Here is a 131,082-nt window from a genome sequence, read left to right on the forward strand (position 1 = left end):
CTTCGAGCCAATGGGGGTAGGGCAGACTCTGGGGGGAATAGGGCAGGGAATTCCAGGCTGCCCTTGGCCATGTGAGCTTGGAGGGATTCAGCTGCTCGTTGAGAGGGCGGGGGCTCGTGAGGCTGCTACACGCTGTGAGCCCTGTAGTTTCCTCCCGCAGAAGATGGGTGTGAACCTGACCCGGAGCAACAAGGAGACGGTCAGGCACAGTGACGTCCTGTTCCTGGCCGTGAAGCCACACATCATCCCCTTCATCCTGGATGAGATTGGGGCTGACGTCCAGGCCAGGCACATCGTGGTGTCCTGTGCGGCTGGCGTCACCATCAGCTCTGTGGAGAAGGTGCCCATCTCAGTCCTTGTGCCCATGTGTAAGGGGAGGAGGGGTGGGTGCAGCTGGTGGGACTGGCAGCTCACTCGGCCCTCTGCGTTCACCCCAGAAGCTGATGGCATTCCAGCCGGCACCTAAGGTGATCCGCTGCATGACCAACACACCTGTGTTGGTGCGGGAGGGCGCGACAGTGTATGCCACGGGCACCCACGCCCTGGTGGAGGACGGGCAGCTCCTGGAGCAGCTCATGAGCAGCGTGGGCTTCTGCACGGAGGTGGAGGAGGACCTGATCGACGCTGTCACAGGGCTCAGCGGCAGCGGGCCTGCCTATGTGAGGCCCTCGTATACTCACTCAGCCCTCTGGGGACCCTGGGATGCAAGATGGGCTGGCAGGCAAGCCTGGGCAGGGGTGTCGCCCACCTCTTGGGTGAGGCTGTCTGGTGGAGGAGGTTGAGCCTTGGAGCTAGTCATCAGGAAAAGATCCTTGCGCGTGCTCCTGATTACCTACCTGGGGCTCAGTGACTGTCCCCACAGGCGTTCATGGCCCTGGACGCGTTGGCTGACGGTGGGGTGAAGATGGGCCTGCCGCGGCGCCTGGCCGTCCGACTGGGGGCCCAGGCCTTGCTGGTTAGTATCTTTTCCCTGCATGTTCTGGACCCCGGTGTGGGGATGGGATGGGATTCTTAGGGCTCACTGAGCCAGGGCAGGGCTTGGTGGGGAAGCTGGGATAGGGATCGGGGAGGAGTGGGTGTGGAGAAGCTCATCCCAAGGGGCACCAGCAGTTTTCTCCTCTAATGGCCCTTCCTGCCCTAGGGAGCTGCCAAGATGCTGCTGGACTCAGAACAGCATCCAGGCCAGCTCAAGGACAATGTATGCTCCCCTGGGGGAGCCACCATCCACGCCCTGCACTTCCTAGAGAGCGGGGGCTTCCGCTCCCTGCTCATCAACGCGGTTGAGGCCTCCTGTATCCGAACACGGTGGGTCGCTCTCCTTTTCCGCCCAGGCCCTCCACTTGGAGCCAGTCTCGTGTGGACTGTCAGTGTCTTACAGAATCTGCCTTCTGTGGTCCCATTAGCAGTGGAGTCTGTGCTCTGTTGATAACCTATTGACTAGTCTCTGTTAGCTTAAGGGTTTGTAGGCTTTACTTCATGTAATTCTTACACAGTTCTGATAACTGGGGTTAGCTTTGATTTCCACATGAGGAAGTTGAGGTTTAGAGATAACAGCTTTCCCAAGGTCAAATGGCTAGTAAGTGATGGAGGCAGGATTTGACTTCAAGTCTTTGATCCTCAATTCTGTGATTTTTTTTCCCCCACTCTCTCCCTAGCTGATCACAGATACCACTTGAAGCTGTGTATCCGTGTAGTAAGCCATACTTAGTTAAATAGCACTTCTGAGAAGCTTAGGGGAGTGTTTGGTTTGGGGTTCTAAGTTTGGGGTATCAAGTCAAAAAGGATTGGGGTTAAGTGGATGGGGAGACCTTGTGTATCTGGCTCTAGCTCCTCCTTCAACCTCTTGGGGCTTTGCCTGCAGAGAGCTGCAGTCCATGGCTGACCAAGAGAAGATCTCCCCAGCTGCCCTCAAAAAGACCCTCCTGGACAGAGTGAAGCTGGAATCCCCCACAGTGACCACACTGACCCCAACCAGCTCAGGGAAGCTCCTCACGAGAAGCCCAGTCCCAGGAGGCAAGAAGGACTAAGGCAGCCTGGGTCTGCCGTCCCCTGTGTCAAGAGCCCTCGGCTGCGGGGGCCATGCAGGGCGAGCTGACAGGCTCAATCAGCTTCAGGTCCTCATGATAAACCTCCTTCCGTCTGCAGCACTGGTTTCCCCTCCTGTCTCGTGTTAGAAGAGGCTCTGAAGGGGTGGTTGACACTGGAAACCAGATGCAGCCCTGCAGACGTCACACAGTTGGAGAGAGAGAGGCTGGGACTCCATTCAGAGCCCCAGCTCCGTAGGCAGGCCTGGAGACCTTCAGGGGATGACCCTTTCAACTGGGGTCCTCCCACTGGAGCCCACAGCAGGATCAGTTTGTTGCTGAGTCAAGAGGTACGAAACATGACAAGGACTTTTCTCTTCGAACTGATAAAAGGAAAAGAAGTGAGTGACTTAGAATTATCACAATCAGAAATGCACATTTTAGACTGTTATATTTAACTCTTGCTTCATAGGTGTACCACTGAAAATGTGTTATTCAATGTTGCTAAGTTTGGCTGTTTTAATAAAGTTTTATGTTTTATTACCTTGCTTTTCTTATGCTTAATCTCAAATCATCATCTTAGAGAACTCGAGGCCCTTGCCAGGTGTTCCTGGCTTCAGCAGGAGGTCACTATCTATAGGCAGGAAGTAGGGATGAGAAGAAATAAGGGGCCAGGCCCTGACAGCTGTAATGACACTGCTCCAGCCCAGCCCCTAGGGTCAGGTGGGCCAGTGCTTATTTCCACTTTGTGGGGGCGGGGAGCGGGCAGCATCCCAGACAGAGGAGGAAGCTGCCTGCCTTGCAGTGGGCCAAGCACTGCATCAGATCCAGACAAGTGCTCTCCGAGGGAGGAACTACTCTTTTTCCTCACTTTATAGAAGATACTGAGGCCTAGAGGGGATAAGCAACTTACCCCAGTTGAGTTGCTGGTCAGTCCTGCGGTTTCCCTGTGCAGGCTGTGTGCCTGGTGCTCTTCCCCAGCAGCTCCTGCCTGTGGTTTTGGTTTCAGCAGCAGCTCTGAGTTCACGTCTTGATTTCCACCAGTTTTAACTAGGTTACTTTGGAGAAGTTACTGAGTATTTCTGACCACAGGATTTCATCCCTGTAAATACAGGTTCTGGTGAGTATGAAATGAGACCGTGTGGAATGGCTCAGTAGAAACATCTAGAACATTTGGACCCTGATACTGGTGGAGCTCTTCCTTTGCCCTCCAGTGAGGAGGGAGGGCAGCTGGGCTCCAACTCCAAACCTGTGAGCCCATGGGGCCAAAGTGAGCAAGTACAACAATACTGAAAACTCATCTTTAAGCACCTCATTATACAGCAGCCCCTTTGCAAGCCCTCTACATAAAGTTTCATGGCTTTAGGTGCTAGACATTTTTAAGAGGAAGAGGTTAAATAAGTGGCCCCTAAAGATGTTAATAAATATTTCACCAAAGAAGATTTACAGATGGCAAATAAGTGCATGAAGAGATGCTCAACACTATTATTTATGAAAGTCAAGTGTTAATTGCTCAGTCATGCTCAACTCTGTGACCCCACGGACTGTAGCCCACCATACTCCTCTGTCCATAGAACCTCCAGACAAGCATACTGGAGTGGGTTGCCATTTTCAATCCAAGTCCAGTGAGATAGCACTTCACACCCACTAGTGTCACGCTTCGTTAAAAAGGATAATGACAAATGTTGTCAAGGATATGGAGAAGTTAGAACTCTTGTGTATCTCTGGTAGGGATGTAAAATGGTGCAGCAACTTTGGAAGACAGTTTGGTAGTTCCTCAAAAAAGTTAAACTGAGTGGCCAGGCAATTCCACTTGTAGGTACCAATCTGAGAGAAGAACACGCATCCACACAAAAAACTTGCGCATGGATATTATGGCAGCATTACTCAAAACAGCCAAGAATTGAAAATAACCCAAATGTTGAAAAACTGATGAAAGGATATGTGTAATACACACAATGGATATTATTCAATAATAAATGGGAAATATACATGCTACAGGCCTTCCCAGGTGACTCAGTGGTAAAGAATCCACCTGCCAATGCAGGAGACACAGGTTCGATCCCTGGCTGGGAAAGATCCCCTGGAGGAGAGCATGGCAACCCACTCCAGTATTCTTGCCTGGAAAATCCCATGGACAGAGGAGCCTGGAGGGCTACAGTCCGTGGGATCGTAAAGGGTCAGACACAACTGAACCACTACGAACACACGCAAAATCAGATTATGGCAGTGGTTGCACAAACCTGTACATTTCTGTCAAATTGTACACTTAAGGTGATGAATTTTATGGTATGTAAGTTACACTTCATAAAGCTTTAAAAAAAGGAAATACGTTGCCCTAGTTTAATTAGCTAGGAAGTGGTACCAGGACTCAAAATGTCTGATACCAAATTCTATCCTTTCTGCACCAAGCCTGCTGAGAAGCTGTCTTAGGTGACAGGATACTGTCCCCTCATCTCCACCCCCTGCAGGGCCACCCCCTTCCCAGGCCTAAATCCACCAACATACATTTACTGAGGACCTCCTAACCGCCATGCCCTGGTCATGCCTCGGTATGAGTCTACCTGGCTCAGGTGAGTCCTCACCTGCTCAGGAACCCCTGCCCTTTGCTTCTGAGCTTTGACCAGGTACGTATGGTCAGGACTAGGTTTCACCCAAGATGGCTGCAGCCCCAGTCCTCCAGGGCATGAGTAAAGAGGGCCTCTGTAGGAAACAGTTCCAGTCACCTTTCCACAGGGCCTCAGGCCTGCCGCCTCAGCTGCCCACCTTCTTACAGGGCTGACCGGCCAGGGCCGGGAGATGCAGGCAGGCAGAGCCAGGGGTGGCAGCTCCCAGTGGACACCCTGGCCAGAGGGTCTGGAGCGTGTGGCCTGAGCCACGAGGAGAGCACCCAAATGCCCCGTGCAAGCCTTGTAGGAATAAGAGCTGGTGTTGGAGGTCAGCGCAGCCTTTCGAGAAGCATGCTGAACACCCTCTGTGCCGAGTGCCCTGCGAGGCCGGGGTGTGCCCTAGTCAGTGAGACTCAGTTCTTGTTCTGAATTGCACAAGGGCCGAGGACAGATGTGGACTCAGGGAGGAGAAGTGGAAAACAGGAGAGGGCAGAGGAAAAGGCAGCACGGAGACAGGTAAGAGTGAGGAAGGAGTCAACCAACCTCTGCCCTCACCGAGCCCTCCTTGTTCCCCCAACTAAACTCTGGGAACATCCAGGCCTAGAGCAGGTGCAACCCCCATTTCATAACTGGCTTCTCTCAGGACATCAACCCCCAAGCACTCCCGCATCTATTGCCTCAGTTTTGCTTTCCTGTGAAATGGGGGCACAAACCTCTGGCCCAGATGTTAGCAATAGTTACTTTGGGGAAGTGGGATTGAGGTTACTTGCTTGATTTCTTTATTTTGCTTTAGATTGTTGCTTACAATAAGCAGGCAGGGTCTCCATGGTTAAAAGACTTAAAAATGTTTTCACCGATCCCCACAGGCAGGCCATTTGTAGGATACAAACATACCCTCCTTCATCCTTGTCCCTACATGACCATCAGTTACTAAGCAACTCTCTGGAGAGGCACACAGGAGAGCCTGACTGGGCCTCTTCCCTCAGCGTTCCCGTGGTGTAGACAGGCCTTCCTGTGTATCTAGCTAAGTTCTTAAAGCCTTGACTTGTGCTTGCTTTCACCGATAAATCAGAATGTAGGCAAAATGGATATCGTGTCAATGTGAGATCAGGAGTGTTCTGAAAATAAAATGCACCTCTTTTCAAGGTCCAACCCAGGGTGGATGGTGTGCTACCTTTATGTAAGAGATGGGGAGGGAACTTTGCAGGTGGTCCTGTGGCTAAGCCTCTGAGCTCCCAAAGCAGGGGGCTGGGCTTGATCCCTGGTCAGGGAACCAGATCTCATGTGCCATAACTAAGAGTTTGCATGCTGCAACTAAGACTGGTACAGCCAAATAGATAAATAAATTTTAAAAGTGAAAATGGGGATACAAAATTGGGTGAGGAAATCCTCAAAGACTACACAAGACACCAAGAAGAGAGGTTCTGGGGGGACAGAGGGAAGGAGGTAGATGGAGGCAGGGGCGGGAGTAAGATATCTCATTATAATCCTTTTTGTACTGTACTGATTTAGGAATCATATGAAGGTGTCACCTAGTCACCAAATACATCCTGCAAACCTTCAGGGGCTGCCAGGCTGCCCTGGCTGTGCAGTGCTCTAGCACGACACATCTCCCTGAGGTGGTCAGTCAGGGCTGGCACTACCTGAGTGCCCCACTCTGGTCTTGAACTGCATCCAGGAACACTCGGCACAAGCATGTCCTCCTTGGCAAAGGTAGCAGATGGGACTTCTGGGCACTAGTCTCTTTCTTCCACCTCAGCCCACCTTCTGGGTCACGAGCCCCCAGGATGGGCTGGAGCCTGGCTCTGGGCTCTTATGAAACCTCTGACTCCTCTCTAATGACACCACGTCCATCACATGGTAATCATCTGTTTTCTTGTCTGGTTTCCCCACCAGTTTGGGTGCTTCCAGCAGTGGGGGGCAGGCAGGGTTGTAGACCATCCCTCCTGGTCCTAGTGCTTGACACCCAGTAAACGCAGCTGAATGAATGCCTGCAGTCATGAATGAACGAATGACATCTCTCCTGCTTAAATGTCAGTTTCGGCTGTATATCACAGGGAACTATAGTCAATATCTTGTAATAACTTACAATGGAAAATAATTTTTAAAATCATATACGTGTATATGTATAACTGCATCACCTTGCTGTGCACCTGAAGTACTGTAAGTCAACTATACTTCAATAAATATATATATTTAAAAAAAAGTAGTTTGGGCTATTTCTTGCTGTGCCTCCTGAGGCATCCGTTTACTGAGGTGAAAGCCCCGTGCAGCTCCCAGCCTGTCTTTGGACCTGGTAATCCACTGTTTGTTGGGTTACCACTTCCTCTTCTTCGATCAGTGAGTGTTTACTGAGCACTTGTGAGATGCTCTGTTCATGCTTGATTGGCTGGGATGTGAGGGACACAGTGGATTTCTATCCTCGCCACTCTGTCTCGAGGGCACCTCAGTTAGTGCACCCTGGGCCTCCCTCAGGGCTACCTGAGAGCTTTTTCAGCACGAGGACGCCTCAAAGGTATCAGCCATTTCATATGGCTTTGGAGTCCTTTAGGTAAAGAGGGAAGCACCTCAGGAATGTTTAAGTAAAAAGGGACAGGAATGGAAATCAATTTCCTAACAGTTTTCAGTAGGACACCCCTCAGACGGTAAAGTATCCTCCTGCAATACAGGAGACGCAAGTGACGTTGGTTTGATCCCTGGGTCAGGAAGATCCCCTGGAGAAGGGAATGGGAACTCCCTTTAGTATTCTTGCTGGAGAACTCCATGGACAGAGAAGCTTGGCAGGCTACAGTCCATGGGGTCGCAAAGAGGCGGACACGACTGAGCGACTAACACACTTTCTACATGGATAAATGCTCTCTCTTCCTTGAAAGTAAAACCAGAAATGCACTCAGTGGGCAGCAGCAGCAATATTTTTGATTAGACATCAGAGACTTTTCCTATCCATCAAGATATGTCAGTAGTGGTAACCCGGAGATGCTGAGAAACCTCTGCATCTCTGAGTTACTGGTCACCCTGAATCAAAGGTCTGGGTTCTAATCTTCACTAGCCAGATGACCTTGTGCAAGTCATTCATCTGCTTTGATTTCAATTGATTATTATTCCATTAAAAGGGAAAAATAACACTAATTGTCTGCGCTTCTCCCAGGGTGGTCTTTGCTTCGGGTAAAGCTTTAGTGAAGCCTGAGTCGCAGCGGAGCCCGGTGGCACCTCGGCAGATGACAGCATTGCCCTGACACGGAGCTCTGTGTCCCGTCCCCCCACCTCTCACCCCCAACTTCCTCCTCTCCCCCCGACCTCGCCCCTTTCTGCAACCCCACAAGGCAAGGTTTCCCCTTCCCTGAGAAGGGAAGCCTGGCCAACATTTCTTGTCAAGCAGCATTTTATTTATAACCTAAAACAGAAACTTCCTTAATAAACTAACATGTATTTTCTTCCTAAGTGTCGGGCACTCTATTATATGTGCAATACATGTGATCTCATTTAATCTTTAAATGAATAATTATGATGTAGTTACTATTTCCCCATCTTACTTACAGGAACACTGACGTTTAGAGCTGGTAGGAACAAAGTCAATGAAGGGAAGAGCCTGGATGCTAGAAACCAAGATCCTTTTTCTGAAACACTGAACTGTCCTGCCTCAGGCAGGCACAGCTGCCCTCACTGACTGACCTAAATGAGGGGTTTTCCTGCCGGAACACAAGGAATGACCAGAAAACTAGGCTGGGTAGGAATGCAGGCAGAGGATAACGTGCAGGGGTCCCTGGCAGGTGCCTGGGAAGGGAACCCAGAACACAGGGGTGTCAGGACTGGCCTCATCACAGCCTTCACTGACGGGGATCTGGTTTTGAGGATACCAAGCCATTGGGAGGCCCAGTCAGAGAAGTAAACATTTTAATTTTTCGTTTTAGTATGGAAACTAATTGTCATTTTGAAATAAAAGAAAGGAAATGAGAAATTAGTTATTTATGGCTTCCTTTTCCAAAGCCATTGCCCACCTCTCCCCCAGAAGCTCCCCTTGCCCAACACACGTGGGCCTGTCCCCATGAACCGCCCCCCCACCCTGTTCACACCACCTCCTCTACTGCAGATGCCTCCCGTCCCCTGCTCTTCTGGCCCATCTCCTTCCCCTGCTCCCAGCCCTTCACTGGTCCTTAGCATCCTGGACCCCACTCTGTTCGTACTTCTCTTATGAACACACTACTTTGCTTCTTAGTGGTGCTATTGAGCTGGCAAGGTGCTGTCACCCATCACATCCAACAGGATTCTCACAGGATCTTTAGAGGCAGGTGGGGAGGGTATGGGGACCCGCATCTCAAACAGGAAGAGCTAAGGCAACAGGGGGAGCCGAGGCCAGAATTGCAGCTATTGGATTCCAAGTCCTCTTTCCAGTTTTCCCCCACTCATTTCACAGACGGGTTCTCAGGGACAGTAAGTAGGTGGCTCCTAAAAATACCCTTTTCAATGTAGGCCCAGGAGGAAGCTTGTCCTGGCTGCCCAGACCTGTTCGGACCACTCAGCTGCAGAGGAAAGGCTTCCCAGCGCCACTAGAGGACGCCAGGCACCAGCCGCTGAGCACCTAGGCCGTCTGATTGCTGCCGTCACAGCCGGAACGCCTGTGCCCTGGGGAAAAACCAGTCAGAGGCACGGATTCAGCTTGGTGCGTTGCATCCTTGCTGCAGTAGATGATTTCATGTATTCACATAACAAAGCAGCTTAGTATTGGTACAGGGAGAAGCACTTGGGTCTTCTGCTGAGCAGCCTTAGCCCTCTTTCCCTCAGCATCATCTTCCTTGGTGGGAAAAGCGAGAAACCTGGATGCCCACATCTGGGTTCCTCCCCTGGGCGTCCCAGGCACCTTCTCAAGGGCCCCTGTATGCTGGCTTCTCAGAGGTCATCTCAATCAATACACACCAGCCTTGCACAGAAAGAAGCCTTGAATAAATAAGTACGTGGCCACCTGATGTAAAGAGCCAACTCTTCGGAAATACCATGATGCTGGAGAAAATTGAGGGCAAGAGAAGAAGGAGATGACAGAGGATGAGATGGTTGGATAGCATCACTGACTCAGTGGACATGAGTTTGAGCAAACTCTGGGAGATGGCGAAGAACACGGAAGCCTGGTGTGCTGCAGTTCATGGGGTCGCAAGGAGTTGGAAACGACTTAGCGACTGAACAGGGGATGTAGTGTACAACATGATGAAGGTAATTAACACTGCTGCACCGTTATAAATGATAGTTAAGAGAGTCCTTAACTTTAACTTTTTAAGAGTTATCATCACAAGGAAAAAATGTTTTCCTATTTCTTTAATATCTATGTGAGACGATGGGTGTTCACAAAGCCTATTTCATTATGTGTGCTGTGCTCAGTCGCTCAGTCGTGTCCAACTCTTTGGGACCCCATGAGCTGTAGACTGCCAGGCTCCTCTATCCATGGAATTTTTTCAGGCAATAATACTGGTGCAGGTTGCCATTTCGTACTTCAGGGGATCTTCTTGGCCCAGGGATTGAACCAGCATTTCTTGTATCTCCTGCATTGGCAGGCGGATTCTTTACCACTGTGCCACCTGGGAAGCCCATTTCATGATGTATGTAAGTCAAATCATTATATTGTTCACCTTAAACTTCTGCAGTGCTCTATGTCAATTATATTTCAATAAAACTGGGGAGAAAAAAGTGGCTTTGAGAGTCAGATTACTCAGTGGTCCTGTGGCCTTGGGCAAGTTACTTACCTTCCAGGCTCCTATCATAAGGATGATAACAGTCCCCACCTTGGAGGGCTGAGATGAGGATTAGATGAGATAAAGGGCTGGGCTTGGTGTCTGGCAGGAGGTGAGCGCTAATGACTGGAGGTTGCTGTTATTTTTACTATAATCATGCAGGAATCTGAAACTCAGGGAAATTAAGCAGGACAGATCCAGAGCCAGGACCTGTTGGAGCTCAGGCCCGAGTGTGCACACGGACCCTGTCCCCTGGGCACCACTGGCTCCAGACCTGGTTCTCAAACCAGCCTATCACCTGCCTTTTTTTTAACTAAGGGAAATGTAGAGGAAACTAGCATTTCCGTTTCCAATCTTATTACCCTTGACTCTCTAAAATCTGGGCCCCAGACCTATCCTTACCCATACGCCCCTCACTGTTTGTGCTCACCCCATCTCCACCACTGGAATGGCTTCTCCCTGTCTTTTCCACTTCTATAAATGTGGCAGATCCTCATCTCCAACTTAAAACCTCTGAATCAGCGATTCCAAGCCTCGGTAGCGTGGGAGCCACTGCCCAGGACTTGAGAAACGGTTGTTGAATTGAGCTGATTGTGGTCACAGCCAACATTCCCAGGTATCCACGGAGATAGACCAGAAAAAAGATGAAGACCAGAGAAGAATACCTGCGTAGTGACCAGTCAATGCATCTTCATTTAGAGCTTATTATGGACACAGAAAATGCAAATTGTTCAGGTAGGGGACTCTCTGTGGTTTGGTGTCAGTATCCCAAGCCACTCAGGGCAGAGAGGGTAGCTGGCTCTCCTGTGACCTTGTGCTTCCTCAGCTGTGTGAGAATTTAATGGGAGGAGGCATCAGAGGCACCTGGCTTAGTCCGAACCACCTGTTTTTATTCTGTCTTTCATTTATTCAGTCTGCTCCTCAGGGGCACTACCGTGTGCCCAGCCCTGGAGCAGCAAATGTTAGACCTGGTCTCTTCCTCCCCTGATGGGGTTCCTGATCTAGTAGGGAAATAGACACAAAGAAATCACTGCAAACTCCAGATTACAAGGTGATAAACGCTCTGATGGGGGCAGTGGAGCACCCTGGGAGCAGAGAGGTGTTTGGAAATGTGATGAAGGAAGGGATGTTGGCGATGGTTCTTGAAGGATAACAAGAGTTCTCCAGACTAGAAAGAGGTGGCTAAGAGCAAAGGTGGGCTAAGGAGTGACACTGGGGTCACAAGTACTGCCTGTGTCCAGGTCTGGAGGTGGACAGAGGCCCAGTGACTTCCACTTGGCAAGTGTGAAGGGTGCGGGACTGGATGATAGGTGGGAAGACCGTCTACGCGTTGCACTGTGTAGACGCGGGCCCACTGAAAGCAAGAGCAGCCAGGGGAGATTTTAAGCAGGAAGGGATCAGGTTTGTTTTTGCTAAAGAAAGGAAATTCTGGAAGCCTTGGGGAACTGTAACTTGAGTCTTGCAGCTATCTGGGGGAAAGATGAGAGGCCAGCTGAAGAGCATGATCCACCGGCTTAAGGATCCTTCCCTCACTTCCCCCAACACACCCTCTTCTCCAGTAGCTGATTGTTTAAAAATCAATTTGTTTAATGAACGTGAAGATAAGCTGAAGCTCCTTCCCGCCCACAGGCTTCCTCCAGGCCGTGTGTTCAATGAGGAGAGCATAATGGCTGTTGTTTAGTAGGTGCTGGATAAGGATTGTTGAGCTAATGAAGCAAACACAGGTCAGCTCCAGGAGTGGGGGAGGCACGTGGCGGGAGCAGGTGTGGAGGCCCCTCCAAGACTCCTGGCTTGGTGGCTCTAGAAACTGACCTGGGAAAAACTGGGTCAGGTTTAAGAGAAATAATAAAAATGACAGCTGCCGTTCGTTGAGTCCCAAGTAAGGGTCAAACCCAGGGCTAGGCCCTTACACAATTCTCCCCAGATCATTGCATGCACCTCTGTTGAGTGAGCATTCTGATCCCCACTCTTACAAGGAGGAAATGGAGGCTCACCCATCTGCCCCAGGGCTTCAGTAGAGGCCAGAGCCTGTGTTCACCCCTCTCTGCTGTCAGGAGTTCCACTTGGGATGAGGCAAGTGTGAGGTGGAGACCTCTAAAGAGCAACTTCAGAAGAAGCTTCTAGAACCAGATGTGGATTTGTAACCCAGCGCCATACATTAGAGCTAAACAGAATTGGAGCTTTGTGGGCATCTGTGTGGGAAAAGCAAAATATTAGCTTGCTAGGGCCGCTCTAACTAACCACTGCAGACTGGATGGCTTAAGCAACAGGTGTTTATTGTCTCATAATTTTGGAAGCTGAAAGCTCCAGATTGAGGTGTCAGCAAGGTCTGTTTCTTCCTAGGCTGGTAGACATTTGCCTTCTTACTGTGCCCTCACAGGGTCTTCTCTGCATCTGTGTCCTATGGGGTTGGCTAAAATGTTCGTTCATTCTTTTCTTGTACGATGGCTGTAACAGCATTTGTGTGCGTGCCAAGTCGCTTCAGTCCTGTCCGACTCTTTGCAACCCCATGGACTGTAGCCCGCCAGGATCCTCTGTCCATGGGATTCTCCAGGCAAGAACACTGGGTGGGTTACCATGCCCTTCTCCAGGGGGATCTTCCTGACCCAGGGATCAAACCTGTGTCTCTTATGTCTGTTGGCAAACTGTATTGGCAAATGGGTTCTTTACTACTAGCGCCACCTGGGAAGCCCCTAGTAGCACTTGGTTGTCTTTAATTTCATTTGAAACAATTTTGTAGCATTGTATTGTGACAGCTGTCCTACCAGCATGCAGTAAAAAAAAAAAAAAAAAAAAAATTGGTGAGTATTTGTGTAGCCATTTTAATATTGAAGATGGAAGAAAAAAGCAACATTTTCAGCATATTATGCTTCATTATTTCAAGAAAGGTAAAAATGCAACTGAAATGCAAAAAAAGATTTGTGCAGCATATGAAGAAGGTCCTGTGACTGACTGAATGTGTCAAAAGGGGTTTGTGAAATTTCGTACTAGAGATTTCTTGCTGGAGGATGTGCCACTGGTAGACCAGTTAAAGTTGATAGTGATGCAATTGAGACATTGAGAACAACAATGCTATATGATGTAGGAGATAGCTTATGTACTTAAAATATCCAAATCAAGCGTTGAAAATCAGTTGCACAAGCTTTGTTATGTTAATCACTTTGATGTCTGGGTTCCACATAAGCGAAAGAAACCTTCTTGACCATATTTCTGTGTGTGAATCTCTACTTAAACATAGTGAAAATATTCCATTTTTAAAACAAATTGTGATGGGTGATGAAAAGGTGGATACTGTATAACAATGTGGAATGTAAGAGATCATGGGGCAAGCAAAATGAATCACCACCAACCATAACAAAGACCGGTCTTCATCCAGAGAAGATGATGTTGTGTATATGGTGGGATTGGAAAGGGAGCCCTCTATTATGAGCTCCTTCTAGAAAACCAAATGATTACTTCCAACAAGTACTGCTCCCAGTTAGGCCAACTGAAAGCAGCATTCATCAGAAAGTGTCCAGAATTAGTCAACAGAAAAAGCATAATCTCTCATCAGGATAATATAAGACCTCACATTCTTTGATGACCAGGCAAAATCTGTTACAGCTTATCTGGAAAGTTATGATTCGTCTGCCGTACTCACCATACACTGCACCTTCAGATTTCCATGTATTTCGATCTTTACAAAATTCTCTTAATGGAAAAAAATTTCAATTCCCTGGAATACTTTAAAAGGCACTTGGAACAGTTGTTTGCTCAGAAAGATAAAATGTTTTAAGAAGATGGAATTATGAAGTTGCCTGAAAAATGGCAGAAGGTAGGTGGAACATAATGGTGAATAGTTGCTCAATAAAGTTCTTGGTGAAAAATGAAAAAAATGTGTCTTTTATTTTTACTTTAAAAACAAAGGAAATTTTTGGCCAACTCAATACCTTCCCTCCTTATAAGGACACCTGTCAGGTTGGACTGGGGCCATGCTAATGGCTTCATTTCAGCATAATTCCCTGTTCAAAGGACCTGTCTCCAAACACAGTCACACTCTGACTGGGAGTGAGGGCTCTAGCATGTGAATTTGGGTGCACAATTTGGTCCACCCCAAGCAGAGTGTGGGGGTCGTGGAGATTCAAGTGCTGAGGGGAGAACGACCAGAGGGAGCCTGGGAGATGGGAGAGGGTGTTCTGGTAGTGCAGTGGCAGCTCGTAGGACAAGGATTGAGCAGAAGCCCTGAGGCTGGCAAATGATGGAGGCTCCACGTAATCCAGGGAGAGGGGACCAGGGTGACAGGGGCTATGTGCCTGAATGCAGAGCTTTGAGAAATGGGAGAGTGCTCAAGAGGAGGAGAAAGTGGCTGGAGCAGCCACCTCCAGCTGCTAAAGCATCAGTCAGACCTGCTTCAGACAAAGGTCAGTGCAGTCATGGAGGAGCTTCTGGTCATCACCAGCAGGGGCTGTGGTGTCTTCATTAGAGGGGGTGAAGGCCACTCCCCAGAGCTGTGGGAAGGGGTGCCTGCTGCACTGACCGCTCCCCTGGTGGCATGACAGCTACAGAGCCAGGCCACAGGAAAGCAGGTTCTCGCCAGGTGTGTCCACCCCCATCAGCGCATAGTCCGCCTCAAGCCCAGCCCAAGCCTGGGGCAAAGGTGGTCTGAGCGTCACTGAGCCGCTGACCACAGGACCTAGAACACCAGCCCAACCCAGAGATGGCGTGTGAGCCATTTCCAAAGGGGCCAGTTTGGTTTCGTTTCTTTCCCCATCCTGTCCATGTCTGGAATCTACATCTAACTGCTCCCATGTGGAGACCAAGGGACCCTGGTCCTCTTATTGAACACATTCTGGGGACCTCAGGGGCACCTGGCAGGAGCAACCAGTTTTCCCACTAAAACAGGAAAAAAAAAAAAAAAAGAACACATGTTTTCCTGGAACCACCATGAGCTGCTTTGTGGCGGTAGTGAAATTACAGAGTCTGAGGCCCTGCCCTTGGTCAGCCTGTGGTCAGGAAGTGGATTGTACACCCATGTACACACTCACATACACATCTACACCCTGATGGTGCTTCCATTTTACTCAACTGCTGCTGACACTGAACTAACACATCTCAGGATCTTCTTAGTGAAGACAGTACAATGGAGTGGAAATAAAACAGAGGCACATCTAGGATGATTCCGATCTGAAGGAGATAGCTGTGGTTGAGAAGCAGTCTCTGGAGGGACGTGAAGATTATACAGGTCTAATCCCTCGTTGTCCAGAGAGGGTCCTGGGCCGCCTAAGATCGTATAGCACAGGACTGTGCTGAGTCCACTCCCCCTTGCAGGCTCCCTTGGTTTGAGTTCAAGCCGCAAAACCCAGCCCCTGGGGCCAATCTTTGTCAATAATGACCCACACACAGGCGCTGGGGGTGCTCCCACCTGGTGCCTTGATTTGAGGTGAGCCTCCAACCACCTGCACAGCCTCCATCCTTCGGGAGGCCCTGGGTGGAGTCAAAGCTCCATGTGAGAAAAGAGGCCAGTCCCGTGGCAGCCCTGGGGACCAGCTCCCGCCTCACTTCCCATGTTATTTCATTTTTAACTACAGAGCCAAGGCAGCAAAGCCTCCTAGGCTGAGCCAGATATAGTGTCCTTTTCAATTTGATTTTTGTTCTCCTGAAGGAAAGCCTTTGGGGCCCACTGCAGAGAACATGGGGTGAGAGAGGGATTTAGTGAGGCCTGGAGCTTGGGGATATCAGGGATCCTGTGACCAGGCTGGGGACACTCACCTCCTCAGGCCCTGGTTTCCCCATCTGTGAAATGAGGTGCATGCGTCCGTGCTAAGTCGCTTCAGTTGTGTTGAACTCTGTGCGACCCCATGGACTGTAGCCTGCCAGTCTCCTCTGTCCATGGGATTCTCCAGGCGAGAATACTGGAGTGGGTTGCCATGGCCTCCTCCAGGGGATCCTCCTGACCCAGGGATCTAACCTGTGTCTCTTATGTCTCCTGCACTGGCAGGCGGGTTCTTTACCACTAGCGTCACCTGGGAAGCCCATGAAGGGAAGGGTTAGACCAAAGCTTCCTCTCAGGTCCCTTCCAGCACCAAAAATCTGTAAAACCTGAACAGCCCTTCATGCTGTACAGGCACAGCTTTGCAGGGCTCTGACCTCTCCTCCATTTCTGGGCTTTCATCTTTTATTGTCACTCCAGCATTCTCGCCTGGGAAATCCCAGGGACAGTGGAGCCTGGTGAGCTACAGTCCATGGGATCGCAAAGAGTCAGACACCACTGAGTGAGTTAGCGCAGCAGCACGGATGTCTTCTCCTTACCTCCCGTTCCACAAGCCTGTGGCTCTTTGGAGTTAGGGGGGCGGTGGGTGTGTCTCCCGCTTCTCCACCAGTGCTTTTCTGACCCGTTTGCTGGCTTCCTCCTTCTCCCACACCCTCAGCCACTAGTTATTTCCCAGAGTTTGCCCTTGGCCCCTGTGTTCAGCATAGCCCTTGTCCTTCCATGCAAGCACCTGGCCACTCTCCTCCCCTGCTGTTCCTGCCTATGGCCAAGGAACCCACACCTGACCTCCAGCAGGTAACTGGTTGTGGCCTCTGGGCTTCCCCCTGACATCTCAAATGGACTCAGTCCACTCTCTTCCCCTACATTCCCCACCTGCATGGTCTCATTCCTCCCCTACCTCGGTGAATGGAGCCTCCCACCCCCACCGCATGGTCTGTGCCATCGGGTCCCCGAGGCCTTGCCTCAGGGTAGGAGGGACCCTCCTCTCAGATCTCCCCACTGGAGCTTGACCCTCCTCCTTTCCCTGTGCCCACTGCAGGCTTCTTGCTTTAAAAGTTGGGAACAGATCTTTATTTTTTAAACAAACTTTCTTTAATTTTATTTATTTAAATATTTTTGGTTGTGCTACGTCTTCGTTGCTGTGCAGGCTTTTCTCTAGTTGTGGAGAGTGGGGCTACTCTCTAGTCGCAGTGCACAGGTGTTTTCATTGCAGTGGCTTCTCTTGTGCAAGCACAGGCTGTAGGGCACTCAGGCTTCAGTAGTTGTGGCTCTTGGGCTCTAGAGTGTAGGCTCAGTAGTCGTGGCACCCGGGCTTAGTTGCTTCGTGCATGTGGAATCTTCCTGGAGCAGAGCTCGAACCCTTGTTGCCTGCATTAGCAGATGGATTCTTTTTTTTTTTTTTTGAAACAATGAATAACTTCTTTATTAACCTTTAGATCATTTAATTAACCTGTTAACATTGTGAGTTATAGCTATTTTCTTTTAAAAAATTTATTTATTTTTAATTGGAGGATAATTGCTTTACAATATTGTATTGGTTTCTGTCATACAACAACATGAATCAGCCATAAATATACATATGTCCCCTCCCTGGTGGTTCAGATGGTAAAGAATCCACCTGCAGTGCAGGAGACTTGCAGGAGACATAGATTTGATCCCTGGGCCGGGAAGAACCCCTGGAGAAGGAAATGGCAACCCACTCCAGTATTCTTGCCAGATAAGTCCTATGAAAAGAGGAGCCTGGTGGGCTACAGTCCATGGGGTCCCCAAGAGTCAGACACCACTGACCAACTAACACATACACACACACACACACACACACACACACACCCAATCCCACCCCTCTAGGTTCTCATGGAGCACTGACTTGAGCCCTCTGAGTCATACAGCAAATTCCCACTGGCTATCTGTTTTACATATGGTAATGTATATGATTTTTCCAGTAGTCATGTATGGATGTGAGAGTTGGACTGTAAAGAAAGCTGAGTGCCAAAGAATTGATGCCTTTGAACTGTGGTGTTGGAGAAGACTCTTGATAATCCCTTGGACTGCAAGGATATCCAACCAGTCCATCCTAAAGCAAATCAGTCCTGAATGTTCATTGGAAGGACTGATGTTGAAGCTGAAACTCCAATACTTTGGCCACCTGATGCAAAGAGCTGACTCATTTGAAAAGACCCTGTTGCTGGGAAAGATTGAAGGCGAGAGGAGAAGGGGACGACAGAGGATGAGATGGTTGGATGGCATCACCGACTCAATGGACATGAGTTTGAGTAAACTCTGGGAACTGGTGCTGGACAAGGAGGCCTGGTGTGCTGCAGTCCATGAGGTTGCAAAGATTTGGACACGACTGAATGACTGAACTGAACTGAACTGAATGTATATGTTGGGCTTCCCAAGTGGTGTTAGTGGTTAAAAAAAAAACAACAACTCACCTGCCTATCAGGAGACGCCAGAGACATGAGTTCGATCCCTGGATTGGAAAGATCCCCTGGAGAAGGACATGACAACCCACTCCAGTATTCTTGCCTGGAGAATCCCATGAAGATTCTGGTGGGCTACAGTCCAGAGGGTCGCAAAGAGACAGACACGACTGAAGCGACCTAGCACGCACAGTGTATATGTTTCATTGCTACTCTCTGAATTCGTCTCACTCTCTCCTTCCCCAGTTGTGTAGAGACTTGGCTTTGACCCGACTCTGTCACCAACTCATAATGAAGAATCCACCTGCCCCCAAGTCTGTCCTCAGGGCAGGTGGATTCTTTACCACTGAGCCACCAGGGAAGCCCAACAGATACTTAGCTTTGAAATTCCAGCAGATCTGTCCCTCAGGCCCAGAGTGCAGAGGCTTCTTCATTATGAGCTGGTGACAGAGTTGGGTCAAAGCCAGGTCTCCAGACTCCTGCCCCTGGGGTGTCCCTGGGCTGCGCTGCATGCCAAGCCCTGTCCCCAGCCCACCACTATCTTGGGCCCTGGGCACTCCCAGACTGTAGCACAGGCTGGTTTTAGTAGGACCTGCTGTCCTGGGGCTGAGGGAGGCCAAGCCCCTGATGCCATCTCCCTCACCAAGCGAGGCCCCCACAAGAGGCACAGGTTACCTGCCTGTCACGAGATGCCTTGGGAAGGGAGAGGGAGGTCCGGGGTGGCCAGAGCCCTTCCGGCCCAGGGAGACCAAACACAGATTAAGAGCTTAATTTCTCGAGGAGCAGTCAGGTTCACCTTCTCACCAGACACGTCCTGCAAGGGCTGGGTCAGCCCTGCGGCATAGAACCAGCTGGGTCTGCTGTGTGGAGCCGGCGCCCTGTTCCCTGTCCTCGCTGGAGCTGAGCATGGACAGGTGTGAAAACTTCCCTGTCAGCACCTGGGCTCGCTGCCTGAGGAATAGTCCTGCCCGTGGGCATGGGCCTGGCGCTCAGAGGGCCTCTGGGCAGAGGTCTACAGCTGGGGAACGGTCAGCCCTTCCTGGTCCTGGGGAGACCAGCATTGGCAGGAGTCTGGCAGCATTTTACACTGGTGGCCGTTTGTCCAGGGAGAAGTCCAATCCACCCTTGTTTTCTCTTCTGGTGTTTTGGAGCCAGAAGAAAATTCTGGTTTATCTCCCTCATTGTACAAAGAAATTGAGATCCAGAAATACTTGCATGGCTAAACCCCCCAATATTTTTTGATTTCATGGTGTGGCATGTGGGATCTTATTTCCCTGACCAGGGATCAAATCTGTGCCCCCTGTGTTAGAAGTGCAGAGTCTTAACCACTGGACCACCAGGGACGTCCCTAAAACTCCTATTTTTTTAAATTAACTCATTCATCCAATAAGTATTGGAGCACCCAGCAGGAGGGCTGGACATTGTTTTCAGAACAGGCACGCAGCAGTTACTGATAGACAAAGTCACTGAGCTCCTAGAATCTACATTCTAACTTGGAAACAGTCAATAGAGTTGAGCAAATTCATGAAGAAAGTAACTGAGGATAGTACTAAGTGCCATGAAGGAAATAAGCCAGGGCGATAAGAGAGATAGTGACTGGAAGAGACAGGAAGGGTTGTACAGATATCGATGAATATCCAGGAGAGGGGCCTTCCGAGGAGGTGCCATTTGATCTAAGTCCTGAGTGATAGCTAACCCTGCAGAGGTCTGCACTCAGAGCCTTGCAGGCAGAAGGAATAGCTAGTGCAAAGGTCCTGAGGTGGAACCCAGCATGGCATCTTTGGGGACAGTAAGACAGCCCTGTGTGGCTGGATCTTAGGGAGCCCCTGATCAGTGGTGGGGCCCGAGGTGGGAAGGTGAAGCTGGCACCAGTCAGCATAGGCTTTAATGACATGGCAAGAAATTTTAATTTTATTCAAAGCATGTTTGCTTGCTTGATTTTTGAAATAGACTTTAGTTTTAAGTTCAGAGCAAAAATTGAGTGGAAAACACACAGGATTCCCTTATACCTCCCTGACCCCCACATGCACAGCCTTCCTTTTCATCAACATCCCACACCAGAGGGATATATTTGTTACACTGATGAACTTACATTTATATATCATAATCACCTAAAGTCCATAGTTCACATTAGGGTTCGCTGTTGGTCTATATTCAATGGGTTTAGATAAATGTGGAATGACACGTATCTGACAATACCGAGTATCATACCGAGTAGTTTCACTGCCCTAGAAATCCTCTGTGCTCCCCCATTCATCCCCCCACCAACCCCTGGCAACCTCTGATCTTTATATCATCCCTATAGTTTTGCCTTTCCCAGAATGCCATATAGTAGAATCATATAGCATCTAGCTTTTTCAGAGTGGCTTTTTTCACTTGGTAATATGCATTTAGATTGCCTTCATGTCTTTTCATAACTTGATAGCTCATTTCTTTTGAGCACTGAATAATATTCCATTGTCTGAAGGCACCATACTTTATTCATTTACCTATTGATAGGCATCTTGGTTGCTTCCAAGTGTTAGCAATTATAAATAAAGCTGCTGTAATATCCATGTGCAAACTTTTGTGTGGACACAAGTTTCCACCTCCTCTGGGTAAATACTGAGGAGCACAAATGCTGGATCATAAGGCACAAGTATGTTTATCATTGAAAGAAACTGCCAAAGTATTTTCCAAAGTTTCTATACCATTTTGCATTCCCACCAACAATGAAGAATTCCTGTTGCTCCACATGTTCCCCAGTATTTGGTGTTTAAGATCTTAGCCCTTCTAACAGGTGAGTAGTGGTATTTCATTTTTATTTAATTTGCACTTCTCTGATGACAAATTATGCTGAGCACCTTCTCACATACTTATTTGCCATCTTTTTATCTCCTTTGGTGAGGTGTCTGTTTGGATTATTTGCCTATTTTTAAATTTAAATTGTTCATTTTCTTATTATTGAGTTTCAAGGGATCTTTGTATAGTTTGAGTAATAGTCTTTTATTAGATGTTTCTTTTGCACATGTTTTCACCCAAACTGTGTGGCTTGTGGTGGTGTTTTGTTGACACGATCTTTTGTAGAGCCGAAGTTTTCAATTTTAATGAAGTCCAGCTGATAGATTCTTTCTTTTATGGATTTTCCCTTCAATGTTGTGTCCAAAACATCACTGCTGAATTCAAATTCATCTGGATTTTTCTTATGTTATCTTCCGGGAGTTTTATAGTTTGGGGTTTTATTTTTTGGCTTCTGATACATTTTGAGTTAATTTTTGGAGGGTTTTGGGAATGCCCTGGCAGTCTGATGGTTAGCACTCAGAGCTTCCAATGCAGGGGCCATGGGTTTGATCCCTGGTTGGGAAACTAAGATCCTGTAAGCCATGCAGCACAACCAAAAATAAAATAAAACAGGTAAATTTTGTATCCCATGGACAGAGGAGCCTGATGGGCTGCAGTCCATAGGGTTGCAAAGAGTTGGACACGACTGAAGCAACTGAGCATACACACATGTAGGATTTTAATGGATAGAGTTCATGTGATTAAACTTTGCCTAGGATTACTATTGACTATGGGGTGGGGTACAGGAGCAGGGAGAGGGCACTGGCAGTTGCCCAGGTAAGTGATGGAAGGTCACAAACAAGATTCACTTTGCAGGTGAGACCAATCCGGCTTCCTGGGGACTGACTCTGAAGGATGTGGGATAGGAATCAAGAATGACCCTTAGGGGCTTCCCTGGTGGTCCACTGGCTAAGAATCTGCTTGCCAATGCAGGGGATATGGATTCAATTCCTGGTACAGGACTATCCCACATGCCGTGGAGCAACTAGGCCTGTGGGCAACAACTACTGAGCCAGCCCTCTAGAGCCCATGAGCCGAAACTATTGAAGCCCACGCGCCTAGAGCCTGTGGTCCTCAACAAGAGAAGTCACTGCAGTGAGAAGACTGAGCACCACAATAAAGAGTAGCCCCTGCTTGCCACAGCCGGAGAAAGCCCCTGAGCACCAAGAAAGACCTTGTGCAGTAAAAAATAAATCTTTTTTAAAGTAAATAAAATAAAAGTCATTTGTTAAAAAAAGAAAAAAAAGAATGACCCCTAGGTCTGGAGGTCCAGTTAGGTGTAGGGTGGAGCCATTTACTGAGATGGGAGCAGGTAGGGGTGGAAGGGTAACTGGGTATATGGTTCTGGCACTCAGTGAAGCGGTCAGGCTATAAGTGTGAGCCTAGAGCCATCAGTGATTGGATAGCCAGGGAAGCCAGGAAGCTGGACCACATCACTTACGAGGAAAGAGCAGCAGGTTCTTTCCATGACCTCAGGCTGTTTGCAACAGCAGGTCAGCCCCCAGGGCCCTTCTGGCCTGGGGTCAGAGAGATGATGAGACACTATTAACACAGGGAACTGATTTGAGTGTGGACCTGGCAAGGGGATCAGTAGGGGCAGACGCTGGGCAAATCCCCCAGACCTGTTATCCCTCTGCAAACACAGGCCCCTTTCCCGAATGTGGATTCCACACGGGTTCAAGAGTTTTGCTGGGGAAATAAAATAATTGGGCAATCAGCCAGAAGAAAGCCAATGTGGATTGGGAGGCTTCTTACAATGGGCTGTTAGCCCTCAGGGGTAATCTTTGTCATGCAGAGGAAGGAGCCTGGCTTTCGGCTGAGGATCTGGGGAGAGTCTGGCCTTGTGTGATTGGATTTGTCCTGAAAGGCCCAGAGGGGACTTCCCTGGTGGTCCAGTGGTTAAGACTCCCCCTTCCAATGTGGGGGTGGGAGGTGTGGGCTCATCCCTGGTCAGGGAGCTACGATCTCACATGCCTCATGGCCAAAAAACCAAAACATAAAACAGAAGCAATATTGTAACAAGTCCGATAAAGAGTTTAAAAATGGTCCACACCAAAACATTTAAAAAAAAAAAAATAGAAGTCAGATCTGCTGTCCTGGAGGACAGGAGGTGAGAGCGAGCGGTGAGGATGGGGGAACGCTCAGTACCCCTGACTGAGGGCCTGGCTGTGGGCCTGAGGTTGAGGACACTGTATGGGAGATGGATGCTGGGAGCCAGGATCTGACCCCCAACCAGAATCCAAGCTGCTAGCTGAGGCCTAGTAAGAAGACATGAGGGTCAGAAGTCATCCCAGGGGCTTGGTCGATGGGACTGAGCTGGACCTGGACTCAGAACCAAAGAGGACTCAGCTCAGTGAAGGCTGGTGCCCAGGAGTGGGTTCCCTCCTAGATTAGAGCCCAGCATCTGGGGGCTCCAGGAGGTGTTCCCAGCCTGGTGCAGACACACTCTGTGTGACCCAGAGACATCCCTAGGCCCAGGTACCCTGGCTGCCCCAATCCTGCACGCATCAGCCTACTGATCCCAGACCTGGGGGCCCATGTAGCTCCTTGGGGGTCTCCATACATGACCCTGGGTGGGCAGCGGGCCCTCCTTGTCCTCCAAAGCAACTTGGCCTCAGTGTCAGCTGGGCCAGCACTTCCCAGGGGTTCCCTGGGCTAAGAAGGGGTGGGGACAGGGAAGGACTAAGGACCCAGGTTTCGGTTCACCCACACCTTCCAGCCGAGGGTGGGTCCTGGGTTCAGTCCTTGCTGTGCCTCTCATCGACTATGTGGCCTTAGATGGGTTCTCTACCCACTTCAGTATAAGTCTTCCTCTACAACATGGGGATAATGTACTTTTCTTATTCCTGTTGCTCCGCACAGCCTGTGGGATCTTAGTTCCCTGACCAGGGATTGAGCCCAGGCCCTTGGCAGTGAAAGTGCCAAATCCTAACTACTGGGCCTCCGGGGAATTCCCAATACTGAAATATGCTTCTTTTTTTTTTTTGACAAAATACTTGTCAGTATTAATGGAGAGGTCATCAGAGTGTCTTGCACAGCAGCCCTCCCTACACACACACACACACACACACACACACACACACACACACACACACACACACACACACACACACACTAGGTGCTCAGTAAATTGTAGGGGTCTTTTAAGTGATACTAACTTATAATGTTTAACTTTTTAAAATTTTAAGCTATCAATGTTTCTGCATTATTTTATTGTTAATACACACAGTACAAAAGTCAAAAGATACAAAGGTGTTTGTGAAAAGTGTTAGTCTGTGGGCCCTCCCTGTCTTCCGGAACAGCTTGACCTTGGCATCAGAGGGCTGGCCCTTCTCTGGGGCTCCCTGAGCTGAAGAGGGGGTTGGGGGGGAACTAAGGACCCATGTTCAGTTTCATCCACACCTTCCAGCCAAGGGTGGATCCTGGCTTCAGTCCTGGCTGTGCCACTCCCTGGCTGTGTGGCCTCAGGAGAATCACTGCACCCCCCTCTGCCAGCTGTCTGTGGTCAGCTGGGTGAGGCAAAGAGAGGCCCGACTTCTGCAAGGAGGGCCAGGAAGGACACCTCTGCGACCAGATAATAATTGCTGGTCTTGACAGTTTACTCTGAGCCATACTTCACTGAACTCTATGAGCTTGCACAATATGTATTATTAGTGCTCCTATCTAACAGATAAGGAAACCAAGGTGCAAGCAAGGTGATGAACTTGTCCAAGGTCACTGGCCAGCACTGGCCCCCCTCAGTGCTCTCATTAGCAATCTGTGGCCTTGGACCAGGGTCTTAACTGCTCTGAGCCTTTGGTGTTCAGTGTCAACAATGTCCTCCTCCCAGGGTGTGAAGGGACGTGAGGGAGAAATGGGAGGGGAGTGAAGCAAAGGGAGATCCCAGACGTGGTGTGGCGAGGCTGTGGAACCACCCAAAACACAGCATTTAGGGAACCCTTGGGCTGCTGCCACCCCCCACCTTTCTGGCACTGAACTCAAGCTTCCTCTTGAATCAACTGCCCCTTTGTCTCCTTAGCGGTCCCCAGGATACAGAGAAGGGGTAGAGTCATCAGTAAACATTTCTTTTTTTTTTTAGTTCTACCAGTTTATTGCTACCAACACGACTGACGCGACTTAGCAGCAGCAGCAGCAGCATCTCCTTCCACCCTCATGCACGCATGCTCAGTTATGTAACCCCATGGACTGCAGCCCGCCAGGCTCCTCTGTCCATGGACTTTTCCAGGCAAGAATACTGGAGTGGGTTGCCATTTCCTTCTCCAGGTAAACATTTCTTAATTAATAGAAGAGAGGGAGGCAGGAAGAGGAACGTATGGAGACAAACCACTTCTAGAAGCTCCTTCTTCAGGGCAAGATTTGAGGATAGAGACTAGTTTATGTGGGTGTTTTTCTTTCTGGACACTTTTTATTTGGGTTGGGGGGCACAAATAAGAGACTAATACTGATAACAACTCTTTCAGGGAAAAAAAAAGAAAGAAAAAAGAAAAGAAAGGGAGAGAGTAAGGAAGAAAATAACTTGTGTTACAATCACAACAGTGCTCTTCTGAATCCAGAAAACTCTTGTCTTTTTTTTTTTCCTTCTTAATTTTTCTTTTCCTTTTGGCCATACTGCGTGACGTGGGATCTCAGTTCCCCGACCAGGGATCAAACCCACACCCCCTGCTTTGGAGTCTTACCACTGCACCACCAGGGAAGTCCCCAGAAGAGTCTTGTCTTTATCATGGAGAGGCATGTTTGGACTCTACTGCTGGGCAGGGGTGCCAGGTGAGGAGAAATTAGAGGGGAGTTTGCTGCTGTCTTCGGAGAAAGACAGGTGATAGCTCACCATCAGCAAACTCACTTTTGTCCCCCGGACAAAGCCTGCCTACTGTGTGGTGTGGCCGACCACAGATGGGGATGGGGGGAAGTTGCCCTCACCATGTGCTCTCCAGGTGTTTTCTCCAACAAAAAATGTTCATTGACAGATGGAGCCTTAAGCCGTTAAGAAGAAAAAAGCAAACAAATACACAGAACCAAACAAAACCAAGCTTGTTTGGGTCTCTGTCTAGAGGCTTCTCTGTGTAGGTAAACATGACTGTTCTGCACGCATAACCGATTCCAGTGCCTCCCGGGTCTTCTGCACTCTTGTCCTGGACAGAGTGAGAGCTCCCCCAGTAAGGCCCACGACAAAGGAAGGACAAGATGAATTCTTGGGTACATCTTTAATGTTGGAGGGAAATGGCATGACTGCTCCCTGCAGTGGGAGCAGCAGTAGGCAGTGAAGGAGATGCTGTCACTTTGATCTGGGCCTGGAAGCTTTCTGTGGCACAGCCACCCCATCCGCTCCAGCTGCCCTGCCTGCTGCAGCCAAGACCCGGCCCTGGAAAATGGGTGGCCAGCTCACCATGCAACCGCATCTCCTCTGAGCCCCACTTACTTAGTCTGGTGTGGTGTAGATCCCCTTGCCCTCTCAGATGGCATAGAAAAGGGACACTAGGGAGCTGGTGGTCTCGGCTCACGGCAAGAATCTCAATGGCTCTGGCAGCTCCCTATACCCTGGGAGACCCCAACCCAGGGCCTGGGGGAGCCCGTGGAGGCCACATCTCCTCTGCCAGAAGCCCACAGTCTTGGCAGCATGGGTGGTGGAGGAGTCTGGGGCGGGCGCACTCACTCAGGGAGGAGACAGTGCTCCCTGTGTTAGGGGAGGCACAATGACGGAAACCACCCACCCTGGCCAGGCACCATAGTAACCATCTGCATGAGTTATTTCATGACAGGAGGTCCCAGTAAGGAACACAGAACTAACACACCACCACCAACCAGAAGAGTTTGGGAAAGGTCAAATGGAGACACCATGTGTCTGACTGCCTCCCAGAATCTTCTTGCTGCCATCCATCTTGGCTGAGCAATGCATGCGTCACCAGGCAGGACTCTGAGTCAGAACGATTGGCCAAAGACAACCTGGAAACTAATCCCATCACCACAGAAGCTGAGATTGCGAACCGCGTGGCAGAGCAGTTCTCCTGGGTTCCCTTACCCTAACTGCGCTCCACCCAGGTGCCCCTTCCCAATAAAATCTGCTGCTTTGTTAGCATGTGTGGCTCCTCAGACAATTCCTTTCTGAGTGTTAGACAAGAATCCACATTCAGGCCCTGGAAGTGGTCCCCTTTCCTGCAACATCTGGAGCTCAGAGGGCAGTGTTGGTGGGATGGCTCAGGGATTGTAGCCTCCCTGGGACTCTCATGGGCTCTGAATATGGGGACATAGGTGGTCTGATAATTCCCCCCGCTCTCTAAGTAAAGCTCTCATCCAGGAGACAAAAGGGCCAAACGTGGCTCTGTGGGCTGGGAAGTCTCCCTTCCTCCTGCCACTGCTGTCCAGTCACCCCATGCTGCTCTCCCTTCCCTCTGAATACACCCCTTCCCCCACTGCCGGCCCCCTCCCAGAAAGCCTCCTGGCTGGAGCGAGTGTCCACCCACCCCTGTGGGTCAGGGTACAGCACTTCACTCAGCGAAGGCCTGGGTCCTATGCCTGGACACCCTTCCTCCAGGCCTCCATGGTTGGCTTCTGGTGAAAGGGCTCTGGAAAGGCAGTTGCCAGGTCAAAGCTACGAGGCTACAGACGGACTTTGTTCTGGGTCTGTGGCTGGGAAAGAGTTCCCCCAGGGTGGACTCCCACACCACTGACCTTGGCCTGCACTAGAAATTGCAGGAAAGCTGCTTCTTCCTGAAGGACAAACCCCTCTCCCCAACTCACTGCCCTCTCTCAGGTAAGCTTAATATCACCCTCCCTTTCAAGGAACTTCTTTTTTTATTTTGGCTGCTCCAAATGGCATGTGGGATCTTGGTTCCCTGACCAGAGATCAAACCTGCGCCACCTGCATCAGAAGGGTGGAATCTTAACCACTGGACCACCAGGGAAGTCCTCAAAGAACTTCTTACCAAAATTCCTTTGTTCATCACAGAGCATCTACTGAAGGATGCACCCAGCACTGAGGTGATAAATTGATGACTCACACAGTCCACTCCTTATAATTCAGCTTCTGTGTCCTCCCTTCTACACATCGGAACTGCCTGACCACAAGAACACGACTGTATGTCTCCCTAACAGGACACAGTTGTCCTTCCTACCTGTGCAGCAATTCTCTCTCGGCTCCAAAGATTAGAAGACTCATCATCCCAACGGTTATTGTATCCATCACAGGCTGTAGTAGTTCCTCCTCCAGTTTGGTCATGGTCTCACTGAAAATTTTGTTTCCTAAGGCTGACCTTCAATAACTCATGTATCGAGAACTCCCGGGTAGTCTAGAGGCTAAGACTCTGCAACTAAAAAATTCTGAGTGCAGCAACTAAGACCTAGTGCAGTGAAATAAATATTTTTTGAAAAGAATAACTCATGTATATAATTTTCTAAAGAGGGGAAAAGGATAGAGGAGAATGATTACTTTATACAAAACAATACACTCGGACTTCCTTTTGGGCCAGTGGCTAAAACTCCATGCTTCCACTCTAGCAGGCACATGTTCGATCTCTGATCTCTGGTCAGGGAAGTTCCATAGGTCGTGCAGTATGGCCAAAAAAAAAAGCCAAACCAAACAAAAAACAATGCGTGCATGGAACAAGCATAGAGAGACTGTGCAAAGCTGTCTATGAACCTACCCTTTTAAAGGGATGATTACACTAAATGAGGCCCCTAGGGTGGGCTCTAACTCAATCTGACTAGTGTCCTTCTAAGGAGAGGAAATTTGGACACACAGAGAGACACCAGGGATGTGTGGGCACAGAGGAAAGACCAAGTGAGGACATAGCGAGAAGGCTGCCATCTGCAAGCCAAGGAGCGAGGCCTCGGAAGAAACCAAATTTGCTGGCACCTTGATCTTGGACTTCCAGCCTCCAGACTGTGAATAAACAAATTTCTGCCGATTTAAGGCCCCCCCCGCAACACAACATTTTGTTATAGCAGCCAGAGCAGCAGCCTGAGACAACCTTCCTCAGAAGGTGGTCGCACAAAAGTGTCCCAACCACCCCTGACTGACAGGGATTGAGACACATTCCTACTTCACAGAGGCAAGTGTGTCAGAACCGTAAGCCCCTTTGAATCAATTGAACTAACAACACTGGTGCCTCTGGGTAGGGGGGGTGGGCTGTGGATAGGGAGATGATGGGGGTGGCGGTGTGTGCCAGGAATAGAAGAGACTTTTTACTGTACCCTTTAAAAAATAGACTTACCTTGTGGCTCAGCTGGTAAAGAATCCACCTGCAATGTGGGAGACCTGGGTTTGATCCCTGGGTTGGGAAGATCCTCTGGAGAAGGGAAAGGCTACCCACTCCAGTATTCTGGCCCAGAGAATTCCATGGACTGTATAGTCCAAGGGGTCGCAAAGAGTCGGATACGACTGAGCGACTTTCACTTCACTTGCAAAATAGAAGACTTCCCTGATGGTTTAGTGGTTAAGAATCTGCCTACCAGTGCAGGGGACACGGGTTTGATCCCTGGTCTGGGAGGATTTCACATGCTGTGGATCAACAAAGCCTGTGCATCACTACTGAGCCTGCACGCTGCAACTACTGAAGCCCACTCATCTGGAGCCCATGGTCCACAACAAGAGAAGCCACCACAATGATAAGCCTGCGTGCTGCAACTGGAGAGTAGTCCCCAGCTCACCGCAACTAGAGGAAGCCCGTGTGCAGCAACGAAGACTCAGCAAGGCCAAAAAACAAATAAATAATTAAAAATTATTATTTTAAGTTATAGAATCCTATTAATTATAAGAATTCTAATAATAAAATTATAATTTGGAAAGGGGATATGGGTCACAATGATAGATTAGTAAGATTCATGTGGTGGGAAAAACATCTGAGTTTCTTGGTAAGCAGACTGTCTCTGGGGAGGTGACTTGGTAGATGAGCAGCAAAGTCACAGAGGCTGACATTTTTCATGCACACCTTTTGTATCTTTTGACTTTTGTACTATGTGTATTAACTATAAAATAATGCAGAAACATTGTTAACTTAAAATTTTAGAAAGTTTAACATTGTAAGTTAGTATCAGTTGAAAGAGCCTTACCATTTATTGAGCATCTATTGTGTGTGTGTGTGTGTGTATGTAGGGGAGTGCTGTGCAAGGCACTCTGATAACCTCTCCATTAATACTGACAAGTATTTTGTCAAAAAAAAAAAAAAAGCATATTTCAGTATTGGGAATTCCTTGGAGGCCCAGTAGTTAGGACTTGGCACTTTCACTGCCGAGGGCCTGGGCTCAATCCCTGGTCAGGGAACTAAGATCCCACAGGCCGTGCGGTGCAACAGAAATAAGAAAAGTACATTATCCCCATGTTGTAGAGGGAGACTTATACTGAAGTGGGTAGAGAACCCATCTAAGGCCACATAGTCGATGAGTGGCACAGCAAGGACTGAACCCAGGACCCACCCTCGGCTGGAAGGTGTGGGTGAACCGAAACCTGGGTCCTTAGTCCTTCCCTGTCCCCACCCCTCCTTAGCCCAGGGAACCCCTGGGAAGTGCTGGCCCAGCTGACACTGAGGCCAAGTTGCTTTGGAGGACAAGGAGGGCCCGCTGCCCACCCAGGGTCATGTATGGAGACCCCAAGGAGCCACATGGGCCCCCAGGTCTGGGGTTGGTAGGCTGATGCGTGCAGGATTGGGGCATCCCAGGGAATCTGGGGCTGGGGCTCGGGGTGTTTCTGGAGCACCACAGCAGTGCCTTCCTCATCAGGAAGGGAATAGGAGTCCCTTCCCCCTCAGATGCTGGGCTCTAATCCAGAAGTGAACCCACTGTTGGACTCCAGTCTTCACTGACCTCACAGCTCCCTTTGGTTCCAAGCCTAGGCTCTGGTCCAGTTTGTCCCCATCCACAGAGTCTGCAGGATGACCTCTGACCTCACATTTTCTCACAGCCTTCAGCTGGCAGTCTGGACTCTGGCTGGGATCAAAACCAGCCTGTAAGAGGTAGGAGGGTGGTCGTGGGCACCTGGTCCTGCTCCTTACCTGCTGTCCTGCCTCAGTCCCTGTCATCCATCTTTCCAAGACTCTCTGGGGGCCAGGTCTGTGGTCCAAACCTTAAGATGGCCGGCCCATTGCCCTCCATGCTACCCTCAGCTCTGGGCAAGGCCCAAATTGGTCCTTCATGGGGTGAAAGTGAAAGTGTTAGTTGCTCAGTTGTGACCGACACTTGAGACTCCATGGACTGTAGCCCACCAGGTTCCTCTGTGCATGGAATTCTCCAGGCAAGAATACTGGAGTATGTGCTTCTTCAGGGAATCTTCCTGATCCTTCCTGACCCAGGGATCGAACCTGGGTCTCCCACATTGCAAGCAGATTCTTTACCACCGTCTGAGCCACAAGGAAAGCCCAAAATTCCCTTGGCCACTTTCCTCCCTCCAGACACAAGATCTAGCTCAGGGGCCACTAAAGCATCTCCAGCCAACCTGACCTGGCAGGGTGTTGGGTCAGACACAGGTGAGGGTGGAAGTGGGGGAAGCCTGGCTCCTTCTGCATGACAAACGGTGGGGGCTGCCCTCGCTGCCTGACGGCTAATCAGCCCATTGTCAGAAGTCTTCCAATCCACACTGGCTTTTTCTCTTTGGCCTCTGGCTAGGGTTGCCAGATTTAGCAATTAAAAATATGGGACTCCTGGTGAAAGGTGAAATTTGAATTTCAGATAAAACAACAAATGATGTGCTAAAGTATGTCCCAAATTGTGTTCTGTATTTTATCTGGCAGCCCTACCCCCTGGCTGATTGCCCAATTGTTTTACTTCCCCATTACAACTCCTCTACCATGCAAATCCACATTTACTTGGTGAAGCTCAGGAAATTGAAGGACATGCCCCCTACCCGCACCGAGCCCCCGGTCACCTGGGTTGAGTCCACTTGGCTGCTTCAGAGGATTGAACAAGGACTCTGGCTAGAAACAGCTGGAGGTTGTGGAAAGAGCTGTGGGCTAGGAATCAGACTTGACTTCATGCAGGCATCCATCATTAACTGTTGTGAGCCAGGGGTATAGTTGCCTCTCTGAGCCTTGGTTTTCTTAGCTCAAAAATTGGTGGAGGGAACGGGCTGGATGGTTTTTTTCAACTCCAATCTCTGAACCCGTGAACAGCCAGGGATAAGGAGAGGATGAGGTTTCTTATTGGACAAAATCTCATTGGTACTAAATTACCCCAGGCTCCCTTGTCTAGGAAGGTCGCCCCTTCCCCCCTCAAGCACTGGGAAAAACATTGGATTTTCCAACTGTGGACAGCCCAGGAGCTCAACAGTACCCAGGAGTCCTTTGAGCACCAGGCTTGTAGGCAAAATCGGTCCTTAGCCAGAGACCCCTGGCGTTGGGTGTGCATGCAGAGTAGCTGTAGCAAGAATCAGGATTCTAAGTCCATACCAGGGACCGGAGTTTGCTCTGTGTCTGAGGGACAGGGAAGCGAGCAGAAAGAGATCTTGCCTCTTCTTCAGGGAACAAGCTTTTTAATTTAACTGGTCGGGCAACCCCGGCCAAGGTAGAGGCACCTGACCACAATAATACCATCTGTCCACAGTCTAGACAGCCCCCTCCTCAGGCTCAGGGACCTGTCTGGATGCTGCGCTCCCAGGAGGTCTGAGGGGTGTGACCTCCTTCCCTCCCAGCCTCTCCCCCCTCCCACCACCCTGGCCCAGCCCAGGGCTGCTATAAAGCTGGCCCAGCCTGGCTCTCAGCTCACCCCGCTGCCGGGACCCTCCTGGAGCCTCCTCCGGGGACACGTCCACTCTGCCCCTCCTTCTCCCCAGCAGCGCCATGCGGCCCCTGTGGCTCTGCTGGGCCCTCTGGGCGCTGCCCCTGGCCAGCCCCGGGGCGGCCCTGACCGAGGAGCGGATCCTGGACAGCCTGCTGCAGCAGCTGCATCTCAGTGAGGTTCCTATCGTGGACAAGGCCGCCGTGGAGGGGCTGGTCATCCCGGCCCACGTGAGGGCCCAGTACGTGGCCCTGCTGCAGCACAGCCATGGGGCGCGCTCCCGGGGGAAGAGGTTCAGCCAGAACTTCCGAGGTGAGGCCTGCCTGCCTGCTGCAGCCTGGTCCTCGTGGTGGTGGTGGTGGTGGTGGGGCTGTCTGGGGTGCAGGGTCCACGGGGCGGTGAGGGGGGACCATGGCCGGTGAGGACAGCGGGCCTGGGCCCCTGGTCCCTGTCTGCATTGAGGACCCCGCCCCTCAGGGCCAGGAGGAGCTGGGCTGGGCTGGACCGGCTGCCAAAGCAAGGCAAGAACAGGGAATCATGGGGCAGGGAAGCAAAGTGGAAAGAAGAGAGACTAGAGAAGACAGACCGTCAAGGTGCCTTTGTGCTTTTGGACAGAGGCTGGCCTCCTCAGAGTGTTGCCTTAGGACTTCTGTGTTCAGTTCTCAGCTCTGGTATTTGTTTTTGGACAAGTCACCCACCAACTCGAGCCTATTTGTGTCTCTTGAAATGAGATTAAATTAGCTTTGACTACTTCCCAGAGTTGTGGGTATTCTATGAGATGGAAGGTATCAGGTCTGAGTCCTATGGCAGCCTCTCACCTTCCCAGGGCTGGGGCTCACCCGCTCAACACCCACAGATAGACCAGGTCAGGCGCCTGGGGAGACGAGGAGGCCGGTGCTGGACACCTCAGCAGGGGTGACTGCTGGCAGCCATGGGGCTGGCTGATCAGGTGATCGCGCTGCCAACCTGGAGCCTCAGGTGCTGGGGACGGATTGCTGGGGCCTCTGAAGAGGGTGTTGTGCCTGACCTCACCATTTCCCTCAAGGCTCAGTAATTCCACAAAAATTGCCCCTGCTCCTCTTTCTCCTTTTCACCAGGCAAGAGTCCCCTCACCAGGCAGGGAAATGAAAGTAAATTCAGAGCTCTTTCTTTGCCTCTTAGGAAAAGTCAGTTTCAGCTGGTGAGGATAGATTTTCACTGGCTGGTCCTCAGCCTTCCACCCTCCATTCCGCCTCCTACCCCTTTGCCTAAAGAAGCCTGCAGGTCTGCAGTCTTCACTCAGAGCCCCAGCGCTTGCTCAGTATCCCAAAGTTGCCCCTCCCAGATGAGGGGGGTCACCACTAGTACACAAGCCCCAACCCCAGATGATGGTTTTGGAGAGCCAGCTTGACCCTAACAGTTTTTCTAGGAGTGGAGGTGCTCTGTTTCTGGCTTGGCCTATCAGTTTCCCAGACCTCAAACTCTCCCTGGGGATTCCTGGGGAAACCCTGTTCGCTCGCCCTGAGCCCCGCATCCTCAGAGCTCGCCTGGTGCCCGGAGGGGCCCCGCTGACCCCGCTCCTGTCCCCAGAGGTGGTCGGCAGGTTCCTGGCGTCCGAGGCGTCCTCATACTTGCTGGTGTTCGACATGGAGCAGCGGCTGCCGCCCCGCAGCGAGCTGGTGCAGGCCGTGCTGCGCCTCTTCCAGGAGCCGGTCCCCAGGGCCGCGCTCCGCAGGCACGAGCGCCTCTTCCCGCGCAGCGACCGCGCCCGAGTCACCGTCCAGTGGCTGCACGTCCGCGACGACGGCTCCAATCGCACCGCCCTCATCGACTCCAGGTGCTGCGGTGTGGGGATGGAGGGAGGGAAGGGGGGCCGGGCCCGGAGCGGGAGGAGGGGTGGCTCGGTCCCGGCGGGTACACCCGGGAGCGGGTGGGAGAGCTGCCCTCCCCCCCGGGGCCACCCCGGGCAGTCCCAGTCCCCACCCCTGAGCGCGGGCCTGTGTCTCCTTCCGTGCGGTGTCGCAGGCTGGTGTCCATCCACGAGAGCGGCTGGAAGGCCCTGGACGTGACCGAGGCCGTGAACTTCTGGCAGCAGCTGCGCAGCCCGCGGCAGCCGCTGGTCCTGCAGGTGTTGGTGCAGCGGGAGCACCTGGGCCCGCTGGCCTCCAGCGCCCACAGGCTGGTCCGCTTCGCCCCCCAGGGGCCGTCGGGCGGCCGGCAGGGGGAGCCCCAGCTGGAGCTGCACACCCTGGACCTCAGGGACTACGGGTAGGTGCTGTGGGTTACTGCGGGTGAACCTATTTTGAAATGGGCAACTTTACAGGGTGCTGTGGGAATGAATGAAATATATAAAATATCTCCTTCCACTCTTGGGAGTAACGTCAGCTCTAATTATCATTTTGAGGGTTATTTCTGGTTATCCAACCTTATCACATATATCCAACATTGTGAACATAATGAGAGATGGATCATAAATATTTCCAGGTGTCCCACTAGGTCCCACCCTGGCCCCCTGACCCCTGCCCTCCCAGCTGACCTCTGACTCTGCCTCTCTTTGCTCCCCACAGAGCTCAGGGAAACTGTGATCCTAAAGCACTGGTGACTGAGAGCACCCGCTGCTGCCGCCAGGAGATGTACATTGACCTGCAGGAGATGAAGTGGGCTGAGAACTGGGTCCTGGAGCCCCCAGGGTTCCTGACCTATGAGTGTGTGGGTACTTGCCAGCAGCCCCCAGAGTTCCTGACCTTCAAGTGGCCGTTTCTGGGGCCTCGACAGTGCATCGCCTCGGAGACGACCTCGCTGCCCATGATTGTCAGCATCCAGGAGGGAGGCCAACTCCAGCCCCAGGTGGTCAGCCTGCCTAACATGAGGGTGCAGACATGCAGCTGTGCCTGGGACGGGGTACTTGTGCCAAGGAAGTTGGAGCCATAGATGTGGGGTATATAGTCATCAAAGGACTTGGCTTGTGTGTGTGTTAAAAGTGTTCCAGGCACCAGAAGAGATGGGGATAACTGAACTGATGATGGCACATGCTCTGCGCTTTGTACTGAGTTCTGACCAGTCAACTCACCTTCTGATTTTTGTTTCTCAGAAACAAGACTCCCTGGACACTGGAAGCCCCTGCCCAGTCTTCTCTTTTTGACATTTTTCACTGCACTGTATCCTAAGCACTTACCTGTGTAGATTTTGTAACCTAAGAAGAGAAACTCCAATTTGTCATTGTTTCCTTGTCCTCTTACTGGACCTGGGCTGAGGTCTGTGGTATGGCTGGGAGATACAGTTGCTGCTCTGGGCTTAAAAATCTGTCGTAAGTAGAGGTTGTGCATTCATAACTCAAATAATAAGGGCATTCTGCAAGAAACAAATAAAATACATTTTATTCTGTTTTACCCAGAACCCTGCAAATTGTGAGAGAACAGAAAGTTCTATAGGAATTAGGTCAAGCAGATTAGAAAACTAAGGAAAAGACTTTAAAAGACTGGTTCAAGGTCTTAGTTAAGTGATGCAGGATGCTAGGATTGGAATGCATTGATTCTAATGTGCCTGTTCTCTTAAGATTGAAGCAGAACATTTTTTTGTCATTGCTGTTGATATTTTTACTTTTCTGGGCACAGGGAATGGGCTTTATCTCAATTCTAATTGATACAAAATTTTTAAAATCTGTGATCAAAATCATCATCTACAAGAATGTTCAGTCCAATCGCTCAGTCGTGTCTGACTCTTTGCAACCCCATGAACCAGAGCATGCCAGGCCTCCCTGTCCATCACCAACTCTCGGAGTCTACCCAAACCCATGTCCATTGAGTCGGTGATGCCATCCAACCATCTCATCCTCTGTTGTCCCCTTCTCCTCCTGCCCTCAATCTTTCCCAGCATCAGGGTCTTTTCAAATGAGTCAGCTCTTCGCATCAGGTGGCCAAAGTACTGGAGTTTCAGCTTCAACAGCAGTCATTCCAATGAACACTCAGGACTGATCTCCTTTAGGATGGACTGGTTGGATCTCCTTGCAGTCCAAGGGACTCTCAAGAGTCTTCTCCAACACCACAGTTCAAAAGCATCAAGAATGTAGATCACTGCTTTAGATTTGAGGGCAGATAAAGGGAGCAAATGGTAAAATGCTGATGTTAGATTTTAGAATGCCAAGATTACACTGGCTTTAAACTGAGTTTGATGTAGGATTCAGGCCTGGGGCATGGTTGTCTTGGATTCCTTGCTTATCTTTACAGCTCAAGTTAACTGTAAATTCTACATCCTCTAAATTTCCATTTTCTTCTCGATCAGATAGGAAGAATCCTTGACTTCTCTGTACTTCTACTGCAAATGTAAGGAAATAGTGTTTTTATAAGCACTCCACATGCTGCCTGACACATAGGGGGGCTGTGGTTATCTCACCTCACATGCTGATCTGTCTAACCTTCTCTTGATTTTGAAACAACCTACTGAAAGTCAATTTAGAAATCCCTTCCCTCTCTGAAATCAAGGATCCTAACTTTTCTTTTTGTCAGTGTCTCCACCAATGTAATCCCTGGGGTGAGAGCCTTGCACTTCCCTGGACCCCACAGCACAGACCAGGGGTGGCTTCATTCATTGAGGCAGGGGAAGAATAAGGACACAAGGTGGAGGATATGGAGGGAAGAGAGTGGGTAGCAGGTGCCTGCATATGGCCCCTGAGATGCCAGGGGAAGCCCAGTGGCCACATGCAGGCACTTGCTGGAGGTCAGTTGTGAGTTCCTTGGCCACTGGAGGGAACAGCAGGAGGAGAGATGGCCAGGCGCTTGCGCGGAAGGACAAGGGCTGTGCTGAGCGCAGAGGCCAAGGGCAAACTCTGGAAATAACTAGTGACTGGGGGTTGGGGAGAAGGAGCAAGCCAGCAAATGGGTCAGAAAAGCATTGCTAGAGAAGCAGGAGACACCCCCTGCCCGGCTCCCTCCAGAGATCCCCAGGCTGGTTGGGGGAGGAGGTAAGGTGAATACATTTACCATGACAACAAAAGATGAAAGCCCAGAAATGGAGGAGAGGTCAGAGCCCTGCAAAGCTGTGCATGTACAGAGCGAGGAGCTGTTCAGGATTCAGATTTTTAGTGCTGGAAGGGACCTCAGAGAAAGCTTTGGTCCAACCCCCCGCGGAAGCGGAGGCCTGCGGAGGAGGGCAGTTTGCTGCAGCCGGCGGGCTGTGCTCTTCGGTTTCACTGGGGGCGCGGTCCTCATTGAACGCCTATGAGTATGTTGCCCAGAGCACACCCCGGCGCCCTCGGGGAGCTTACAGTCCAGCTGCGGGGGCTGCTGCTCATAGGGAACTCTCTGGGACCCAGAGCTCAACGAGCTGGGTTAGATCGGTGACCCTGGCGGCCCGGTATTGGCAGTTCCAGCTTTGGCTCCAGGGCACCGCCGAAAAAACTGCAACTTCTATTTGGCGCCAAACGTAGGAACCCCCCGGCCCCAGGGATTTCACTGTCAGGCTACTCAGAGCGACAGCCGAGCCGTAGTCTTCCGCACTGGGAACCAGGTGACGACGGACTACGTGGAGCTGAGGTGCGGGCTGAGCCCACTGGATTTCCCTATCCCCACTATCCCGCCCCGACACAGGCGGGCCTAAGAGCTGGTCTAGAAAATTCAGTGCGCTACAGAAAAATCAAGACCTTTGTCGATGCGCTGCCCCCACTTCCCACGGATGCGACCACCCTGTACTAGACCCGGGGCTCCCCAAGATGTCTGTCGGGGGAAGGGGGACGCGCCCGGGGGCCGGGGAGAGGAATCAGCCCTGGCGGCACTCTCCTCGGTCCCAGGACGTGAGCTGGCCGGGCCGGGGCCTGCAGACGGCAGGGAGGAGCTGCGCGCACTGAGCAGCGGCCCCGCGGCCGGGCCTGGATGAGGACCGCCAAGGGGCGCACGGCGGCGGGCGCGGGAGGCGGAGGCAGAGCTGACGCCCACTCCGGCGTAGCTGCAAATTGGGCAAGCGGTGGACGCGGCTCTGCGCATGTGCAGGAGCGCGGGAGTTTCACTTTGTAACTTTTAAGTGGTCAGGACGCAGCCCCGCCCGACCAGGTGGAGCCAGACAACTTCTTCTGGTCTGCCGGGGTCGCTGCCCCGCCGCCGCCGCAGGTAAAGGGGAAGGGGCGTTGAGAGGGGGGATGACGCCTTCTTCCTTTCCCCAAGACGTGCAGGACCCGGGGTCTACGCCAGGGTGCCACGTCTAGTGTCCGGTTCCGGGGTGCGGCCCTCCTGCCACCGCAGCCCCAACTCCGGAGCAGGGGTGACCGAGTGGCTGGGAGGAGAGGGTCTGTCCCCGGGCCGCGCAGACCTCGCGACCCGCTTCCAGCGCCGCGCCTGATGGCTTTACGCGACTTCCCAATCCAAGGCTCCAACTTTTCGCTTTTAAGGCTAATCCCTTTCTCTTCCCACCCTCTCTCTGGGGATTTGTCAGCTGGAATCGACCTCCCAGCCTAGCCCGGGGATCTCAGCCCAGGGGCTCTTTCTTCTCTAAGGGAGATATGTGAGGCGGGCCTGAGTAGAGGCTGAGCATCTGAGTCCCCTGCCCGTGGGAAGGTAGACACCACCCTCTGGAGTCCTGAGGAGGGGAGTTAGGGGTTTTGGAGGATAGGGGGAAGAGGAGAGCTCTGCTAAGAAACCAAAAACGTAGAGGTTCCAGTACCTGATAAGCCTGGCTACCTGAGACTCTGGGGTGGCCTCTGTCTTTCAGCTCAGTCGGTGTTCTGAAAAACTGGAGACCACAGGGATATGCAAAATGACACCCCTTCCCCCTTTGCTTCCTTCTGCGCTGAAGTTGTGTGACTGTATCCAGCCCCTAGAGTGTGGAAGGTTTGAGGTTAAGCCAGTGGATTGTACTCACCAGTCCAGGCCTAGTGTGTACAAAGGGGCTGTGTGTGGGGGCATCCTGAGGACCTTTTTGGGCTCTGGCTCAAGCAGGGTTGTGGACTGTTGTTGGGGATCAGGAAAGACTCCAGGTCATCTCTTATTGGAGAAACAACCTGTATTTCCCCTCTCCTCCTCCATGCTTGTTTTTCTACTTCCCTCCTCTGACACCTGTCAGAGAGTCCTGAGTCTGCTGCTGTCTTGAGGTGGAGTGTACAGAAGGAGAGGCTTCTTTCTGCCTTCACACACCTCTTGTCTGGGCTTCCCTGGTGGCTCAGATGGTAAAGAATCCACCTGTAATGCGGGATACCTGGGTTCGATCCCTGGGTTGGGAAGATCTCCTGGAGAAGGGAATGGTTTAACCACTCCAGTACTCTGGCCTGGAGACTCACATGGACAGAGGAGCCTGGCAGGCTATATAGTCCATGGGGTCACAAAGAGTCAGACTCGACGGAGCAACTTTAACTTCACTTCACCTCTTGTTTGTTTAGTTTATGGGCAAAGATCTCCCTTGGGTGTTCATTGTGCTCTAACAGGAAACATGTCAAATGGGGTTTTGCTATCATGCTTCCCATTGTCTGGAGAGGTGACTTCAAATAAAAACAGATTTGGAGTGCCCACAAGGGTTCAATGCTTTATGGGCATTGCCTCCCACTCACCCTGCAGGAAAAACATCATTGTCTCCATTTTACGGGGAAGGAAGCCAAGGCACAGAGTGGTGAAGCCACGTGGTGCTGGGACCGTCACTCCAGAGCCCACTCAGATGACTGCCAGGTGCCCTGCCTTCACTGCAGCGGGACTCTGTGCCATTTCCCTAGTGCTCCACTGCTGGTGTCTGTGGAGGCGAATGGTTGTCCAGGTTCCTGGACCCTGTTTGGTGGGGCTTTAACGAGAAGTTTGCAACCTGCCATCTAGAACATCAGTCTTCTCTTATGGCAGAGGGCCTGGAACTGATTGTCGTCCTGCCATCGTAGTAACAAAGTCGGAAGATTTGGTGATGATAAAAATACCCTGAATTTGCAAGAGCTGATGATGCTCACACATTCTGCTCCTGTTTGTGGCAGGGAGGCACAGAGATCTGCTGGTGTGCTACAGGGGCCAGCAGCTGCCAGCTTGGGTGAACAGGGGGTTAGCATGGATGGCTGACTTCTTTGGCAATTTGGGGAATGGCCATCGCATTGAGCCCTCTGTCCCCCAGCCACAGACTCTGGGGTGTACGTGGGTTGAACTTTGAGTTGGGTCCTGAGTCACCTGCTGCTCACCTGACCCAAGGGTCTCAGCAGTATATCTTGGCTTTCCTGAATGAGATGATGAGCAGAGAGCTCCCTGGAGAAGGGATGGATAAGACCAGGCATTCACAATGTGTATCTGACAAATATGGGATGACTGAACATTACAAGGCAGGGCACCTGTGGCCACAGGGCCTAATTGCTGGTTTGGCCCCTGCCCAGCGCTATCAGTCTTTCAGTCACTGAGCCAGCTCTGTCCCAGTCGCCACCAGCTGAGTCTCCTTCTCACCCCTTCCTGCTCCTCCTGAGCCTGGTAGGGGGGCTGCCCTGTGGTCGATATGTTGCCAGCTGCCCTCTCAGCATGCCCATTAGGGAGGATACCGGGGGTTGGCCCTGGAGGGACTGTGATGGTTCCGCAGACTTGCAGACTTGTAACAGGTGGAGACAGACCTCAACTAAGCAGAAAGGTCTGAGAGACACTGCGGGCCCACAAAGCCATGCCTGCCCCTGGAGGGGGCAGACAGGACAGGCCACCTCTCAAGAGTCCTGAGGTTTCATCCCAGGCTGGCTGGCTGACCTCACTGAGTCCTTCTTATCAAACCTTGTTAAACTACCCAGGGGAGCCTGTTTGACTTAGAGGCGTGACTGGGGCGGAAAAGATGAGGAGGAGCCTCCCATTAGGCCTCTGCTCTCACAAAGCTCCACACAAAGCAGAATTGGTGAGGCCCATCCTACCCTCCACCCCCCACCCCCACCTCAGCAGCACCCCTTGCTCTTGACAATGCTCCCTCTGTGACCATTTTATGGGGATTTTTTTTCCCCCACTTCACTGTTCAGGCCTTCTTGTTGGTTCTGTTGCGTTCTTTTTTTTTTTTTCTTTCCTGATTCTAGTCTTTGGGGGACCTGGAGAAGCCTTCCCAGCTACCCCTGGGTTCTGTGTGAGGTCCTGGACTCAATCTTCCCAGAGCCTACAGCTCCCAGTGCTTCTGTGGAAGGAGTCCCACTGCCCTGGGCTCACCAGGGCCTTGAGCCATTGGACAAGAGGGGAGAGGCTGGAGCTTCAGGTGATGCTGGGGAGGAGAGAGGAGAGGAACAGGGTACACAGAGGAGGGTGGCCCCTTCACAGCACTAGGTGCCTGGAGAGAGAGCCAGGACAGGAGGGAGCCTGTTGGGAAGAACTGTAGTCTCTAGACGAGCATTTGAGTTCCAAGACACTGGGCAAGTGTGAGTGCAGGGGAAGTGTGCTGAAGGGTTTCACGCCAGAGCCCCTGGCCTGGGAAAAGGACAGCCCCCATGTGACTCTGGTTGTCTTCTGTGTTCCTTCAGGGAAGTCTGCAGAGGCTGGTGCCCCATGACCCCCATCAGGAAAGCCCAGCAGGAAATGAGCAGCGGACCCAAGGCCGCTTGGGAGGTGGCCAGGGCCACTGCTGCCTTTGCCGGCGCCAACTGAGGCCCTCACCAGGGGACACATCCACACTTCCTTCCCCAGCATCTGGTAAGTGTGGGGACAGGAAGGAGGGGCAGGCCTTTGCCAGCCAGAGTCAGGCTGGGTGTTGCATTGGGGCTGTGCCTCTGGGTGGGGTTTAAAGGAGGGAAGCTAAGACCATCTGTCTCCCGGAGGCAGCTTTTGTGACTCTGCGCAGGGCCAGCAACTCCATGGCTCTGCCATCACACCCTCCAGCCACTGCCAAGTGTCTAATAGGGATGAATGACTTGGCCTTTCAGGGAGTCCTCCCATGCCCTCGGACCTACTGCCTCCCCCGCGCCTCCTGCACTTCCTGTCATGTGTATGTGAGATTGTCCCAACAGAGCCATCCCAGTGTCCAGAATTGGAAATCACCGTCCCCCCAACACACACCCAGACTGTATTACTGCATAGTCCAAATATCTGTCCATTCTCTATACTGTTTCTTGTCTCCCAGGTTTTTGCCCCTCTAACAGGTAGGAAGACCAGACTTAGCCGAAGTCCCCTGGGAATCTAGTCTAACTAGATTTAAGGAGATGGGACCCTGAGAGGAAGGAATGCTGAGCATTTTTCCAGGCTCTTCAGCTGCAGACAGTGTGAAAGCAGACCAGAACCTGGGCACTAATGCTGGGGCCTTAGGTGTTTGGAGATTTCCATTAGTTTCACCTGCGGTTCCCAGGCGTCTCCGAAAGGCAAGGTCAACAGCCAGCCTGGAACAATATTTGCTTTGGAAATGCTCGACCTTCCAGAAAGGCCAGGAGTGTAAGAATGAGAGGGCAGAGCCCGGGGAGTGCTCCAGTGATGCACAGTGGGTGACTCAGGAGTCCCTGAGGAGGCTTGGGGCCCTGTCCTCCTCCCCCTGGTCCACCTCCTCCCCTTTTGCCTTCTCTGTCTCCTCCTCTCTGCTGCTCTTTCCCTGGCTTTTTTTTTTTTTTTAATCTTTCTCTCTTTTTAAAAATATTTATTTGGCTGCATTGGGTCTTAGTTGCATCATGTGGGATCTTCATCATGGCACACAGATTCTCTAGGTGTTGTGCACGGGCTTAGGTGCTCTGGGGCATGTGGTATCTTAGTTTGCTGACTAGGGATGGAGCTCACATCCCCTGCATTGCAAGGTGGATTCTTATCTACTGGGCCGCCAGGGAAGTCTCCTTCTCTGCTTTTTAATCTCTCAACCAACAGGTGTGGGTAGTCAGCTGCAGAGGGAATGTGGCATAGCAGAAAGAGAACTGGCATCTGAGACCCAGGAGGCTGGGTCTGAGACTCGATTCTGCCCTGAGCAGCTCTTTAACCTTAATGGAACTCTTAAGGCCCTGAGCCTCAGTTTCCAAGTGTATGGAGTGGGCCTATCTCTGAGGTCCCAGCCTGACATCTCATGAGCTCTTGTCCGTGGCTCAAACAATCAGCAGTTGTTGCGTTTGGACACTCTTCCTCCTCTATTGATTCCTCTGCCCCATCCTGTCCCCTGCCTGCACTCCAGACCTCCCAGGGCCATCCCCACCCCCCACCCCAAAGGAATGACTTCCTGACAGTCATCCCTGAGGCTGGAGGAACTTGGCACCCCTTAGGCAGGCTCCTGTTCTTCCCTTTCCTCCTGTTCATCCCCACCCTTGGGGAGGCGGCCAGCTGTGTCCTGGATGAGCCATCCGCCCTGTCCATCTGACCCTTGGGCTGCATCCACAATGGAGCTATTCTCTGTAGACTCTGCCGGGCACTCAGGGCTGGTATCTGCCTCTCCCGGATCCCTGTGCCCCAGCAGCCCCTGGTGGAGACACCCGTCCTTGGCTCTGCCAGTGCTGGCTGCAGAAACCACGGGAGAGTTGGCAACCTGACCCTCTGTTGTGTCTCCTTCTCCAGGGAGGACCAGCGTGATGACTGACTCCCCTTTCCTGGAGCTGTGGCAGTCCAGAGGAGTGGCCATTCACGAGCGGCTGGGCATCGGGGACCAACCCAATGACTCCTACTGCTACAACTCGGCCAAAAACAGCACCGTGCTCCAGGGGGTCACCTTCGGGGGCATCCCCACTGTCCTGTTCATTGATGTCAGCTGCTTCCTGGTGAGACCCCCAGGGATCATGTCAGTTATTTGTGTAACACCAACCCCCTCCCCTGCCACAGGGCTTTCTGGGAAACTCAGGTGAGGAGCCAGACATCCCTGGGTTTAAGTTCCGGTTCTACTGCTTCCCGGCTCTGTAACCTTGGGCATATTACATAGCTTATTGGGGTCTCAGGTTTTTGCTCTGTGAAAGGGAGGTCATAATTCTTATCTCGAAGATTCTCGGAGAAGGTTAAATAAGGCGAAGCATGTAAGGAATGTACATTACTGCTCTTTTGATTATTACCATTGTTACCAAGTTGTCAGCCTGTCATATGTCTAAGACCCTTAGGAAGGGTCAGTCTGCTGGGATGAGAGATGTGACTGGAGAGTGTGGATGAGAATTAGAGCAGCTGCAACTCCCAATTTATAGATGTCACCCCTGTTCCCCACTGGGGTCCCTGGGCCTTTAGAGGACCAGACATGGAGAAAAGGAGAGAACTGGGGGAAGGTGAGTACACCTTATTAGCACTGCTTCTCACCGTGGACTTTTGTTAATTCAGACCTCATTGTTCCTAAAGACCCCCACCACCATCACCCAATTTGAAATATGCCATCTTCCCCCCTAGACTGGCTCAAACTTGCTAGGTGTGATTTACTGGGGTGCTAGGGCACCTTCTTTTCAAAAGTGTCCATGGGATGGTTGGTCCCTCTTGTCACCTTCTCCTCACATGTAGTGGAGACCATCTGGGTAACTGGGGTAAGAAGGGGTGGAGGGAGTGGACCCCTTGGACTGCTTTGGACCAAAGGCTAGGCTTGGATGGGAACCTGGGAGAGGGTAGCCTAAGGTGCATGCTAAGTCACTTGGGGGCCCCGTGCCCTAAAGGAGGCGGCTATCCAACCCAAGTTTACTTGCAGGAAAAATGTTCATAGGAAGAGAGGAAGGGAGTTTTCACTCCTCTTTCCATTTTCTGCCCTAGGATTAAGGTCTAAATCGTTGCATTAGAGTTTTGCTACATTGTTGATCTTCTATTGGCAGATATGGAAACCTGTGTGTTACTCATGTTGCTTTTACCATAAAGGGCTCTTTAAGTGTCAAGTAACCCACCTCTTGGAGCCAAAACCCATTCATAGGTTGAGAACAGTCCTCTCTACCAGGCTTGGTTGGGCGGGGGAGTAGGCGGGAGTGTGGTGATGGATTTCAGGGTTGGTGGGGTTAATGGAGGAGGGTGGTCGTGGAGCTGTTACCTAGCGTCTTCGGGGAGGGGAGAGTCTGGGCCAAGGAGAAAAGTCAGGAGACACAGGCTGGGGTGGGTCTGTCTTAAACAGGGTTTGATGAGAAGAGAGAGTCACTCTCCAGTGGAGTGTGCTGGTGGGGTAGATTTTTATTGCAGGAAGATTTGGGGATTGGAGCCAGAGGAGCCTAAAAGACATCGAGGCATGGGAAACATCCACACCACTTGAGCCAAGGCAGCAGCCAGGGCAGAGAGCTGGCTCTCACTGAGCGGCTTTCATGTTCTTCTGATGACAAGTCTCACTTGCCCTTGAAACTATATCACCAACTTCCACCTTCACCTTGAGAAAATTCTGCTGGAACTTAGCCACTCTGGGGTCCAAAACTCACATTTAAAAACCGCAGTCCCTGACCAGGGCACTCAGGGATATGCTGATTAAAATGTGTCTCTCTACCTTCCTGGATTTTGAAGGGAGGGAGCCTGTGCAGGGTGGGGAGAGAGGCAGGAGAAGGGCAGAGGACCTGCAAAGGAAGGGAGGAGAGAGTCTAGAATCCGTGGGTTTTTGGAGTGTAAATGGGTTAGACTTGAGTCCAACCCTTCCATTGCCATTGGGCATGCAGGCCTGCGGATGGCCCCGGCTTGTGGAGGCCAAGCCAGCCAGCACTAGGCCCTTGGTGGGCGTTGGCCCCCCACCCCCTGCCCCCATGCTCTGTACCAGGAGTCCCCAGGGCTTGCCTCCTGGAGAACCAAACTCAAGGTAAAGATCTGACCACTTCTAGCTCAGCCTGGGGGGGGGGCTCTTCTATCCTGGTTCTGTGATTAAAAATGCAACCTGATGTGAAGGCGGGAGCTGGTCCCCAGGGATGCTGTTAGGGTCTTCCTGCTCAGGGGCCCTTGCAGGCAGACCAGGGCTGAGGAAAGCTGTGGCTGCCAGTGCTGCCTTGAGAGCAAAGGAGAGGCCCTGGGAGCTTGACTGGGAGCCCGCCAGGGCAAGCTCAGCATCAGCATTGACGGGCATGGGATCTGGTGAAGGGGGTTAATGCAATGTTGAGCTCTTGAGCTGTGTGGCCTTGGGCAGCTCAGTGCCTTCTCTGGCCCTCTAGCCCTCCTGAGTCTAGGTGGGTGGCCTTTGCCCCAGAGATAGCTGTCTCTTCTAATTAGAAGCCATCCAATAAGATTTTACTTGGTTTCTTTTCTACTTTTAGTTTTTAATAGTGGTATTTTCCATCATAAGAAGAAAATTCTGGGATTATGGACGCATTGCCCTGGTGTCAGAAGGAAACAGGTAAAAAGACTCATTATTTCAAGTGTGTGTGTATGTAGGTGGGGGGATGGGGAGAGAGAGCGCGAGAAGCTGGGAAGGGCTTATGAAGCCCACCAGGCATAGCCCACACATGATGCCAATGTTAGACTGTGCTCATTAGTGTGTCTACCAGGCCTGTACCAGCAACTGTTGTCTCTGCTCTTTACCACAAACCCGTGAGGTTAGCCTCGGTACCTTTTTTTGTGTTGGTGAGAAAACCAAGGCCCACATGCCCAGCTCTCCCTTGGGGCTTGAGGCTGGCCGTGGCCATGAACCTTCTGCTTCAGACTACGGAAGGAATCTAGTTGCTTCAGATACTTAAGGCTTTCATCATCAAAGAAGGATGCCTGCTTTCTTTCTTGCCTTGAACATTTCCAAGTGTATCTTGGAGAGGTGGGTTGTGAAGGGCAGCAGGGCCGTAGGTGAACTGCTCCCGTCCCCAGGGCAGGGTCCGCCCGTGGCCCAAATCCACCAACTTCAGAGGGCCTGGGTCAGAGCAGAGACTGCCTTGGCCGGGACTCAGGTCCTTCCACCTCCACCCTGGGCTCTGCTGGCTCTCTGCGCATGTCACCTGAAGGGGCAGAAAGAATTCTAGGTCTGCACAACTGGAATTTCCAGCTCCAGCTGCTCCCCCTCACCCCAAGATTTTGTGTCAGATGCCGAAATAGGAAGTGAGTGGGGAAATAAGGAGTGGCCCAGGCTCCCTGTCCTCAGCCTCCCCAGGGGTGCCCCAGGCAGGCCCCCACTCTTGCTCCACAGGCGGCTCCTGTGTTGAAATGTGGTCTTTGCAGGAAGGTTGATGGGGGCTGTCTATCAATGCACCTTCTTTCCCCACAATCTCCACTTTGGTCTTGCAGAAGCCCAAGGGTTAGGCTAGGGGGTGCCTCTTGCTTCAGCTGTGTGTGAGCCTTGGACTATTTAGGGGAACTTTTGAAACACCTGGTACATTTTTGGCACATTCACTCATAGGAGGACTGAGTGCATGCATGCATGTGTGCTTAGTTGCTCAGTTGTGTCCAACTCTGTGCAACCCCATGGACTATAGCCCATCAGGCTTCTCTGTCCATGGGATTCTCCAGGCAAGAATACTGGAGTGGGTTGCCATTCCCTTCTCCAGGGGATCTTCCTGACCCAGGGATTGAACCTGGGTCTCCTGCATTGCAGGCAGATTCTTTACCACCTGAGCCATCAGTACTACTGAGTACTACAGCAGAATAGAGCACTTGGAAATCAGGAGACACCCCCACTTCTGTGGCTGTGTCATCTTGGTTGGGACCCTGAACTTGAGCTCGTTGGATTGTTTCCTCTGGCCCTTTCTTGCCTGGAGGGTTACCATGAAGGTCATACAAGGCAGTTCTCTGGAAAGGCTTTGACAGTTGAGTTTCACCTGGCCTTGTGCCATTAGAAGTGGGATAGTGAAGCCAGGAGCAGGAAAACAGAGGAAAACAAAACTTAGCATGTTGCAAACACCTCAAATCCTCAGTGCATGGGACGCTTTTATGGGTTACTCAGAAGAAAGGATGTGCCCAAATTAACAGTGTAAAATGCCCCAGTTTGTTAAGTCCAAAATACATGTTTTGGACATTTTCTCATCTATGAAATTAGGTGCAACCTATTATCAATGATGGTCATAATTTAACGACAGCATCCTTTCCTTCTTAGTGGTTCAAAAAATAATTATGCCATTTACAACCAGAGCTGTCTTAGATTTGATAAGACAGTATTTATTCCAAGGTTTACTTGCTATATTGGGACATACATTGTAAACAGGCAATGCTTTGAAGTCACTTTATGTGTATCAGTCATGGGGCTGAGGTTCAAGGGTGTGAAACACAGGATAGTTCATTGACACCCTGGGCCCCTGTTATTCATCCCACATAGCAGAGTTTCATGTCTAACCATTCCTTGCAGTGGTCAATGCCTTTGCCTGTATTTTTCAAAGTGAGTTATATTTTGTTCCAGCCACTGAAGGCTAGTAGCTTTGGTCCTGTGCTCCAAGAGGCAGCAAGATACTAGACATAAGTTTTTAAACCTTTTTAAATAATGATCTGTCACTTTTCTCTTTTGTGTTTCTAGTGAGTCCAGATTCCAGAGACTGTCGTCTTCCTCCTCAGGGCAGCAGGACTTTGAAAGCGAGCTGGTTGGTATTTAAGGGGCTGGTGTAGTTGTGGCTGGGAGGCAGGGCTTTGCATGGATGGGCAGAAATGAACTGGCAGGGAGAGGGCAGTTGTACTCCTGGTGAACTGCTAACTTCGCACCCTTGACCTTGAGTGGCAAATGCTGGTGAGAGCGCTTCTCTGCTTTGACAAAGGCACCTGAACTTGAGGATTACTACAGCATAGATGGCGGCTGAGTGACCCAGGATCATGAGACTTGACTGATTCTCAGGCACAAGGCTACAGCAGTTGTCTGTGTTATCATGTTTATGACTTTGTGTGACAGTTAATTATTAACTTGCCTGCTGGTTTATGAGTCAGCTGCAGGCAGGAACCAAGTCTTATCCAGCTCTGTTCTCCATCTCCTGACACCCAGTAAGTCCTAAATAACTGTCAAATGAATGACGAGCAAATATGTGTCTTTCCCAACTGGGTGACAGTCCATCTTTAAGGGTAGCTAAGTTTAAGAGGTGATGGACAATAAAACCCACGACACCCTGTCCCTCTCTAAATCCCGATCCAGGGAACTGTCCAGTTGAGTGAGCTTGTTTCCTTGGCTTTGTCTTGCATCTCATTCAGTCATTTTGAAATGAACAGAAGCCCTCATCAACTTCTCCAGAGTGGCGCTGAACTTTCATCAGCTCTCGATTCCAGTTTCACCATTTGACCCAGGAGCCTGAATAATTCCACAAATTGTCAAAACCTGAGAGGTTTTCCCAAAATTTTCAGGCCCAGGATGCATGTTACGAAGGACTGGGAGCAGGCAGACTGTTGTGTTTGGACAAGGGCATTGCTTGCTGAATTGGGGACAGAAGCAGTTTGTTGTTTGTTTGTTTTTATATAAAACAGGAGGTTAGATATTGTTTAGTGTCAAAGCTGATGATTATATTTGCCTCTGAAAAACAGAGATTATTGGAAGCTAATCCCTGTTCTCCATTCCCAGGGATGTTGCTCCTGGCTGACCGCAATCTTCCGCCTGCAGTGAGTACAGCGTGGGTGGCTGGGGATGTCTTGTTTGGGTGGGTTTGTTTGGGTGTTTGGCCAATCATGAGGAGAGAGCCAAGGTGCTGATCCTGAGCTGGAGTCTCTTAGATACTTTTCAGACCCAGAGCAGTATGTGGGGGCAGAGAATTAAAGTGGCCCAGGCAGCCTCTATGCAACCTAATTAAAGCTAATTTTTTGCTTTAGGCAGTAATTCTGTCTCCTTACTATTTATCACTGATATATTTGCATGGAAGCTCTTCTAGGCAGCATCATATGTCTTTGAATTGGTGAATAATGGAGAAATAATGATTGTTTAATATATTCAGCTCATTTGGTTAAAAGTTTGCTGTTTTTCAAAACTTGGGCCCCTTGGAGAGAAAGGTGCTTGGGGGCCAGTTAGTCGCCTAGCGTGTGATTGGCAGAGTCATGATACGAGGCTCAGCTCTGCTGCCTGTGGTGTGTTCTGTCCCATCTGAGAGATCAGTGTTGTAAGATGCCCACTATTTTACACAGCACCGAGAAGGAGAAAATGCTTTCTATTATGCTGTGATCAGCTATGATCCCACCCCATTTCAGAGATGTTGAAATATGAAAAGGTTATCTTAGAACTGATGAAATGTGGTAGTTCTAGGACATTGGGTAAATCCTTCTCTCTGGCCTTCAGTTTTCTCAACTATAAAAGCAGGCTGAGAAACACAACGCTGTAAAGCATTTGTACTCTCCCCGCCCTCACACACACACAAAAGGACTGAGCACAACAGCTGCCCTGCCTAATTCAGGTGCGTTCATATGTGTGAGACCATGTTATAAAGAGCCGAGGTTGGTGAGGGCTGTTCCCAGGGGAACTGGCAGGAGGCAGTCTGTGCAGAATAAAGCAGGGAAGTCTGTTCTGAAGCCAGAGGAAGCAGGAGGAGAGGTTTCTGGTGGGGAGGAGAGGACTGAGGTCAGGAAGGGTGGATTTGCTAGCCTCTCCCATCCCTGCCCATTATGAAATGATGTCAGCGTTTCCTATTTGCATGGGAAGTTGTCACACTTTGTGTAGTAAGTCTATCACAGACAGAAAAGAATCAGCGAGAAGAAATTTAAGTCACCCCTAGCCCTACCTCTGAAAGGTACCTACCTCTGGCATGTTTTCTTCTGCTCAGCCACTCTCCATATCACTGCTGGTTGCTAGGCTGGGCCTGGGTCCGGGGGCGGCGGTGAGAGGAGCTGCTGGTTGGGGCTCAGTCGATCCCCACCCTGGACTGTGGCCCCAACTCTCTGCCCGGATCGGGTGGGGCAGAACAGAAATTTTGACTCACTATCTTCATGGTGACTAGAAAAGACTGCTTACAGTTTGCCCTGTAGTCCACACCTACCGTTTCCATCCTTCCATGTCCCCTTCCAGCGTAGACCTTGCCTCTCACTGAGTGGGGCTGTAACCTATACAGCTGTGTATTCTGCTTTGTCATATTAATGCTATTTGTTGTTCAGTCGCTAAGTTGTGTCTGACTCTGACCCCATGGACGGCAGCACACCAGGCTCCTCTGTCCTTCACCATCTCCTGGAGTTTGCTCTAATTTGTGTCCATTGAGTCAGTTATGCTCTCTAACCATCTAGTCCTCTATCCCTGCCTTCTCCTTTTTCAATTTTTCCCAGCATCAGGGTCTTCTTCAATAAGTCAGCTCTTTTAATGCTATATCAGACATATTTTTCTCTTTCAACTCCCACTGTTTTTTCTCTTTTCTTCCTGTCTCAGAAAGGACTACCCTTTGACTTTTTTTTAAAGGCTGCAATTAAATTTTAACAGCTGCTCATGCCCAAACATTACAACCGATGTTTAAAGAGGCCTCTCAGTTTCCTTCTGAATTGCCTTTCCCCAGCAAGACAGGAAAATCAGAGGTGCATCTCAAGAAAAAAACGGTTGATGAAAATTGCTTATTTATTGGTTTTAATCATTTCCACCAGTATTTATTGAGTTGTTGTTCAGTTGCTCAGTCGTGTCTGACTTTTTGTGACCCCATGGACTGCAGCACACCAGGCTTCCCTGTCCTTTATTGTCTTTTGGAGGTTGCTCAAACTCATGTCCATTGAGTCAATGATACCATCCAACCATCTCGTCCTCTGTCACCCACTTCTCCTCCTGCCCTCAGTCTTTCCCAGAATCAGGTCTTTTCCAATGAATTGGCTCTTCCAATCAGGTGGCCAAAGTATTTGTTGAGTAAGTACATGTTATGGCAAAGTATATGCATTTTGGTAGTTTATTTAGAAGTGAACACAGTGTAATCAGTTGCAACGTTTTTCCTCCAGCTAGGCAGTAAAAAGGAGGGATCTTAGCAAGCATCCCCACCCAGTGCCAGGCAGGCATCAGGCCTGGATCCTCACTGCCCCTTGTGTGCCTGCTGAGTGGCCAGTTAGCCAGCAGGTAGCAGCTTCTCTGCTTTAGGTCCTAGCCTCCCGTGGTTCCCATAACCCTCTCTGGAGGCGGCTTAGCTGGATTCAATTGTGGTCTGTCTGTGTGGCTGCAGAGCCCACTCGCCACACCATTCACCACACCTTTCAGACCTGCCTTTTTATGCTGTTCAGTTCAGTTCAGTTGCTCAGTCATGTCCGACTCTTTGCGACCCCATGGACTGCAGCACGTTAGGCCTCCCTATCCATCACCATCTCCCAGAGCTTGCTCAAATTCATGTCCATCAAGTCGATGATGCCATCCAGCCATCTTGTACTCTGTTGTCCCTTTCTCCCCCTGCCTTCAATCTTTCCCAGCATCAGGGTCTTTTCTAATGAGTCAGTTCTTTGCATCAGGTGGTCAAAGTATTGGAGCTTCAGTTTTAGCATCAGTCCTTGCAATGAATATTCAGGACTGATTTCCTTTAAGACTGACTGGTTTGATCTCCGTGCAGTCCAAGGGACTCTCAAGAGTCTTCTCCAACACCACAGCTCAAAAGCATCAATTATTCAGCACTCATCTTTCTTTATAGTCCAACTCTCACATCCATGCATGACTACAGGAAAAACAATAGCTTTGACTAGACAGACCTTTGTTGGCAAAGTAATGTCTCTGCTTTTTAATATGCTGTCTAGGTTATTTATAGCTTTTCTTCCAAGGAGTAAGTGTCTTTCGATTTCATGGCTGCAGTCACCATCTGCAGTGATTTTGGAGCCCAAGAAAATAAAGTCTGTCACTGTTTCCATTGTTTCCCCATCTATTTGCTATGAAGTGTTGGGACCAGATGCCACAATCTTCGTTTTAAGCCAGCTTTTTCATTCTCCTCCTTCACTTTCCTCAAGAGGCTCTTTAGTTCCTCTTCACTTTCTGCATAAGGGTGGTGTCATCTACATATCTGAGGTTATTGATATTTCTCTCAGTAATCTTGATTCCAACTTGTGCTTCATCCAGCCTGGCATTTCGCATGTTATACTTTGCCTATAAGTTAAATAAGCAGGGTGACAATATACAGCCTTGACACACTCCTTTCCCAATTTGGAACCAGTCTGTTGTTCCATGTCCAGTCCTAACTATTGCTTCTTGACCTGCATACAGGTTTCTTAGGAGGCAGGTAAGGTGGTCTGGTATTCCTAGCTCTTGAAGAATTTTCCACAGTTTATTGTGATCCACCCAGTCAAAGGCTTTGGTGTAGTCAATAAAGCAGAAGTAGATGTTTTTCTGGAACTCTCTTGCTTTTTCTATGATCCAACAGATGTTGGCAGTTTGCTGTAGCCCTTTCTTACTTGCGCTCTTTCTTTCTTTTGGCTGCACTGGGTCTTCATGGTGGCGCCCAGGCTCCTCCTGTTCCAGTGTGCGGGCTTCTCTAGTTGTAGCATGTGGGCTTAGTTTTTTTACAGCCTGTGAGATCTTAGTTCCCCTACCAGGGATCGCACTCACAGTCCCCTACATCGGAAGGCAGGTTCCTAACTGCTGGACCACCAGGGTAGTCCCTCCCTGAGTTCCTTCTTCCCAGTGCAGTGCTTTCCTGGCCTTCTGAGACCAAGACCCTCAGGGTACCTTCATGTCAGGAACAAGAGATACCCCCATGCCTTCTCCCTCTCTAGCAGGAAAGTCTGGCTGTCAGAAATCAGAATTTTAATTTTCTGAGTCCTCAGATGACCCAGAGCCTCCAGATACAGCACTGAGGGTGGGAAGGGGTGGAGCAGGTTGCCCCCCCCCACACCTCTGGGGCCACAGCAGGTACACAGGGAGGAGGCAGGGCTGGTCGGGTGGACAGAGCCTTGCAATGTTTAAGACAGTGGCCCCACCTCTCTCTCCCAGTTTGTCTGAGGGGGACAGGAGAAAGGGTGGGGGCTGTGAGCCTGACACACACAGCTTTGCTCAGAAGATTCCCAGCAGCTCTCTTGTCAATGGCTCTGCTTCTTCACGGATGCAGGAAAGGGCTGAGGGATAACTGTACTTACACACCTCACTCCCATACAAATATAGGCACAGATGTTTCTAGAGACAGAAAGTGGAGCGGTGGCAGGTTCTTTCATCCAGGAGAATGGGGTGGAGGCTGAGAGGCAGGCTCTGGAGTTCACATTGTAGCTCTGCTATTAGAGGCTGGGTGACTGTAAAAGGTTTATTTTTTAAAAATGTTTGTATATTATTTATTTGACTGTGCTGGGCCTTAGCGGTGGCATGTGGGATCTAGTTCCCTGACCAGGGATCAAACCCAGGCCCCCTGCATGGGGATCATGGAGTGTTAGCCACTGGACTACCAGGGAAGTCCCAGATTGTAGAAGTTAATGTGATTTTTCTGTTCCTGTTTCCTCATATGTAATATGGGGGTCAAATTGGGACCTACCTCCTGGACGGTCATGAGAATTAAATGCGATAATCCGCGAGAGGCCCCAAGGGCCCGGCCCAGTACCACTACTCATTAAGATTCTGTGTGTGTCTTGGCCAGCGATGACCAGATCCTGGAGTGGTGTGGGGAGGACGCCATCCACTACCTGTCCTTCCAGAGACACATCATCTTCCTGCTGGTGGTGGTCAGCTGCTTGTCACTGTGCATCATCCTGCCTGTCAACCTCTCGGGGAACTTGCTGGGTAAGGACTCCTTGTCTTGCCTGCGTTCGGCCCTGGGAAGAGCATCAGCCCTGGGGAAAGGGCCTCACGGTGCTGGATCAGAACTCTGGGATTCCTGCTGAACTCAGATGTGAGGTCACAGGGTGACTTTCTGAACTGGCCCATTTGATTAAAGATCTGGTGGAGAATCCACCCCAAACTTGGGCCAAGAGTTGGGGACTCTAATATCTAAGTAGGAGGAAGACCTCAAATTTTGTAAGATCGGAGCTTTCAGAGGGTGTTTTATAGCTTCCTGCTGCCACCCAAATCAGGTGGCCACAGTTAGTGGATCTGGAAGATGGTTGTGATGCTCAGAGTGAAAATCAGAGCAAGGAATTCTATTTCCAAGCACCCACAGGAATCCAACATCCAAAACACCATCATGAATCCACTTCTTTTTTTTTTTTTTTTAAGGGTTTTTGATGTGGACCATTTTAAAAAAAATCTTTATTGAATTTGTTACAGTATTTCTTCTGTTTTATGTTTTGGTTTTTTTTGGTTGTGAGGCATGTGGGATCTTATTAATAACTCTCTGACAAGGGATCAAATCCGAACCCCATGCATAGGAAGGTGGATTCCTAACTAGTGAACCACCAGGGAAATCCCATGAACCCACTTTTTATACCAGTGATTCCCAGCTTTGGTTTTGGGAACGGCTTAGGATGTTTCTAGATTTCCAAAGGGATGCCATGAGAATCTCAAAGCAAGATGAAGTCAAAATTTGACTTTAGGTAGGTTGAGAAGAAGCTGTCAGGAGCATCTTGGAGTAAAGCAAAGGCCTTGGGTGGTGTAGCTCTGAAGACTGGACAAGCGTCACCATCCTCGGACTGGTCTGAATATCTTATCCTCCTCCTCCTCAGAGCTCCACAAACCAAGGTTGCCTCTCCCTACCCCCCGCACATCTCTAGTGTGACCCTGAGTATCTGTGCTTCTCTGCAGACAAAGACCCTTACAGCTTTGGGAGGACGACAATTGCAAACCTGCAGACTGAGTGAGTACAAGGTGGCCGGGCATGAGGGTGCTGATGGGTGAGACTGAGGAGTAGGTGGACTCTGGAGCCCAGGATAGGCCAAAGCGAGAGGGTTAGCATCCCAAAGCTTCTTTGCTGCTAGCACGTGTCACTGGGCTATGGGCGTGGACACGCCCCAGGCTGCTGCTGTTTTGCAGTGGGTCTTAGGAGACGTGGGGGTGTCACGTGGGGCTGGGGTTCATTTGCCAGCACAGTGCCCTCTATAAAGGGGCACTGGCCATGCCACCTCTGTTGGAGGAATCTGTTTTGATGAAGCCTTTGGCCTTCAGCTCAGGGCCATGAAGGTAACCAAGCCCAGCCCCCACCCTCCAGCCCCTGCCTGGGGGCCCAGCCTTGATGGCATGCAGTGTTCCCCTCTCCCCACAGCAACAACCTCCTTTGGCTGCACACCATCTTCGCTATCCTTTACCTCATCCTCACTGTGGTCTTCATGCGACACCACACCCAGTCCATCAAGTACAAGGAGGAGAGCCTGGTGAGTAGGGGGTGGTCTGGCCGTATGCTGGGGAGGGTCTCAGGTGGGAGCCAGAAAGGAGTGGCACAAGGCTTATTCCCCAGCACCACAATGGCAGTGAGTGCAAGGGAGGCCTCAGGCTTGCATGTGTGTGCTCAAAATTGGCATTTAGAATTTTTTTTGATAGATTGTTTTAGAATTTGGCTATTACCCACCATTTTGCCAACTAGCCTTTAGATTTGTGGGGTTTGGGCTTGTAGTTGCTGATTCTAAGTAACTTCCAAGAAGTTTGAATTGAGAGCAGCTCCTTCTCTCTTTGCAGCCCACAGCTTGATGGGGATAGGGGAAGTTTCTGTTGTTATTGAGTCACTCAGTCATGTATGACTCTTTGTGACCCCATGAACTGCAGACTATAGCACACCAGACTTTCCTGTCCTTCACCATCTCCCGGAGTTTGCTCAAACTCACGTCCACTGAGTTGCTGTTACCATCCAACCATCTCATCCTCTGTTGGCCCCCTTCTCCTACCCTCAATCTTTCCAAGCATCAGGGTCTTTTCGAATGAGTTGGCTCTTGGGTCTTACTCTGATCTGCTGTGTGACCTCTTTTGAGTCACCTCCCCTCTCTGGGTTCTTTCTCAGTCTCTTGTCATGCAAAGGAGACTCATAGAAATTGCTTTGGAAATGTATTTTTTTCTTGGCTGTGCCACTGTGTGGCATGCGGGATCTTAGTTCCTTAACCAGGGGTTGAACTCATGCCCCTGCAGTGGAAACACAGAGCCCTAACCTCTGGACCACCAGGAATTCCCTGGAAATGTATTTTTGACTGCCTAGAAAAGATGCTATGTAAATAACAGACTTCAAGACTCTGTCAGGCTTGGAAGACAAGCCTCTAAGCCCCTGAGCCCCCATTATTTTCCTTGGGGAAGAAAACAGGGTGAAGAGCTTGAACAGGGTGTCCTCCTGCAGACTGTCTTGCCCTGGTGACTTTTGCTGGTGTGTTTCTCTGGCAGGTGAGGAGGACGCTGTTTGTCACGGGACTCCCCAGAGATGCCAAGAAGGAGACGGTGGAGAACCACTTCCGGTGAGCAGGGCCATTTCTGCTGGGAGAGAAGGGGAGTGCGGCCGCCCTCCAGGTGGGACAGGCACCTTAGAAGAGCTTGGGCACCCACAGAGACCCTCGGAGTGCCTGGCCCAGCCACAGAGCCTTGGATGCTACTGTGGGCAAGCTCTGCTGGGGCTGCAAGGGCGTGGGCTGGGGTGATGCATCCTGTGCCAGAAGCCACGTGACTGCAGTAGCCAGAGTACAGGCCAGCGTGTGGGAACAGAGAAACATCTTGAGAGCTAGTGGGGAAAGAAAAGGATTCATAGGAAACCCTCCCTCCCCATCATAAAAAAAAAAGGATTCACCCTGGGCTTCTCCGTGTCAACTTTGCAGAAGAAGAGATGTCTGAGAGAGAGTAGTCTTGGAGGGGAAGGATCTGGGCCTGCATTTCGTGGTCCATTCTTCTGATCAGTGTGTGTTTCTTGAATGAGCACTCTGTGTCCAGAGCTCTGTCCTCACAGAGCTCACTCAGAGCCCTCCCACCAGAACCTCCTTTCCAGCAGCCTCCTCTGAGCAACTGCACAGGGATCCCTGCAGGGGGAGGCTGGAGAAGGGCTTTCCTGTGAGAAGGAAATTATGTGTGTACAGTGCCATGAATGCAGAGCATCATATGGCACATCAGGAGAGGGGGTGGTGCGGGGAGAGCAGGCCAGAAGGCTCCCAGGATCCTGGGCTGGAGGGCTGGAACCCCGGCCAGGGAGCTGAGGTTTCAGTCTATGTTCCTTCCTCATCAGCAGTCGTTAATTTGTAGTATGGGTTAGGGGTTGGCTATGGCTTAGCTGGGGCTTCCCTGATGGCTCAGTGGTAAAGAATCTGCCTGCAGTGCGGGAGACCCAGGTTTGATCCCTGGGTTGGGAAGATCCCTTGGTTGGGAAGATCCCCTGGAGGAGGGCACGGCAACCCACTCTAGTATTCTTGCCTGGAGAATTCCATGGACAGAGGAGCCTGGCAGGCTACAGTCCATAGTGTCACACACAGTTGAACACAACTGAAGCGACTAAGCAACAGCATGGCTTAGCTTTGCCTTATTTAGGAAGAACACTTTCTAAACAAATTACTAGTACAAACAGAATTGTAAAATGAAATATTTAAAATTTATTGACTAGCCTCTCTTTCAGAAACTCAAAGCGTTTTAGAAATATTTTTCTCTATGTAAACACTGGATACTGGAATCATTTTTCTTGATTCCTTGAAACAGTTCCCCCAAGTGTCCTGTTAAGCAACATCTGGAAACAGTGCGTGTGTACGTGCCCAGCTGTGTCCGACTCTTTGTGACCCCGTGGACTGTAGCCTGCCAGGCTCCTCTGTCTGTGGGATTTTCCAGGCAAGAATACTGGAGTGAGTTGCCATTTCCTCCTCCAGGGGATCTTCTTAACCCAGGGATCTAACTCGCGTGTCCTACATCAGCAGTCGGATTCTTTACCACTGAGCCATCAGGGAAGCCCTTTGAAAACAGTAGCTCCACTTAATGTATTACCTAAAAGAGAAAAAAAAAAAAAAGTCCTTTCATTCCCATTACGAACACTGAATCACACTTTCTCCTATTTTAGGAAGCCCTTCTAGTGAACACTGCTGCAATCCATGGGGATTGATGTGTGAATCAGCCTTGTAGCAGGGGTACTTTCACTGTTGTTCTCTTCCTCAAACCTCCTATTGGGACCTGAAATTGTGACAATTTCAGGCTGTCTCTCTCTCACTAAAATGTAAACTTTTCCAGGCTCCACGCTCAGTACCTGGTGCCTGGCATGAAGTAGATAGGGATTTACATGGTTCAGGAAAGCCCAGGAGTTGTACATATGATTATGTGTATATGGTGAGGGAACATCGTATGGTGGGTACAGGTATGGGCCCTGAACCTGGGCCACCTGGATTCCCTTCCTGGCTTAGACACACACTAGCTTTGTGATCTTGATCACAAATCATTTTACCTCTCTGGCGTTTATTTTCTTCATCTGTAAAGTGGGCCCAGAAACGTCACAGGTCATGGTGAGGATCAGATAAGTTAATGTTCTAACAGTACCTGGCCAAGAATAAGTATACATACAGTATTTTACTATGATTTGTGAATGCATATACTGGGCTGAGGGTCCTTTGCTTTCATTAGACCTATGATCTTCAAAAGGGTCACAAACTGAATAGGATTTCAGTGATGGTCTAAGGTAAATATGACCTGGAGCAAACAACAAATATACTCTTGTGTGGGCAGAGGAGGTAATGGATGGTGTTATTTTTTCTCCAGAAGTGCTGATTTAAAGCCAAGTAGACGTAAACTTATCAGTTTCAGGCAGTTACTTTCTTGCTATTAAAAAGGACCTCTTTGTATTATATTTCAAAATTTCCCCCTTTGGTAAAAGACTAAGAGGAAAGAGGTCTCCACTAGTGCAGAAATGAAAGTGTAATTGCTCTGCCACCCTTGGAGTCTTCGGGGTCTCCCCTGCCAGGGACAGGGGTTCTCTTTCCCAGTGGTCTTCTTTTGCTTCCGGGGCACAGGGACGCGTATCCCACGTGTGAAGTGGTGGAGGTCCAGCTATGCTACAATGTGGCCAAGCTGATTTACCTGTGCAAGGAGAGGTAAGGGAGGGCTGGCAGGGCGGTGGGCATGGGCAAAGCTGGCCTGCAGCTTTCTGACCCCTTCCCTCTGAGATGCCCACCTTCCTTCCTTGCTGGCCTCGGCTCCCCCAGCAAGGATGGGAGGAGGGTGGCTCTGCCGTTTTCTTGTTTAGAAAGCTGGTGGTGACCAGTGGGTGATGACGGGTAGGGAGGCTGTGAGTTACACCACAGGATTGCGAGTCTGACGTTTGTCCCTCCCGCTACAGAAAAAAGACTGAGAAGAGCCTGACCTACTACACAAACCTGCAGGTGAAGACAGGCCAGCGGACCTTCATCAACCCCAAGCCTTGTGGCCAGTTCTGCTGCTGTGAAGTGCGGGGTTGTGAGTGGGTGAGGGCCCACCCCCCACCGGGGGCATGGGTGCTGGGCCTCCTGACACCCACACAAGGCCACGTCATCACAAGGGGTGGTGTCCTCTGATAGGAGGACGCCATCTCCTACTACACGCGCATGAAGGACAGGCTGATGGAGAGGATCACAGAGGAGGAATGCAGGGTCCAGGACCAGCCCCTGGGAATGGCCTTCGTCACCTTCCAGGAGAAGTCCATGGCCACCTAGTGAGTGTGGGTGTGTTCTTTGCTTCCAGACAGCTTGCTGTTCCTCTCGGGTTGAGATGGTCCTGCTGGGCCGCCGTCGCTGGGGTTTGTTTGTGGCATCTGCCTCTCCTTCTCTGGGTGTGGCTAGCATGGGGGACAGCCACCCATTCCACTCACCAGCCTGTGTTTGTGTGACGACTGGGCTCGGGTGATTGCAGCTGAGCCCCTCTCTGATTGTCGTATCCTCACCCCACTGCCGAGCTCTCACCAGCTGCCCAGGGATCCTCTTGCCCCTGTGGCCCAGCATTTTCCCAGGTGGGGTGTACCCACCCTCCTTCATACATCCACTCTGGAATCAGATTCTCCTTCTGTGTGTGTCCTTCCCATCTCCCTATAGAGGCACTGCTGGGGGCGGAAGGCTCACTGCTAACAGGAGCCTGGCCCAGGGCAGTGGGTTTTCGCCTCGGCACAGGCTCTAGGTCCTAAAACACTCTCATTCCTGGGATCTCCGTGTCACCTTGTGTTGGGAGCAGCAGGGGATGAGGGCAGGAGAGGGATGCGGAAGGGAGGTGACCCAGCAAATGCTCCTCCCCCTGCCTTCCCTGCCTCAGGCATCGTGAACCCTGGGAACAGACCCCCTGGATGTGCCCTGCAGACCCTAAAGTGAAGCGGGGTGGGAGGAAGGCCAGTGAGAAGGGGAAAGGTGTTCTGAGATGGGAGTAAGGGGGCTGGTGGGTTCTTTGTGGGAGACTAAAGGGGGAAAGAGTGGTGAAGGTGGAAGTGGGAGTCCTAGGGAGGGGTATCTTGGGGTCATAAGTAAGGCAGTCTAATGCTGCTGGGGGTCTGGGGGGAGGTGAGGGAGTGAAAAGGTGAGCCCATGGCCTCGGCAGAGGGATGCAACCAGAGCCCAGCCTAACAGGCAGCGTGTAGCAGGGGGGCAGCATGCAAGGAGGAGCCCCCTGTGTTGGGGTGATAGGAACAGTACAGGAGCTGTAGTCAGACAGCTGGGACGCAAACCTAACTCTGAGAGCCTGCATTTCCTCGTCTGTAAAATAGTAACAGTAATCCCTGACTGGCAGGCTTGTTCTAAGGATTGAACAAAGTTCTGTACATAGTGTACTAAGAATGGCATCTCTTTCATAGCGTTAATTATAATAAGCTAATGATAAAGCAGAAGTCCTGTGCCATGGGGCTTCCACTCTCACATGGTCCTATTTGCCACACGTATACATGGTACCCTGAGGGGTCTGGACCCTGGCCATTTCTGCATTTCCTGGCAGCATCCTGAAGGACTTCAATGCCTGCAAGTGTCAGGGCCTTCAGTGCAAAGGTGAGCCACAGCCATCGTCCCACAGCAGAGAGCTCGGCATCTCCAGGTGGACGGTCACCTTCGCCACTTATCCAGAGGACATCTGCTGGTGAGCCCACAGCTAGGAAGGGGTGAGAAAGAGGCTGGGGTGTCCTGTGGAGCTGCCCAAGTCACCTGGAAGCACAGGTGTGACCTAGCACTCGGGGAGACACACTCTTCTGCACCCCTCTGGGCCAGGGTGAGGGGCATGATGGGGCGGGGGCCTGTCCACATCCAGGGCTTCACTCCAGTGTTTCTCCCTGGCATCAGCGGTGTCCAGTAGGATTATAATGGGAGCTGTGTGTGTAATTTTAAGTTTCCTTTTAGCCACATTAAAAAAAGTAAAAGAAACTGGGGAGTTCTCTGCTGGCCTAATGGTTAGGATTCCAGGCTTTCACTACTGTGGCCTGGCTTCAGTCCCTTGTCGGGGAACTGAGATCCTGCAAGCCATGTGGTGTGGCAAAAAAAACCCAAAAACTAAAAGAACAGGTCTAAAAAATATATTAAAATTAACTCTCTTATGAATTCTCCCTATATATATATATATAATGTTATCATGTCAACATGTAATCAATTTTTAAAAATTGAAAGGTTTTACAGTCTCCTTTTCGTATGTTGTGGTCTTTGAAATCCAGCATGTATTTGACATTTCTGGCACATTTCTGTCCAGATCAGCCACATGTCAGCACTCAGCAGCCACTTGTGACTTGAGGCTACTGTATCAGAAAGGGCAGACTTGCATTTAGTGCCAGCTGCCTCTGGCCTGGGGCACAAGCTGGTAACCTGAGCTGTGTCCATGGGAGCCTGAAGCACGACGCCCAGGGCGAGGACGGCCCGGCAGAGGCCCCAGCTCGGCTCGCCGTCCAGCCTGGCCTCAGTTCCTTGTCCAGGGCGAGCTTTGGGCCCTCGCCTCTGCCGGCTGTGTGGCAGCCCCGGGCAGCTCTGCTCTTTGGTTTGCTGACCTTTCTAAACTTGGGACTGGTTATCACTCTGCTCTTGGTGGGGGCAAGAAGCCAGGGAGTTCCCAGATGGGCCTTTTGCCTTTGTCCCCTGCCTCCCTCCTCCTCACACCACAGCTCATGGGCCCCTCGGGAGTCATGTGTCTCTAGTATCTGAGAAGTGTCACATTGGAGCCTTGTTTGGTCTGCTTGAGGGCTCATGGTGTCTCTTCAGGTAGGTTGTGGCCCCAGATTCTAGCTGAGGATCCATGTTAGCAGCAAATAACTTGTTTCCCCCCTGAGTTCACAGGGACCCCAAGTTTGACCTTCTTGTAGCTGAAGGTCAGTGCAGGACACTTGCCTGTGCTCCTGAGGTCAGAATGAGCCCTCAGCCAGAGCCCTTGGTCTTGTCACTTGCCTTGCCTTGCCTGAGTCTGACCTTCTGACCCACCTTAGCCAAGTGCACTCTTGGTGTCTTAGGTGACCAGAGCCTGAGAAATAAGCCTCCAGGGCCTGTGTCCTCCTCTCTGCAGGAAGAACCTCTCCATTCAGGGCTTCCGCTGGTGGTTCCAATGGCTGGGCATCAACTTCATCCTCTTCGTGGGGCTATTTTTCCTGACCACACCCTCCATCATCCTGTCCACCATGGACAAGTTCAACGTCACCAAACCCATCCACGCACTGAATGTGAGTGACCGTTCTGCAAGGCCCCTCCTGGGGGGCTGGCGATAAGAGGGTGGAGTGGGAGGTGGAGGGATGAGGCCAAGGGCTGGGGTGGCAGGATAGGGGTCAAACTAAACCAGGAGTTTAGTTTCAAACTGAACCACTCGACTCATGTCTGTGTTTTTAAGCCCTGGGCATATATGGCAGCATTTATTACAATGTGTTTATAGAAATGTTATGTATATATATATATATGTGTGTGTGTGCATGCATGTATATGTATGTGTATATGTGTTACTATAAAGACATAGATACAACTCTAATGGAATCAATCTAAATGTTCAACAGTAGGGGAAATTTGAGTTGAATGAGGTGTATTCAGTCTGATAGACTGTTAAGCATTCATTAAAAAATTACATAGATTTTGTGGCAGACATAGGGGGCTTATGATAAGAGCAGGATATAAAATTGTCTCTCAGCAGTGGTCATAGTGATGTGCCAGTGAAGTGTGCTGCTATGAGGAGTGGCTAGCAAAGAATGAAAAGTCTTTTGCTCTCTGGGATAGCAGGATCATGAATCAATTATTATTGTTTTTTTTTACATTTCAGTTTCTGGTAATCTTGTTGTAAAGTTATTTACTCTAGATAGCTAATGAATGATTTTTGAAAAATCTTACATGAATTGATAACAACTAAACACTCCCTAAAATGGCATCTACTTGGTTTGCCACAATTGGCTTTGCTGAAATATCATCCTCAGTCTCATTTTTTTCAGTTCCACTTGGCATTTGGTTAATCATACCCTGGGAAACACACAGTGGACAGAGGGCCTGAGGGCCTGGTCCTAACTGTGCCATTCCCTAACTGATGAATTCTGAGCCTTGCTTTTTCCTCTAAAGACTGGTTTTTCTTCTATAACACTCTGCCATGTTATACTCATGGGGCTGTTGTGATAAATGGCTCAATAGATAATTTTAAAAATGCATAAGTTTTGTTGAGATTTTCAGCATGTCATTGAAGAATTGATGCTTTTTGAACTGTGGTGTTGGAGAAGATTCTTGAGAGTTTCTTGGACAGCAAGGAGATCAGACCAGTCAATCCTAAAGGAAATCAGTCCTGAATATTCATTGGAAGGACTGATGCTGAAGCTGAAGCTGAAGAACTGACTCATTAGAAAAGACCCTGATGCTGGGAAAGGTTGAAGGCATGAGGAGAAGGGGACAACAGAGAATGAGATGGTTGGATAGCATCACTGACTCAATGGACATGAGTCTGAGCAAGCTCTGGGAGTTAGTGATGGACAGGGAAGCCAGGTGTGCTGCAGTCCATGGGGTCACAAAGAGTTGGAAATGACTTAGCAACTGAACTGACTGTGTGGTTGGGCTTCCCAGGTGGCTCAGTGGTAAAGAATCTGCCTACCAATGCAAGAGACGCAGGTTCGATCTCTCAGTTGGGAAGATCCCCTGGAGAAGGAAATGGCAACCCACTCCAGTATTCTTGCCTGGGAAATACCATGGACAGAGGAACCTGATGATGGGCTACAGTCCATGGGGTCCCAAAAGAGTTGGACATGACTTAATAACTAAACAACAACAGTGTATGGTCAAGGCCTGTTCTTTTGAGGAAGGATCTGCTGATTAGAATTCCCCTTTGTCTATTTTACATAACACACACCCTTATTTCATTGTTTGTGATTCTGGTTTTAGTTTCTTACAGTAAAGCAAGAACTTAAAGATACATGCAAAAAGCCATTCAAAGTACAGAATCCTAGATTTCATTTTCCTTGCTCTTTTTCAGTTAATTTACTCTTAAATTCAACAGCATTTTTCAGAAATTCACCTTTATCAAGTCCTTCCAAAGTGTCCAACCTAGTTTCCAAAGAAATCTTCTATTGTTACAAGGCTCATTTTTTTTCAGAGAAGGTAATAAGTTAATCGAACCATGAAACTGCAATAACAAGTACAACAGGCATAGACCGGATTAGGAACTAACATGGCACAGTTTTGGGGAGCTATGAGTGGGCCAGTGGGAGTTGAGTGGGCAGGAGGCTGGGGAGGGGCCCTGGCCATCAGTACAAGAGCTGTACAAATGTCAGGTGCTGTTATCATCTGTTCAGCCAACATTATGGAATATCTACCCTGTACCAGGTACAGCGTTGGTTCTAGGGGACAAATACGACCAAAACCCCCGAGTTCACTGAGTCACCATGCCGACAGGTCATGACCCAGATCCCCCAGGCTCACTGCTCTCTCTGCTACGGACTGTTTTCTAGGACCCCATCATCAGCCAGTTCTTCCCAACCCTCCTCCTGTGGTCCTTCTCCGCCCTGCTCCCCACCATCGTCTACTACTCTACACTGCTGGAATCTCACTGGACCAAGTGAGTTCTCTGAGACTCACCCCTGAGGGAGGGGGTCTCTGGCCCCCCAGCCTACCAGCGTGATGGGCACACAGCAGGGGCCTTTCTGGAAATACCTGGGGCATCTGAGGGACTGCGAGGGCTCACATCTGACTTCCTGCAGGTCAGGAGAGAACCGGATCATGATGACCAAAGTCTACATATTCTTGATCTTCATGGTGCTGATCCTGCCCTCCCTCGGCCTCACCAGGTACACATTAGCACCTCCTGCTCTAAGTTCAAAACCAAGGTCACATCCAGAGAAGGCTGTCTCCAAGAAAATGCAAATGGTTTGGAAGTGGATGCAAATTCCTTAACAACATTCAAACCTGTCACACCCCCTTGGAATGCAGTTGTGCTGGCCCACTGATACTTCCAGAGATAGGCTCTTTCTGCCTTGAAAACAAAAAAGCTTAAAAATGAAACTTATCATGGACCTTCCACTTAGAGAGTGAGTCTAATCATGGCTTTGGTTATTTGGAGGAAGGAAGCTTTTGTGAAAGCAGGCCCTGATAAGTTATGGTGTAATAAGTAACCAGTGTGTATGCAATGTAGAAAACCAATGTAGATCTTGAGATTAGGCCTTTTACAAAACAAACAACAATCAAAAAGAGCAGAAAAAAAAAAAAAAAAGAAAGAAAGAAAATACAGGTATGATCACATGGAGTATTGGAAATAAATTCTTACAGGATTTATTTTTCTTTCAGTTTGGATTTTTTCTTCCGGTGGCTCTTTGATAAAACGTCCTCGGAGGCCTCTATCAGGTTGGAGTAAGTATCGGCCACATTGAGTTCTGGCTCTAGGTCCTGGGTGAATGTCTCCCAGGGGCTGGGGCTTGGGCGACAGAGGGGGAGGGTAGTCTGTGCTTCAGCATCTGTAGCCTCCCCATCACCCCTCCAGCTTCCTGGCTGGGCTGCACCCTGGGAACTGACCCACTTTGTACTATGTGTGCAGAAATGTGGTTAATCTTTTAGGTTAAAACTCAATTAGTGACAGTCTCCTTCATCCTTTGAAACTTACTTACTGAGAACAGAACCTCTTGGGGAGAGGGAACTGCTAGGTCTCAGGGGTTCCAGGGAAGGGAAAGAGGAATGGTAAGTAACACTGCAACCAGAATAACTGTCTGGTCCCGGGTTATTTCTGCTATGAGAGTGGAGTTAAACTTATTTCTAAATGTGTGTCCTTGTTAGTATTTTCAGCTTATACCACACCCTTTTAATAATAATACCTGTTATTTAAGAAGATGCTCTGCTAAATGCTTTATTCTGTTTCTCATTGAATCTTCACAACAAGCTATGAGGCAGAAATGATGACTATTTCCATTTTACGGATGAGGAGACTGAGGCCCAGAGGTGTTGGAGAACTTGCCCAAAGCTACCCAGCCAGTTAAGAGACAGAGCTGGGATACAGCCCAGCCCCTCTTGTACTACACTGTAGGTCCTGATATAGACCCTAAGGTTCAAGATAAACTTTTCTAAGGAGTGTTCACAGGGAGGCCTGGCCATGCCTATCTGAAAGGAGAGAGTGAATTTTCTCAGGTTCTCGCTGGGTAAATTGATGACTTGGGAGCTGGCAGCCACAGACAAACTCACACCCAGCCAACTCAGGTCTAGGTTGACAGTGATAGCCAGATGGCCAAATCCATGGTCAGTTCTCAGTCCCTCTTCTGCCCAGCTGCGGGCTCGTCTCCCTCTCTGGGTGCTCAGCTCGCACACCCTGTGGTTCCCCAGGTGCGTCTTCCTGCCCGACCAGGGCGCCTTCTTTGTGAACTACATCATCGCCTCGTCCTTCATCGGCAATGGCATGGAGCTACTGCGGCTGCCCGGCCTTATTCTCTACACCTTCCGCATGGTCATGGCCAAGACCGCAGCCGACCGCAGGAATGTCAAGCAGGTACGAGGGGTAGATGTAGGTACTGCCTTCGTCCTAGAGCCTCCCCACCAAGCGCGTTTACCTAGTGGAGTGCCAGGCACCGTGCTCAGGGCCTCTTAGTTCGGCCCAGGGCCCCATTGCGGGGAGTGGAGGTGTGAGGAACCTGTGTGAAAGTGGCCTGGCTACATCATCCTCCATCCACTGTGTCTTGGGCAGAGGAGAGAGTGGGGATTTTTGCATTTTAACTGGCCTGATCTCACACACACACACACACACACACACACACACACACACACACACACACATTCACACAACTAAGATCCACCTACATTCCTTTCCCATAGCCCTCCATTTGCATAAATTTTTAGATTACCCCAGAGGTCAAAGGCATTTGGGACTGATGGCATTTGTTTTAAGACTCTAAATTGGGTGTGTGGGGTTCTCTTTTACTCTCCTTTGCTGTTGTGGGAACCATGAGAGGAGAGGCCCTGCATCCTGTCCCTGAATCTTCAGAGCCCCTGTGAGAGGGGCCCTACTGGAGCCCACCTTGCAGATGCATGGACTGAGCCACAGGGAGGTCAAAGGCTTGGCTGAGACACACGGCTCGAAGGGGCGGAGCTGATGTTGGGTCTGACGCCAGAGTCTGTGGGGGATCATTCTACAGTCAGACACACCCCCTCTGTCCTTTGGAGGCTCACAGGCCTGCTGGGTAGACATGATTAGAACAAGAAAAACACTATGAAAACATGAGTCATCATGCCTTGAGAGGTCTGGGTGTGAGCTAAGTGAAGCTGGTGGAGGCTTGTGGAGGGGCAGAAAGGGCCTTCCTTGAGAGGTGGGGGTCGCTGTGAGTCTCCCATTTCCAAAGTCCTCCCCAGTGTGTTCTCCCTGACCACCTAAAAGAACATGGAGGTGGGTTGGGGTGGGCCAAACCCCTAAGTTCCTCACCATCTCCCCCTCCCAGAACCAGGCCTTCGAGTACGAGTTTGGAGCCATGTATGCGTGGATGCTGTGTGTCTTCACGGTCATCATGGCCTACAGCATCACCTGCCCCATCATTGTGCCATTTGGTGAGTGGCCCTGGAGTGGGTCCCAGGGTAGATGGGTGGCGGATTCTGGAGAATTCCCCATGAAAACCAGCACCAGGACGTCATGGAGTGCCGCAGACAGAGGGCCTCTTGTAACCCCGAGAACCACAAGCTGCCAAGGAGCCACAGCTTGTGGCTCATAGCCGCAGCCGCACCAAATATAATTTCACTTCTCATGGATTGCTGCCACTGGCCTTCCCAACTGAGATCTCTCTGAGTACTCCTCCGGTCTGATGGCCTCTGCTGGCTGAGTGCTTCCTTCTCGGCTGGTTGTCTGGCAGCAGCCAAGACAGAGCCAGCAGCACTGGGGGAGGCCCTCGTGTTTGTCGCTGTGGCCGCCACTGTCGTCCTCCTCGTGGATTACCACACTTCACTCTCTCACGATCCTTCAAACCAGGTCTTGTCTCTGGCTCCTTTTCACAGATGAAGCACTTAATGCTGTGTTAGTGAGGAGTGGAGGCAGGATTTGAACTTAGGACTTTGAAGGCCAAGGTCTCCTTGACTTAAAAGGCCAAGGTCTTGCAAATAAAATACACCCTCAGGAGCTGGCAACAAATGGAAGACTCTGGAAGGAGACAGAACACCCAGGAGACTGTTGGCTGAGGTTTAGGGAGAGGAGGAAGTTTTCATTTTCTCTGTATAATCTCTTGTACTATTTTAAAGATCTACAGTAGTATTACTCTTTCAAAGCAACAACAGAATTTTTTTTTTGAAGAACCTGACATAATAGAAAAGGCAGCACCTGCGTACCTTCTGTGCCATCCCTGGGTTTAGACCCTTGGGCATCTGTTGACAGTGACAGTGCAGGGGGTCAGCTTGGGTGGGAAAAGGAGAGGAGAGTGGGAGCATTGAGGGGTAAGGTGAGGGGCTCAGCCCGGTGTGTGGGGGTGCTCAGTGTGGGAGGAAGTTGAGGCCAGGCATCTGGGTGTAAAATCTCTTTCCCCAAAATGGGCCTAGAACTGCAGCGATCCATGAGGATACACAGAAACCTCTACTCCCTGGGGTCAGAAAGAGGCTAGAAAAGGGGAAGAAGAGGGGAGAGCAGAGAAGGGGAGGGACAGGGTCAGGGAGAACGAGAGCCAGGAAATGCAGGTATGCATGGAGCCCAGCAGCAGCCTTGGCTCCAGCTCCGGCACAAAACGTACCTCCAGGAGGAAGGGGGCAGAGCGGCCCTTGGGCCCAGCCGAGGTCCAGCTCACAGCCCTGGCTCTGCAGGCCTCATCTACATCCTGCTCAAGCACATGGTGGACCGGCACAACCTCTACTTCGCCTACCTCCCGGCCAAGCTGGAGAAGAGGATCCACTTCGCGGCCGTGAACCAGGCCCTGGCCGCTCCCATCCTGTGCCTCTTCTGGCTCTACTTCTTTTCCTTCCTGCGCCTGGGTAAGGGGCCCTGCCGACTAGGGCAGGGGTGAAGGGCAGGAGGCCACCCCCAGCCTCCCATTCCCACATCAACACCAGCCAGTCAAATCTGTCACTGCTTTAAGAGCATCAATTCGGTGTCCAATCAGAAGATGGCACCCCAGGGTGAGGGGATTAGGTGCAGCACACTGACAACCCAGTTCCAAGCTCCTGAGGTCAGGTATAAGCTGCGGAAGGCCAGGTCCATTGCCCCAGACAGCCTTACAGGGAAAATGAAGGGACTGGACCAGAGGAGAGAGGGAAGTTTGCGATCAGGGTGTGGATGGGCTCAGGTCCTCACATGTCACAATGTGGAGGAGGTGGGGGCAGGCAGGAGGGAAAATTGCTACTCTTGGGAAAAAGGAAAATGCCGAAGAGATGCCTGACTCTGCTCAGGGCACTGGAGAGTGGAGGGAACCAACCCAGCGAGGAGGTTGGCCCCTTGCCATTGACTTAGTGCCCCAGTGTCCGAAGTTGACCCGGGATAATGGCACCTATTCAGTGCATCACTCTGTGTGCCCCTGGGAGTGCAGACACCATCCCAGCTGCTGGAGACGGTGGGAAGGGGGCAGGAATGATGTCTTCTCTTTTATTTTCGGCCTGAGAGAGAAGCCACACAACAGTTCGTGCAGCAGGTGTGACCACCCTCCTTTCAAGGCTGGCATCCCTTTGTCCCCAGGTCTGAAGGCTCCCCTGACCCTGTTCACCTTCCTGGTGCTGCTGCTCACCATCCTGGTCTGCCTGGCATATACCTGCTTTGGATGTTTCAAGCACCTCAGCCCTCTCAACTACAAGGTAAAGGGCCCCTCCCCTACCGCTGCCCTGCCACAGTCTGGCAGAAGATGGTTGGGTTCATCCTCCAGCCCTCCTCCACCTCTTCCCATATCAACAGATCAGCAGCCCTCTCCAGATTTTATTTATCCATGGCAAAGGCGTGGGTAGTTGGCTGTGATGTGTAGCTTCCCCCCCCCTTCCCTGCTCCCTATGCTGCCTTCCCCTTGCCGCCCCATCCTCTCTTGGGCTGCTGCTGGTAGCTTTGTGCCAGCTGGTACTATTATTCTGGGTGTTAATAGTCTGTTTGTTTAGAGGGTGTTAGTTCAGAAAGATCAGTTTTGTTTATCATTGCAAGTTTTTGCTGTTATCTGCAGACAGAAGAATCGGCGAGTGACAAAGGCAATGAGGCGGGGGCCCACGTACCTCCACCATTGACAGTAAGTGTGTTTCTTACCCGAGCACTGAGCACCTGCACAGGCCCAGCCAGATGGGCCCTGCAAACATGCTTTGATCTTCTCTCTTAAGACAGAAGTCCCCTGATCATGTGGCAGGAGGGTTTCTGAATTAATGTCATTTGAGAAGGAATCCCTGGTCCCTCCGGATGTTTTCTCTCGCATGTGTGAAGCCACATCCATCACTGAGAAGATAATTAGTTTTACCATGATACATACCCATCCCCCTTGGTTTCAGTTCCCTGCTCACTTTCCTTCTCTGCATATTTAATGCTTGGTGAGTTTTTGTTGTTGTTGCTGCTGTTGTTGTTTTATTTTTTCAATTGTCAGATAATTACTTTACAATGTTGTGTTTCTGCTGTACAACAGTGTGCATCAGCTATGAGTATACATATACCCCTTCCCTCTTGAGCCTCCCTCCCACCCCTCATCTCTTTCCTTCTCTGCATGTTTAATGCTTGGGGAGTTTGGGCCTTTACTGAAGGCATTCCGCAAAGCCCTGTGGTTTGATGGTTTATCAGAGCATTTCATCAGCACCTGCCTGTGTGAGGTGCTTCACGAGGCATTAAAAGGGTGTCACACTAACTCCTCTCTGAATTCAATAGATGAGCATGGCACCTGCTTTGGAGGAGGGCACCGTGTTAGAAAGATACCAGGACTCCTTTCTTTCCTGGTTCTCCCTGCCTCCAGCCTCCAGGGTCCTGCTCCTATGGTGGGCTTGGGAAAGAATGGAGCCCCAAGCTCCCAGAGCTGTGACCACCGGCCTGACGGATCGGGCTGGGACTGACCGATAGGGCTAGGACAGTGCCGATCTGGGTCAGTAGCAGTGTTCTTTCCAGTAGCTCCATCCCACGTGTCAGCCACTCTTATCAGTGTCTGTCCTTGGACCAGCCCCGGAGGTTTCAGGAAGATTCATTGCCCAGAGGCACAACTCTTGAGTGTGCCTGGCAGACATGGCAGGTGGTGGATGTAAACCCCTCATTCTCAGCCTGGTTTGGGGCCGGCAGCTGGAGTCGGGGATTGAGAGGAAGCACATCCTGCACAGATTCGCTCAGCTACTCAGAAGTCCCACTGACAGCATTCTAAGCCTGTCCTGTGTCGATAGACCTGATTCCTATAAAAAGTTCCTCTAGAATTGAGGACGTTTTGTCTCCTCTGAGAAAGAGGCGTGCTTTCTTCTCTAGGACCGTGAGAACTATGTGGCTGTGCTTTCTGATTTGCTCTGGCTGCTGGGAGAATGTGCCAGTTGCTATCTTTTAGGTCCTCATGTCCTAAGCTGATGTTGTTTCTTTATGTGTCCTTTATGAGAATTCTGTGTGTCTTCTTGCTGGAGGGATTTGGGACAGCAGAGGGAGAATGGGGTCTGGAATCTCGTGCCCAGCCCTCCCAAGCACTAACACCCCCATTTGTTGGCAGCCCTACGTGCCCCGGATTCTGAACAGCTTGTCCTCAGAGAAAACAGCCCTGTCTCCGCAGCAGCAGACCTACGGTGCCATCAACAACGTCAGCGGGACTGTTGCGGGGCAGTGTCTGGCGCAGAGCCCGGAGGACAGTGTGGCAGCCGCCTACCAGGAGGACTGAGGGCTGGGGAACTGCCGGGCTGGTCCAGGCTTGGGATCCCAGGGAGTTGGGAGGTGAAGAGACACAGGTGGAGAGGCGGCTGGCCCTCGAGCTCAACCAAGTTCAGGACTTCTTTCCACCTGTTTTAAGCACAGCCACTCTAAAGAGATGAAAGCAGAAAGGGCGTCTGGCCCTTGGCTGAGCAGGGAGGGTGGGACCACCATCATATGGGGTTCTTTTGGGAGCAGGTGCAGCCCTGGACTCTCACTTGCTCTCCTGAGGCCCTATTTATTTCCAAGTCCCCCTGCTCCTGCACAAGCGCCCAGCTCTGTGGCTGGGATGATGTCCCTGGTGATTTTTAGCAGGATCATGTGTTGAAACTATGTCCCTCCAACCCATGAGTGTGGTGACAGAATCAAGCAAGAGGGGGCTGCACTGTGTGGAAGACCTTCTCCCTCTGAGTATCCAGACACTGCCCACCCCTCTCTGGTCACACACACACACCACCGATAACCAAAGAGGCTGCAGCGGCAGCCATAGGCCTGAGATGGGTTCCTGATGGTGGTCCAGGTCCATCCCAGCTTCCCCTCGCGGGTACCGGGCCCTTCCCACCCCCACCCCCACCCTGGGAGTGAGTTGCAGGAAGCAGGAGGGGTGTGGGCCAGCGCCAGGCTGCAGCAGGCTCCTCCACATCCCCACCAGGGTCGGGTTTTTTTTTTTTTTTTCCTTTCATGTTGCCAGTGACATGGTGGCTGGGTCAGGGTCACCTGCAGCGGCAGGGACAATGAGGACCACTAATAAAAGTGCCCACTCAGCCAGACTGCAGAGATCCAGCATTCCCCGCCTCTTCACGTTCAGTGCGTGGGGCTCCATATGAAGCCCTTGATTCCATCTGTCTGTTCCCTCCAAAAGGAACAGAGCTCAGGGCCTCCTTGAAGCCAAGAGAGAACTATAGCCACAAAAGGAGGGGCGCAGCGTCTTGCCTTTTCTCTCCCGACTGGACCCCATGGCTGCAATGCTTCTTTGGGCACTTGTTGGAGAAGCCGCCTCCCAACTGCCTCCAGGGGGCGCCAGAGGCACAAGCCAGCGGAGGGTCCCCAGTAATCACTTGGCTTCGCTGCCTCTGCTCTGAGCTGCCCCTGGTGGGGACCCGGATGGGAAGAGTGGCATCTTGGTGCCCCCAACAGTCCATCGTGCCTCCCAGCAAGAGTAGAACGGGACGCCACCCCAGCACAGGCCGCAGGCTTGCCAGCTCGGCAGGAAGGGGCACCCTACGTGGGATCAGGGCTCAGCATGTCACTTGTTCCAGCCACTCTTAGAAGAAAAATCATTTATCATCAAAGCCATGTTGCTTAGCAAGTGCACGGGGAGTTAGCGTGGAAGGGTGAGCCTGGGGTCCCAGCACGGGCAGGGGATGGCAGCAAACACATTCCTGGGAAAAGGGGCATCTCTCCCCACAGGGGACCAGGAATAGGGGGCAGTCTCCCTGCCAGCCGCACTGCTACTGGGAGCTGGTCTGCAAGACCAGGGGCTTCTCTGTAAAAGGGCGGGTGTCAGGAGGGAGCCTGCCATGCTAGGGCAGGGGCTGCCGGGGAGGTGACAGCCAGTCCCTGCCGGGGTCACTGCCGCTCCTGCAGCCCCACGAACTTGCGGATATCCTGGGCAAGCAGCTCTGGCTCCTCAAAGGCAGCAAAGTGGCCCCCGCGGGGCATGTAGGAATAAGAGATGAGTTTCGGGTACTTGGACTTCACCCACTTTTCTGGCAAGTGCATCAGCTCACACGGGAAGGCAGCAAAGCCCGTGGGCACGTACACCTTCAACCTGGAAGAGATGGAGACCTCACTGAGGGGCAGGCCAGGCCGGCTCTCCCACACAGCAGGGGTTCAGGAAGCTGGGGGGAGGGTCAAATTTGCTCAGCCACATGGATCCATAAAAGGACAGACCTAGGTTTTAAGCACCCACCTCAGTTCCAACCCCATAAGGGCCCTCTTTTCTGGAAGGGCTGCCCCAGCTGGAAAGTGTGGCCGAGGTGGGAACAGTCTTCAACTCCCACCTTTGCTCCCTTTTCCCTCTGCTGCTGCCTGAGGGTCTCCCTATGAGATCTGGAAAGGGATCCAGGGAAGTTCCAGAACCATCATGCCACCGAAGGTTAGCCTTGGCCCTGGGGGAGCCCCTGGGGATGTTTGGGGACCAGGCCTGGCAGCAAAGGGAGCTGCTATCTCCCTTCATTAGCTTCTGTCTGTGAGTTAATTCTAAAGAGAGGCCCAACAGCCCTGACCTCCTTTAAATTGTGTTCCTATTCTACATACCTGGTGCGCACCCAAGGCTTGGCTGCACTTTTCCATATGAAATGTCCTCCTTTGAGTCCAAGCAGGCCATCCCCCTGCTCTCTTTCTCAGAGGTACCCTCCCCAGAAGCCCCTTTCTGGGCTCAGCTGGACTTACGTCTCATGCTTATTGACCTGTCCCAGGTTCTCCTTGTAGAAGCGCTGGGAGGAGGTGATGGTGCCTGTTGTCCAGTAGAGCATGATGCCTGTCAGCAGGTCGTCCAGGGAGAACTTCCTGGGAAAGCAGACCGGAAGGCCACTCTCAGTGCCAGGTGCACCTGAGAGCTGCCACTTTCAAGCTATGTGTCGGGTGCTGTGCCCACCTGGCACCCCTCCTCAGGCCTCACTGCCTGCTCAGTGATCTTATTTCTCCCTGTGCCACAGGCAGGCCTGGTCCAGGGTCACCAGTTACCATGACGACAGGTAACGTAGAATGATGACCATGTACAAGGCAGGCTGTCATTCAGCCAACCCCCTCCCTGACCTGCCTGCAGAGGTTCGGGCCAGATGGAAAGAAGCAGGTGTGGTCAACCGAACCAGGGGCTTAGTTGGTCACCGCTGGGTGGTCTGTGGGGAGGGTGATGCAGCCTCTGTTCAGCCCACCCCTGGGCCCTCAGTGCAGGCCCACCTCTGCCCAGTCCTGAGCAGAACCTGGTCTCCGGGCAGGCTTTGGGACCCTGGCACCAGGAGAAGCGGGCAGGGTCAGCAGCTGCTGGGGCATTTGTATTCACCAGCCCCCAGCTTGCCTCCTGCCAAACCCGTGTCACCCCAGGAATGAGCCATGGGCCCTGCAGAGACCCTCCCCCACATACTCAGCACAGGACACCACTTTTCTTCTCCAGCCTGGGAACTGCTGAGCAGGTGAAGCCCACCCAGACTGCAGGGCCCCACACGCCGGGAGGAAATAATCATTTGGTACCTGATGTTGGAGCATGTGGCCTATGGACTCTGGAAAGCTACACACCCTACTCGGCCCACCCGCCCCTTGGGCCCTCGCCCTCTCCCATTGGTGCTGGGCACTCTCAGCCCAGCCTGCGTCCAGAGCCCGGAACTCTCCACAGCCTCCCCCTCTGCCCACATCAGCGGCTGCCACCCATGGGCTGTGCCTTCTGGGCCTCCATTTCCTCACTGCTCTCCCCAACTCAGCTTCCACTCGCTGGCCTCCGTCCTTGTCTCCTGGAATAACCTCCCACCGCCCCCCAGCCCCTCTAGCTTCCCTGACACACACTCACCCCTTCGGTGCCCTCATCCTGGGGGCCCTCTGCCACCTTAAGCCCTCCAACAGACCACAGACCCAAGGGAACTCCAGCACTCCTGACAGCTGCGCTCACCAACCTCAGCTGCCACGTCCTCAAAGGGTCCCGACAGCCGTGTGCCCACCTACAGCCTCCAGCCCACCCACCTTCCTCTGTGAGGAAGTCTCAGTTCGTGGAGCAGCCGTCCCCGCCCCACCTTGGCCCTTCTCTGGTTGATTCCAGATTCGGGGCTCAGGGGGAGCTATTGCTCCCTTGTCCTGAGCCCTAAATCCCTCCATCTGCCTCTTCAGGCCCAAACGTCAGTCACCTCCCACACTGTCCCCAGGCCTTCCCTCCCTCCCTTCCCCTGCCTCCTCCCTCCCGCCCCTGCTCTCTCCCATGCCTCCTCATCCTGCACACCGAACTATCCTTGCCACCCAGGCCTCGTGGGGAGGGTCTTCTCCCTAGGTCTGTCCTCCCAGACTCTCTCTCTTCTGGAGCCAGTAAGGCTCCACCCCTGGACGCTGCTCTGCTGTGCTCTGTCTTGAGGAGATCCACCCCGTGACTCCAACTACCAACTCACCGAGAACACAGTGGAAAGAACTCCTCCGATTTGACCCCTCACCTAAAGCTCCAGATCTGTGAGCCCAGCTACCAAGTGGACACCCCTGCCTGGGCATCCTGCCAGCATCTCCCACTCGGCCTGTCCGTGACAGAAACCAGCTCAGCCGCTCGGCACCCCTTCCAAGCCCGCTGCCCTCGCTCCTGCATTCCCACCCCATCCTGGCTGCCTGGACTAAAGAACATTTGCTGCTCCGCCTGCAGGTCTCCTCAGCTCCAGGCAATGAGCTGAGTTGATTCAGCAGAAGCCAATTTGCCAAAAACGGTCAAAGGTCAGTTGGCTAAATGTACTTGTTTGCTATTTAGATGCAGTTGGTCAATCATATTTTTATCCTCAGAACTGCAATCTAAGGAATGTTCAATTCACCTCTGCCCTGCTCCCAACTAGTGCAGCCTGAGACAGGAGCAGAGAAAGGAGAATCTGAGGGGCACAGGAGGGGGACAGAAGAAGGTATTAATGTTAAATATGAAAATATGGTAAGAAGAGAGGCTTCTCAGAGATAAACAACATCTTCATAAAACACCTTCGTATTCAGGGATTATATTTCTCTTAGCCCTCAGTCCCTTATCTCTGAAATCCTAGATCTCTAGCCACAGCAGCAAGGAGCAGGGATAGAGATAAAATGAACATTTTTGAAACGCAGTTTGATAACAAAATTAAAACCAGTCAATGAAAGCTGAACAGTTACAAGAAGCACTTACCCTTGGGAACTGGCTTTTAGCGAGTTGGCCAAGTGCTTCCACCTCTCCTGCAGCTCCAACCACAGCTTGAAAACTACCACAGCAACCATTTCTACCCTCCTGCAGCTAGCGATCTTTCTAGAACACAGATCTGATCACGTCTGTCCTCTGCTCAAAGCTTTGGTTCTCCAGGCATGCAGGAGCTGCAGGGGGCAGCCGGTGGGCGGTCTGGGTGGCCTCACACAGATTCCAGGTATTCGTGTGCAAGGAGCAGGGCCAGACCCCTTGCCAAGGTGCTCTTAGTGGCATTCCATCAACCCTTGCATGCTGCCCAATGTGGGACTGGGGAGACAGATCCCATGTGAGGCTCTTCAAGGACCCATCTGTAGGTCTGACCCCACTGTATTTGCTCCAGCCAGGGGACAAATAACCCCTTCCAGGTACACCATGCATTTTAATCAAGCCAACCTCTGCTTCTGCTTTTCTCTTTGTCTATATTTCCTTCTTCCACCCTTTCCATGGCAAACTCCTATTCATCCTTTACGGCCCAGATCAAACAGATTCTCCCAGTCATTTCCCCTCCCAGTCATTTCCCCTCCCTGTCTCTTAAACAAAGCTAATCTCCCTTTCTCTGTGCCCCCACAGTCCTTTGCATGTATCTTTAGAGCTCATTTCATCAGACAACTATTTGTGGAGCACCTACTATATGCCCACCTTTATCACCTGGTGGCTGAAATGGTAAAGAACCTGCCTGCAATGCAGGAGACCCGGGTTCGATCCCTGGGTTGGCAAGATCCCCTGTAGAAGGAAATGGCAAACCACTCCAGTATTCTTGCCTGGGAAATTCCATGGACAGAGGAGTCTGGGAGGCTACAGTCCATGGAGTCACAAAGAGTTAGACATGACTGGTGACTTTCACTTCACTTCACTTCACTTAGTACATGCTCAGTGCTGTTTTAGGTGCTGGGCATGGCTTAGACCAAGTCCCTACTTCTGAGGCCAGATCCATATACTCCTTCTCACATATTAGACACTGGTGCTCTGAATGTCTCTGAAGGAATAAAGAAAGGGCTGGGCCCTGGAGCAGGTGGGTCAGGGCCAACCTTGATGAAGCTCGTATCAGGCCAGGGACCTGGGAATCATGCACTGTAGAGGCTGCAGCTATTAAGGTTCCAGGACACAGGATGGCCTCCCCACACTTTCTGTAGCCACCCTGTAGGACCAGCTTCCAAAAATGATGCAGTCATACAGCCATGAAGCCAGGCTTTTCCAGGATTCGGGAGGGAGGGTCCGTGGGCTGCTCTCAAGTCTTAGTGACAAAGAGGCTCTTGTCGCCCTCTGGGCTCCTTGATCCCAGAAGGAGGCTGTTTAGCAAACGGAACCGTCTTGAGCCCTGCATCCTATTTTTGATATCTCCACTGCGTGGCTAGACCTCTCTGGGCCTCAGCTTGCTCATCCAAAAATTGGGGCTGAGCTGGTCACAGGCTGAGGATCTGTGGGACATCTGACAACAGATGGAACTTGCTGACCATCCCACTCAGAGCAACCAGAGATAAAGATGGCGAGGAGGGAGGTGGGTGAGGAAGGTGGGCCGCCAGCAGGCAGGAGAGGATGGGGTCTTACCTCTCTAGGCCTCCATCCTCCAAGTCTCGGAATTCTGAATTGGTCCAGGTAGAAAACTTCTCTAGAATATAAGCGGCCAGTCCCACGGGAGAGTCATTCAGAGCACAGCCTGGAGTGGGAAGAAGCAAGGGAGTGACTCAGGCCTGGGACTAGGGAGCTGGCCAGCAAGAGGGGTAGTGCTGGCCCCACAGAACAGCAGTGTGGACAGGAAGCCCGTGTCAGAGCACAGCTCTGCCCTGACTCTTGGGGTGCTCCTGCACCTCACTTCCTTGACCCTGGGCCTTGCAATCCTTACCTGACAAAAAGGGATTAACACCTCACCCACTACTTCATCGACATCCATATAGTATATGGGCAGCTTCCTTGAAACCAAACAGGCTACGACTCCAGGTTTTGTAGGATCCAAATGAGAAATATATATGAATGCTGTTTTTAAAAAGTGGTTTTTTTTTAAAATTTCTATTCTGTGATTAGTGAAAAGTTAGAAACAACCTAAAAGTCCAAAATAGGGAATCAGTTATAAATAAATATTGATCCACTCATAGACCCAAAGATAAAGCAAGCATTGAAAATGGGATGGATGAGGGCTTCCCTGAATGGTGAAGAATCTGCCTGCCAATGCAGGAGACACGGGTTCCATCTTTGGTCCAGGAAGACCCCACATGCCAAGGAGCAGCTAAGCCTGTGTGCCACAACTGCTGAGCCTGTGCTCTAGAGCAACTACTGCAACTGCAACTACTGAAAGCTGCAACTACTGAGCCCACGTGCCACAGCTCCTGAAGCCCGCACGTCCTAGAGCCTGTGCTCCGTAATAAGAGAAGCCACTGGAACAAGCCTGCACACTGCAACTAGAGAGTAGCCCCCGCTTCCCACAACTAGAGAAAAGCCCGCACAGCAACGAGGACCCAGCACAGCCAAAAACAAATAAAATTGTTTTTTAAAACAGAAATCCTTTTTAAAAATGGCATGGATGGATCTCACAAGCAAAATATTCAGCTAAAGAAGCCAGACTCAAAAGAGCACCTGTTGGAGGACTCCAATGCATATAAAGTATAAAAACCAGCAAAAGCAATCTATCTGTCAGCTCAAGAGGGTGGCTGCCCTGGGCGTGGGGGGCAGTAACCAGAAGTGGGTGCAGGGGGCTTCTGGGGTGGTGGGTCATGCTCTGTTTCTTAAATGAATGCTGGTTGTATGGACAGATTCCATTTGTGAAAATTCATCAATCAAAGTGTTAGCCAGTTCTTCTGAAGGCCTGGGAGAGGAAAGGTAGGGAAGGACAAGAGGTTATAGGCAATTGTCTTTTCTGTTTTGTGCTTTTTTGCATCTTTCAATTTTTTAACCCACCCGCCCCGAGTGGGTTACTTTTATAATCAGAGGGAGAAAACTGGTTCTATAAAACACTGTTCTTATTACCATGAGCTACCTAAGATGTGTGATTATGGACTGTCATGGTAACTCTAAAAGACCATGGGCAAAACAGTTCCTGGGTGTCCTCTAAGTGGGGTTCAAGGAGTTTCTAGTGGACCCTTCTGGCATCATATGATTGTAAAGGGGGCCTTTCTTTCCTTGTTTTACAGATATTTTACAGGTCTATAAATTGTTCAAAACTAATAGTAATGCAAGTGATTATGGTTCATAGAGAAGCAAGTGAATTTTGTCCAGAGGGTAGATCCTACAGATTCTCATCACAAGGTTAAAAAAATTTATTTTTTTAATCTAAATGAGATGTTGGATGTTAACTTATTGTGGCAATCATTTTACAGAAGACGTAAGTCAAGTCATTATGCTGTATACCTTAAATGTATACAGTGCTATATGTCAATTATAGCTCAATAAAACTGAAAAAAAAAAACCATCCAGTGGAGATTATTGATTGGAGGTTGGAGATCAAACCAGCCAGTGGAGATACTTGATTATTACCCTGTAGATTTTGACAAGTTTTGTGTCTATTAGCAAATTTATTTTAGTGTTCCTAAATGCCTTGAACTGTTGTACTTTACATTTTACTAGTTGTTTTAATTAATGAGTTAAATAAAATTTTGACATGTGCTCATTTTTTATTTTTATGATTTTATCTTTAAAAATGTTTTGTTTTTTTGGAATTTGGAAATTACTTTATTGATGAAAATACGTAGTATGCCCCTCCAAAAAAGTATAGCTATATGATTGGTGCCTTAAAAAAAATATTATCCCTTAACAGGGCCCTGATGGCAGAAGCTCCATCCATGCTGTCTTCCCTCACTGAATTGGGGCGCTCCCCCAGGCCCTGGGGCACCCCTCTCTTCCCACAGTCCCAGAATTGATAAACACTAGGCTTTGTCTTACCCCCTCCTCTGTCCATCGCTATGCTTCTCCCTGTAGGACTCATGGGTGGAGGGACCAGGGGTCAAAGTCACTAGGAACACTGATTCTGCTCAGTGGAGCTGTTCAGGAATTTGATGGCCAGGCAGCGTAAGGGTGGAAAGAGCTCTGACTCCCTCACAAGAGGTTTTCACCCCATGAGCAGTGTTGCTAGGGTAGGTGAGGCTTCCCCCGCTGGTTGGGAGCCTTGCTGAATGGATTGGATGTAACCTCACCCCGACCCCCCACTGCTGAGCCAGGTGCCTTCCGCCTGCGCACTCACCCACGGTGTCCGGCTTGGTGCTCTGGATATGCAAGTAGCCGCTCTCCCTCAGTAAGCTGAAGAAGATCTTCTTAAAGGGGTATATCAGCTCCATGTCTCTCTCGGTATAACCGAAAAGCCCCCCGAAACACCGTCCCAGAGGAAGGGTCAGGGTGTAGAAATTTCTTAAAATCAAAGCCATGTTCAAGTGCAGGCCCTTCACGTGGCTGGGGGCAGAGAAGGGCCAGGTGAGCCTGGGTGCCATCAAGGATGGGGAAGTGGAGGGGGGAGATGGAGGAGGGGAGCACAGGGCCAGCCCCCCATCAGCATCTGCCCCCTCAGGTGACCACATGAGGTGAAGGAGCAGGCTGGGGAGAAAATACAGATTCTACAAAGTTCTGGTCAGCTCTCTCCCAGGACTTGGTCCATCAGAAAGGTCTACTCCCTGACTTTCCCTCTCCTCTAGCTGGCCCTCCTTGCCTGGGCAATTGGCCCAGAGTCACCAGTCCTGTGTGACACCAAAGGGAGGGGGGATCCGTGTTGAACTGCCCCAGGCAGAGCTGAGTGCCCCCAGGGGACCCTCCCTTATCTCCTCTGGGCCCACAAACATCCTGCCCACGTGGCCCCTGTGCCAAGCCTCAGACACTATGCCCAACCTTCCTCCCTACCCAGACATTCACCTCGCACGGGCTGTGCACACACACCTGCACACACACACACAATGCCTGACAGCCACCCTCACCTGGGCACCAGCTGGGCCATGTTGGTGCAGATCAGGGCCCCCCAGTCCCCGCCTTGAATATAGAATTTCTGGAAGCCCAACCGCAGCATCAGCTTATAAAAGATCCTGGCAGTGGCCACTGAGTTGAAGCCTGGTTGTGAAGGGGAGAGAAGAATAACGGGAGGTCAGGCCTTTGGTCCTGCCAGCGACCTTTACGATTTCTCACCCACCCCAACCTGCCCTAGGCTGAGGGGAGAGCAGCTCAGAGTGGGTGAGAAGGAATCCTGGGGCCCAAGGGTGGGGTGCCCAGTGCCCAGAGACAGTGCACCTGGTTCTGACCTTAGTGCAGGAGACAGTGAGGCCAGCCCTGCTGAGGGTCCATGGGCCCACACTGTGTGCAGCGCTTAGTCAGCCTTGCTGGCCTGGAATAACACCAAGTCCACACATGGACCCGCCCCTAGTGGGCAGCTCCCAAGGACACGAGAATCCAGGCCCTGAGCCCACTCTGGACAGTCATGACTCTGCCTGGTCCCCGGCCCACTACGCCTCTCAGATCCTGAGAAGACACACTGGCGCTTTGGCAATCAAATCATCCCCATTGCTTCTTTTTCCTCAGGTCTCAGACCCTCCCCGCTCCCCAGCTCCCTCAGGCTCGAAAGGAAGCTGGCTCCCCACCCTGGGGCAGGTGCCCGGCCCGCAGCAGCCCCGTACCTTTCTTGGAGGATGACTCGGAGAAGCCATAGCCAGGAATGGAGGGACAGATGACTTCAAAAACATGCTCATCACTCAGGCCATGGTTCTTGGGGTCAGTCAGGAGCGGGATGATCTTATAAAACTCGTAGAAGGAGCCAGGCCAGCCGTGTACCATCAGCAAGGGCTTTGGGGTTTGGCCGGAGGGGAGGTTGGGGGGCTTCACGTGGATGAAGTGGATGTCCAGCCCTGGGGGCACAGAACACAGTCAGGGCTGGGGGAGAGGGCCCTGTGGTGGGAGAGGCTGCAGTCACAGCTCTCAGGGTAGCTAGTCAGGCTTTGTACCCGCCTGAGTGGGACCATGGTGCTGCCACCCCGGGTGCCCCATGGTACTGACCACAGTCACCACCAGCAGTGCTGGTTGAGCGCTTACACTGAGCTCCAGACCCCCCAGGGAGCTTACCCAGCCTTCACAGCCACCTGCAAGTGATGGACTACTGTGCCCCTGCAGGTGAGAACGTGAGCTGTCTGTGAGGCCGGGCCAGGCTGCTCTGCTGTATTCTCAGAGACTAGAACCAGTCCTGGCTCGTGGCAATGCTCAACGTATTCACTGTTTAATAATTTACAAACTGTGGGGGGTGAGGAAGCCCTATATATCCAGCAGTAGCTGCTGCTGCTGCTAAGTCGCTTCAGTCGTGTCTGACTCTGTGCAACCCCATAGACGGCAGCCCACCAGGATCCCCTGTCCCTGGGATTCTCCAGGCAAGAACACTGGAGTGGGTTGCCATTTCCTTCTCCAATGCATGAAAGTGAAAAGTGAAAGTGAAGCCGCTCAGTCGTGTCCGACTCTTCCGCGACCCCATGGACTGCAGCCTACCAGGCTCCTCCGTCCACGGGATTTTCCAGGCAAGAGTACTGGAGTGAGTTGCCATTGCCTTCTCCGATCCAGCAGTAGAGAATGAAACAAATTATAGTTTAACAGTACACTGTAAGGGACTTTCCAGGTGACGCTAGTGGTAAAGAATCTGCCTGCCAACGCAGGAGATGCAAGAGACACGGGACGGGACGATCCCCTGGAGGAGGAAATGGCACCCCACTCCAGTATTCTTGCCTGGAAAAAACCCATGGACAGAGGAGTCTGGTGGGCCACAGTCCACAGGGTTGCAAAGAGTCAGACATAACTGAGCTATGATCACACAGTACCCTGTAATACAGTAGAGTCATCTAAAATGACAGTGTCCATGTGCATTGAATTTGGAAATCAGTCCTGTATATGCTGCTAAGTGGTAGAAGCAAACTATGAAGCCAGATCCATTGTATGACCCAATTTCTGTAAATAGTTACATGTATGGATATATTTACACGGTGTGTACAGGAATTTTAAAGTCTGAAAAGATAAACTACAAAAATGTAAAAAGTAGTCCTTTCTGAGCAATAGAATTTCAAGCAAATTATTGTCTTTTTTGTGGCTGTATGAATTTAAAAATTTTTCTATGATGGACATATGCATAACTTTTTTTTAAAGTGGAGAAAATTTTTTTAAGGTAGAGTGCTGGGCATTGAAACAGCACCCTGCCCAAGGATGGGTGAATGGATTCCAGGGCCCCCTGGAGTCCCTTTGAGAATAGTCTCTCTTCCCAAGCAAGTGGGCGTTCATAGCAAACACAGCCAGGGAGGCTGTCACACCTCCACCATGAGGGCTGGCATTGACAGCGAGGACTGTGCTTTATTCACTGTACAAATAATACATGCTTTCTGTAGAAAACAGAAAACAAAGATAAATCAAAAGCGGGGGGGAGGGAATCACATGTAATCTCATGATCTGAAGAGAACATTGTGTTACTCGTCCAACTTTTTAAAATAATTTTTTTATTTGGGGACAATTTTAGATATATAGAAAAATAGTGGAGCTAGTACTGGAAGTTCCCATATACCCATACTTAGTCTCCCCTGCTATTAACATCTCGTGTTAGGATGTACATTTATTATAATGCATGAACCAGCACTGGTATATTAATAACTAAAAGTTCATACTTTATGTATTCAGATTTCCTTCATTTTTTTTTTTTAAAGTTTTAAGTTTTTAAATGTTATGGTGGTAAGAACATTTAACATGAGACCTGTTGTCTTCACAAAGTTTTTTTTTGCCTTTTTTTCCACATAGTTTTAAGTGTGTTGTACAGCGTACAGTATTGTTATCTATAGGTACAATGTCACTCAGTGGATCCTTAGAACTTGTGTGTGCGTCCAGTCACTGAGTTGTGTCCAACTCTTTTGAGACCCCATGGACTGTAGCCCGCCAGGTTCCTCTGTCCATGGGTTGCCATTTCCTTCTCTGTACTTAGAACTTACTCGTCTTGGATAACTGAAACTTTATATCCGGTAATTAGTAATTCTATAGTTCCCCACCTCCCAGCCCTTGGCAACCACCATCCTACTCTCTGCTTCTAGGAGTGTGACAATTTTAGATACCTCACATAAGTGGAATTGTGCAATCTTTGCTCCTTCTGTGATTGGCTTATTTCACTTATCGTAATGTCCTTGAGGTTGGTCCATGTCATCACATCTTATAAGATTTCTTTCTTTTTAAAGACTGAATAATACTGGTACATACACACATACAATGGAGTATTACTCAGATTTCCTTAGTTTTTACCCAGTGTCCTTTTTCTAGTCCAGGATCCTATCCAGGACACCACGTTACATTTAGCTGTCATGTCTCCTTAGGCTCCTCTTTGGCTGTGACAGTTTCATACATTTTTAAAACCAGAGAACATAACTTTTTTTTAACAAAAATAGAACCCTACATACATTCTATTTTGGAACATGATTTTTTTTTTTTTCACTTAACAATATATTCTGGTGTCCTTCTATGCTGCTAAATTTACTCCTAAAGTTGATTTTAGTAGTTAATGTTAACTCCTTTGGAACACACAGCATGGTGTGAGATTATTTTTGATTCAAATTCTATCACATTATCATTTGAGTTTAAAATTAGAAAAAACACACATATGCATCCACACTGTACAGCAGCGTATACGCAGGCGATCCCTGGAAGCATGTTGTTTAACAGAAGCAGATGCTGTCCCAGGGGAGGGACAAGAGGGAGACTGTGTCTCCTTCTGTACTTTTTGAATTTTAAATACTGAAATTTTAAAAACTAAAAGAAAAAGTTAAAATTTGCCCTACAGGTCCTTCTTCCCTTGGGGTGAAAATGCTCTCTTGGTCGCCCTATGGATCTGTGGTGCCTGTAGGGTCTCTGTGCCCAGGCTGATGGGTCAGAATTGAGGAGACAAACTGGGCTCAGAGGGCAGCCATGGGCTTGGTGAGGGGAGAGGGCAATGGAGAGCAGTTGGTCACAGCCAAGGGCCAGTGCCAAAATACTGGCCACAGGTGAAGGAGGAGGCAACAGGCTGGGAGACCAGAGAGCTGAGTTCCAGCCCTGAACCTCCACTTCCCTGTGACTCACGTGACTACCTGCTCCCGCTGGGAGGTGCTGGGCTTCCCAGAGGCCTGTGTGTGTGTGTGTGTGTGTGTGTGTGTGTGTGTGTGTGTGTGTGTGTGTGTGTGTGTGTGTGTGTGCGCAAGTCGCTTTGGTCGTGTCTGACTTTTTGCAACCTTATAGGCTGTAGCCCGCCAGGCTTCTCTGTCCATGAGATTCTCCAGGCAAGAATACTAGAGTGGGTTGCCATGCCCTCCTCCAGGGGATCTTCCTGACCCAAGGATCAAATCTGAGGCTTGGCAGGTGGATTCTTTACCACTAGTGCCACCTGGGAAGCCCCCGAAATCCCTGCATGTCTCAGACTCTCTGAGAACAGAGAGTGATCTGTAGCAGGAAGTCCAGGACATGGCCTGGAGCCAGAAGCTTGTCACAGTACAGGGAAGTGGCGGGGACAAGACGGCAGAATAAGGAGGCTAGTGGGGATGAGGAGAGAATGTCGAGGAGAGGTCAGAGATTGAGCCGTGAGTAGCCGGGAGCACAGGGGTCAGTGCGGGAACAGAAAGGACCCTGAAAGGGCCTAAACGTGAGGGAGGAGGATGGCAGCAGAGAGAGTGAGAAGGGAGGTCCTCTTGGGCGAATTTCAGGCCAGGGAGTCAGGAAAAGAGACACACTGACACAAACACATACATACATACAATATATATGTGAGCAGTTAGAATTTTCAATTTTATACGTATTCCTTGAGTGGAAAATTAGGAATCTGGGCAATTTCGACCCTTTTCACCCTTGGGAAGGTAAATTTAACTTCTCTGAATTTTTTTTTTAAAGATAAACTTATATGGTACAACTGCTATGGAAAACAGTATAATAGTTCCCTCTAAAATTAAGCATAGAATTACTAGTTGACTCAGCAACTTCACTTCTGGGTATATACCCAAAGAGCAGAAAACAGGAGCATAAACAGATATTTGTACATTCATAATCACAGCAATATTTTTCACAATAGCTAAAAAGCAGAAGCAACTTAAGTGTCCATTGACGGATGACAATGTGTACCATTATTCAAAATGTACCATTATTCAGCCTTATGAAATTCTGACACATGTTACAATATGGATGAACCTTGAGGACATTATGCTAAGTGCAATAAGCCAGTCAAAAGGACAAATATCATATGATTCCACTCATACAAGGTCCTTAGATTCAGAATTCATATTTAAGTTTACAGACACAGAAAGCAGAATGGTAGTTTTCAGAAGCTAGGGAGAGGGAGAGAAACAGGAGTTAGAGCTGAATGACAGTTTCAGTTTTTGCAAAATAAAAAAAGTTCTGAAGACAGATGGAGGTGCTGGCTGGATAACAATATAAAAGTACTTAATCCACTGTGGCATTACAGGTAACAAGGTACACTTAATGCTTTCAATGGTCAACTTTATATTATGTATATTTTACTATGTGGGTGTGCTCAGTCGAGTCTGGCTCTTTGAGACCCTATGGACAATAGCCCGCCAGGCTCCTCTGTCCATGGGATTTTCCAGGCAAGAATACCAGAATGGGTTGCCATTTCCCACTCCAGGGGAATATTTTACTATAATTTAAAACAAATAGATAAATTTGCACAAATTAATAGCATGAGTCTTAAACATTTTTATATCTGATTCTAAATCTGTGTTGGGCTAAAAATATACTTTTCCATTATGGAAACTATTATCCCAAATTAACTTAGGTTACCTTTCCAAGAATATTTTGAAGATAGCTTCCCTTCCAGGTGAAGGTGGGTGACAACCTATGATACTGTTGGGACAGGAGGTCTTAAGCTGCAGAGACAGGACAGTTTTTATTCAAACCTTGACTGACAGCTTGAGCACCCTTGAACAGTCACAATATCATAGACTCCAAGGCCTCAAGGAGGGGCTGAGATGACTGAGGCCATGCCCAGATCTAGGTCTCATCTCCATCCTCTCAAAGATTGTTCATCATTTAACTGGATTGTGCAATTCTTTGGTTTTAAATTTATTTATATGTTTTCCCATTTAGCTCAAAAGACCATTGGATTTGTTGGGATTTTGCATTATTTTTGCATCTGAGTTGGGTTATACCTTCCAAATACATCTCACTGACCAATAATCGAATTCTGGGTCTCCCAGCTTTATTTAAGTCCCAGTGTTAAATTTAAGTGTCTATGAAGGTCGTTTCTGTCATACACATCCCCCTCCAGTTGGTGTTTAGGAAACATACCTTCAATCTTAGTCTTGAAGTGAGGGTATTTGTTGAGAATCTCCACCTGCTTCCTCCAGTCAAATTCATTCCTCCAGTAGGAGATGATTTTCTTCAAATAGTTGGAGTTGAAACCATAGTGGAAACGACTGTCCTCCAAAGGTGGAGTTAAACGAACCCTGTCAATCCTCTGATGTAAGTCCTGGAGCAAAATGCGAGACGCCAAGGAGAGAAGGTGAGTGGGGCAGAGCACAAGAGAAAGTTTGTTTCCAGAAGACAGAGAAAACCTTGCAGCCACCAGACCCCATGCTACAGTAAAGGCAAAGCAAAGTTTCACTAGATGGGGTGAGGAGGCCCCTGGCCTGCAGACTTGTGCTCTGGGTCGTCAGGTTTATCCCAGAAGAAAGCTCTAGGCTTCCCAATGGTGGCTGTTCCCCAAACATACGTTTTTCACTTTCAACTTCAGGTTACCTCTCATTTTTGTTTTTAAACGTATGAACAAAATGTGTCTTTAATTTATCGAGGCTTATATACAGCAAGGGGTGCTTCCCAGGTGGCTCAGTGGTAAAGAATCTGACTGCCAATGCAGGAGACGCAGGAGACGAGGGTTTGATCCCTGGGTTGGGAAGATCCCCTGGAGGAAGAAATAGCAACCCACTCCAGTATTATTGCCTGGAAAATCCCACGGACAGAGGAGCCTGGTTGGCTATAGTCCATGGGGTCGCAAGGAGTTGGACACAACTGAGCAACTAAGTACACAGCACATAGCACACAGACAGCAGGCGGTGGCCAACTTTTTTGTTGTTTTTTTTTTTTTGGTCAACTTTTTTCAAAAGGGCCAGATCATAAGTAGCTTAGGTTTTCTGAGCCGCAGCTAACCTACTCTGTTCTTGTAGGATGGAAAAAGTCGTAGATGGTACGTGGATAAACGGGAGTGACTGTGTTCCAGTAAAACCTTACTTATGGGCACTGAAATTTGAATGCCAGGTAATCTTCATGTTACAAAGTATTATTCTTCTTTTGATTCTTTTCCAACCATTTAAAGGTGTAAAAATTATTTTTAGCATGGGAGCTGTACAAAAGCAGGTGGCAGACTATTAATCATAAAATATATAACCAACAAGGACCTACACTACAGCACAGGGAACTCTACTCAATACTCTGTAATAACCTGTATGGGAAAGTGAAAGTTGCTCAGTCATGTCTGACTCTTTGCAACCCCATGGACTATACAGTCAGTGGAATTCTCTAGGCCAGAATATTGGAGTGGGTAGCCTTTCCATTCTCCAGGGGATCTTCCCAACCCAGGTCTCCCACATTGCAGGCGGGTTCCAATCTGAAAAAGAATGGATATATATAATATTTATAACTGATTCACTTTGCTGTACATCTGAAACTAATACAGCATTGTAAATCAACTATACTCCAATGTAAAATAAAAATTAAATTTAAAAAAGAAGGTAGCAGAATAGATTTGCCGGCTCTGATACACAGTGTTAAGTGATACACTATATGTGAATATATGTGTGTTAGTCACTTAGTCATGTCTGACTCTTTGCGACCCGATGGACTGTAGCCTGCCAGGCTCCTCTATCCATGGAATTCTCCAGGCAAAAATACTGGAGTGGGTTGCCATTTCCTTCTCCAGGAGATCTTCCGAGGGATTAAACCCGGGTCTCCTGCATTGCAGGGGGATTCTTCACTGCCTGCTCCTCTTCTCAACTGCTGGATGAGAAGCTCTTTGAAGGAAGGCTCTCTCTCTTCTTCCAAGTACTCGGCACTAGGTCTGCACACAGTAGGTGCTCCCATACCCACAGAATGAAAGAAATGATGGGTAGGGATATCCCAGGTCCCACCCACCCTCCTGGTCCTGCTCAAGCCTCCCTCTCAGCTTAGCCCACTCCAGGGTTATACCTATCCCTCATGATTCCAGCCGTGTGCAGAGGATGGGGCCCAGGCTTCGGCATTAGACAGATCTGAGTCTAAATCCTCCAGCTTATTATCTTAGTCACTTGTGCATCAGCTGCTTTGCCTCTCTGAGCTTCAGTTTCTACATGACCGCAGTCACTGCACCTGATCACGAGGGGCTAAACACACAGAAGGTACCTGGCCACAGCTGGCCCTGAGCCAGGTTCTCTGTGCTGCAGCATTTTATGTCACCACAGCCTTGTTTTCACTCATGATCTCCACCCAGGCTCCAAGAAGGGCCTTACTTCTGCCTTCAAGCTCATTCCCAGGGTTTCAGGTGGGGCACAGAGGAGGCAGAAACAGCTGCTCTCTGTGACCCTTAATGCAGGTAGCTGCATTCAGCTGGCACTCCTTTCCTTGCACGGGCACTGCTGGGCCTTGAACTGGGAACGTGGAGACAGAGGAATGGGAAGGAGCAGGAAGGATGGGTGGGTAGAGTAGGTGAGTCCAGTGGGGCAGAAAACAGCCCTAGAGGGACCACTTCGGAAGACCCTCCTTGGTGCCAGGCCCAGCCTGAGGCCCAACCCCAGATGGAGCCTCCCTGCCCTCCCTGGCCTCCCCTCTGCTCAGCTGCCTGGAAAGAGGTGCCTTACATTGATCTCCTCATCTGATGTTTCCACCGTGAATGGGCGGATGCTCTTATCCTCCCCAGCTGTGGGCCTCACCCCAGGCCCCCACCATCCATCTTCAAGGAGCAAAGTCTCCTCCTTGTCCTTGGAGACGAACCAGTAGATGACAAAGCCCAGCACCGAGGCGAGAAGTATTTCCAGCCACATGACTCCTGCAAAAGCAACAGCCCGTCGACAACAGAGTCTGCCAAATAGCCCTTGACTTCTGGCTGCAAACACCAGAATCCTGACTTCTTTCCCACCCAACCCTTGATTTTGTATACTTTTGACATGAAAAAAATAACATCAGCATTTGTTGTGGTTTAGTTGCTACTGCTGCTACGTTGCTTCAGTCATGTCCAACTCTGTGTGACCCCATAGACAGCAGCCCACAAGGCTCCTCTGTCCATGGGATTTTCCAGACAAGAATACTGGAGAGGGTTGCCTTTTCCTTCTCCAGGGGATCTTCCCGACTCAGGGATCAAACCTACATCTCCTGCACTGGTAGGCAGATTCCTTACTGGTGAGCCACCAGGGAAGCCCAACGTAAGCATAGTATGGAAAAATTGGAAAACAATAGAGAAAGCCCCCCAAATCACCGTAATCCTACCAAGCTATGGAATTCATTAATCAGATTTAGAAAAGATGAAGCTGAGTTGGCTTCTGCACAGCCTTGGGTGGTGGGCTCTCCATATCTGAGGCCTCATGGTTCTCTGAGGGGTCTCTTCCTCCAGACACTTCTGAGAAGCTTCTCTCCACTGTTGTGACATCCCTCTCCCACAGGAGGAGCAGAGACGTCTCTGAGCGGTGGGGTCAGGAGAGGAGATGGAGTCACGCTTGCCTCTTGCTGTCTCTCCCTGAGAGGGGCCTCTCCTCAGGGTGTACATACAGGGCAAGGGGGTAGGTCTGAAAAGCTGGGAGGTTAAGTGCATCCAGGGTTGGGGGGAGGGTTCAGTGGCCCAAATGTGGCTATATATCTCAGTTGGTTGTCAACAGTTTTATTGAGATTTAATTCACATACCATGTAATCTAGTGGTTTTCAGTATATTCAGATATGTGCAACCATATCGACAATTCTAGAACATTTTCATCACCACAAAAAGGAACCCTGTACCCTTTAACTATTACCCACACTTGTTCTTCACACCACCCTGGCCCTAAGCAGCCACTAATCCACCTTCTGTCTACAGCGTTGCTTATTACATTTCACTTAAACTCAGATGTTTTAATCATTTGTCTGACTCCCCTGCTTTTCCTGCAAAAGGGGAAGAAAGAAGAGCTTAGTTCCTGCAAACCAATACCAGGCCAACAATGGCTCGGCATTATTATCTAGCTATTCGTTTTGCACATTTCCAAGGAAGTAACCCCCCCTTACCACCACCCCCCATCCCCTGAAGGTTCACAGTCAGAGAAATGTATGTGAATATGGGCGCCATCCTCGGGCCAGAGGCCTCTGCAGAGCCACCTCCCAGGCCCAACTCAACTCTCCCCTGGAAACCTGGGGCAGGGGGAGGATGCCACTAGCAAACCCACCCCAGTGTGCCCTCTATCCACTGCTGGGGGCTTGCCAAGGCCCTGCAGTTGGCTCTACCAAGAAAACATGCACAGGCTTCTCCCACTTCCCACAAAGAGATGTTCTGTCTTTGCCAGGGAAACCCCTCCCCTTTGAGAAGAGCCAGCTGCTAGTCTCTGTGGTATTCGAAGGCAGGGACTGTGAGGTGCTGGGGAGTGTGTGGGAAAAGATGGAAGACAGACAGCAGAGCTGCCCTTGGCAGCAGGAAGAGACAGACGCGGTTCACCTGTCGGGTGGGTCACAACGTAAGAGTCTGGAGCTGGGAAGACAAGACCTGTGCCCCTGCCCTGACTACAGTGCCCAGCATAACATCTGGCACAGAAAGGCACTTTGCCAATATGTGTGTGATCAACATATACAGTGGATGCAAATAAGATGTTGTAGGATGTTGTCAAAGGAGCTGCAATCATGATGAACAAGAGGGGTTAACTTTAATCTCCCAGGTGAATGATACACATCACCTGACATACACCTTACCTGACTTCAGCACAGAGAGGTCAAGAGCACGGTTGTCACTTTCCGCTGGGATATAAATGCCCTACTTTCCCTTTTCTGTGTTGAATTATCCCAGGGCTTTCACTTGTCCATGTGAACTCTGAGTTCTCACCCTTTGAGCAGCTCCTTGGGAAGCAGCCAGGGACACAGAGTTGTGAAATACTGCACCCAGCTCCATGCTAGGGGCCTGCAGGTGCCACCTTCACCCTCCACCGCCTTTTAACAATTGCTGGGTGCTACCAACCTAGCAGATCTGATATGTGCGCAGATAGTTATCTCCCCTGGACTTTGACAACAAACAGAACCATAAGCTAGAGTGTTGAAATGATAGTGTTCAAGCACTCCATCTAAACTCTGGGGACCTGGACAAGGGGCACCTTGATGGGCCATGCTGGCACAGCCCAGAGCAAAGTGACAGATTCAAGGAGAAAGTTTAAAGCCCTTTCTCTTGCACCTTAATTAAGATAAGAATATTAGTTCTTGGTTCAAGGACAATGCTTTAGTGCTACTGATCTCAGATTACAAAGCAAGCTTTACTGCAGTGTGTTAATTTGCCACCTATTAACTACCCTTTATTTATTAACAGGTATTAAATGCACATGAAGCAAGGTGCTCTAGGTTAGCCCAGTGTAACAGGCATTGACTGTCTGCTGGTGGGTTTTCAAGGGATGTGATAAACCATGGCCCGTGCAAATCCACCCACTAAGGAGCCAAATTTCACTGAACTTTATCACTTAAGGTAAGAACCAGGGCAGGCAAGGGACTTGCCTCAAATCACACCTCACTTTCGAGGATTAGAATCTGTCATCAAAGCATTCATTCCTGGTCTGTCGCTGGGTATGTTGCTCCTGCCACCCTGACCTACCCACCCCATCTTATTTCCTTTCAGCATCTATTTCCAGCCTCAAGCCTTCATACCTGCCCTTTGGGTCCCAGTCAGAGCACAGGCAGGCGAGCCACGACTGCACGGGAGGCCTCTCTCAGGCCAGAATAGTTTTTCCCCCCAAAATTAAATAATAATAAACAAGACCTTCCCCTTCCTCGCGCACTGGAGCTGCGAGGAGGTGGTTGGTCCGCGAACTCCGAAAAGAGGCGGGGCCTCTGAGTCTGACTAATCAGAGTTCATCCCCTCCATCCTTAGGCTTAACCCCACCCCCACGCTCCCAGGCCAATCAGTGAAAGCTTAGACAGACGCTCATCGCCCGGGGCGTGGAGGGTCTCGGAGTGCCGCGGCTGCCCTCAGACCTCCGGATCTCCCTTTATTTAGAGTATGAGGAAAGTGGAAGTCTGAGGCTCAGGAGAGACGGCGCCACTCTGCCTGCCCAGCTCCTTGCACAAAGCAGGCGATGGAGTGGAGCCAGCTGATGGTTGTCCTCCCTAGAGCGGACTCTTTGGGGTTGGGCCGGTTGAAGCGACATCTCTCACAAGGGAGAAAAGCACTATTCACCGGGAAATCCAAGGCCAACTGCACTCTGGCTGTCGCAGCCTCGGTTGGGGGAGGGGATGGCTCCAGGCAGGTGACACAGCTTCCCACCCCATCCCCCCACTCCCACCTCCAGGGGAAGAGAAGGGCGGCATCAGCCCAACTTCCCTGGGCGGCCAGTCGCTAGTTTGGAGCCACTGAACAGCCAAGCTGAAGAGGAACTCAGCAACCTGAGTCCAGCCCCTTCACTTCATAGCTGGGGAAACCAAGTCCAGGGGTGGCCATGACTCACCCCAAGCCATGTGGCCAGGGAGCACACATCCGGAAAAAAAAAAAAAGAGAGAGATAAGGACTACTGCACTCCTGCCTTCTATTGTAACTGGTGTAAGGTAAGGTTTCTCAACCTTGGCACAACTGACATTTTGGACCAGAAAATTCTTAGTTAGTAGTCCTGTGTATTGTAACAGGCCTCTAGCCGGTAATACCAGTAATACCACCTCCTCCCCAATGTGGGATGACATTACATGTCTCCAGATATTGCCAAGTGTTCCCTGGGGGAGAAATTGCCCTCAATAGAGTGGAGAACCCACGCTGCAGGTCAGTGATTTAATTTCAGTATGTGTTGGATCATCTAAGAAGCTTGTTTAACAATTCAAAGGATCTGGGGTATGGCCAGAGAATCTACATTTCTAACTAATTCCCAGGCAGTGCTGCTGCTCATGGTCCATGGACCACACTTTGAGAACCCTTGCTATAGATTGAATTATAAACGTGAAGAAGGCTGGCCATCTGTCTTGCTCCCCATGGTATCCCACTGAACACTGAGCCCAGTTCTGGCAGATGCAGGAATCCCACCAACAATTATTGAATAAACACTTGGGTCTGATCAAGGTAGGAGGGACTGTGACCCTTCTACAGAATCGAGAAGCAAAGAGAAAATATCATCTTGAAGGTTAACAGGTGAGTATCACAGAGTCTCTCTCTGTGCAAGACTGGTAAGCTGGTCCCATGCAGAAAGCTGGATCCAAGTACCCTCCTGGTTATGGAGGAAGGGTGGAAACATGACTCCACATCCACAGAGTCCAAGATCCCAGCAGAAATTTGAACTAAATGTGACAGCTCCAGAGGACCCTGCTGCCCCCCAGCCAGGCCAGTGAAAGTCTCAGCAGCCCAATTCTCATGTTTTACCAACTTTCTTTTCCTGGTGGGGAGAAATTCCATAACCTCTCCTTCTTACACTCTGCAACTATGGGGGCAGTAGGACCTCAGAAAGCTTGGAAAGAAGCTGGGGCAATGCTGCCATACTGTCCAAGTCACCTTCCTTGCAGGAGTCTTTCCTATCTTCCCCCAGCCTCCAGCTTCTGTTTCTTCTGTCCCCTCCAAGTCAGTGGAAACACACATTTGAAGCTGGGTGGTCTGGGGTTTCAGGCCCACTTCTGGCTGGTGGGCCTCAGTCCGACGACTGGACACAGATAAGACATTGACCTTTAAGATGGAAGGGTATGTGGAGGGTCCCATCAAAATTGGAATTGAGGTAACAGTCCTAGAGAGAAACTAGGATGAATTAAAATTTAACAGGAGGGACTTCCCTGGTGGTCCAGTGGTTAAGAATCCACCTTGCAATGCAGGGGACAAAGGTTCAATCCTTGGTTGTGGAACTAAGATCCTACATGCCTCAGAGCAACTAAGCCACAGTTACTGAGCCCATGTGTTCTGGAGCCCACACCCCACAACTAGACAATTGGTGCAGAGCAACAAAAGATCCTGAGTGCTGCAACTAAGACCTGATGCAGCCAGATAAATAAATATAAAAAAATAAAATTGTTAATCACTATAAAAACATGTAACAAGAGACTCATACAGTCACTCTGGAAGACTGTTTAGCAGGATCTACTAAAACTGGGCAGATACCAACTCTATGACTCAGAAATTCACTCCTAAGTATAGATCCAACCAAAATGTGTCCACATGTGTTCATGTGTTTACCAAAAATCACAACCTAGAATGTTCATAGCCACATGATCCAGGTCTGACCTATAGAAGCCAAAATTAGAAATAATCCAAATGTCCTCCCACTGCAGTTAATGGTCTATTGATATAATGGAACACCCTACAAGGAGAACAAATAATCTATAATTACACACAGTGACATGGATCTGTCTCACAAACAGCGCCAAAGATGCCAGACACAAAAGAGAACTCACCATGTGACTCCGTTTATATAGAGGACAAAGACAAGCAAAACTGATCTATAATAAGAGACTTCAGCACGGTGCTTTTCTTTGGACTCAAGCACTATATTGTAAACTCTCCAGCGAGTGCAGTGTATAGACAGGTCTAGAAAAGCAAGGCTTGAAGAGCAAGACTTGGGCAACTGCATTGGTGCAGTTCAGCAGTACAGTGAGCAGTCACCCCCAGGATGCCCTCTAATGAGTCTGGGGTGGCCATGGTCGCAGGCTTCCCCATAGCCTATATGCTGCCCCTCAACTGTGGCACCCCAACCCCAAGTTTTCTTTACTCAGTAAGACTTACTGACTCAGAAATCAGCCACTGGTAGCTTGATTCCTGGAAGAAGGTGGGACATTAGAGGGCAGACCTAGTCACTGGGTCCCTGGGAACAAAGTATCGCCCAGTCCCACCATAACATCAAGGAAAATGCAAACACCTTGAGAGTTTGGGGGGGTCCAGTGGCCCACTTTGGTGTTCCCATTTGTGGAGCCAGCCTGGCTTTCTTGCAGAAACTTCATTCCATGGGAACCCTCTCGCCTCCAACAGCAACTCGGACTACCTTTAAGAACTGGAACGTTTTGGAGTTTACAATAAGGGATCTTCTAGCGTGCTTCCCTGTTCAAGTAACTGAAAGTCCAGCTCTGCCATTTACCAGTTGAAGGGCTTTTGCCAACTTACCAAACCACCCTGAGCATCTGTGGTGGTGGTGGTGGTTTAGTCGCTAAGTCATGTCCAGCTCTTGCGACCTCATGGACTGTAGCCTGCCAGGCTCCTCTGTCCAAAGACTTTCCCAGGCAAGAATACTGGTGGGGTTGCTATTTCCTTCTCCAAGGAATCTTCCCAATCCAGGGATCGAACCCAGGTCTCCTGAATATTGCAGGTGGTCTCCTGCATTACAAGTGGATTCTTTACCAATGGAGTCACCAGGGAACATCTGTGGTCTCATCTGTAAAATGGAGATAGTTCCAACTTCACAGGCTCAAAGCAGGTACTCCACAAATGTGTGCTTTCATCACTATGTGGAATTTTCATGCCTCAAGAGACCCCAGAGGACCCCTGTCCCTATCCCTATTAGATGACAGGCCTAGGGCCCTGCCAAAGACTTGCAGACACAGACTGGGAGCAGGAGAGTACATGGCGTGGTCATCTACTGGCCTCTGCTTACTGAAGACAAACTTGAAGGTTAAGGAAAGCACAAGGTTGTATACATCTTGGCTACAAGGATTTTGCAATAGATGTCTCTGGGGGGTAGTCCCCATTCTTCATTTCTGTTCTGAGAAGTTACATTAGGGTGCAGAATTCTGTTTACTAAGGCTTCCTGTTTCCAAGGAAAGCTATATTTACCTCATCTGTGTGGTCAGCTCCTGCTGGTATAGAAAATATTCTATCCACATAAAAACATCAATACTTAGGAGACATCATGAAAAATTCAGAAGTAATACAACACGAAATGAGAGTCTCTGCTTTATTATGCTAGCATCTGAAATTGGAGGTTAATTCATCTATTCCAAAGCTTCCAAAAATATATTTAATCTAATTAGGTTGTTTTGTTTTGTTTGTAATGCACTTTTCCAGAATACTGGCAAAATACTTTGCTGAAAGAATTGGGGAAGTGAGGAGACTCAGAATGGAAACATTTTTTTCCCTGGAGCTACAGTACCCTTCCTTAAAAAATGATTAGTTGGCCTCAAAAGGAAAATGTAGTTTTTGTTGCAAAGCAGCCAGATATTTTTAAAGACACAATAACTGGAAGATGATGGTCATTTAGTTCTAAGATGTTGAACTTAGAGGGAAATCTGAACAACAATTGACTACTCTGATAAGAAATGGGATTGTATGCAACTTAAGTCCCCAAATTCTATATCGAAGCTTTGAGCATGTGCTTATGAAACTTGGGGAAAAAATCAGGAATTAGTTCAAGTTGAAACAGTCAATTGCACAATATAGTGATCTTTACCCCTAAAAGATACAAACAGAGCAATTTATTATTTCACTTTTCTTTTGTTTTTCTGGGTTTGGCTTGCAAAGGGCAATTTTAAATATAGGAGGTCAAGTAAAAGCGGTGCTTAGTTCTCTTTAGCATTGTTAAAAGGAAACTCAGGCTAAGAATTTCACTGAATGTTAAGCATTTCTGTTATGCTTGGGGCAGAAACACCAGTTTTAAAACAAACAGTTCACTATGAGATTGATGCTAAAAGTTCAAAAGAAAACTCTGTTTGCAATTGGAATGTGTAAAGTATCAAGAAGTCATTTTGTTCTTTTAAAGAAAATAAGAGAGCTGGATTGGTGCCTTGGAAAAGCAAGTCAAAGGGCGGTTTAGCAAACACTGCCTGTGATGATGAGCTGGCTTCCTTGCAGGCACAAGGAACAAGACACAGTCTTGTGCCTGCTGAAGTTCATGCTCTAGAAGGACAAACAGAATAACAAATAACATCCCTCGAATGAGAGATACAATAATATCTACACAGATGGAAGAGAAGTGTACAAAGGTAAGAGTGGTAAGCCTGCCACAAAGGTTTCATGGAGTAGGGGGGTCACTGAATAGGGTTTTTAGGGATGAATAGGAGTTTACCAGACAGAAAATAATGGTGGAATGGAGATACATCCAGGGAGAAAAGAGAGCATGTGCAAGGACTTCCCTGGTGGTCCAGTGACTTAGACTCCGCATTCCTAATGCAGGGGGCCCAGGTTTATTCCCTGGCAGGGAACTAAATCCCACATACCGCAACTCGAGATCCTGCATGCCGCAACGAAGACCCAGTGAAAATAAATAAATAAATAAATTCATTGGGCATTTAAAAATCCACAAGTGAAAAATGAGAGAGAGCATGTGCAAAGACACGAAAGTAAGAAAGTGCATGATATAAGCAAAGATCCACAATAATATACATCTGTGTTCAGTGTAAGAGTTGATTACAAGCTTTGGAGTACAGTCATTTAATTTCTTCCTGTATTAACTGAAAGGAGTCCCTATCTTATCTCTTTTATAAATTGTTACTTCATCATGGTGAAGCTGACTCAGGAGTTTTAACTTAGAAATCATGTTTGCAATTCAGAGGACCCTTCTGTGAATTAGATCCCAAGGGGATCAAGGAAAGGAAATATACTTGGGAGGTGAGTCTTTCATGGTTGCGTGAGAAAAAGGTGGTCAGGGCAGGGGATTATTCAAACCCAGCATTCCACCCCAGTTGCCCTGAGTGATTTGGCTGCTCCAGCGGACATGCTCCCAGATTGAGATATTGTGGCAGACTGCCAGCTATGTTTTCCTCTTTCTTCTCAGCACTGGAAATTTTATTTTAGTCAGAGAAGCCCGGCTAAACACTACATTTCTTGGCTCTCAGCATGAAAGGGTGATTAGGTGCTGACAAAGAGCTGGAAGTGTTTCGAGGCAGAGTCATCTGTGATCCAGACAGAACCTTCGTGTGAATTAGGAAAAGACATCCATTCCTCAAAATGCTGTCAGAAAATGAACCTAATATACTGTTTTTGTTACAGGACACCTCACTGCCATCTGCTAGAAAGCACTTGGAAATAAAAATACAAATCCATGATGATGATGATATGAATGGTTTCCTTGTCCAGTGAACAACCTGCACAAGGGTACATTGGTCTTGTATGTGTGTGGAAGACAATGTAGAGAGCTCTGATTCAGCTGCAAAGCTGCACATTTTGCCCTTCCCCTTCTTTTTCATGCTTCCTGGGACACAGACACGATGGCTGGACTCTGGTAGCCATTTTGGACCATGAAGTGATCTTGAGGCTGGAAATCAGAGATGATGGGGAAAGATGGAAGGATCTTGCATTCATCATGGAACCACCAGCCCAGCTCTGGACTACTTACTCCCAAACTTCCTTTGTATAACAGAAAAATAAACTTCTATATTGTTTGAGCTGTTGTTATTTTGAGTTTTCTATTATATAAAGCCTAAAGTAATCCTAACTGCTTGAGAAAGTCAGGGAGGAAAGAAAATATATCAAGTCCTCCAGGGCACATACTCTTAAGAACAAATGCTCAGTTTTCAAAATTTTCAATGCTGTATACAATTTCAAGGCTATAGAACATGATAAATAAACATTTTCCTGCTGTCCCAGTCACAGAGAGGTATGTTCTCAAAAGACAGACACAACACAGTAGGTGGCTCCTTGAAGAGGTGTTGTCAAGAATGGGGCCATCATTCTTGAGAACAGAAAAGGATATTGTCCCACTTGACTCCAACTATTCAGACTCTTCTTTAAATAAAAACCTGGGTGAGAAGCAGTTTTGTAATACCTGTCAAGATGTAAGACCCAGAGGGATGGGATGGGGAGGGAGGTGGGTGGGGGGTCCAGGAAGGGGAACACATGTAAACCCATGGCTGATTCATGTCAATGTATGGCAAAAACTATTACAATATTGTAAAGTAATTAGCCCCCAACTAAAATAAATAAATTTATTAAAAAAAAAAAAAAAAGATGTACGATACAAATGACTTTCGACTCAGCAATTCTAGTTCTAGGAATTTCTGCCTCCAAAATACTGAATTTACATTTAAGTAAAATGCCATATGTTCAAAAATATTCACTACAGCTTTTTTTTGGTAAAAGCAGAAGACCAAAACAATATAAACATTCATCTTCCAGGACCATGAAATAGCCTGTGACTGTCAGGAGCTGCGTTAGGCATTACTGACAAAATGGAGGCACAGCCCCAACCCCAAAATGGAGGCATGGCCCCAACCCCCTCTCCTCATCCTGCAGGCACGGTCCCGGGATGAAGGAGTTAGGTCTTGTGATTCTGACTTGTCCTTTCCTTCCTTCGGCTGAACTGGCTGGAAAGAATGTTAACGTGCTTATTGTTCTTGTGAGGAGCATGAGAAAGCACAAAGCCTTCTGCAGTTATGCCCAGGAAATAATCCATAAAGTTAACTATTGACATTTGTTCAAGGATCTTTACAAAGAATGTTCCAGGATGAGCACACAGGCCGCAGCTTGAGGCCATGGGAAACATGGTTATCTGAGACCTGCTTGTGAGGGAAATGTTTATGGCAAAAGAAGTTTGCTGAGTTTAGGGTTTAGTAATAATTAAGAATAGTTAGAAGCTAAAAGTTTAAGGAATGTTATAGTGTTGGCATATTTTACTATAGCTTATGCTGCTGCTGCTGCTGCTAAGTCGCTTCAGTCGTGTCCGACTCTGTGCGACCCCGTAGACGTCAGCCCACTGGGCTCTGCCGTCCCTGGGATTCTCCAGGCAAGAACACTGGAGTGGGTTGCCATTTCCTTCTCCAATGCATGAAAGGGAAAAGTGAAAGTGAAGTCGCTCAGTCGTGTCCGACTTTTAGTGACCCCATGGACTGCAGCCTACCAGGCTCCTCCGTCCATGGGATTTTCCAGGCAAGAGTACCGGAGTGGGGTGCCATTGCCTTCTCCGACTATAGCTTATAGAGACTAGGAATTTTAGAGATACTAATAGCTAGAAGCCTTTTTAGGAGATAATGAGCTTAGGATACTAGGGGCTAGCAGGATTTAGAAAGACAAGAAATAAACTGAGGAATGTGGTATGCAGCCCAGAGACAAACATGAGTTACAATGTAATCACAAGGACACTTAAGAGGGAACTCTGAAGGATAACAATGATTTATGGAGACAGTAAATCTGGGTGAGGGGAAACTGAAGATGTCAAACCTCTGACCTAATGCTTTTGTAAAAGTATAAAAGAAAACCTGATGCTTAAAATAAACATGCAGTCCCGCACTTTGAGTCAGAGGCTGCATCATTCTCAGCTGACACCGCTCATCCCTTCAGGCCAATTCCCTGGCTGCTGGAGCTGGACTCTGGCAAGTGACATTCATACAGTGAACATGTGCAGAAGCTAAATCTATATGCTAATATGAAAAGATCTCCATGATAGGTAAGTGAAAAAAGTAGGGTACAAAAAAGTGTGTACGATTACTGGGTGACATTGGTGTAGACCAAAGGACACACACAGTCATGTGGAGACTGTCAGAGTTCATGCAGTTACTGGTAACAGTGGCCTCCAGCAAGGAGGAAACAAACTTTCACTGAACAAACTTCTATATGTCAAAAAAAACATTTTTACCACATGCATGAACTATCTGCTCCCAAATAAAATAATGATACATTTTCTAAAATATAGAAGACGGCAAGAGTGACTCTTCCCTGTGATCCTGCTCCAAGAGTAAGTCAGACACCTCACAGCACCAGAGCTGCACAAACTCGCTGGTGTGACTTCCCAGTGGCTAAGAAGCCCTTGAGACAGAGGTGAATCTGGAAACCTGGAAACCCATGGGCATCTGGGAGCTGGGGGCCTGGCAAACATATGAAATGGGGTAAAGAAATCTGACTGGGCTGTGGGAGAACTGGTGTCCAAACAGGGCTGTCCTTTCTGTGCACATAGTTCCCACTGCCACCTCTGGACAGAGGACACACAAGTGTATCTCTAACCCAGACCTACTCAGTGACAGACTCAGGCACCCACCTGCCAACTTGACAGTTCCTCTATGTCTCAAAACCTCCTCCAGTGCATCTGAGATTGCACTTGTCTCCCGAAACTGGAGCTGTAGCTGGAAGTACCCACTTCTAACTGCCAAAAACCAGGCAACGGCCTTGAAACTCCCCATCCTCCATTTCATCCAATCTATAGGTGAGTTCCGGAAGCCCCACCTCCCAATTATACCACAAATCCACCTCCACCACCGCCAGCCCGCCCACATGCCCAGGTGGTGCCCCTCTGTCCCTGGACTACAGTTGGGTCCACTCACCCCTGCTCTGCCTCCTCCAGTGTGCTCTGCAGCCAGAGCGATCTTCAGGAAACCCAAATCTGACCCTATCATGCTCCTGTTAAAACTCTTAAATAGCTTCCTGCTACTTTGGGGACAAAACTGGAAAGAAAACTGGAAAAGGTCACTTATCATTCCAATCCCAAAGAAGGGGAATGCCAAAGAATGTTCAAATGACTGCACAATTTCACTCATTTGGCACACTAGCAAGGTCATGCTCAAAATCCTCCAAGCTAGGCTTCAACTAGGCTTCCCTGGTGGCTCAGCTGGTAAAGAATTTGCCTGCAATGCAGGAGACCTGGGTTTGATCCCTGGGTTGGGAAGATCGCCTGGAGAAGAGAAAGGCTACCCACTCCAGTATTCTGGCCTGGAGCATCCCATGGACTGTGTAGTCCATGGAGTCGCAAAAGAGTCCACAAGACTGAGCAACTTTTCACTTTCAGGCTTCAACAGTACATTAACCAAGAGCTTCCAGACGTACAAGCTGGGTTTAGAAAAGGCAGAGGAACCAGAGATCAAACTGCCAATGTCCAGTGGATCATGGAAAAAGCAAGAGAATTCCAGAAAAACATCTACTTCTATTTCATTGACTACGCTAAAGCTTTGGACTGTATGGATCACATCAAACTGTGGAAAATTCTGAAAGAGATGGGACTACCAGATCACTTTATCTGCCTCCTGGGAAACCTGTATGCAGGTCAAGAAGCAACAGTTAGAACTGGACATGGAACAACAGACTGGTTCCAAATTGGGAAAGGAGTACATCAAGGCTGTATGTTATCACCCTGCTTATTTAACTTCTATGCAGCATACATAGTGAGAAATGCCGGGCTGGATGCCGCACAAGGTGGAATCAAGATTGAGATCTAGAGGGTGAGGATCAGCCTCAGGATCCTGGCGAACACAGTGGGGAGGGGCACAGCCTGAACTGGGAGACTCTCCTTCCTCAAACCAGGCAGGTGGCAAGAACCTCGCAATCAGAAAATGCTCCCTAAACTACAGAAAGCTACCAGCTAACTCCAAGTCAGTGCTCACCATGTACCTGGCCTTGGCCAGATGCTCCAATGTCCTTCACGAGAGGAGACCGAGAAGGTGGCCACAACCCTGAGCCTGCGGAGAAGGCCTAGCTCTGGCCTCCATGTGGGAATTCCTCCCTCCACCCTGTCGTCCGAAGTCTTCCTGACAGGGATTCAGACATGAGAACCTCACACTCCTTCTGGGCGAAGCCAGCCACTGGCCAACAATGGCGTGGCAGAGGGGTATGATGTGGGTCCCCAGAATCCGCGCCAGAGAAAGGTGGGGCTGGGGGGTCTGTGTGCTTCTGCAGGCTCGGCCCCTTCCCGCCCTACCCAGCCTTGCTGCTCCTCTGTGGGGCGAGGCACATCCTGCAGACGGGGAAAACAGACAGTCTCCCTTTCACATCAGGCTGGCCTGCCAACACAAACCACGAACGTTCTTCCTCAAACGCAGGCCAACAGACGGCCACGTCTGGGGCTCCCAGGGCTCCCCAACCATGACACTCGATGTGGCAGAGAACACTCAGGCCCAGGGTAGATGGGGAAAAACCCTGGGTGCAGGCGCCTCCTCGACTCTGCATAGCCCAGCACGTGACCAGCCTCTCCACTCGCAGCCCTCTCCCTGAACCCCAGTGGCTGGCAGGGCCCCAGGTGGACGAGGTCCATGGGTAAGGTCATCTGGGCTGGGCTGCTTAGAATGTTCTGCAGTAGGGTGAGGGCTGTGTTTATCTCCCTGAAAGACCTGGAGCCAAAACTGGGAGAGCAGCCTGGAGCTGGCATCTGGGAGAAAGGAAAAATGTAGTTTATAGGCAAAAACAAAGGGAAGTAAAAAAGTATAAACAGTGTGGGGGGCAACCTTCTGATGGGGCAGCCCCTGTTCTGGGTCCTGAGGGAAGGAAGACACATAACTGTCTGCCCTGGAGAGTCACCCTGCCCTCTGCCCCCAGCTATATATGCATACACACATCTGAATAGATAGACAGGAAGAATACAATTAGTGACCACCGATCTGATGAAAATCACGGAGTAGGGTGCCAGCTCAGCTGGCGGTCAGGTACTAACAACCTGCTGTGAATCCTGGCTCTACCACTTGCCAGCCATAGGCCAGGTAACCTTAGGCCAGTGACTTCATTTCTCCATGCCTCAGTCTCCCCATCTGCAAGATGGGCAGAATAAAGTACATCTCCTGCTGAGTGAACAAAGGTAAAGTGGCCACATGGGGAATCTTTGACTGTGAAAACAAAAAGGGCATTCACTTTTTGTTTTTATGTCCTGGGAACACTAAAGTCCGGGAGATGGACCTAGCCTGAAGCTGAGGGAACCTTCCCTGAGGAAGTGCTACCTGAACAAAGGTGGGAAGTTAAGGAGGTTTCTTTGTAAGAGGGAAGAGCAGCGGGCTTCAGGGTGGATATGTTGTTGTTGTTGTTTAATTGCTCAGTCATGTCTGACTCTGTGACTCCATGGACTGTAGACTGCCGGGGTCTTTGGTCCATGGAATTGTCCCAGCAAGAATATCCGAGTGGGCTGCCATTTCCTTCTCCAGGGGATATTCCTGGACCAGAGATTGAAGCCGCGTCTCCTGCATTGGCAGGAAGATTCAGCCTGGGATAAGGAGGGGGCAGCCTCAGCATCTGACAGGAGAGTCTGGAATGGTGAAGGGGGGCCATGCGGTGGGCTGGCTGGCCTGGAGCACCTCCAGGGAGGGTACGGTGACCTCCACAGATTTTAAGCACCCCTGGAGCGGAGGTGGCCACAAGCTCATTCACTCAACCTTCAGCCCATACTTTTAGTTAAACAACACAAGTAGGGAGCAGACTCTCTATCCCACAGGGTGCACACGCTCATGCTCGGGGAGTTTTATTTGAACCCTTTCCATCTCACGTCTGCCAATTAAAATAAGACCTGTCAAGTTGTCCATTGGTTCTAAATCACCAAAGGAAAACCCCAAGTGGAACACAGTTCACTGCCTATGAGGAAAAAGCATTATCTTCCTGGAATTTCAATACGTGGCATTTTCTATTTGAGGAGAGAAAAACTCCTATTCAGGAGATAATAGGCCATAGAATACACCTGTTGGATTTCCTTCCCACCATTAACCACATTCTCTCCCCTCCCTCCCATCGCCAGGGTGGCTTTCCTCAGCAGTGTGCTCCAGGTCTGGGAGCTTCCTCAGTAGTGTGGAACAGGATAGCACTGCAGGCTGGGACACAGCGCAGTTACCTGAGCTGGCTCTCTTGTCTAAAACGCACAGAAAGGCGTCCCTGTGCCCACGTACTGCAGCCCTAAGGACTCAGATTGGAGTTTAGAGAAATATTCTGCGATGCTGCTGTCTCGGTGGGGTCAGTTTGCTAGTGGAAATGTCTAGGCTGCAAAAAGAAATACAAAAGCTAAAAATGCTTCTGGCGTTAACCAAAGGTAGAGTGGGCAACTTGGAAATTACGATGTTCCATCTTGACAGTATCACTGAGACCCTGAGACCTGCCCTTGGGAAGGGGGCACATAACCGGGTGAGAGCAGGGGGCTACTTCCCTGCAGCTGGTGACCAGGCTGCCTGCTCCTGCCTTCTCACAGGGACAACCTGGTTCACAGGGAGAAAACTGGAAAGCGGAAAAGGCCGTCCATTTTCCCCCAAAAAGCTGGTAAGAGAGTCAGACTTCCTTGAGCCCTTGGCACTCATGGGGTTAATCATGGAGCTTGGCCCTGGAACCTGTGTTTCTCTTACTTTTCAAAAGGTCCAAGTCTCTCCAGTTCTGACAGGCGTGATACAACCAGAAAGCCGCACCCAGTGCCACAAAGGTCACTCATTTCACAGGAAAAACCAAGCCCCAGGTTGAGCTGCTGGTGGACATCCTGACACGGTTGTCCTCGGGGAAGGGTGGAGGCTCAGGCCCAGCCAGCGAGGAGCAGCGCAATAGGGGTCTCTGAGCCGGAGGCACCTGGCCTCCAGCTCGCTCCTGATCGGCTTCCCACCACCCTCACGGCTCACACTGCAGACCACAGCCCAGCTAGAGCCAGCCCGATGGGCCCACAGAGGGTAGGGGCTGCTCAGAACCCTTCCAGAACATCGCTATGCGTCTGGGTGCCACCACCTTCCTGGACGAAGCCCAAAGAAACCCTGGACTGGGCCATGGGGGTGGGAAGACTCTAAGCACAACATCACATGTTCTACAATAACCCTGAGAAGTAAGGCATGTTAATAGTTTTGTTATTTTGTTTTAAAGAGATTTAAAAATGAAGCTTCAACAAGTTAAATAGTTTGCCCAAGTTAACCCAGCTTGTAATGCCAAAACTGCATTTTAATGCAATCTGTTTATGAATCTTCCCAAATGTTAAAGGCAGCCAAAACTCCTGCTCCTGACTCGGGACAAGCCCCATGGTCTCCACTTGTGGGTTAGCTATGGAATCCTCCAGAAAGTCCTTAAACTCCCCAAACAGAGGAGTATTTTTTCCCCCCATAATGCAATCACTTTCAGTCAGGTGATGGAGAGTCTAGCAGATGTGGCTTTGTAGTAGCTGGACCATGCCTTCAACTGGGTCCTTGTGACAACAGTGTCCACTGTCTGACAGCAAAGCCAAGACACAGACAATGGGTTCCAGTGGACAGGAAGACTCCCCTGCAGGTCCTGGAGCCTGCCTGGAGATATGCTCTCAGGCTAGACTTTAGAGAGTGAAAATAGCTGCTCTCTGGTGACAAAGGATAAACCTCCCTCGGGAATGTAAACAGAGTTATTCTTTAGTATCCATGGGGGACTGGTTGCAGGACCTCCAAATACCAAAATCCATGGATGCTCAGGTCCCTTATATAAAATGGTGACGTACAGTCAGCCCACTGTCTTGGCAGATTCCATATCCATGGCCTCAAAACCAGGGTTACAGAGGGCTGGCTATATACTCTTGATGGCAGAAGAGATGTTTCAGTTTGAACTTGGTTTGTATAATCTCCTGTTCAGTAACACAGTGTGCAAGGACAGGACTGCACAGCTGTCTCCTTGGCAAGGGACCGTCCAGCACTCCACCCTCAGGGAGGGAGGCGGAGGCGGCTGGCTCCTTGGCAAAGCTTCGGTTCCCTCTGGGGCGAACTTCTGGGATGCCTTCTCCCTGCTGCAACCTCCCTACCTGACCACATAGCCCCTGGATCCTCTGCTCCTAGAGTCCGGGCCAAGAGCTACCCATAGGCAGCCCACAGGTAATCCACAGGGCCAGCTGGGCTGGGAAGTGATCCTTCTGCCTTAACCCTTGGCCCTCAACCTCTGCCTGGGGTTTTGTCCCGGGCCCACACCTGGGGCCTGGCTCTTCACTCCATTTGACACTGCCCTCAGGGGACCTGGCATAGGCTGCAGGTCCACCCCAGCCCCTTAAAGCTGACCATTTCCTTTTCTGAAGATCCCTTTGGATTCTTATGCACAGAATCATCACATAATAGAGCTGCGAGAAACTTTGCAGATTATAAAGTCCAACCTCATTTCATGGATGAGGTCCACAGAGAGGACCTGATTGGTAGAGTTGGGACACCAGCCGGATCTTCTTTCTAGCCAGTTCTCTCCCACATCACTGTATTACCTCTCAAAGGAATGAATCACTCGTGATGGGATGTAGGGTTTGATCACAGGTAGGGTTTGAGCATGGGATCCTAGAGGCCCCTCAAGCCACCACAGGCTTGCTCTATGCCCACTCCAGCCCAAGTGGGTCTGCACTGGGGTCTTTCTTTGGCAGCAGTGAGCAGAGCACACTGAGCCCTGCCTTGTTTTTCTAAGCCCAGTTGTGTTTCATATCTTTGAATATCTCAGCTCAAGGATGGAGAACTGGAACCTGGGCAGCCCCTCCCTTCTCATGTCTGGGCCAGGATAGGATGCTGGGAACAAAGTCAAGGTGCAAGTCAGCAAAGATTAAGTCTGGGCATGCTGGGTTATGTCCATGGGTGGGTCACCATGCAGTGATAACACGGGGGCACCCTGTGACCTCCAGCTAGTGCTGGATTTAGACCTCAGACACGAACAATGACACCACAGGAGGGCGCTAGGGGAGGCATTCCACTTCCTGCAATGATCGGATGCCCTTTCGCTAAGGGTCCCTCTGTCCAAAGAGCCCCCAGTAAGTCACTTCCCACAGACCTCCCACTCCCGTAAGTCTGTACCAGCCAGGGTGCTTAAGGCATAGCTGGGAGGCAGGTGGGATCACACAGGGAGCATGTGGGTTGGAGCAGATGGTGTTGAAGTTCATCCTGGCTGCCTTGCTGAACAGTTATTTTCCATGGAAGACTTCCTTTTTCTTGGAACTCGAGGTGGGGGAGCCTCTTGTTCTCAGGCTGGGCCAGTTCAGTTTATCCAGTAGATCACTCACACCAAAGGACACGCGTGGCAGCCTGGCCCACACTCAGCAAACAAACATAAAGTTCACCCATGCCAGGCACATGCCTGGTATGGGGTCTTTGCACTTGTTTGACCCGGTGTACCATCACTCCAGAGAGCAGTCTGCCACTCCCTCATTCCACCTTCCCCCACCCCACCCCCCACTTCTCTCTTCAGTGCTTTGTTTTTCTCCCTGGCACACGTGGCTTTCTAACATACTTTATATTTTACAAATTTATTTTGTGTATTGTCCATCTTTCCCCCAACAAAACTATAGACTCTATGAAGACATGTTCCCTGCTGAGCCCCTGTGCCCAGGGCAGAGCCTGCACACATGGTCAGTCCTCTGGATTTGCTCAGGAAACATGAAGAAGTCATCACAAAGCCCTTCTAGGTGTGGACATTTGGGAAAGAGAAACTGCTGAACCCTCTCAGTGCTGTGCTAAGTCATTTCAGTCGTTTCTGACTCTGAGATCCTATGGACTATAGCCCACCAGGCTCCTCTATCCATGGAACTCTCCAGGCAAGAATAGTGGAGAGTGAGTTGCCATGCCCTTCTCCAGGGGATCTTCCTGACCCAGGGATGGAACATACATCTCCTGCGTCCCCTGACTGCAGGCAGATTCTTTACCCCTGACCCACCGGGGAAGCCCAGAGTTTCTTGCTAAATCAGACCTACTAGGTCTAGTGAAAGACCCCCACAAGGTCCTCAAGCCCCTACTCCCAGAAGGATGCAACCACCACACCAGAAGACAGTGTTACTTGCCAGACTGGGGCTACTTCTTTCAAGTGTTAACTTTTAATGCTGAATTCAGAGGAGTCTGCAGAGTGGCACTAAAATGGGCATAAATCCCAATGTTGTCAACAATTTCCTGCAACAGCTCATACATCCGATGTACTGGGTGCTGAGGTGCCGAATGCAGAGGTCCCCCCTTTACCTTTCAACCCTATTCTCTGTACAGAGCCCGCGGGGCGGGGACAGGGCTAAGAGAGGGCTGTCTGCCCATCCCCGCGTCAGGGGCCCATGCAGGCTTTGTGGAGCCTGAAGTTTATATAGTAGAGGAGAGTGAACGGGGTGGGAGGCGCAGCTTTAAAAGAAATCAAAATTAGAGTCACAACATCGTCAGAGCGCGCGCCCGCACCCGGAAGGCTTCAGAAGGGCCTGGCAGGTGAGGGGCCAGAGGCTTAAGTTCCCCAGCATCCCTCCGGGGAGGGAGGCTGGCAGGAGTCTCGGGTCTCTGCTGCCCTTAGACTAGTCACATCCCTGGGCTCCTACTGCACGGTGAACTCTTCTTCCCGGACCCTAGTTTCCTCTCCTAGGCGCTGAGCTGGACGGGGTTGGCCTTCTCTCCAGAGAGAAGAGCCGGGAGCGGGAGAGAAAACCTGGGACCGCGGTTAGAGATGGTGAGAGAGGACGTCTCAGCTAAAAGACTTGTGGTCGGTTTTAGGACTCCGGTGACAAACAAGTGCAGTTTCACTGCATGAGCCAGATGCCACCTGGAAGCTGTACTCCACGGGAGAGCCAGGCCAGGGGGACCCGCTGCGCTCCCCCGCCCGCCCGAGTCCGTTGGCAGAGCGCGTTGCGGGCCTCTTATCGGAATCCCGAGCACCTGCGGACTGCACGCGGTGAGGCCTCGGTCGGGACCGAGATGCGAGCGGCGGGGCAGGGGCGGCAGCGGAGGCCTGTGTGGAAGTCTCCCCGGAGCCCCGGCCGTACGGTGCCAGCCGCCAGCGTCCCCCAGCCCTAGGGATCGCGTTGCGCACCGGCATCCTGGGAGCGCCCGGGCCCCGGGAAACTGCCCACGATGCCCCGGAGCGCTTACGGTTGTCTGCTCCCTGGCTCCTGGCTCGGCGGTCCCTCCGGCTCCGGCTCTCCCGGTTCTCCTGCTCCCGATCCGCGCGTCCCCTGACTACTCTGCGCTGACCCCTCCCGGGCTCGGCCCCCCAGCGGGCGGGCCCGGACACCGGGTTTCAGTCCCGCTCCGCCCCTGTTACCTGAGCCACCCGGATGACTCTGCACCTTCCGAAGCCCGCCTCTGCTTTGGAAGAGGGCTCTCAAAGCTCGAAGTACTTAGGAACTCACTGAATCAATAAACAAACAAACCTCAAGCTTAACACTTGTGTAACTTGTCTTACCAGTTCATTGTTTTTGTATTTTACAAGTGTTGTGTCCAGGACAGATTGGGAAATTTTAAAGCAAACAAATCTGTTTTTCAACACACAGTCCAAGAAACACAAGTCTGAGTGAAATTTGAACCCGCACAAAGAGGTCTTCATGGTGAGGACTGAGATCTACAAAGTGGAGCTCGACGCCTGGAGAGTAGCTCCCTCCTGGCTAATAAAAACACTCAACTCAATCCCCTCTCCAAACCTTTGTTTATGTAGTATACCTGGAAAGGATGCTCTCCTGCATCGAAATATGAAATCCGACTGTTCTTTAATCCCACACCTTCCTAGCGAAGCCTGACCTCATCCCTCCAGTCTCTGACATCTCTGTACTCCTTCAAAACTTGTAGTCTGTGAGATTCTTCCATCCCTCACCAAATCTTTCAAACAGAAACTCTGCCTCTGGCCACTTTACCAAGGGACTCAAATTTGTTACCCTTCAAACTCAATGATGATGAAAACATCCTAAAATTAGATTATTGGTGATGACTGTATCACCATAACTCTGTGAATACACTAAAAACTACTGAATCATACACTTTAAAAGGATGAATTTTATAATATGTGAATTATATCTCAGTAAAACTGTCATTTTTGTATAAAAAAATTGCACTGAGGTTGTAACCTCACTCCTCATTCCTGTTTCCTAATATCCTCGTCCTTGGTTAGATCATTCACCCAGTGTTAGAATATGAAATCTAAGCTAGTGCTTGATATTTCAAAGTACAATCTACCTAGACACAGTAAACAAATAAAGCACTGAGCCCAACTCAGCAGGGCAAAAATTTAGACAGTCAGATTTCAGATTTCAGCTTTCAGTCAAAAGCTATCGAAAGGTTTATGGACTGAAAGAATGGGTATAATGTGATCTCTAGAATAAATTATGTGCTTTTTAAAAGTCAAAACAAAGGCTGTTCTTCTATACAAACATCTGGAGAATTTCCAGCTACATCGGGGAGAATTAAAAATAATGTGTGTGGGGGGAGAGTTTTGGATGAAAACTGCAGATCAATTCCTGAGTCACTGGAAGAAAACAACATTTTTATGCCAAAAATGCATAGTATGAATCTAATCATGAGGAAACCTCAGGAAAAAACCCAATTAAGTAATATTCTGCAAAATAACTGGCCTATACTTTTCAAAAATGTCAGGGTCATGAAAGGCAAGGAAAGGCAGGTAAAAACGTTCATGGTGAAAGGAGACTGGAGAGTCATGAAAACACATATGATGCTCTTAGACTAGATCCTGGACTAGAAACCGTTTCTATGAAGAATATTATTGAAATGATTGGGGACATCTGAAGAAAGTCTATAAATGATAGCATTATATTAATGCTAAATATTTTGATCTTGAGAATGAATTTTTTTCTACGTGACTATCCTTGATCTTCGGAGAAGGCAATGGCACCCCACTCCAGTACTCTTGCCTGGAAAATCCCATGGACGGAGGAGCCTGGTAGGCTACAGTCCATGGGGTCGCTAAGAGTCGGACACGACTGAGCGACTTCACTTTCACTTTTCACTCTCATGCATTGGAGAAGGAAATGGCAACCCACTCCAGTATTCTTGCCTGGAGAGTCCTAGGGACGGCAGAGCCTGGTGGGCTGCCGTCTGTGGGGTCGCACGGAGTCGGACACGACTGAAGCGACTTAGCATAGCATAGCATCCTTGATCTTAGAAAATACACACTGAAGGATTTGAGGAGTCATGTCCGAAATGTTCATTCCATTTTATACACTATATATACATCTCATATTTGTATATGTATATATATACATGTATATATAATATATATAAATGGAGAGAGAGAATTACAAAGCAAATGCAATGAAATATTAGCAATTAGTAACTCTGGGTAGAGAATTTATGGGAGTTCCTTGTACTATTCTTGCAACAAGTTTACTATAAATTTTAAATTATTTTGAAATTAAAAGTTTTAAAAATTGTGGATCAAATAAACATATGTCTTTATCTCAGCTCCCTACTGAAAACGCCATGAAAATCACTACTGAGGTGCAGAAAAGCTATAAACTCCAAAAGGACAAGGTGATTGGAAGAAAAGATAACAGCAGAGGAGGGATGTCACAAATTTTTAAAGATGAAAATCAGTCGACTAATTTAGCAGAACAGATAAAGCTAAAAACCTTTCTACAACCAGAAGCAGGCAGATTCTTGCCCTAGACTTGTAGAGATCATTAAACTATAGCCCTCGGGCCAAACTGGACCCACAACTTATTTTTGTAAATATGTAAATAAAGTTTTCCTGGAGCACAGTCACACTCATTTGTTTACATACCATCTGTGGCTGCTTTCATACTATAGTGGCAGAGGTGAGTAGTTACCTGTAGAGCCTAAAATGTTTATTATCCAGCCCTTATACAGAAAAGGTTTGCCAGTCCCTGCCTTAGAGCCCTGCAAAATCTTAGGAGCTAGAGGTTTGGGAAGTCTCTGAAAGTAGGAGTTTGGGTGGATGTGAGAAATGGTAGACCTTGAGTGTCCCTGCATGTTCAAGCCAAGTCTGCCAAGAATGTAAGGAAAAGACTCAATAATGGGGAGTTAATGTTTAAAGGGTATAGAAGTTCAGTCTTGCAAGATGGAAAGAGTTCTGGAAATGGGTAGTGGTAATGATTGCATGAAAATATAAATGAATGTACTCAATACTACTCAACTGTACAGTTAAAATGGTTCAAATAGCAAATTTTGTGTTATGTGTATTTTATCTCCCCCCCCCACACACACACAAATTGGAAGGAAAACAAAACAAAACCTTAGGAGAACTAATTTAAACTTTGTATAAGGAGAATTTGTACCTTGTGTTGCTTGTTCTCACTCCAAGCCAGTGACCAGCCGTCCCTCACTGGCCGACCAGGGATTTATTTTCTGGAAACTGAACTGAAACTCTTTCCACCTCAGGGGCACTACCGGGCCCAGGTACAACAGGGATGAGGCAGCTAACTGAAAATAGTAGAACCAAGTGAAAGTCTTCACTTTAACCTGTGAGTCCCTTCTCAGCGCCTTTCCACTTGAGTTCACAGAACACTGTTCCCAGGTACTAATCCCCAGGCAGGAAGAAGAGGATCTGGCTCTTAACTAAATGAGCCATCCTGCAGAAGAGCTGCAGATAGTGACACCTGGGGCCCTCCTAACGAAACAGCTGACTCACCATCTAACCACCCTCCACTGAGGTCAGTTAGGGTACTGGCCACCACGTGCACAGCACTTCCAATTGGTGTTTTAACGCCTCACTTCTAAATAGTAAAAGATCACCAGATACTGGGGAAAACCTTCCACTTAAAAGGCAGAGCCACAATTGAGGGAGAAAATACTCACAGGCAACAGAGGAAACTACAGTATTCTCAAAGACATAAGAAATGGTTTGTATCTATGAAGAAGGGACAAGATATGATTAAAAAAGAAGCAATTCAGAGAATTAGAAAGCACTTTTTAAAATTAAAAATTTAAGAGAAATGTCCAAAGGTAGAATTGAGGAGTTCTCCTAGAAAAATGGAATACAAATCAAAGAGATAGACAGTGGAAGGAAAAAGAAATAAAGAAAGCCAGATCAATCCAGTTAGGCACCAGACATATAAGCTCCATAGAAGAGAAAAGAGAATATAGAGAGAAGGACATTATTAAAGAAGTAGTCCAAGAATTTTTCCCAAACACAGCATAGGAATCTTCAGATTAAAAAGACACCATGGGGAAAACAAACAGAAGAACACCAATGCAGGTCATGTCATTGTGATATTTTAGAATACTAAAGAAAAAGATCTAAAAGCTTCTAGAGCAAGCGGGGGGAAAGCCCCAAAACCAAAAATAGTCAACACAAAGACTTAATAATCAGAATATCCTCAGACTGCTTAGCAGTAACACTGGAGACCATAAAACAGTGAAGTAAGGCCCTCAAAAGTTGTCGAGAAACTATTTCCAACAAAGAATTATATAATAAAGTATAAGGGAGAATTAATAAAGGACATCCTCACACATGTAAAGACTAAAAACCTTTTTACTTCTCATGTACCCATTTCTAGATATATTACTAGAGGATGTACTCCAGCAAAACAAGGGGGTAAAATATGAAAGGAGAAGACATGGTATTTGGGAAATAAGGAATCTAACAGAGGAGCAGCAATAGGAGTCCTAGGTTGACAGCTGTGCAGCAGGCTTAGAAAGCAAAGTGTCCAGATGGAAAGAGGAAGACAAATGGCTGGGAGGCAGGTCTCCAGAGAGAAAGTGAAATTACACATTAACTGAATTAACTTTTTGGAAAATAACATGAACAGATATTTGTCAAATCTGATGGCATATTTAGGGGGAAAAAAACTAAGGAAAGGAAGATAGAAAAGTAAAGTGAAGGAAGAAAATTATTAACAACAGAAAAAACAGAAAGTTGTTCAAGAAAGGAAATGTAATCATGGTATACTACTTGGCTGTGTAGTGAGCAATATTTACCTCATCGTTATGTAACTAACACAAAATTATTATTGTTCCTACCTTGAGAGGATCAGTGGGAGCAGCAGTGGTGGGTGTATAATACGTTGTCTTTATCTATTATAAGAGAAAATCAATAGATAATGCCTAAAATTGACAAACTGAGAAATATGCATTATAAGCATAGTATTTAGATATCTAGAGGTAAATGCCAAAAGACTTGAAAGTAGATTGAGAAAAATGAGGGAAGGGGGTTGTTATATTTTACTGTAAGCCTTGATAATTTGATTTATCAAAAAACATATACAGATAAAAATACAAATTCATTAAAAAATCTTATTTTCTAGATTTCTAGGTCATTGGACACTCCGGAGTTATTGCTTTTCTCCCTAGATTTCTAAAGCATGTATTGCACTGCTCTTATTTCTAGGCTTTTATCAGTTCCAGTAAACTGCTATTTCCTGCTGCTTCCACTCAAGCTTTTTCTTCATGTTTTTTCACCACAGGGCTCTCGCCCTACACTTGCTACTCTCTGGATGCTTATCCATAAATTCCTTTTCAGATGCTAATTGAAAAATTATTGATTGCACCAGACCCTGTATGTAGTTTACTAGAGTTAGAGTCTCATATCACCTGCTGCTCATCACAGAAATGTTACCTACTTCAAAATAAACGGATTACAGATTCCCTGGAACATTAAAGAAGTGGGGATGGTGATAGCAAGTGGCTGTTTTACAAACCACCCTAAAAAGACACCATTTTATAAGAACATCAGTTATATAGAATTGTTTCATTAGCTATGTTTTCTCATCATTTTTATAATCAACTATATTTAACAGTCATCTATTAGCATATGGTGCTACCAGTAGATGGAAGAGATTTTCCCATAGTAAGGTACGAGAAGTTATTCTGCCTTATACATGGTTTAGTATAAGTATTATATAAGATTTAGTATACATGATTTAGGTGCTGAAGAGATCAAGAGATGGAAAGAATACATGGAAGAATTGTACAAAAAAGATTGTAATGAACTGGATTACTAAAATGGTGTGGTCAGTCACCAAGAGCTAGACATTCTGGAAAGTGAAGTAAAGTGGACCTTAGGAAGCACTGCTGTTAATAAAGATAGTGGATGAGATGGAATTCCAGTAAAACTATTCAAAACCCTAAAGGACGATGCCATCAAGGTGTTGCATTCAACATGTCAGCAAATCTGGAAGACCCAGCAGTGGCCACAGGACTGGAAAAGGTCAATCCTCATCCCAATTCCCAAGAAGGGTAGTACTAAGGAATGTGCTAACCATCAGACAGTTGTACTCATCTCCCATGCTAGTAAGGTCATGCTTAAAATCTTGAATGCTAGGCTTCAGCTTTATGTGAATCAAGAACTTCCAGATGTCCAAGCTGGGTTTAGAAAAGGCAGAGAAACCGGAGATCAAATTGCCAACCTTTGCTAGATCATAGAGAAACCTAGGTAATTCCAGAAAAACATCTACCTCTGCTTCATCGACTACACCAAAGCCTTTGACTGTGTGGATCATGACAAACTGTGACAAGCTCTTAAAGGGATGGGAACACTAGACCATCTTACCTGTCTCCTGAGAAACCTGTATGCAGGCAAGAAGTAACAGTTAGAACCCTGTATGGAACAACTGATTAGTTCAAGATTGAGAAAAGAGTACAACGGAGCTGTCCGCTGTCACCTTGTTTGTTTAACCTATGTGCTGAGCACATCATGAGAAATGCTGGGCTGAATGAGTTACAAGCTGGAATCAAGACAGGCGGGAGAAATATCAACAACCTCAGATATGCAGATGATATCACTCTAATGGCAGAAAGAGAAGAGGAACAAAGAGCCTCTTGATGAGGGTGAAGGAGGAGAGTGAAAGAGCTGGCTTAAAACTAAATATTAAAAAAACTAAGATCATGACATCCAGGCCCATTACTGCATGGCAAAAATAAGGGGAAAAGGTGGAAGTAGGGCCCTACTTCTTGGGCCCTAAAATCACTGCAGATGGTGACTGCAGCCATGAAATCAGAAGAACGTTTGCTTCCAAGAAGGCTATGACAAACCTAGACAGTGTGTTGAAAAGCAGAGACATTACTCTGCCGACAAAGGTCCATATAGTCAAGGCTATGGCCTTCCCAATTGTACAGTTCAGTTCAGTTGCTCAGTTGTGTCCGACTATTTGTGACCCCATGAATCGCAGCACGCCAGGCCTCCCTGTCCATCACCAACTCCCGGAGTCTACCCAAACCCATGTCCATCAAGTCGGTGATGCCATCCAGCCATCTCATCCTCTGTCGTCCCCTTCTCCTTCTGCCCTCAATCCTTCCCAGCATTAGGGTCTTTTCCAATTGTTACATTTGCTTTAATCATTAACAAAAAGATTGCGTTAAAAAAATCAAAATGAAGTAACTGTGGTTCAAGGCTTCCAAATGGAGCTGAGTGGTCAGTTTGGACATGGTTTCAGACATGTCCCTGGATTATTAAGAACTTACATTTTTTGTGTCAGACTCAAGGACACAATCGTCTGTTTCCAAAATAATGTAACTGACACCTGCAACTTCGTGGCCTTGTAGCTATGCAACCATCTCACACTGCAATCAGTCCTTGCTCAGCAAGCAACATTACTTTTCGCCAGCTCCAATTACAATCCTTGACAAAGAACTAATGTAATTTTGTGGGTTTTGCCTTTATAAACCTCCTCCATTTTATAGTCTGGTGAAACACAATTCAAGTGCTTCTTGAATCTGTGTCTCCTGAGCTGTAATCTTCAGTTTCTGGCATAAAACTCTTTTCTATTCTTATTACAGATTGGCTTATTGGTTATTTCCACCAGTACAACAAAGCAATCAATAAAAAAACACAAATGAACCCCCGGTTTCTAGAAACTTGGCCTTGTACAATGGGTAAGATAATTTACCAAGATTATCTTTGGGGATATTATCAAGAATGACGAAATAATATGTCCTATCATGGAGCAACCACAAATAGAAAATAATTTTAGATTTTAAATAGATTTCATAGTTTTATAAAAAGATGCAAATGAAGAGAAAAGATGCAAAATGTTGAGTTTTTTAAGCACTTTTCCTATGTCCACAGAAAGGCAGAAGAATACATTATTCCTCAACAATCCTGAAATTTCTTTTGTATGATTGCACACTGACCCCTTTCTCCGAGGTTTCTTGAGATCACCAACTATACTACATTCCCAGGACTTCAAGGTCAATGATCAATAGTATTATTGCATGAAGATCAAAAGTCAACAGAAGAATTTAGTAAACACAGCTTATGCTCAAAGTTCAAATGCAGTCAAGGCCCTCTTGAGCCCTCTATGGGACTACATTGGACACTGTATTGCACCCATGCCTTATTTGAGGATGAGTCATTCCACTTTTTTAAAATTATTATTAATTTTATTGGAGTATAATTGATTTACAATGTGTTAGTTTCAGGTGTGCAGCAAAGTGAATCAGTTGTGCACATACCTATATCCACTCTTTTCAGATTCTATTCCCATATAGGTTGCTACAGAGTACTGAGTTTGAAATTCCCTGTGCTATACAGTAGGTTCTTATTAGCTGTTTATTTTATATATAGTAGGGTCTACTAAGTATTTTGATAGAGGCAAGAAGTCAGTGAAAACAAGTTTTTGCAAAAACAGTTTTTCACAAAAATAGTCCTTTATAGCAGGGATCTAATGTCCGATGATCTGAGATGATTGTTGCTGTTTAGTCACTAAGTCACGTCTGACTTAGTGACCAGACGGGGTCTTTGTGACCCTGTGGACTGTAGCATGCCAGGCTCCTCTGTCCATGGGATTTTCAAGGCAAAAATACTGAAGTGGATTGCCATTTCCTCCTCTATCACTCTTGTTTTGCCCAGGATGGAGGGACTATTGTTTAAACTTGGTATTTTAATCAGTCTTTTGAAACCTTGGGGTTGTCTCTCCATGGTTTTAAGACAACAGCAATTTCAGCACTTTTCCCCACCTCATCCCCATTCTCCTTGAAGAGCAAAAACCAGGTTTCACCCTTTTAACTGATTTTTTAAAATATTATTTATTTAAGTGTTTTTCTTTTTAACCTCATCTTAGGCACTACCTTTTGAAGACTTCAACAGATAAGGAAATTAGCTCAACTGACTTCACTAGGTGAACGTCCTTCCTGCCCCATATTTCCCACCCCGCAAATTTGAGTTACAAATATTCAGTGTTTTCATTATTATGAAGGCGATTCAGGGCCAAGTTTTCATCACTATGATTTTCTTTCCCTGTATAACATGTTTTCCCTACACTTAATAACTTTTAAATTTGCTTAGTTTTCTATGTGCCAACCACTACTATACCACAGACCTCCTTATGCTATCTACATCCTTTCCTAGTAAATTTATTCACATCAGATTTTCTTCATTTTCTTAAAGAAGTGCCTCAGGAGCCCTCTGGTCTGCCTCCGATCTGATCCAGTTGCTCCATCCCTGGGGCATCTGAGGTCCGCCTCCACTGTGTCTCCGGGGTTCCTTTCTGTTCTCTCCTGTGTTAGGTATCCACTTCCTGTATCCCACGCCCTCCTCTTTCTTGGTTCATTCCATTTTAGAGGAGCACTTCCGTGAGTGACTTCCTGAAAAGGTGTATATGGGAGGTAAATTTCTGAGGAAACAAATTACTGTGTCCAGGAATTTGCTGGATATATATTCCTATATTCCTGCCCTTTGCTAGGTGACCTCCAGTGCTTCCCTACCGATGAATATAATTCCCCATGTCACTGATACCAGGCTTGGGCATGTCATTTGCTCTGACCAATAGAACATGAGGTGACATCTGAGCAGAAGCTTTATAAACTATTTCTCTCTAGTTTCTGTTCTTTCATCCTGGATCCTAGAATGAAGACCTTGGAGCAAGGGAGGAACTGTGGAGCCACAGCTATCTGTAATTTGAGCAAAAATTAAACTTTTTTCAAGGTACTGAGATTGGAGGGTTCCCTCAGTAAAACTTAATCCAAATGTGTCTGGGAAATGTCTTTATTCAATGCTTCCCTTTAATTGTTTGGATGAATACATATTCCAGGATGGAAATAGTTTTCTTTCAGAAATTTGAGGGCATTGCTCCACAATCTTCTAGTATTGCCCTTGAGAAGTCCAAAGCCACTCTGATGCCTGATTGTTGTAAAGAACCCCTCCTTTGCCTCTGGAAGCTTATAGGTGCTTCTCTTTATCACCATTATATTGAAATTCTGAGATCATAGGCCTTGATATTTCATCTATTTTCACCCTTGTGCAAGGCACTAAACAGGCCCTTTCAGTCTGGAAATACATGTTCTTTAATTTTGCAAAAATTTCTTAAATAATCCTATGGATGATTTCTTCTACTCCATGTTCTTTTTTCTGAAATTCCTATATCCAAATCTTTAATTGTTTTTCTGCCTCTTTTTTCTTTTTGACTCTATTTTCTGAGATATTTCTGCAATTTTTTTTTTTTTCTTTTCAAGCTTCTTTTTCACTTCAGTTGTTCTTAATTTCCAGGAGTCTTTTTGTTGTTGTTGTTGTTCTTTTAATCTAGTTTCCCCTGAAAGCTGAGCCTGAGACAAAGGCTTGCTTATGGTAGCTTATTTGGGAAGTCATCCCAGGGATAAGAGGTAAGGGCTTGGAGGTGAAAATGTAAAGGAGGAAAAGACTATACAAGGATGTGTTTCCAACTTGGCCACTGCTTGGGATAACTGGTGTTTGATTCTGTGGGGCCTTTTGAGAAGATTTATAAAATGAGTCTCAGAAATGTTCACCCAGGGAGCAAAAAGTGGGAGCATTAGCTCCATCCCTCTTTGGTCAAGGGTGAACCTCACAGACTTAGAATTTCCTGTGTTTCCAGGTTGCATATACATGATTGCCAAGAAGACTGGTGTCCAATAGAAACCACAAAGGAATGGACTAAGAGAGTAAGTGACAATATCAAAATCTGAAACTTCTGTTTGGCCAAAGGTATCAGTGGTGGGCTGAACAATGATTCCCCTTAAGACATCCCCGAGGTAACCCCCAGAACCTGTGACTGTTACCTTATATGGCAAAAGAGACTTTGCAGATGTGATTAAAATGTGAAGATTATCCTGAGTTATCTGGGTGGGAATGAAATGTAATTGCCAAGGTCCTTATAGGAGGAAGTCAAGGGACTTCCCTGGTGGTCCAGTGACTAAGACTCTGTGCTCCCAGTGCAGGGGGCCCAGGTTCGATTCCTGGTCAGGGAATTAGATCCCACATGCCACAGCTAAAGATCTCATGTGGCACAGCTAAGACCCAGGGCAGTCAAATAAATGACTTTTTTCTTTTTTAAAGAAGGAGTCAAGAAGGTCAAAGGAGGTGATGTGGTGACAGAGGAGAGGTAGGAAAGGCAATGCAGTGTGGAGCCATGAGCCAAGTAATGAAAATAGCCTCCGGAGCCTGGGAGAGAAAAAGAAACAGAGTCTCTGCTGGAGCCCTTAGGTAGAATGAATCTGCTTGATTTTAGCCCTTTAAGAGTTATTTTGGACTTCTAATCCTATAAGAGAATAAATTTGTGGGTTTTTTAAAGCAATTTAAATTTGTGAAAATTTGTTATGGCAGCAATAAGAAACAAATTAGTTTCCATGGGATCAAAACAGTATCCATACACAGAGATAAAATATGAGTGACAGGATGGGAAAAATGCTTGAGGCTTATTTAACAAAGGATGTTCTGAAAACACAGAGGATTCTTTTTTTTTTTTAATTCAATGAACACATAGAAATTACTATGTGCCAGGCACTAAATGCTTTACCAATGCTAATTCATTTCATCCTCATAACTTTGAAAGTGAAATCGCTCAGTTGTGTCCGACTCTTTGCAACCCCATTGCCTGTAGCCCGCCAGGCTCCTCTGTCCTAGAGTGGATTGCCATTTCCTTCTCCAGGGGATCTTCTCGACCCAGGAATCGAACCCAGGTCTCCCGCATTGCAGGCAGACTCTTTATCCTCTGAGCCACCAGGGAAGCTCATAACAACTTTATGAGATCCTTATTATTTGCCATTTACATCAGAGGAAACTGAGGCACAGAGGTTAGGTGACTTGCCCAAGGTCCCAAGAACCCTAAAGAAATGACAGCAACCCAGCAGAAAATTAGCAAAAAACTGTAAATTCAGACAGCACACATTTGAAGATACCGTGTCAGCTCAAGCCTCTGGAAAGCACATACCAAGATGGAATAAGAAATGTAGTGGTCTCCTGGCAGAGATGCCTGTGAACAGGAAAGGGAGCAGTAGTGAGTAAGGGCCTTTGACTTCCCAGGTGGTCCAGTGGTTAAGAATCTGCCTGCCAATGCAGGGGACATGGGTTCTACCCCTGGTCTAGGAAGATTCTACATGCCATCCAGCAACAAAACCCATGTGCCACAAAAATTGAGCCCGAGTGCCTATAGCCCATGCTCAGCAACAAAAGAAACCACTGCAATGAGAAGCCCACTCACCACAACTGGAGAGTAGCCCCTGCTTGCCAGAACTAGGGAAAGCCTGTGTGCAGCAACAAAGACTCAGTACAGCCAAAAATAAATATAAATAAGTAAAATTACAAAAAAAAAAAAGAGTCTCAGACCACAGTGCAGGTCTGACCCTGGCATCAGGAGGGTAGGGAGGAAGGAAGAGCCTCGGCTGGCAGTGCAGCTCTCAGTCTTGGCCAGGCCACATGGGGCAGGACTGGCCCAGCGCTAGTGTCCTGGCCACCCTCAGCTACAGGCTGGGAACAGCTCAGGAAGAGTGACACATCAGTGTCACTGCAGCAAACCTCACAGATGTGGCGATTGCGATTGGAGGCTGTCAGCTACCTGCAGTTTTTTGCAGGAGGTTCTTGTTTTTCAAAATACTGTATTGAGGTATAATTGGCATATAATAAACTGCAAATATTCAGAATATACAGCTTTTCAAAGTTTGGTATATGTACACCCACGAATTAACACAGTAAATAGATCCCTCCTTCCATCCACATCTCCCCTCTTCACCAAGGAAACCATTGATCTGCAATCACCATACACTAGCTTGCACCTTCTAGAATCTTATGTGAGTTAAGTCATGCAGTATGTACTCTTTTGCACCTGGCTTCTTTAACTTAGCCTAATTATTTTGAGGTTCATCCACCTTGTTGTATGTATAAATAGTTCATTTCTTTTCATCGCTGAGTAGTATTGCTATGTACAAACATGCCACAATTTATTTATCCAAAAACTTATCGATGGACTTTTCAGTTGTTTCTAGTTTTTTGGCTATTAATAATTAAGGCTCCTATGAACATTCAGGTACAAGTCCTTGAATGGAATGTTGGATATATGCTTAACTTTTAAAGAAACTGCCTGTTTTCCAATTGGTTATACCAGTTTACATTCCCACCAGCAGTATGAGAGTTTTGGTTGCCCCACATCCTTGTCAGCACTTGGTATGGTCAGTCTTTTAGCCATTCTAATAGGTATGTGGGCTTTCCCTGGTGACTCAGTGGTAAGGAATCTGCCTGCCAATGCAGGAGATGCAGGTTTCATCCTTGAGTTGGGAAGTTCCTGTGGAGAAGGAAATGGCAACCCACTCCAGTATTCTTGCCTGGGAAATCCCATGGACAGAGAAGCCTGGAGGGCTTTAGTCCATGGGGTTGCAAAAGTGTTGGATGACTTAGCGACTAAACAACAAGAGATATGTAGTGGTGTTTTGTGATTTTAATTTTCATTTCCTTAACAACTGATTATGTTGAACATCTTTTCTTGTGCTTATTTGCCATCTTTACATCTTTTTCAATTGAGTGTCTGTTCAAATCTTTTGTGTACTATTTATGCAGGGTGGGGGATTTTACTGAGATTTCACCATTCTTTGTACTATGGATATAAGTCATTTCTCAGAGATATGCTTGTAAATAAATTTTTTTTCTGATATGTGCCTTGTTTTCTCATTCTCCTAACCATCTTTGGAGTAACAGACGATTTCAATGTTGAAGTCCAATTTTTTTCTTTTATAAATTTTGTCTCTTGTGTGGTATCTGCATAGCCAAGGTCCCAAAGATTTTCTCCTGTTTTCTTCTGGAAGTTTCATGGTTTTATATTTGGACTTATGATTGATTTTGTTGTACGTAATGCAAGGTAGAGGTTTCATGTTTTTTAAACATATGGATATCTAATCACACCTGCATCGTTTGTTGAATAGACTATCCTTTTCCCATTGACTTGCCTTTGCACTTTAACTGAGGCTTTATAATAAGACATGAAAGAAAGAGGTTTTACCAGAATTGAAAGAGACACGTGTACCCCAATGTTCATTACAGCACTGTTTACAATAGCTAGGACATGGTAGCAACCTAGATTTCCATTGGCAGATAAATGGATAAGAAAGTTGTGGTACATATACACAATGGAATATTACTCAGCTGTTAAAAAGAACACATTTGAATCAGTTCTAATGAGGTGGATGAAACTGGAGCCTATTATACAGAGTGAAGTAAGTCAGAAAGAAAAATGCCAATATGGTATATTAACCCATATATATGGAATTTACAAATATGGTAACAACGACCCTATATGCGAGATGGCAAAAGAGACACAGATGTAAAGAACAACCTTTGGACTCTGTAGGAGAAGGCAAGGGTGGGATGATTTGAGAGAATAGCACTGAAACATGAATATTATCATATGTGAAATAGATGACCAGTCCAAGTTTGATGCATGAAACAGGGCACTGAAAGCTGGTGCACTGGGACAACCCAGAGGGATGGGATGGGGAGGGAGGTGGGAGGGGGTTTCGGAATGGGAGACACATATACACCCGTGGCTGATTCATGTCAATATATGGCAAAAACCACCACAATATTGTAAAGTAATTAGCATCCAATTAAAATAATTTTTTAAAAAAGAGGAAGTTTAAGCTCTTCACTTCAATTCTTTTTTTGTGGAATTGTCTTAGCTATTTTAGGTCTTTGCTTTTCCATATAAATTTAGAATCAGCTTGCCAATTACTACCAAAAAAAAAAGGCCTACTAGGATTTTAATTAAGATTGAACTGAATTTATAAATCAACTTGGGGAAAAATCAATATAATCAAAATACCGATTCTTCTGATCCATGAATAAGATATATGAAATTTTTTTATATGACTCATTTTTTAATTAAGTCCTCTTAATTTCTCTCACAGAGAAGGCAATGGCACCCCACTCCAGTACTCTTGCCTGGAAAATCCCATGGATGGAGGAGCCTTCGTAGGCTACAGTCCATGGGGTTGCACAGAGTCGGACACGACTGAAGCGACTTAGCAGCAGCAGCAGCAATTTCTCTCAGTAATATTCTATAGCTTCCTGTTTATATCTTGTGATGATTTTTAAAAAGGTTTTTTTTTTTACAGTACGTCATTGTTTATTTTATGTACAGTAATGTGTATATGTTATTCTCAAATTCCTAATTTACCCCTCACCGCATGTCATCTTGAAGAAGGCAATAGCAACCCACTCGAGTGTTCTTGCCTGGGGAATCCCAGGGATAGTGGAGCCTGGTGGGCTGCCGTCTATGGGGTCGCACAGAGTCAGACACGACTGAAGCGACTTAGCAGCAGCAGCAGCAGCCATGTCATCTTCTGGAGAAGGCAATGGCAACCCACTCCAGTACTCTTGCCTGGAAAATCCCATGGACAGAGGAGCCTGGTAGGCTGCAGTCCATGGGGTCGCTGAGTCGGACACGATTGAGCGACTTCACTTTCACTTTTCACTTTCATGCATTGGAGAAGGAAATGGCAACCCATTCCAGGGTTCTTGCCTGGAGAATCCCAGGGATGGGGGAGCCTGGTGGGCTGCCATCTATGGGGTCACACAGAAGCGACTTAGGACACGACTGAAGCGACTTAGCAGCAGCAGTAGCCATGTCATTTTCATCCATTCACCTGCCGATGAAGATCTAGTTTGTTTCCGTGTCATGGGTAATGTCAACTGTGCTGTTATGAACACAGAGGTGCCTGTGTCTTCTCAAATTATGGTTAGGGTATATGCCCAGAAGTGGGATTGCAGAATCACATGTAGTTCTATTTTTGCTTTTTTAAGGGACCTCCATACTTTTCTCCATGGTGGCTGTACCAATTTACATTCCCATCAACAGTGTAGGAGAGTTCCCTTTTCTGCACACCCTCTCCAGCATGTATTATATGTAGACTTTTTGATGATGACCATTCTGACTGATGTGAGGTGATACATCACTGTAGTTTCTTCTTTCAGCTTTGTCAGGTTTTGTTTCATGCATTTCAAAGCTGTTTATGTATAATCACATTTAGAATTATTATGTCTTCTTGGTGAATTGACTCAATTTTATCAATACATTCGGTTCCTCTTTATCCTTGGAGATATCCTTGGCTCTGAAGTTTACTAATTAGCAGTCATGCTAGCTTTCTTTTGATTAGTGTTGACATGGCCTGTTTTTTCCATCCTTTTACTTGTGACCTACTTGTATCATTATATTTGAAGTAAGTTTCTTGCAGAGAGGATACGGGTGGTTCTAGTTTTTTGGTTTTTGATTCTGACAATCTCTGTGTACATAGACTACTTACTTACATTTCATGTAAGGATTGATATGGGCTTCCCAGGTGGTGCAGTTGGTAAAGAATACATCTACCAGTGCAGGAGACACAGAGGTGTGAGTCCGATTCCTGGGTCATGAAAATCCCTAATCCCCTAGAGGAGGAAATGGCAATCCATTCCAGTTTCTTGCCTAGAAAATCCCATGGACAGAGGAGCCTGGAGGGCTACAGTCCATGGGGTCACAAAGAGTCAGACGTGGCCAATCACGTGCATGCACGTGCACAGGCGCGCGTGCGTGCACACACACACACATTGATGTGTTTGCACTTAGGCCTACCATTTTATTATTTGGTTCATGTTTCCCATATTTTGTTCCTGATGCCTTTTTCTTGCCCTCCTTTTTTATTTAAATGCTTAGTATTTCCTTTTACCTATTGTGTTTATTAAATTTTTTTGCAGCATCCTTTAGTGATTGCTTGAGGGATGAGGATATACATACTTACCTTTTCAGTCCTACTGACAATAACTATTTTTCACTTTGAGTGGAGTGTATTAATAGAAACTTTACTACCATATAGGTATCTTTTTCCCCTCTATGCTACTGATGCCTTATGTACTACATCTACACACAATGAGAACATTTATGTCACATTTTATTTCTATTGTCAAATGTATTTTAAGAACTCAAGATAACAGCTTCTTCATTGAACCCAGATAACTGCCACTTCTATTTCTCTCCCTTCATTCCCGAATATTCCAACTTTCTTCATGGTGTCATTTCCCTTGTAACTGAAGGACTCCCTTTAGTAATTCTTTTTAAACCAAGTCTGATGGCAATGGATTCTCTCCCTTTTTCTTTATCCAAGAATGACTTTATTTCACTTTTGTTCCTGAAGGTTATTATCTGTGGATATTGAATTCTGGGTTAACAGTTCTTTCCTTTCCACTGTTTAGAAATATTGTGCCACTTTCCTCAGGCCTCCATGATTTCTAACGAGAAATCTGGTAATTCAAATCATTGTTTCCGTTGAGGTAATGCTTTTTGCTGGCTGCTTTTAAGATCATTGTCCAGCTTCATTGTGACTGTGACTAGATTTCCATTAGGATGGATTACTTTGGCCTTCTTGAATCTATAGGTTTAAGTTTTTCACCAAATTTGAAGTTTCTAACCAATATTTCTCCATCTATTTTTTTCAGCACCACACTTTCTCTTGTCCTTCTGGGATTCTTGATGGCACAAACATTACACATTTTATTATTGCCCTACAAGTCTCTAAATTTCTGCTCATGGTTTTGCTTTATTTTCCCAAATTTTTTCTCTGTTTTTCAGATCAAATTCTCTTAGTTCATCTTCAAGTTTACTATGCTCAAGACTGTTGAGTGGTTTTTTAATTTTGGTTGTTTTTCAGTTGTAAAATTTCCATTTATTCTTTTAAAAATATCTATTTCTTTGATTAGTTTTTTTCATTAATTTCAAGAGTGTTCATGATTATTTGCTAGAGCACTTTTATAATAGCTGCTTTAATGTCTTTGTCAGGTAACTCCAACATCTCTGACTGGGATCTGTTGATTGTCTTTCTCTAAGAATTGATACTTTTTCCATTTCCTGGTATACTAGGAAATTTTGGATAGTATCCGTGACATTTTGAATATTGTTACCAACTCTAGGCCTTGGTTAAATACTACAGAGAACACAGAACTTTTGTCCGTTTCAGCAGGCAGTCAATCTGGTTAGGTGGCAGGCAAAAGTTTTTTTTGGTTTCTGTTTCAGATGTTCTACACAAGGTAA

The 131,082-nt window shown here is 48.7% G+C and overlaps 4 protein-coding genes across 17 annotated transcripts in view; 3 read left to right on the forward strand and 1 right to left on the reverse strand.

Annotated features, from left to right (window-relative positions):
• The window catches only part of PYCR2 (pyrroline-5-carboxylate reductase 2), a 4,011-nt gene extending 1,444 nt beyond the window's left edge, over positions 1-2,567 (forward strand). For 2 of the 6 annotated variants that reach the window (XM_081484989.1, XM_081484992.1), the window contains 5 exons: positions 161-340; positions 438-659; positions 863-955; positions 1,142-1,305; positions 1,862-2,567. In XM_081484989.1, the coding sequence (XP_081341115.1) occupies positions 161-340; positions 438-659; positions 863-955; positions 1,142-1,305; positions 1,862-2,027 (825 nt within the window). In that variant the 3' untranslated portion in view covers positions 2,028-2,567. Of the gene's footprint in view, positions 1-147; positions 341-437; positions 660-862; positions 960-1,141; positions 1,306-1,861 lie in introns of all 6 variants that reach the window. The other 4 variants (XM_081484991.1, XM_081484993.1, XM_081484990.1 and 1 more) reach the window with 4 other exon arrangements.
• A 30,540-nt stretch (positions 2,568-33,107) lies between these two features.
• LOC145504378 (left-right determination factor 2-like) lies at positions 33,108-36,240 on the forward strand. Of its 2 annotated transcripts, XM_081484986.1 has the most exons (5): positions 33,108-33,357; positions 34,615-34,645; positions 34,745-34,861; positions 35,050-35,292; positions 35,592-35,955. In XM_081484986.1, exons 1-5 carry the CDS (start codon positions 33,108-33,110, stop codon positions 35,953-35,955), a joined length of 1,005 nt encoding a protein of 334 aa, XP_081341112.1. The 2 variants fall into 2 exon arrangements, with proteins under 2 accessions (XP_081341112.1, XP_081341111.1); XM_081484985.1 differs by having other exon boundaries at positions 34,615-34,861; positions 35,592-36,240.
• A 2,826-nt stretch (positions 36,241-39,066) lies between these two features.
• Positions 39,067-74,398, forward strand: TMEM63A (transmembrane protein 63A). Of its 5 annotated transcripts, XR_014054041.1 has the most exons (25): positions 39,067-39,125; positions 42,452-42,620; positions 44,448-44,647; positions 47,066-47,145; positions 49,240-49,303; positions 50,263-50,300; positions 55,187-55,329; positions 56,287-56,338; positions 56,744-56,852; positions 57,844-57,914; positions 60,426-60,506; positions 60,752-60,875; positions 60,969-61,102; positions 62,362-62,499; positions 63,901-64,054; positions 66,302-66,408; positions 66,551-66,637; positions 67,134-67,196; positions 68,157-68,319; positions 69,263-69,368; positions 70,602-70,769; positions 71,467-71,582; positions 71,936-71,998; positions 72,087-72,290; positions 73,430-74,398. XR_014054041.1 is itself a non-coding variant. In XM_081491526.1 (24 exons), the coding sequence occupies exons 3-23, from the start codon at positions 44,462-44,464 to the stop codon at positions 71,953-71,955; spliced, it is 2,208 nt and encodes a 735-aa protein (XP_081347652.1). In that variant the 5' UTR covers positions 39,067-39,125; positions 42,452-42,620; positions 44,448-44,461; the 3' UTR covers positions 71,956-71,998; positions 73,430-74,398. The 5 variants fall into 5 exon arrangements, 4 of the variants coding, with proteins under 4 accessions (XP_081347652.1, XP_081347650.1, XP_081347653.1 ...); XM_081491526.1 differs by lacking the exon at positions 72,087-72,290 and having other exon boundaries at positions 69,263-69,372; XM_081491524.1 differs by lacking the exon at positions 72,087-72,290.
• A 490-nt stretch (positions 74,399-74,888) lies between these two features.
• EPHX1 (epoxide hydrolase 1) lies at positions 74,889-113,251 on the reverse strand. Of its 4 annotated transcripts, none has more exons than XM_081491530.1 (9): positions 113,163-113,251; positions 92,293-92,480; positions 89,753-89,933; positions 84,094-84,321; positions 83,404-83,533; positions 82,683-82,888; positions 80,060-80,168; positions 76,018-76,134; positions 74,889-75,394 (listed from the first exon to the last, which is right to left on the reverse strand). In XM_081491530.1, exons 2-9 carry the CDS (start codon positions 92,473-92,475, stop codon positions 75,193-75,195), a joined length of 1,356 nt encoding a protein of 451 aa, XP_081347656.1. In that variant the 5' UTR covers positions 92,476-92,480; positions 113,163-113,251; the 3' UTR covers positions 74,889-75,192. The 4 variants fall into 4 exon arrangements, with proteins under 4 accessions (XP_081347656.1, XP_081347654.1, XP_081347655.1 ...); XM_081491528.1 differs by lacking the exon at positions 113,163-113,251 and adding an exon at positions 112,991-113,105; XM_081491529.1 differs by lacking the exon at positions 113,163-113,251 and adding an exon at positions 95,294-95,514.
• Between the last annotated feature and the right edge of the window lie 17,831 nt (positions 113,252-131,082).

Source organism: Giraffa tippelskirchi, chromosome 5, assembly GCF_054371585.1.
Source record: "Giraffa tippelskirchi isolate mGirTip1 chromosome 5, T2T-mGirTip1v1.2.pri, whole genome shotgun sequence".
In the NCBI taxonomy this organism is placed as follows: domain Eukaryota; kingdom Metazoa; phylum Chordata; class Mammalia; order Artiodactyla; family Giraffidae; genus Giraffa; species Giraffa tippelskirchi.

What these genes read in the sequence shown, in the direction of transcription:
- TMEM63A (XM_081491524.1), top strand. Translation starts at nt 44,462, where the DNA reads ATGACTGACTCCCCTTTCCTGGAGCTGTGGCAGTCCAGAGGAGTGGCC. An exon ending in CTGGTGTCAGAAGGAAACAG is followed by an intron (nt 47,146 to 49,239) that starts GTAAAAAGACTC and finishes TTGTGTTTCTAG; the next exon opens with TGAGTCCAGATTCCAGAGAC. An exon ending in ACGTACCTCCACCATTGACA is followed by an intron (nt 71,999 to 73,429) that starts GTAAGTGTGTTT and finishes ATTTGTTGGCAG; the next exon opens with CCCTACGTGCCCCGGATTCT.
- LOC145504378 (XM_081484985.1), top strand. Translation starts at nt 33,108, where the DNA reads ATGCGGCCCCTGTGGCTCTGCTGGGCCCTCTGGGCGCTGCCCCTGGCC. An exon ending in GTTCAGCCAGAACTTCCGAG is followed by an intron (nt 33,358 to 34,614) that starts GTGAGGCCTGCC and finishes TCCTGTCCCCAG; the next exon opens with AGGTGGTCGGCAGGTTCCTG. An exon ending in ACCGCCCTCATCGACTCCAG is followed by an intron (nt 34,862 to 35,049) that starts GTGCTGCGGTGT and finishes GCGGTGTCGCAG; the next exon opens with GCTGGTGTCCATCCACGAGA.
- EPHX1 (XM_081491530.1), bottom strand. Translation starts at nt 92,475, where the DNA reads ATGTGGCTGGAAATACTTCTCGCCTCGGTGCTGGGCTTTGTCATCTAC. An exon ending in CTTCAAGACTAAGATTGAAG is followed by an intron (nt 84,322 to 89,752) that starts GTATGTTTCCTA and finishes CTGTGCCCCCAG; the next exon opens with GGCTGGACATCCACTTCATC. An exon ending in ATGGCCCAGCTGGTGCCCAG is followed by an intron (nt 82,889 to 83,403) that starts GTGAGGGTGGCT and finishes CTCTGCCCCCAG; the next exon opens with CCACGTGAAGGGCCTGCACT.